At 37.0% G+C, this 144,179-nt stretch overlaps 7 protein-coding genes, 1 long non-coding RNA gene, 1 other non-coding gene and 1 pseudogene across 10 annotated transcripts; 6 read left to right on the top strand and 4 right to left on the bottom strand.

Annotated features, from left to right (window-relative positions):
- Positions 1 to 11,180: 11,180 nt before the first annotated feature.
- LOC148295871 (uncharacterized) lies at positions 11,181 to 15,418 on the bottom strand. The gene is made up of 4 exons (XM_088250623.1): positions 14,365 to 15,418; positions 12,690 to 12,825; positions 11,935 to 12,077; positions 11,181 to 11,194 (listed from the first exon to the last, which is right to left on the bottom strand). The coding sequence occupies exons 1-4, from the start codon at positions 15,416 to 15,418 to the stop codon at positions 11,181 to 11,183; spliced, it is 1,347 nt and encodes a 448-aa protein (XP_088106749.1).
- A 919-nt stretch (positions 15,419 to 16,337) lies between these two features.
- LOC148295870 (small nucleolar RNA R71) lies at positions 16,338 to 16,444 on the top strand. Its single transcript, XR_015834905.1, has one exon. It is a non-coding gene; the product is annotated as a small nucleolar RNA R71 (small nucleolar RNA).
- Positions 16,445 to 19,140: 2,696 nt separating this feature from the next.
- Positions 19,141 to 23,937, top strand: LOC148295869 (uncharacterized). The gene is made up of 13 exons (XM_088250622.1): positions 19,141 to 19,303; positions 19,439 to 19,714; positions 19,905 to 20,191; positions 20,580 to 20,678; positions 20,758 to 20,874; positions 20,989 to 21,468; positions 22,103 to 22,360; positions 22,441 to 22,691; positions 22,804 to 22,902; positions 23,048 to 23,155; positions 23,246 to 23,315; positions 23,400 to 23,498; positions 23,842 to 23,937. Exons 1-13 carry the CDS (start codon positions 19,141 to 19,143, stop codon positions 23,935 to 23,937), a joined length of 2,403 nt encoding a protein of 800 aa, XP_088106748.1.
- A 10,585-nt stretch (positions 23,938 to 34,522) lies between these two features.
- Positions 34,523 to 37,489, bottom strand: LOC110764473 (nicotinamide/nicotinic acid mononucleotide adenylyltransferase-like). The gene is made up of 9 exons (XM_021967460.2): positions 37,293 to 37,489; positions 36,855 to 36,928; positions 36,583 to 36,668; positions 36,136 to 36,219; positions 35,908 to 35,992; positions 35,728 to 35,807; positions 35,331 to 35,432; positions 34,908 to 34,966; positions 34,523 to 34,829 (listed from the first exon to the last, which is right to left on the bottom strand). Exons 1-9 carry the CDS (start codon positions 37,376 to 37,378, stop codon positions 34,727 to 34,729), a joined length of 759 nt encoding a protein of 252 aa, XP_021823152.2. The 5' UTR covers positions 37,379 to 37,489; the 3' UTR covers positions 34,523 to 34,726.
- Positions 37,490 to 72,247: 34,758 nt separating this feature from the next.
- LOC110764479 (nuclear transcription factor Y subunit C-5-like) lies at positions 72,248 to 76,750 on the bottom strand. The gene is made up of 7 exons (XM_088249784.1): positions 76,580 to 76,750; positions 76,338 to 76,440; positions 75,809 to 75,879; positions 74,675 to 74,863; positions 74,311 to 74,400; positions 72,876 to 72,963; positions 72,248 to 72,636 (listed from the first exon to the last, which is right to left on the bottom strand). The coding sequence occupies exons 1-7, from the start codon at positions 76,700 to 76,702 to the stop codon at positions 72,629 to 72,631; spliced, it is 672 nt and encodes a 223-aa protein (XP_088105910.1). The 5' UTR covers positions 76,703 to 76,750; the 3' UTR covers positions 72,248 to 72,628.
- A 4,923-nt stretch (positions 76,751 to 81,673) lies between these two features.
- On the bottom strand, positions 81,674 to 83,227 carry LOC110746045 (zinc finger CCCH domain-containing protein 14-like). Of its 2 annotated transcripts, none has more exons than XM_021946241.2 (2): positions 82,291 to 83,227; positions 81,674 to 82,173 (listed from the first exon to the last, which is right to left on the bottom strand). In XM_021946241.2, exons 1-2 carry the CDS (start codon positions 82,942 to 82,944, stop codon positions 81,895 to 81,897), a joined length of 933 nt encoding a protein of 310 aa, XP_021801933.1. In that variant the 5' UTR covers positions 82,945 to 83,227; the 3' UTR covers positions 81,674 to 81,894. The 2 variants fall into 2 exon arrangements, with proteins under 2 accessions (XP_021801933.1, XP_021801932.1); XM_021946240.2 differs by having other exon boundaries at positions 81,674 to 82,176; positions 82,291 to 83,225.
- Positions 83,228 to 88,669: 5,442 nt separating this feature from the next.
- LOC110746047 (uncharacterized) lies at positions 88,670 to 89,835 on the top strand. Its single transcript, XR_002524923.2, has 4 exons — positions 88,670 to 88,820; positions 88,978 to 89,207; positions 89,325 to 89,382; positions 89,495 to 89,835. It is a non-coding gene; the product is annotated as an uncharacterized LOC110746047 (long non-coding RNA).
- An 11,153-nt stretch (positions 89,836 to 100,988) lies between these two features.
- Positions 100,989 to 102,728, top strand: LOC148295868 (uncharacterized; annotated as a pseudogene).
- Positions 102,729 to 106,287: 3,559 nt separating this feature from the next.
- LOC110746046 (putative pectinesterase 63) lies at positions 106,288 to 107,814 on the top strand. The gene is made up of 4 exons (XM_021946242.2): positions 106,288 to 106,794; positions 106,907 to 107,113; positions 107,298 to 107,539; positions 107,634 to 107,814. The coding sequence occupies exons 1-4, from the start codon at positions 106,288 to 106,290 to the stop codon at positions 107,812 to 107,814; spliced, it is 1,137 nt and encodes a 378-aa protein (XP_021801934.2).
- Positions 107,815 to 118,440: 10,626 nt separating this feature from the next.
- LOC110746488 (uncharacterized) lies at positions 118,441 to 119,480 on the top strand. Its single transcript, XM_021946719.2, has 2 exons — positions 118,441 to 119,023; positions 119,246 to 119,480. Exons 1-2 carry the CDS (start codon positions 118,687 to 118,689, stop codon positions 119,263 to 119,265), a joined length of 357 nt encoding a protein of 118 aa, XP_021802411.1. The 5' UTR covers positions 118,441 to 118,686; the 3' UTR covers positions 119,266 to 119,480.
- The last annotated feature ends 24,699 nt before the right edge of the window (positions 119,481 to 144,179 follow it).

The following is a 144,179-nucleotide window of genomic DNA, read 5'->3' as shown; positions in this document are numbered from 1 at the left end:
CTTCATCATCATCATGGCTTGCCTCTATTTTCTCTTACTTGCAGAATCTGCAGCAGCTCGACATGGTCCTCATTTTTCCTCTGTAGTGCTTCCACGTGCTGATTGGCACAGTAGAGCCGCTTCTGCAAGTCCGCCACCATAGCCTTCAAGGAAGCTATTTCCTCGCTCATCGCGGCACACTCCCTTGTCCTCGCTAGTAGGCGCATGCCCAAATTGGTAGCGGAGACCGCGTGGAGCACAGTTAAATTGTGGGACTCCTCTACCGCTGCCTTGTCAGACCTCTGTGCCACATGCAGATGATCTGTCGGAGTGAGCTTGCTGCTAATCATGCCTCCTAGCAGCACTGCTCTGTTCGGCAGTACCTCAGAAAAGTTCGGTATTGCCTCAGCAAAGTTTGAGGCCGTACCATGATGATATGTGGAGTTTGGGAAGAAACGGTTTGGAGGAGCCCTTATCTGGGCATTCGGAGGTGCAAGGGATAGCTCAAGGTCGAGATCATCAAGGTGAGTGTATGAGGATGCCATTTGTTTTGCTTCTGAATTTTTTGATGTTTTTCCTTGAGTTTGCAGGAAGAAATGCTGGGTATCATCCGCTTGCAGAGGTGTGGTTTAAATAGACATACGCTGATGAGAGAGAGAGCCAACACCATTTCGGATTTCCCGGGCATGCTCGACCTAATCGCTTCAAGGGGGAGCACCTTTACTTTCACTTTACTTTTCTTTTTTCCGTGTTTTCTGGTGTTTTATGTTTTTGCCCGTTACTTTCATTTTCTAGAGCTTTGTGTTTTTGCTTTTTCCTTTCAGCTGTCATCTTTATTTTATTTTAGTTAGGGAACTGTGCTTCCATTTCCGTTTGTCGTCTTCGTTTGATTTAAGTTTGGAAAGTGTGCTTTCTTTTCCGTTTTCTTTTTCCTTCTGCAAATTTACTCTTTTATTTCCAAAACAAAATAAAGACAAAAACAACCAAAAAAATAAAATAATTTAAAATAAAAACATCAATAATGCAGTAGAAGTCATTTCTTCACAGTGCTCGGTGTCTCGACCATTGGAGCTTTGAGTTTGGCCCTCTGGCTGTCCTCTTCCTGGGCTTCATGCACAGCCTCTTGGGGCTCACCACTTGAGCTCCCAAAGATCGCAATCTTAGCTTGAGCGTAACTACTCTCACGATCTGCTTGCTTGCGTTTACCCGGTCGGTCTAGGTCTTCCAGCTGTTTTCGCATGTCGCGAGAGTACAACTCTACCATCTTTGATAGGTTTCTATTCTCGTCCCGCAATACTTCTAGCTGGTGTCGATTCACCTCCACTATCCTTGACCTCTCCCTTTTCAAGCTTTTTATAGCAGTCTGACACTCCTCAACCATACTTCGCTCCGCCGCCAACTGACCTTTCAGCACCTCTACCTCATGGGACTTCGCAAGTAGGCGATGACCCAAACTTGCGACTGTTGCCGTACTCTGCACGCTCAGTGCCAGGGCATCGCTCACGACCCGGTTGTCATCTCTTGTCCCCAGAACACGTATATCTTTAGGAGTCACCAGATTTCTGCCCACTCCAATGGCAACATCGTTGTCCAGGAGTATTGAGTCAGTTACTGTCACAGGCCCCCGTGCGGAAGCAAAGTAGGGCATCCATACTGGTGCCGCTGCTTGGCCTCGTGTCTGAGTCGGTGGAGCTAGGTTGAGATCCAACGAAAAGGGGTAGGAAGAGGCCATTTGATTTCTCACTCTCTTTTCTTCTTTCTTTCTTTTCTCTTTTGTGTGTTTCTGAGTTTGTGTTTTTTTTACCCTTTCTTTTTACCTTTTATAGACTTAGTCTGCTAAACCCTAGCCGCTGCGGTTCTGAGTTCTGTGCGGCCCTTACTGCTTATCTCTATATGTCGCCGCACCCGTTTCCCAACCCCCTTAATTGCATTTTCACCTTTCACCACCTTCAAGTGAAAAAGTCGTCGCGCCTTCCTACGAGTCTAATAATTCTAGCTTGGGGGATGTGAAAGCGGCCTCTGCACGCCGACACGTCCCTCACCTATTTTCCCCGTGACTTCCCAGGAACCAAGGCATCAAGGACCACACTTTTTCTGTTTCGTAAATACCCGCCTTCGCACTCCCAATTCACGTTTCATTAAATTAAAATAAATAAATAAATAAAAATAAATTAATAACATTGTGGGCTTCGGGTTTTCACCGTTGTTAGGTTTCAAAGTTTGTTAACTTCTTTTGGGTTGGGCTTTCAATCGTTTGGGTTTTGGTTTGTGTAAGACTGTTTGTTTTCTGTTTCGAGTGTTTTACTGTTTCGTTATTTTTATTTTTATTTTTATTTTTTTATTTTGTTTGTAATTTTTATTTTGTAATTATTTTATTTCAATTCTTGTGTGTTTTGTGATTTTATATTTACTTTAGTACCTTTCATTTCTTGTTATGACATTGCTTGTTCCTAATTTTTAAACATTGAGGACAATGTTCATATCTAGGTTTGGGGGTATTGGAGTTTACCAAGTAAATTTAGTTTCTCTTATTAAAAAAATATATATATATTTCTTGCTTTTTTTTTCTTTTTTTTTTCTATATTTTGAGTCTTGTTTTGTTTTGAGTCACTTTCCGAACACATTTGATGAGATTGTGATAAATGTTTGCATGACTTAAATGAAAATTGAATTTTATTTATTTATTTATTTATTTATTTATTTTATTTATTTTTGTTCCTTGTAAATTCTTCTTGTAAAATAAAAAATATATATAAAATAATTCATTAATTAATTAATTTGGCATCGTTCTAGCATGGTATGTTCGAAACCTTCTTTGCACTTGCCATTTGTTTCATAATTTTCCAATTAAAGGATTTGCATGACCCAAAGAATTGTATCAAGCATAAATTAGACTTATATAACCATATAATGTGAGCTTTTGAGCCTTGTGCTTCATTTCATGAGTGTTATACACATACTCTTATTTTCTTGTCATCAAAGTTGTTGTTTGATCTCATTATTCATTGATTTGGTTGAACACTTAAAAGTCATTCATTCTTATGCAATTTGATTTCATGACATTTAAAGAAATGATATTAAGGCCTTCTTTGGATCGTTTGTACCTTTCAAGCTAACCTTATGCATGCTTAAGCATGATTTTCCATTGTTAACCATTTTGAGCCTACATGTAAACCTTTTTCTTTCATTTACCAATTATATTTCCTCGCCTTAGCTTGAAAAACAAATATTTACCTTTCTAAGGAACTCATGAGCTTTAATTGGGATGTGTTTTTCATACTAAGTTTGGGAATTTCGAAGAAAAAAAAAATCACACAATTGGTGAAAGAAAAGAGAAAAGTTGTGATTAAGTGGTGGTTGAATGAAATTTCATTTTTGGGTTTCATTTTTGGGCCTTCAAAATAAATTGGTGTTTAAGGAAAGGAGTTTAAATCATTGTAAATGAAGGTATAAGGAGTTTTGATCGTGTAAAAGAAAAAATCTAATCGTGATGATTCGAAGTCTTGTAAACAATTGTTTTATGCTCTTACATTTTGAGTTCCTTGGACTTTGTATTATCCATACCTTTCATTTCTCACTCACCTTACACCCTTGGCCCCATTACAACCTATAATAAAGACCTAAATTGATCTTAAATGTCATATGGTTGAATTGCATGCATTTTATTACTTTTAAGTGTTTGGCATCCTTCTTGAGATCATATTAATGCAAGTTCTTCATCTTCCTATTTTGAGTTAACTCCTTTATGGTTTAACTCTAATCCCATGTCTATAACTGAGTGTTGCATTGTAGCCCTCTTCTGAGTGATTCATTTGTGAGAGGACAACTTTGGTGAGATTTGAAGTTGCATTTGTGCTTGGTATGATTTTTGAAATTGTGTGGAAACTAAGATTGGGGAATTTGTTGCATTTGGCTATCACACTACTACACTTTGAGCATATTATGTTTTGAACTTTGCCGCTTTGTGAATAATGTCTAAAATTGAGCTTTTATTGTCAAAACGTTTAAGTCATGTGCATGAGTCATTTCTCTTCACAAAATGTTCGGAAAGATTGTTTTGAGTTTTTATTTTGATTTTGATTTTTTTTGTTTTTTGTGTTTTGTGTTTTGTTTTTATTTTTATGTTTGTTTTTGGTTTTGGTTTTGCTTAAGAACTAACAAATCTAATAAGTTTTCTAACCATTTTGTTTTGTAGAGTTAGAAAAACGTTTGTGGGTATCGTAACTGTTAAACCCTCAGGAGACACAACTCCTCCTACTAGGGATGCCTAGAGGTTTAAAGGCTTGTCGCATTCGCTCAATGCAATCGAGTTACCTACGAAAGTGGTCTAGTTAACTTCTTGCTTTGTTTTTAACTTTGTTTTGTGTTGTTTTGCTCGAGGACTAGCAAAATCTAGGTTTGGGGGTATTTGATCGGTTCATAATTGTATATCATTTTGTACCCTTCTAGCTTATGATTTGGTTATGTTTTTGAGTTAAACTTGTGCTTTTAATCCTTTTTGTGTTTATCTTTCAGTTCATTGAGCTTTAGGTAATAATGAGGGCTTCGGATAGTAAATGATGGAATCCATGCATGTTAGGGCCTAATTTGGATGAATGGATGAAGAGCTTAAAGACAAACTCAATTTTGGCTACAGTCCCCTGCCAGCCCAGTTTCGTAGGTCATATTGCAAGCTTTGTTTCAGCAACCTACATAGCTCGGATGAGGCCACATTCTTCATGAAAGTTGTTCCAATGGGTGTATACTATAACATATCCAAAATTCAGCCCCATTGGATAAATATGGAGTCTGTTACCTAGCAAACACAGAACCATGCTCAGGATGGATTTTATCAGCGCGCAAAATGAGTTAGCAATTTGTTTTGGCCTTAACTTCCTCCTCCGACCTTGGATTGGCCCAAATGATATATGGCTGGAAAGAAGACATTCTGAACTTCAAGTTTGAGTGCTTAAAGTCTTAATTTGCTTAAGGGAAGCCCAATTCGTAAGCCCTTGAAGTTGCTGGTCATGCTGACCTCAGGATGAGCTATTATTTCTGGTTGGAAGCTTGGTCATGGTGACATGAAGATGAGCTAGGGCTGCTGGTGGGATTTATTAGTGAAGTGCATCAACCATTTCAGATTTTATAAAACAAGTGTTGTATGCATTAGCCATACTTAATTCAGATTTTCAGCTTCCTTAGGCCTATATATAGTGAGGTTTCCCAAGCTTGTAAACACACCCCAAGGGGGGGAGCTCTCAAACACTTCTCTAGAGCTCCCTTCCCTTCTCTCCCTCAAATTCTCTTAGTTTCATTTTCTAGTTTTCAATTGTTGTAATGAAATCTTTTGTGCTAAAATTTTCCTTAAGTTTTTCTTAGTTCCACTTTACTTTTCATTATGTAAATTCTTTTCTTTAGTTTTTCAAGTTTGATTAGTTTCCAAGTTTCAATTATGGTTCATGTTCTTATTCATTATGCTTATAAGTTAATATGCTAGTTTGAATGATTGATCACCATTTAGGCTTGCATGTTAGCTATCTTGGTTTGAATTAAGAGTATACACCATGCTTTAATTCGAATTGAACTATGAATAGGAAGAGTATGTATGGACATTCGACAACAGGGATTAGATACATACTTGGTTGTTTAAAATGTTCTTCTATGCTTAATGGGTTCCTAATGCTTAATTTTAGGTTAGACAACAAATGATCAAATTAGGGAATTAGGAACACAAGGTTATGACCACACACCATGGCTTAATCATACTTTAGCTAGAATCAATCCATTAATCTAAATTGAACTTGGGAACTTATCTGCTTGAGTTAGTTATTTCTTTCTTCCTTGTTTTATTTATTTCCTTTTGTTTTCATTTATGTTTTGTGTAGGGAAATGAATTGGATCATTCAATCACCAATCCTCGTGGGATCGACCTCGCACTTACATATGCTATACTACCTAACGGCTCGTGCACTTGCGAGTATCACAAGTTGAGGATGCAACTGAATCCATTTTGGTGCAGCTGTATCTACACAACAGTAATCATAACCTTGGCTTCCTCCACTACTTGAATAAGTATCTTGAATACATGGAGGTTGTTTCTTACAACCTTGTGGGCTTTTATTCTTTTCAGGAGAATAACTTGTGATGTCCTGGTTGTCTAAGCAAGCTAATTTGTAGCCATCTTGGCTATTATTCCTTTCAGAATAATAACTTTCACTGCTCTGGCTATATGATATGTACCGAAGTTGCCTATTATTCTTTTCAGAATAATAACTTTGGTTATTTTGGCAACCTAGATAAGACCTGCAACCCTGTTCGCCATTTGGCTCATGCTGAATTTGCCATTCATCGCTATCTTCCGAATCATAGTCATCGTAATTCATGCTTCAATGTCCTACCATGATAACCTGTATTTCCAAGCTTGCACTTCCAATATTCATACACCAACAAAATTGTTGGTAATATGCTTATTTAGAAGTCCCACTGGGCGTGCCAAATTGTTTACCCCTTTTTGTGTTTAGTACCTGTGATGGTAGGGTAAAGTTCCCCATTAATTCAAAGACCATGGTTGGTCAATAAATTAATTTCTTTGTGTGTCGAGCGTGCCACTGTTAGCAATTTTTGATTCTTCTAACAGACTTGGGAATAAGAATAGCTTGCGCCCCAAGCTATTGACTTTGATCAAACGATTGTGAATTTGGGTGATGAATATCTCCCAAGTAAGTTCTTTTCTATGCCTTAGACTGGTAAGGACTTCATAATTTATCTAAATAAAACTGGGAAGTAAAGCAAAAATACAAGTGTTTGAAAATAAAAACAAGTTCAAGGAGAACTGTTTGAAATACAGTAAATGAAAGGAACTGCTAAGTCCGGAAATACATCAAAATATTGGACTTCGAATTCTGCCTGGAATGCCATTTCTGAGACTATTTTAGTCAAGCTGGACTGCACTGGATTGTGTGGCTGGACTGGACTGGACTGGACGGGACTGGACTGTCAAGCTGGACTGGACTGGACTGGACTGTCAGGCTGGACTGGACTGGCTGCACCTTCAACTAATAAATATTAGCTGGAAATCGATACCAATGTTGAAATTGGCAGAGCTATAATCAAGTTGAGTTGTGAGTGGCTGGGAATTCTGAGCAGAATCTCAAGGATAGCTTTGAAGGTCCTTGGTACCTTTGTTGGCTTTGCTTCTATCACTATGTCAAATTTCACTTACAGCAACACTAGATAGGCATCGGTAGAGAGTGAAATCGATGCTATTAGCAGATTAGGCATCAATTTCGAAAATAACGATACTAAATAGGTATAAAGACATCAGCGCGCATGTTTGTTTATTTATGACGATGGCTTTATTCCCCTTTAGCATCATCTACATAAATATAGATGCCTAAAGTGATTAGTTTTTATTTTATTTTTAAGAGGGTCATTTTTTGGTAATATACCTCTGATGCCTAAAGTCTGAGTCAACGCCCTAACCCAAAATTTTTACTCTCCCTCGCAAACTCTCTCTGAAACTTCAGCTCCCTCTCAAACTCTAGCCCCAATTCTTCTAACTCCCTCTCAATTTTTTCACTCACTCTGAAACTATTCCCTAAAAATTCATCTCCTAAACAAAACTCTCCTTCAATCCCTCTGAAACTCTCGATCTCCTCCATCACTGCCCCATTCTTGCTAAAACCCTCAGATGCTCAACCATTACGATTCACAGTGAGAATCATTCTTCCATTCGACGATTCTCAAGCCAGCTCACGCAATTTCTCAAGCCCAGACACTCAGACGGAAGTTTAAGTTGACAGTTGTGTGATTTCATCTATCAGTTCGAAGCACATTTCCCTTTCCCCCAAAAGTTAGGGTTTTGACCACACCCCACACCTCCTCTTCAGGTAAGCTTTTCTTCTCTCTTCACAACTAAAATTTAAGGTTAAACATTCTTTCTCTCAATACTAGGAAAATCTTCAAATTTTAGTAAACAGCACCAGATTAATTTTTTTAAATATTTTTTTATAGCTTTTTGTTGTGTTATTTTGCTAAATTTGTGATTGATTATCATGGAACCTGCTTGATGGTTTAATCTGATTCGGTGGCTTGGTTTATTTGATAATTTGATTCCGTGGCTTTTGTATTTTCATGTAGAATTGAGTTTTGGGAATTTTAGTTTTTGATAGGTGTTTGCTTTCAGTCTAAGCTATAAACATAATTGGGTTTTTTTTCAAATTCATCAAGTTAGTAAAATACGTAGAGCTTGGCTTGGTATTGACCATTTATGTAATTCATCAAACAAAATTCCTACAACTCTCATATGAGAAAGACAGGTGAACCGTTGCAAAGCTCATTAACTATGCAATGGGAACTGAATTGACGTCACAAATTGCCAGCATCAGTTTCAGAGTCCATGTGTTTAGTTTGTTATGTAATTAGTTTGACAAGTGGTTTTTCTATTTTCTAAGTGTAATTTGTCAGTTTAGGTTTTGAATTGTTCTTTTATCTAAGATAGAACATTTATCAGTTTGGTGTTCGCACCACTTTGGAAAACCCAAGGGAGGTGTCGTATAGCAGTGTAGCTCGGAAGTCCGAGTGTCGTATCCACAGAGAGCAGTGTAAAGAAAATAACAGAGATGAAAAAGAACAATTATGATTGAGAGGTAGATTTATGCAAGATTTGTTTTCAAGGAAATTCAATTGATTAAAACACTAAGGCATTGGGTTTCCACTTTTAACATAAGCATGCAACTCTTAATAATTTGATCCACAAAATATTTTCCATTGTAGTTGTTCAAAATAATTAAAGCTCTTTTTAATTTCCTTTAGAAGTATTCTAAGCATAACTTGTACCATTGGCAACAAACTATCAAAAAATAATCTTCATCAAAATTCTATTAATCTAAGTAATTCTCTTCTCTTTTAAAAGCATGAAAGTTTTTACTACACAATGGGAAAAACATGATTGAACCCATGAAATAGATTATCAAACATTCATCAATTAATTAAAAAGAAAACTACAAATTCCATTTGAACAAAAACTACAAATTCACATTAAAGCTTAAGTTTGGATCAAACTAATAAAAATTACACACTTATATTAAAAGCTTTCCCCCTAGCCTTAGCTAGGGAGTTAGTTCCCCATAAAATAAAACTAAAACAGAAATTTAGAACTAGAAGAATTGGAGGAAGGAGAGAGAGCTCAAGAGAAGATTGTGAGCTTGGTGTGTTTTTTGAAGGCTTGTAGAGCTTCCTATTTATAGGAAAATGAGAGCAGCACCTCCTGGACAATTCCAACTTCATTTGAATAAATAATTTCTCCACCTTGCCACAAAGCCAATCAAATATTTCTTCATTTATTTTGTTCATCCACCTTGCCGCCAAGCCCATCCAATTTCTTTTGTTTATGCAATTTCATCTCTTTTATTGGAATACACATCAACACATGTAATCAATTCAATTGGCTTTTATTGTGCTGTAACCACATTCTTCATTTTATAATTCTTCTTGGCTTGTGGAAGCTGCACCTCAATTCTTCTCTAGTGTCGACTGCCACAATTAATTGGATTGCTTCAATTATCATCACTTGCAATGCATGGTTGGCTCCCCACTACAAACATTAAAGTGCAATATTACAAATCAAAAAGTGGTGCAGAAAATAGTAAGCAAGCATATAAGTGAAAACACACCTAATTAACTAACATTGTAAGAAAATCAATTACTAACAAATATATTTAGGGATAATAAATGTGATAGTTTATGTGCTCATCATTTGGGTAGTTTGTTGGAAGTTGCAAATTTAAAGTGGGTTTTTAAACATTCCTTACATGTTCAATACACCTGAAGGTGTCTGTAACTTCTATTAGTAGATTAGCTTTTTATTTTTATTTTTACCAAGTTTCAATTTCTGTGTTTACTTTGTAAATAATATTGTACAGTTTTCTAGTCCAAGTTGCCTTAATTTCTGTGTTTACTTTGTAAATAATATGTTAATTTGTATTTTCCTTAATTTGCAGGGTTGTCAAATCTGTTCCTGCAACTGCTGATCTTTTGACTGCTGTAAGTACACTTGTATTTCATCAAAATTTACAAGTTCTTGCAATTTTTCATGCCATGCTTAAATTTGGGTTTTTTTTTTGTTTTTTTTTTGTGAAGTACTCTAAATGCTAGCTATAGGATAAACTGGATATGCATCATTAAAACACTCATTTAGTTAGGGTTCAATTTATATATTGTTTGGCCATATTTGTTTTTTATTTGCAATATTAAAGCAACTTGAGATGCTCTCATATAATAGGCAGCTTCCCTCATTATTTGAAATGTGAACTCAAGTTGTTTATAATATTTTTTGTGTTTATGAAATGGATTGGTTAAAGGGATATGGATAAATCTTGGATGCATGAAGATAGAAGAAGCAAGGATTGGTACCTCAAATAGATTTTAATTATCTTTTATAATTTCAGGTTGCTGGTCAATTAACTATGAATTTGAATGGAGTGACAAACATTGTTAAGTGGCTAGCTCATGGACCACGTAAGGGAGTTTTGAAATATAACGGTTATGCCATAGATGGGTACCGTTACCACACTAAGGCACGTGACAATGAACGTGCTGTCCAAAATAGTAGGGTTTGCTTGGTGGCAAGTACTATGCAAGTTTCAAGTGCAAAGGATAAAAATCCAGTTGTTTCAAACATGATATTCTATGGGGTTATCTAAGAAATATGGGAGCTTAATTATAATCAGTTTCAAGTTCCTTTATTTAAGTGTGCATGGGTAGAGAATGAGAAAGGTGTCAAATATGCCGAGGATAGTGGGTTGACTATGGTGAACCTTAATCGAAAAGGTTATCGAAAGGATGAATTTGTTATGGCCACTCAAGTGAGGCAAGTATTTTACGTTGATGACCCTGAAACTGATGGTTGGTCAATTGTACTTCCAATGCCGAATAGAGTTTATATTCATGGTGATGAGTTAGAGGATGCCGTACTTGAGCACCAATCCTTTACTAATGGACTGCCAGCAGTAGAAGAATTTAAATATGATATTGGTGAGGGTGAGGCGAAGTATATGCGAACAGATTGCGAGGGGATATGGGTCACTAATAGAAAAAAACAAGCATAGATGTTGGTTTTTTATGTGAGAATTTTCATTAAATCTATTATGTGTATTATCTTTTGTGTGTATTGTCAATTTACATAATTTATTTTGTTATATGCGTATTCTAATGTTCTTCTTTTATGCAGATATGGCTGAATCAAATGAAGGGAGTACATCACAAACAACTAGTACATCAAATAGTGAAGGTAAAAGGAAGCGTGGTCCAACAGAAATGAATCAAATTCAAATAAAGACAGCCAGGGGTTCCGGGAAGGTTGGAGGGGTCACAATGGTCCCGCTTAAAACCCAAACTTCTTAGACACCGAAAGTGTCGTCTAAAGAACTCCTAGACACTGTATTGACAGAGACGCTCACTGGAGTTACCAAAAGTCAACTCATATTATTTTAATTATTAAAAAAAACAACTTAAAATAATAACAAAATAAGTAAAGAGAAAGGATTGGAATGCTCCCCCTTGAAGCGATTAGGTCGAGCATGATACCAAGTAAAGATAGTCTGAAAATTCAATCCTGATAAACAGGATTCTCCAAGTGAATCGTGTCATCCTGCAAAACAAAATTCTCCAAAAATGGTTTAAGACGTTGACCATTAACTTTAAAAACATTACCATTCTTTGGATCCTCAATCTCTACTGCTCCAAAAGGAAAAACTTTTGTGACCACAAATGGACCTGTCCATCTGGAACGCAGTTTACCAGGAAAAATTTGCAATCTTGAATTATATAAGAGCACTTTCTGTGATGGTTCAAAGTTTTTCCTCAAAATATTTCTATCATGAAAAACCTTCATTTTCTCTTTGTAAATTCGAGAGTTTTCATAAGCATCATTCCTTAATTCTGCCAACTCATTCAACTGAAGCTTCCTATTCGAACTTGCATTATTTAAACCAAAATTAAACAATTTAATTGCCCAATATGCCTTATGTTCAAGTTCAACTGGTAAATGACAAGCCTTACCGTAGACAAGTCTGTACGGTGACATCCCTATGGGGGATTTGTATGCTGTACGGTATGCCCATAAAGCATCAGTTAATCTCAAAGACCAATCTTTACGGTTAGGACTCACAGTTTTTTCCAAAATTTGTTTTATCTCCCGATTAGCAAGTTCAACTTGACCGCTTGTTTGTGGGTGATATGGGGTAGCGACTTTATGAGTGACACCATATTTTTTCATTAAAGCCTCAAAAGGTTTATTACAAAAGTGTTTCCCCCCATCACTTATTATAGCTCGAGGTGTTCCAAATCTTGAGAAAATGTTTTCTTTTAAAAACCGCAAAATAGTTTTATGATCATTATGTCGACAAGGAACAGCCTCTACCCATTTGGAAACATAATCAATACCGACCAAGATATAAAGATATCCAAAAGAAATGGGAAACGGACCCATAAAATCAATGCCCCAACAATCAAATATTTCAATTACCAAAATTGGGTTCAAAGGCATCATATTTCTACGGGTAATTGCCCCCAACTTTTGACAACGGTCACAAGTTCGACAAAAAGAATTAGTGTCTTTAAAAAGCGTAGGCCAATAAAATCCACACTGCAAAATCTTTGCAACGGTTTTCTTTACAGAAAAATGACCACCACATGCTTCATTATGACAAAAAGAAATTACTGCATGGATTTCATTATCAGGTACACACCTCCTAATGATCTGATCAGGGCAGTATTTAAACAGATAGGGGTCATCCCAAAAGAAATTTTTAACCTCTGTAAGAAATTTCCTCTTGTCTTGAGCAGTCCAATCAGATGGAATTTTACCTGTAGCAAGAAAATTAACAATGTTAGCAAACCAAGGTAATTCTGAAATAGCAAATAATTGCTCATCTGGAAAAGAATCATTAATTGGCAATGTTTCAATGGAATCCTCAAAACTCAATCTAGACAAATGATCAGCCACTACATTTTCTACTCCCTTTTTGTCTTTGATTGTGATGTCAAATTCTTGAAGTAGTAGGATCCACCTAATCAGTCGAGCTTTAGCATCTTTCTTTTCAAAAAGGTATTTTAAAGCTGCATGGTCAGTGAAAATAACAATAGGTGATCCAACTATATAAGCACGAAACTTATCCAAAGCAAATACCACAGCAAGGAGTTCTTTTTCAGTTGTAGAATAATTCATCTGAGCACTGCTCAAGGTTCTGCTTGCATAATGGATGACATGTGGCTTCTTATCCTTCCTTTGCCCCAAAACAGCTCCAACCGCAAAATCACTGGCATCACACATAATTTCAAAAGGTAAAGTCCAGTTAGGTGGTTGCATAATTGGAGCAGATGTGAGCAATTCAATTAATTTATCAAAAGCCTTTTGACATGAATCAGACCACTCAAATTTACTGTCTTTTAATAGGAGATTACACAAGGGTCTAGATATTGCACTAAAATTCTGAATAAATCTCCTGTAAAAACCAGCATGACCTAAAAATGATCTGACATCTTTAACAGTTTTTGGAACTGGCAATTTTGAAATTAATTCAATTTTTGCTTTATCCACTTCAATTCCTTTATTAGAAACAATATGACCAAGAACAATTCCAGAAGAAACCATAAAATGACATTTCTCCCAATTTAAAACAAAGTTTTTCTCCTGGCAACGAACCAATACTTTTTCCAAATTACTCAAGCAATTATCAAAAGAATCACCGAAAACAGATATATCATCCATGAAAACTTCAAGAAATTGCTCAACCATATCACTGAAAATACTGATCATGCATCTTTGAAAAGTAGCAGGAGCATTACATAATCCGAAAGGCATTCTACGAAAAGCAAAAGTACCAAAAGGACATGTAAAAGTAGTTTTTTCTTGATCTTCAATGGCAATTTCAATTTGATAATAACCTGAGTATCCATCTAAGAAGCAATAAAATTCATGACCGGCTACCCTTTCTAAGATTTGATCAATAAAAGGTAAAGGGAAATGGTCTTTTCTAGTTGCAGAATTTAGCTTTCTATAATCAATGCACATGCGCCAACTTGAAACAACTCTAGTAGGTATCAATTCATTCTTATCATTTTTAACCACAGTTATGCCAGATTTCTTAGGTACAACTTGAGTAGGACTTACCCATTTACTATCAGAGATGGAATAAATAATACCTGCATCTATTAATTTCAACACCTCAGTTTTAACAACATCTTTCATGATTGGGTTTAACCTACGCTGTGCCTCCCTGGAAGACTTGGCTTCATCCTCTAAAAATATTTTATGAGTACAAACAAGAGGACTAATTCCCTTAATGTCAGCAAGAGTCCAACCAATGGCAGATCTATGAGAATTCAACACATTAAGTAACTTACCTTCTTGCAAAGAGTCAAGTTCAGAAGATATTACCACTGGAAAAGTGTTGTTGGCCCCCAAGAATGCATGTTTAAGTCCCATGGGTAAAGGCTTCAATTCTAGATTAGGAACTTCCACATTTGATGGCAATGTCTTTTCCTTCCGAGGTGGAAGCTTCTCAAACCTTGGCGTCCATTTATCAACCTGCAAGGAATTAAATAATGAATTAAGATAAGCAATTTCCGGATCCTCAAGTAATTCAGATTCTTTAGAATTCAATAAAAGAGCCTCTAGAGGTTCAGAAATACTGGTCTTCTCAAATTGATCTTGCACAAGAGCTTCAATCAAGTTCACCACTGCACATTCATCATCTTCATAAGGTCGCCTGAAAACATTAAAAATGTTAATTTCCAATGTCATGTTACCAAAACTGAGTTTCATTACCCCACTTCTGCAACTAATGTGTGCGTCACATGTAGCAAGAAATGGACGTCCTAAAATGACAGGAATTTCATTTTCAGAATGTAAAACAGGTTGTGTATCCAAAACAACAAAGTCAACAGGGTAGTAAAATTTGTCCACTTGGACCAATACATCCTCAATTACCCCTCTCGGCACTCGTACAGAACGATCAGCAAGTTGCAACTTCATTGTGGTGGGCTTCAATTCACCAAGACCTAACTGCAAATATACTGAATATGGCAATAAATTTACACTAGCCCCCAAATCAAGCAAAGCACAATTGATGTAATTTTTTCCAATTACACATGAAAGAGTGGGACTTCCTGGATCTTTGTATTTAGGAGGGACCTTATGTTGCAATAATGCACTCACATGTTCAGTCAAAAATGCAGTTTTCTTCACCTGATGCTTTCTTTTAAATGTGCACAGATCTTTTAAAAATTTAGCATATGAAGGGATCTGTTTAATAGCATCTAACAAAGGAATATTAACTTTGACTTCTTTAAAGACATCCAAAATTTCAGAATTTTGATTCAATTTCTTTGGAGGATTTAAAGCTTGAGGAAAAGGAGCAGGAAAATGATATTCATTTGATTCATTCAAGTTGGACATGTTAAGTTTATCATTATTCTTAGATTTTTCAACTTCCTTCGGTGAAGGTGTGTTATCAATTATTTTACCACTTCTAAGAGCAATGACAGACTTAGCATGTTCAATTGAGGTTTCACACGAATTAACATTCTTTGGATTTGGTTGAGTTTGAGAAGGAAATTTTCCTTTTTCATTTATTGCAAAAGAATTTGTCAATTTAGAAATTTGGCTTTTAATTTCTTTATTTTCTTCAACCATTTGACCAAACAAGGTATCATACCTTTGATTTTGCTTCTGTTGTTCCTGCATAAATGCTTGAAGAGTATCGCTCAAAGAAGGTCTAGCATTAAATGTATTAGTTGCAGGAAACTGATGATTGAAAGAATTTCTATCACTTACCTGAGGTTGTGAATCATTGCTCCAACGAAAGTTTGGATGATTCCTTGTTGCTGAATTGTAAGTGTTGGAAAAAGGAGAATATTGTTGTTTGAAGTTTCCAACAGTAGCACAACGCTCCTCATAAGCTCCTTTCATTTCCTGAAAAATTGGGCAGTTTTTAACAGTATGACCAATCTCATAACAAGAATCACATACTTGATTAACATCAGCTTGAAAAACAGGTTGAGGCAAATTTGATTTTTTCGTTTTCAAAGCAGCTATCTCTTTAGTCAAAACCTCAAATTTTACTTTCCAATCATCTTCTTCTTTTAATTGATAAATTCCTTTATTAGTAGAAGATGTGGCAATTCTTGAACGATCAGTGGTCTCAACTAGACTGGGGACAGTCCATTGATGAGCTTTTTCAACAATTTCATCCAAAAATTCTAAGGCATCATCAGGGTCTTTTTGCATAAAATTTCCATTACACATAGACTCAACAAATTGGCGATCACGGGGGAGAAGTCCCTCATATATATAACTAGCAAGACGCCAGTTTTCAAAGCCATGGTGTGGACACAAATTCAAAAGCTCTTTAAATTTTTCCCAAGTTTGATACAAAGTTTCATTTTCCTTTTGAGAGAAATTTGAGATTCTTTTCTTAAGAGCAATCGTCTTGTGATTAGGAAAATATTTGTTAAAAAATGCTTGAGTCATTTCCCCCCAAGAACTTATGGATCTAGCCCTTAATGAATACAACCAACCTTTGGCTTTTTCTTTTAAGGAAAAAGGAAAAAATTTCAACCTTATGAAATTAATCCTATCAAGTTGAACATTGTAAAAGGTGCCAATTGCTTCTTCAAATTCCCTAACATGCACATAAGGATTTTCACTTTCCATGCCATGAAAAATAGGTAGTAATTGAATCATTCCAAGTTTGAAATCATAATTTGGCATGTTAGGTGGAAACATGATGCATGAAGGATTTGGTGCACGAATAGGATGCAAAAATGTCTCTAAAGTTCTAGGTGCAACTACTTCTCTTATTTCATCATTCACAATCTGAGCATTAACCATTTGTTCATTATTCGCAATTTCTTGTTCATTATTCACAATTGCTGCCATGCTTTCAGATTTATTGGATATTTCAGTTGAAGAAGTTGAAGCAGAATGTTCTAAATTAACAGTTTCAGACTTTTTGACAAACCTTCCTAGATGATCTCTAGGTCGCATAAAGTAAATAAATAAATAAACAAAAATAAAATAAAACAAAAAATTTAAAAAAAAAATATTAACAATAGGATGAAAGTTGGAAAGAGTGTACCATATGTGAAGAATTTCACATAACCAGCAAACCTCTGACCAAGGGGATCTCTGTACTCTTTGACAAGCCGCTCCCCGGCAACGGCGCCAATTTGTTCGCACCACTTTGCAAAACCCAAGGGAGGTGTCGTATAGCAGTGTAGCTCGGAAGTCCGAGTGTCGTATCCACAGAGAGCAGTGTAAGAAAATAACAGAGATGAAAAAGAACAATTATGATTGAGAGGTAGATTTATGCAAGATTTGTTTTCAAGGAAATTCAATTGATTAAAACACTAAGGCATTGGGTTTCCACTTTTAACATAAGCATGCAACTCTTAATAATTTGATCCACAAAATATTTTCCATTGTAGTTGTTCAAAATAATTAAAGCTCTTTTTAATTTCCTTTAGAAGTATTCTAAGCATAACTTGTACCATTGGCAACAAACTATCAAAAAATAATCTTCATCAAAATTCTATTAATCTAAGTAATTCTCTTCTCTTTTAAAAGCATGAAAGTTTTTACTACACAATGGGAAAAACATGATTGAACCCATGAAATAGATTATCAAACATTCATCAATTAATTAAAAAGAAAACTACAAATTCCATTTGAACAAAAACTACAAATTCACATTAAAGCTTAAGTTTGGATCAAACTAATAAAAATTACACACTTATATTAAAAGCTTTCCCCCTAGCCTTAGCTAGGGAGTTAGTTCCCCATAAAATAAAACTAAAACAGAAATTTAGAACTAGAAGAATTGGAGGAAGGAGAGAGAGCTCAAGAGAAGATTGTGAGCTTGGTGTGTTTTTTGAAGGCTTGTAGAGCTTCCTATTTATAGGAAAATGAGAGCAGCACCTCCTGGACAATTCCAACTTCATTTGAATAAATAATTTCTCCACCTTGCCACAAAGCCAATCAAATATTTCTTCATTTATTTTGTTCATCCACCTTGCCGCCAAGCCCATCCAATTTCTTTTGTTTATGCAATTTCATCTCTTTTATTGGAATACACATCAACACATGTAATCAATTCAATTGGCTTTTATTGTGCTGTAACCACATTCTTCATTTTATAATTCTTCTTGGCTTGTGGAAGCTGCACCTCAATTCTTCTCTAGTGTCGACTGCCACAATTAATTGGATTGCTTCAATTATCATCACTTGCAATGCATGGTTGGCTCCCCACTACAAACATTAAAGTGCAATATTACAAATCAAAAAGTGGTGCAGAAAATAGTAAGCAAGCATATAAGTGAAAACACACCTAATTAACTAACATTGTAAGAAAATCAATTACTAACAAATATATTTAGGGATAATAAATGTGATAGTTTATGTGCTCATCATTTGGGTAGTTTGTTGGAAGTTGCAAATTTAAAGTGGGTTTTTAAACATTCCTTACATGTTCAATACACCTGAAGGTGTCTGTAACTTCTATTAGTAGATTAGCTTTTTATTTTTATTTTTACCAAGTTTCAATTTCTGTGTTTACTTTGTAAATAATATTGTACAGTTTTCTAGTCCAAGTTGCCTTAATTTCTGTGTTTACTTTGTAAATAATATGTTAATTTGTATTTTCCTTAATTTGCAGGGTTGTCAAATCTGTTCCTGCAACTGCTGATCTTTTGACTGCTGTAAGTACACTTGTATTTCATCAAAATTTACAAGTTCTTGCAATTTTTCATGCCATGCTTAAATTTGGGTTTTTTTTTTTGTTTTTTTTTTGTGAAGTACTCTAAATGCTAGCTATAGGATAAACTGGATATGCATCATTAAAACACTCATTTAGTTAGGGTTCAATTTATATATTGTTTGGCCATATTTGTTTTTTATTTGCAATATTAAAGCAACTTGAGATGCTCTCATATAATAGGCAGCTTCCCTCATTATTTGAAATGTGAACTCAAGTTGTTTATAATATTTTTTGTGTTTATGAAATGGATTGGTTAAAGGGATATGGATAAATCTTGGATGCATGAAGATAGAAGAAGCAAGGATTGGTACCTCAAACAGATTTTAATTATCTTTTATAATTTCAGGTTGCTGGTCAATTAACTATGAATTTGAATGGAGTGACAAACATTGTTAAGTGGCTAGCTCATGGACCACGTAAGGGAGTTTTGAAATATAACGGTTATGCCATAGATGGGTACCGTTACCACACTAAGGCACGTGACAATGAACGTGCTGTCCAAAATAGTGGGGTTTGCTTGGTGGCAAGTACTATGCAAGTTTCAAGTGCAAAGGATAAAAATCCAGTTGTTTCAAACATGATATTCTATGGGGTTATCTAAGAAATATGGGAGCTTAATTATAATCAGTTTCAAGTTCCTTTATTTAAGTGTGCATGGGTAGAGAATGAGAAAGGTGTCAAATATGCCGAGGATAGTGGGTTGACTATGGTGAACCTTAATCGAAAAGGTTATCGAAAGGATGAATTTGTTATGGCCACTCAAGTGAGGCAAGTATTTTACGTTGATGACCCTGAAACTGATGGTTGGTCAATTGTACTTCCAATGCCGAATAGAGTTTATATTCATGGTGATGAGTTAGAGGATGCCGTACTTGAGCACCAATCCTTTACTAATGGACTGCCAGCAGTAGAAGAATTTAAATATGATATTGGTGAGGGTGAGGCGAAGTATATGCGAACAGATTGCGAGGGGATATGGGTCACTAATAGAAAAAAACAAGCATAGATGTTGGTTTTTTATGTGAGAATTTTCATTAAATCTATTATGTGTATTATCTTTTGTGTGTATTGTCAATTTACATAATTTATTTTGTTATATGCGTATTCTAATGTTCTTCTTTTATGCAGATATGGCTGAATCAAATGAAGGGAGTACATCACAAACAACTAGTACATCAAATAGTGAAGGTAAAAGGAAGCGTGGTCCAACAGAAATGAATCAAATTCAAATAAAGAAACGTAAAGGGAAAATGGTAAAAGTTCTGTTTAACTCCAAAGGAGAAGCAAGTGGTCAGGCGGGTAAACAATTGGCTTCATACACCGGTGTAGTAGCTCGAACCTTTATCCCCATTACCATCAATGCTTGGAGTGATGTGGATGACCAATTGAAAGAGAAAGTGTGGACAGAAATTACGGTAATACTCCTTAGTTGATGCTTTTACAGATTTTTTTTAGTTTTCTATTGTAATTTGCCTAAACTGAACATCTTTATTTATTTTATGCAGGCAGTATTGAAAGCAAAACGGGGATATTGCAATCATCTTGTAGCAAGTGGAGGCAATTCAAGTCTAACTTAACGAGGTACCACATACTACCATATAGAAATGACCAACAAGCATTGAAGCAGCCTCCTGACATGTATGACTTCATTGAGTTATCGGATTGGCAAACTTTTGTAACCTCAAGATTAAGTACTGAATGGCAGGTATACTGACATACAAACTTGCTGTTTTTCATTTAAAAAAATGATTTTTTTTGGATAAATATGACATATAAACTTCTGGTCTTATACTTATAATGTAGGAAATCCATGAAGCCCAAAAGGAAAGGCAAAGTAAATGTAAATATCATCACAAATCAGGCCGTAAAGGGTATGTTGGAGTGGCCGAAGACTTGGTAAGTGTAAGAGAAGAAACTGTTTTTTGGACTCTTATTTGTGTATTGCCCTATGCTAACTTTGATCAATCTTAAATAGTATGAGAAGAATGTAGTGGAGAAGGGTGAGGAAATTGACAGAGCTCTTTTATGGAAGTATGCACGTAAAGATAAAAATGGGGAGATAGTTGATAAGGAGGTAGCTTTAATGGCTGAAAAGATTGTAAGTACTAATTAATTGGTTAATATATGGTATCTTTTGTTGACAATAAACATTACAGAAACATATCTATGATGTTGATTGTGATCACCTTCTTTTTGTTGATAATGGTTTTAGGATAACTTGATGAAGGAGAAAGAAGAAGGCACTTTAACCATATCTGGGAGTAATGATGTTTTGTCACTGGCTTTAGGGACCCCTGAACATGCTGGAAGGGTGAGGGGTGTGGGAGGTAATGTGAAGCCAAGTGCATATTTCAAAGTTCCTAGGAAGAAGAGGGAGTGTGTCTCGAAGGTAATGTTGGAACAACGAGATTATTGGATAATGGAGACAAGAAAGATGATGGAAGAACAACAAAAAAGGCATGAAGCTGCGCAACAAGCTCTTCAAAACCAAATCGAGATGCTAAAGGTGGTGATTAACACTCAAGTTCCTAATAACACATCCCTCCAATCCCCAAATATACATCCATCTCCCATCTTATCCGAGAAAGCATCAACAAACATAGAGAGAAAACTTGAGGAGGGTGAAAAAGAAATTTGTGGTGAAGAAGGTTGTGAGGATGTGGTGGAGCAAACTGAAAGTGAGTTTATGAAGGTAATGCTGATTTTTCATTTACTTTGATATACTTGCTCTAAATATGTACACACAAAATTACTGATTAGAATACGATTTATATGAATTTCATGGCCATAATATCTGAACTTTTTGACAAATTCACAGGAAATAAAGGTTTTTAGTTTTGTGCAGATTGGTGTAATGATTCATCATTGCTCTCCTTTTTCATGTATTTGTTTGTTTGTGATCTTAATGTTATGAATTTCTTGCTGACACTGATTGTTTGACTAATTATAAATTTTTTCCTTGTTTGATGTTAGAAAGCATGTGCATGCAGAGAATTACTTAGCACTTTAAAAGCTGAATTCCCATTTCCCCAAGATATTGTTATTAAGTAGGGAAAAGGTTTATATTCTTCATTCTCGTTTACCCAATAAGGCAATGACATTAGATTCTACAATTAAATAGACCACCCACAATCTCTTACTTAATTAATTTGTAAGCCAAGCTCGTGAATATTAATAGTGAAGCTTCCTAGGCCTCTGATTTTTTCCTAGGCCTCTACAATCTCTTTCTTTGACTCCATCTTCTACTTAATTGATATAAATGCTTGCTGAAATTGATATGTTTAGCTTGTATTATATTTGTGACTTGTCTTTTATATGCATATTAGGGGAAAGAATGCAAAATGGCTTTCGGCGAAAAGGCAAACCTTGTTGCAAGTGGCACAATAGTTGAGATTAATGTGCCAAACCAGCTGGTTCATAATGTTCCTTTGGGAGAGGGGAACATAAGAGTAGCTGTGAATTGTGCACTACAGGGAGATTCTCCACTACCAATTCCTGTGAAAGGAGTGTTAGAAACGGTTGGGGATGCCGTTGGGTCGCAAGTAGCTTGGCCTCAAGATCTTATTGTCTTTGATGATAAAGTGGTAAACTTCTTTTCTAACTAATATGTATGTAATTGTATATATTTATATATATAACCTTCTGCTTTATGCAATAATTGTAGAAGAAGAGGGAAACTACAAAGGAAAAATTAGCGAAGACTTTATTCAAGACTATATCACCAACAATGCCAAAGTCTTGCAAGGTTTTATATGCATACGCACATCAAGTGATGTCCAAAGGTCAAACTATCTCCACAAATATTGATGAGGACATATTTGGTGTGAAAAAGATGGTATACATCTTTCAAGAACAAGTTATCACGTTCGCTGAAATGAGAGAAATAGGACAATCTACAATAACTGCTTATATTAGGTAATAGTAACTTGATGTTTTATAATTTTGATGTTTTATAATTTTCTGTTTCTCATATTGGCTATTAATCTTGTGTCTCATTTAGTTAGTAACTATGGAAAATGGTTGGCAGCTATTTGTTTCGCTTGGTAAAAAGCCAACAAAGGGATCAAGTGATTGGATTTATGGACCCAGCACGTACCGCACATGATCCAAGAGATGGGAATTTGAGGTCGGAATACATTACGAAATGTTTGAAACAAACGAGCATTGACAGCATCTTTTTGATTCCATATAATCCTGGGTAAGTAAAGTGGTTTTTTTTTTTTTTACAAGGAATGTTTGAGTATTACTAATATGTTTTGAATTAACATTAGGGGACATTGGATCCTAACAATAATTGATGAGGACAAAGATAATGTGTATGTCATGGATCCTCTTGGGGCTCGTCACCCTCATGATGCATGGAAAACTGTTGTAAATGAGTAAGTCCGTCTCTCTTAGTTATTTCCTTAATATGTAAATTTTTTGCATTTGGCTTACGGTCTATAACAAGTGTTATTTATCTGTTAAAGTGGGATCAAAGCTTTCAATGCGCAAATTGGGAGACGACCTCGTAAATTACCAATGTGGATTATGCTTTCGGTATGCTTGTATTTCACAAACATTGTAAGATTAATTTTAAGGAACCTAACTAACTAAATGCTGAATTGTTGTGTAAAAATGTAGGGTGCTCCTAAACAAAGCGATGGCAAGTCATGTGGGTATTTTGTGATGAGATACATGAAGGACATTTGTAAAGATTCCTCCCTTGAATTTCGAAATAAGGTACTTAAGGAAATTTGCAACTTCTGTTTTTTTTGTAGTTAGGTCTGTGTTAATATGAACCTTGTGTAATTTTTTTTCACAGCAATGTGCCTCTGTTTTTTTGGTAGTTAGGTCTGTGTCAATTGAGAAAAAATGCTAGCTGTGCTTGTCCAACTCTCTACCCCATCACATGATCATTTAATTGCTAGTTTAAACATGAAGTGGGATCCAATTAATGACTTCTTGTTATCTAATTAGATTGATTGACAAATTAGATTTTCTTGTTCACCAATATGATTTTGCACTGTTTAAGCTTATGTTCATATTTTGTGTTTACATTCTATGTGTTTTTTTTTTTTTCCAGTATAGAGCTAGAAAGAAGGACACGTACACCCAAATGGAATTGGATGAGGTGCGAGAAGAATTGGCAAGTCATGTCCTAGAATGGCTTTTTGATTAAGCTAAACATTCCTTCATTTTACATGTCTTTCTAGCTAGTATTTTGCTTATGCATAGACAAGTATGGATAATTTGTGGTGTAGGGCTGGTAAATTTGTGATTTGGATGTGACAAGTATGGATCATTCAAGTATTTTGCTTATATATATATATATATATATATATATATAGACAATTATGGATATATTTAAATTACTGTTGATATAATGTTTTTTTTATGAGCAATGGCAACACAACATGATTTGGAAATGAGGCCTTTCTTAAATACTATTACAGTAACTAAGTAAAGTGTGATGTGAAACAAGCAAAATACCTACCCTTTCCTTACATAAATGATGCCTATTGTTTATAACAACTTCAGTTTTTCAGAAATAACTGAAGTTGAAAGATAAAAACAACAACCAGACATCTATTATCACTGATGCCTAAAACGAGAAGTAGCATCAGCATTTATGTAACCACCAGCACTATTCGAGGCTTTTCACGTCCGCAAAATAAAAAAAGCGATGATGTATAACATAATTCACAACACCATTATTTGTTTCTACGATGTTGTAATTGATAATATGCATCAGCATAGTAGATATCACTGATGCTGTTAGACCTCTTTAGCATCACCCCTTTTAAAACTACTGATGATGTTAGAACTCTTTAGCCTCATCCCTTTTGAAAGTACTGATGCTGTTTCGGGTTTAGGCGTCAGAAGTCAACCTTTTTTTGGCACCCGGAAATCATTTAGGCATCGGAGTTTTCTTGATATCCGATGTAGTAAGTGATAAACAGCGACGGAGAATATCCGTTGCCTATTACATAGGAATAGGCAACAGTCACCAATACCACAGTATTTATGTGTAATAGGCAACGGATATAAAATCCGTTGCTAAAGCCCTTTTTTGGCATAGTGTATTGAAGGCTAGAATGATCAGTGAACTGATTGTTTCTTTTGTATTTGTTTTGTTGATTGTTGATTGTTGGGTGTCCTTTTTTCAGCTCTCATCCCTTGTATTTATAGGAATTTTGGTTCCTAAAAATATCTGGAAAATATCTCATGGAAAATATCAGTTGTGATGAATATCTTTTCCTTGTAACTTGTGAAGAAAATATCCCTCTTTTGAAGGCACATGGATGTTTTGCAGAGATACTCAGCATGCTTTCTCTAAGAATTCCTTTTGAATACCTTCTGGCCATTCTTGTAACTTGTGCTTCAAAATATCTTAATTGATGAGACCACACGGGTCTGTAGTTCCTGAGACTTAAATGGCTATAGGAGATAACTTTTGCTTTTACCTTTCTATTGATATGGTCTTGAGTTAATGAAGGTCAGACCTCAAGTTTCAAAATATGTAATCTGGGAACTTGGGAAAGCTATTTTGGCTTATTTTATCTCTTGGAATGATATGGGCTTCTTTTCCAATTTTTAGCAAGTGGAGCCCGAATGGCCAGTTGGGCTGATGAGTAAAAAATAAGTCCAAATGTATTTTGGCTAGAATGGAGAGTTTGGCCAAAAAGTGCAAATTTTGGTACAAACAACTACTGACGTGACACATTTGTTGCCACGTAGACTCACTCATATGATGCCATGTGGTCCACATATATTATTAAATAAATAAACAAATATTAGTTAATTAATTAATCTCTCTCTCTCTCTCTCTCTCTCTCTCATCGAACCCAAAACCCCAGCTAACTCAACCTCTCTCCTTGCTCTCCCATCGCACCCAGAACCCCCCACTAATTCTCACTCTCTCCTTGCTCTCCCGTCGAACCCAGAACCCTAGCCAACCCTTCTCAAGACACCCAAAAAACTTCTCTTTTCCCCTGACCACCCACAAGACCCCCATCTCCTCCTTCCACCCCCTCAAAACCCAAAGCCTAACCCAACTCACAACTCACCCTTCACCCCCGCAGAACCCAGTTGCACATCAGCAATTAACATACTTAGTAACAGAAAGACTGACGGCATGTATGAAAGTAGTAAGAAAATCAACTTTATTTATGCGATTGAAATGAAAATAATTTGATGTATCAAACTCTAAAAGTCAATAAATTATACCATCGTAAAGTGAAAATTATCTATTAAATTAATATAATTTCTAAGCTACAACAACTTATTAATGAAATTAATATTTAATGTGAGGCCCTACCGTCGCCCACTTAGCTCATGCCAACATAGCCCTCCTTTTGAGATAAAACTCCACACGTGGATGGGTTCACGGGCCTCATCAACACTGATGGACAAAGGTTATTAATGTTAATGGGTCATATAGTTTGTTGAAATAAAATTAAAAAAGCCCAGCACCCCTGGCCAGCCTTTCCCCATTCACCACCACCACTGTTGGAGTCTCTATCTCTTTCTCATTTTCTTTCTCTCACTTTCTCTCTCCTCTCTTGGCCACCTAGGGTGTGTGGTGACTTATTTTGTTCTTTGTGAGGAGAGAGTCGGTGAGAGGAAGAAGGTATGGAGAAATAGAATGAAGAGAGGACAAAAAAAATATATAATCATGGTAATTGCAAGCTCTTGGAAGAAATACACAATCAAAACATTGCGACATATAATTAATGATCTCTCTATATATATAATCAAATACACGGGATCCTTATATACCAATCAACCTTGCTATATTACATAATTATTGATAACATGAAAAATAAATAAATAAAAAGCAGGGTCTGAAAACATGAACTAGATGAACCTTTTATTCCTCTTTCTCCTGAAGTAGTATAGACTTGATCAGTTGTTGCTAGTGCATCCAACGTGCGTACGGAGACCATATGTAAAGCAAATGAAAAGATGCAAATAATGATATATATATCAGTAAAACGAGGTGTATATCAATTAGTATTCAGTAGGGTGGACGAGGAGGAGGAGGACCCCAAGGGGGTGGTGGCCTGTAGGGGTCTGAGTAGGGTGGTGGAGGAGGACCAGGCGGTGGAGGGCCTGGCGCGTAAGGTGGGGGTGGAGGACCAGGTGGATGATGATGGTGATGATAAGGTGGCGGTGGAGGTGGAGGATAGAATTCCTGCCGCGGTGGTGGTGGAGGCGGCGGGCCATAGTGGTGTGGAGGTGGAGGAGGCGGTGGCGCAAATGGATCAGGTGGTGGAGGTGGAGGCGGATTTCTCCTTCGGAAGGCCATTTTCTTTCGGAAAACTTGGTTGCGATAAATTAGGAGATGTAAGGTTGAGAATTGGACGGTTTTATATAGGCTTGGAAAATGCTTAACACCTAAGCTTTGTACTTAATATAAGTAATTCTTGACATATTCGTCCAAAAAATAATAATAATTCATGACATAGACTGTTAGTTGGAAAAGACTGGTGGACTGAAAACGTGTGCATCATGGGTCCATGGTTATGAAACCATTCACACGAGTAACGTGGACTAATATGTCAATTACTCATTTCATTGCACTTTCCTAGGCTCAAGCTTTTCAAGGCACCAAGTTTTTTTCTTTTATATTTTCTTTTTCTTTTTTTTCTTTTTTTAATGTAACGATAGTCTAAATTATTTTAATCTAATGTATAGAAAGAAGACTTGAACTTGGGTGAAAATAGACGAGTTCACTAGCCTAACTCATGTCAGGGATCCTGAGCCTCTTCATTTAGGGGGGTGTATTCAATTAGGTTTGTATAAGATTTTGAAAGATTTTTTTTAAGTGACAGATTTCCTGGAATTGTATATATAACTCCTATAGGTTTTACCCGGATTTTTAATAAACTTGCATAAACTTTTATTATAGACTTCCATACTTTTATATGAACTTTTGTTATAGATTCATATCAATTTGCATAGACATGATCACTTTTGTTATAGGCCTGCTGAACCACGCTTGCAGCTTGGGCAGAAGTAGAAGCACCGGATACTGTCGAGAATGGACCCCACTGAAAGCTGTTTTGGTTATATGATTCAAGTGCGTTGAAACCTGCGGAGGTGGCATTACTCCTCCCTGTATTAAATGTGTTTTTAGTAGCTATTTCATGCTTTGGAGTCTGCCGCTACTGTGAGGAATTCCATGCAGTGGCTGACTTGGAACCATTCATAGGTGGTGGAACTATTTCTACAGCAAGAAATGGTTCATGGCAATTGGGGCAAAGAAGATTATGATTAAGATAAATTCTGAGATACTCATATTGCATTTTGCATTTATGACACACGCTGACAAATTTATAACAAGTTTGAAAGCAACGCTGAAAGAAAAATATGCAGCATTCATTCGTTGTAGTTAATTCTCATTGTTGTCATTGTGGCCAATATCTCTCCACATGTTCAAAGCTATACCAACCCTCCATTCATTAGCATCTGCTCGTTGTTGTTCATGTGTTTGGAAAACTAGTTCAAGATCCCCTTCATTAACCGGTAATGATGAAGATGAAGATTCGTTCTCCAATTCAATAGGAAACTCGTCTGATCGACACTCCTTTCGAAGAAAGTTGTGTAGTCCAGCACAAGCTAACACTAACTCTGTTTGTGTCCTATATGGGAATGGAGGTGCAGACTTGAAAATTGTAAATCGTGATTTAAATATACCAAATATCCTCTCAATCGTGATTGAAAATTGTAACTCTGTTAGTTATCGTTCATTTTGATACATTTCATAAAATCTAGTCCACTCTAATAATCTAATGGTTCATATTATACCACATCAGATTAATAAATTTTGTATTTTTGTTTAAAAATTAACGACGTTATCCCTTTTCTGCTTTCAGCAACCATCCATCTTCTCTTTCCTTTTTTTTTTCTTGTTGTTCACCCGTTTTACTTTTGTTCCTGTGATGGTAGGGTAAAGTTCCCCATTGCCTTGAGAACCATTGACTAGTCAACAAGTCAACTTTCTTTAATGTGCGAGCGTGCCACTGCTAGCAATAAAACTCCTAGCAGACTTCCTAAAAACAGATAACTTGCGCCTCAAGTTACTGACTTCTAAACAAGTGATTGTGAATTTGGGTGAGGAATATTTCTCAAGTAAGTTCTTTTCTTGCCTCAGACTGGTGAGGACTTCATAATTTTTCACAGTACAAAACTGGTAGTTCTGGCCAGAATAGATGATAAGAAAGTAAACTATTTTCAGACAGAATTCTCTTTTACAAAGCTTAAAAGCGAAAAACTGACTCTAAAAAGACAAAAAGAAGACTGGACTTCCATTTCTGCCTGGGCAGATGCCTCTTATCCGGGCTAGATTGGGTATGCCTATGCTGGACTGGACTATTAATAACTTCAACTGGTCTGTTTCAGTTGCAAATCGATGCCAACGTTCGAGTTTGGCAGAGCTTTAATCTACTTCGAACCCTGGGGGCTTTTGATTGGGCAGAATTGGGACTTCTTCAGTCTGGAAGGGGCAGAAGTGGCTGGACCTGACTACTGGGCTTGAGCTGCACTGTGGTATCTATCCTGGTTGATCAGCGCTCTTCATAAATTTGTTGAGGTTTTCATATTTGTAGAAACCTGAACTCTGCTTGCTTTGGCTTATGCTGAACCAAATTTGTAACGAGAGAAATCTCGTTTTAAATGATTTATTTCTCTAAGTCTGAAATGAAATTGGGTGTCTTGATTGATAGATGTTTGAAGGCTTTTGAGATCAAGTGATCATTTTGAGTTTTTGTCTTCGGTTGATTTTTTGGTTGTCTGATTGATTGTCCTTTGCTCTGTTTACCCTCTCCTATATTTATAAGAAATGCTTTTTAGAGTGTGGGTTCTAATTCTTTTAATAATGGGCGGCAATATTTCTCAAAAGATCTTTCATTTGTAAATGCAAAGAAAGGGGGTTTTATCAATTCTGGCAAATAAGCACTTCAAAAGTCAGTTCCTGAGGCAATCACTTCCCTGCTTTTGATGGGGAACCTAACCCTTCTTTTAGTTTAAATGCTCCTGTAAGAGTTTTTCAAACTGTGATGGTAAGTTCGTTTTTCCAGTTTTGAACAACTCCATGTTTCCTGCTTATCTCTTTTTAAGAAAACAAAGTCTGCGTATCCCTCGGAAATGGAGCCTTCTTTGGAGCAGAAAAATATCTCTGAATATACCCAAGGGATTTGACCTCTCTGGCAGCAGAGTTTTTTAAGAGTCGTTCTTCTTTATACCTGCCCTTGTTAATTCCTTATCAATTTCAGTCGAAATTGTTGACTTTTCCAAGTCAGAGGGTCATGTGGGTTTGTTTCTTCCTTGGGCTTCTTTTCTTAATCAAAAAAACCTGCCAAGCCCAATTTGGGTTACTTCGAGGCCCAAGTCATTCTCGCGGTTTTGATAGTTTCTGGGCCTCCAATGTTTAGGTCGAGTGTATAGTCTTGGCCTGATTTATTTGTTGGGGGGCTGAGTATGTCAAATTTAGGCCCAAACACTTGTCAAATCTTCTTCTTATTGGGTTTTGTTCTATATGTTAGGTAGGTATTAGTTTTAGTGATTGGGTTTGTGAAATTTTATGTATACATTGCATAAACTAATGAATGGGTTTGTGGAATTTTGAATGAAAAGTTTGCCTTTGTAGTTCAACTACGGAATATATAAAATTTGGGGGATTTGTGCTTCTTTGTGAACTTCAACGATTGTGACTGTGAGCCTCCACCCGAGTTTAGCGATGGCTCTTTGGGTATGTACGGAAGCTAGCGGTGGAGGAGGCGGCACCACCGCCTCTGGGTCACTGCAAAGAGCTCTACCAAATCAACATCAAACCCCGTACAGCAGATCACATATAGGCCTATACACCCAGCTCTAAAGAACAAAGTTTTCACCGGATTCAATTTTTGAGAGCACACTATTTTCTTTGTTTCTGATTCCATCATCTGTTTCTAATTTATTTATCAGTTTCAACATAAGCAAACTTATGAGTTTTGTTTTGTGTAAATAAAAGAACTTCTGAGTTCGTAAGTGGAGAACGTAATTAAACGGCAGTTAGTTTGGAAAAGAAAGGCCCAAAACTTATTAACCTGATGTGGTATAACATGAAATGGAGTGGACCAGATTTTATGAAATGCACCAAAATGCTTAATAAATGTAGAGACTCGAGATCCCTCATGTCAGCCTTATTTTCCTTTTCTTTGTTTGGGTAAGAAGACAGGTATCAAATTTTCATTCTATTATTCAGCATTTGTTATCTATGAATTTTTAACGTAATCTAACAAAGACGAGAGACTGAGTGTCACAAGATCAAAACATTCTCGCTCCTTAAATTTTATAAACACAATCGAAGATTCTTAATTAAGCAGAAAAGTAGAATTAACAGAACATTCTAATGGTGGAGATGAGACTGATAAAACATCACGCGCACACACTTTATTTCTTACATACATGCACATACTACTAAAATACTAAAGTACTGGTAGAGATGAGACTGATGTGAGGTGATACTAAGGTGGTGGTGGAGGACCAGGTGGTCCCGGAGGAGGTGGAGCAAAAGGTCCACCCGGCGGTGGATGCCCTGGCGGGGGTGGAGCAGGAGGCCCTGGTGGAGGTGGTCGTGGCGGTGCAGGGTCCGGTGGTGGAGGAGCAAACGGGTCTGGCGGTGGTGGGGGTCCTGGTGGATGTGGATGATGGTGAGGCATATTTCTGACGAGGCCTTGCGCAAAATGAACTATTAATTTATAAGTTTTCAAGTGTGTATGATGATGAGTTAGCATTTAGCACAAAACTTGCTTATATAAATGAGTTGAAAGAAATGTGTAGAAACCTGTAGAAGATTCTAGAGACTGGTAGTTGTGACTTGTGGATAGTAAACGTGTAAAAGTTAAACCATGGGACATCATTTTTATAGAAAATATGTTCCATTAACCATTACTTAACTACGTACCTTAATCCAAACATTTTTCTTAATTGACTGGGATTTTACACATTTAAAAAACCGCCGACCATACCAGAAAACACACAAACAACCGACCATTTATATGTACACGTGTTAACAAAACAATATGAGGTTTCGTGAAGATCGATATTTCATGCCGAGAAATTCAATGCATGATTTATTTGTTGACTATAGTCGAGTAGCCACGTGTAATCTTGTGACTGGTGAACTTGGAAAAATTCGCTCTCCTCGTTGTTGAGATCTGCTGCACACCATGTATTGGATGGATGGGATGAGATGAGATGGGTTTGGAAATAACCAAATTATATATATATACTAAAACTGAATCCACCAAATCACTGTTCCTAGACTGTAGCTTAGTATAGGGCTAAACCTAATAAACCACAACCACTGGTCAAGTTTCGTGTGGCATTTGTTTCATATGATCAATTCCAATGGGTAACAGAGGAGAGGAGAACCACTACTCGCCAACTTCTTTGCGTGGAAGGGTTAAGCACATTTCGCGAGACTGTAATGAGGTGTTATAATGAGCAGAGCAGGTCCTTAATAGTTATCTGATGGAAGTCCATAAAATATCGATAGTTTCAGAAATATCAGTGGTCCAAGAACAAGGAAATTTCTATGGAAATATCGGGAAACTATCGATATCGGTAAAATTGAATGAAAACCATGGAAATTGTAAGAAAAACTTGAAAATTTTTATTTAAACTTTGAGGATGTTAATTTATTTAGTCAATTATCTATTAGTTTATCACAAAAAAAAAATTGTAAGGAAATGCTTTGCACGATGGGTTTAACTGATTTAAAATGATTATATAGTGAGCTGACAAACACTGTGAGTGTAGAAAATATGTAGTAATTAATGAAATAAGATTAAACACACCATAATAATTTATTTATAATGATTTACTACAATATTTTACACTTTATACATTGCATGGTAAGATACATGAGTGACTTAGTACCACATAGAGTTACTGTGAGGTTCAAACTTTTCACTGTACGTTTTCATCATCTCTATGTGCAGAGTAAGTGTATTGTGAAGAGTATAGTCATCAAATTATAAATCCCCAAAATAGTTTTGCATGTAGTTGTTAACATGCCATCCATATGGATCCGAGATTGGTTGACGTTGTCCATATAGCGATATTTTTGATATTTATCAATATGATCGCGATATTTTGGCCAAATGTTGTTGAAGCGTGTGAGAAATTATCGACGTCGATATTTTTCAATATTATTCTCGATATTATTGATAATTATACGATGTGTATGGATATGTTACAAAATATCCTAGACCCGAAAAAAACTATAATATCCTCGATATTTTGTCGATATTATCGATATTTTATACTTTGGTTACAACAAAAAACTTGCATATCAGGAGGTCAATATTGATTTGTTATCCTAATCAATCATGTTCTGAGGAATAATTTTTCTACATTACAGAACTTGATTAATTAAAAATAACAAACTAATGTTATCCTATGACATGTAAGTTCTTCTCGTTGAAGGAGCTCTGTACTCTCCTATGTCATGAGTCACTTTCAGAAAAGAAAATGGAGCATAGCTAATCATGACAAGCACTAGAGCTGCTTTCAAAAGAGCACTAGCAAAAAGTCTCAAAATCATAAAGTGGCAAACATCCATGCTTCCTCCAAGTTGATGATGCCCATATATATATTATATGTGTATAAAAGAGACATCTCTATATGCAAGGTCTAAAATATTAATGGTTTTGGAAATATCAGTAGTTCAAAAATACGGAAATTTCGATGGAAATATCGGGATATTATCGATATCGATAAAAATTGAATAAAAACCACGTAAATTGTAAGAAAAACTTGGAAATTTTTCTTAAAACTTTGGAAAATGTTTATTTAATCAATTATCTAGTACTTTATCACAAAAAATTGGAAGGAAATGCATTACATGATGGGTTTAACTTATTTAAGTTGATTATATAGCGAGCTAACAAACACTGCGAGTGTAGAAAATATGTAGTAATTAATGAAAAAAGATTAAACACACCATAATCATTTATTTATAATGATTTACTATAATATTTTACACTTTATACGTTGCATGGTAAGATACATGAGTGACTTAGTACCACATAGAGTTCCTATAAGGTTCAAATTTGAGTTATTTACACTAACACCTCCTGAGGTTTTTAGTTTTTTCACAAAACTCCTTGAGGTTTTATAAATTACAAGAACACCCCTTGAGGTTTTAAATTGTTTTCACAAAACAACTTTTCATTGATTTTTCATCCAAAGAGTGATGATTTTATACAAAAAAATTCTCCAAATGACAAAGTTGGACTTTAAGATGAGATTGCATATACTTCATTGAGGTTAATTTTGTCATTTGCATAAGTTTTTTTTTTCAATGAAATCATCAATTTTTTGTCAAACAATCAACGAAAAGAGGTTTTGTAAAAACAAACTGAAACCTCAAGAGGAGGAGGGGGGGTTCGTGTAATTTTTGAGACTTGAGGAGGTTCTGTGAAAACACCAAGAAACCTCAGGGGTGTTAGTGTAAATAACTCTTCAAATTTTTCATTGTCTTCATCATCTCGATATTATCGATATTATAGCGATATTTTGGCCAAATGTTGCTAAAGTGTGAGAGAAATTATCGATGTTGATATTTTCCGATATTATGGATACTTATACTATATATGTATGGATATGTTCCAAAATATCCTAGACCCACTTTAACCCAGGGTATTTTGAAAGAGAAGTGTTAATCAAAATAAATTGATGATGAAAAGTTGGAAGAAAAGTTGGTGTGTCTGTAATTACTTCTTTGCATACTTACAAATAAATGTTATGCCCTATGCCCTCTTCATCCATTCCTTGAGAACCGCGATTTGGTTTTGTCATATCTTTCTACAGAATAATCTGACAAACATGGCAGAAAATTTGTTTTATCAATCAATCGATTACTTTCAACAGAATGATCCGATAAACATGGGCTAGGTTTGATGAAGATATCTTCTTCATCACATGTCATTTGAGTTCAAGTAGAGATGATGTTCTCTGATGTAACCAATTACTTCATCTGCAGTCAGATATTTTATCGACAATCCTCTTGAAATGCAATCCCTGAAATACATTTGTAAGTTTTCAGTTCCTTCCACATTCCCCTTAATATGTTCGTCAATGAAATCACATTGCCTTTACCTTATTCTTGTAGAACTTATTTGGTTCGGTACAAGTTCATCCACGATTCTTATGTTGCCCTGTAATAAAAAAGAGAAGAACTAACATCAAATGGACCAGAAAAGCAGTGGACTGTAAAGAAGCTTCAAATCAAAACTATTCAAGAAATGAAAGGTTTTGCACTATTTCAAACCATTACGAAACTTTCGATTTCACAAATTAGACCAATTTCGACCCTTGTATACAATACCAAGTTGCATAATTTACATTCAGAATATCATAGGTGTAGAAGAGAGAAATATCATTTGGGGTAAAAGTTAATTGATCTAGGTGTGTAACTAAGATAATCCAGTGTTTTACAACCATTGAATGACAATTTGATTGACTATTACAATATATGAGCCAAAAAGCACTGAAAAAAAGTCAAGAGATGTGATTGATTACCCTGTTCTCTTTCAAAATTTCATCATTTGAGATAATTTTATCAACATCTTGTCCCTCCCTGCGAATGCAAACCACACCATAATCTCTGCATATGCCTCTGACCTGACCAATAAGGACAAATGTTATGTAACATCTTCTTCGACCAGAAAAGGACCAATTCAAAGGGATTAATTAAACCGTACCCCACTTCATGTGTGATTGTTGTTGAACATTATGACCAAATATTCTCCTAAGAATTATTCAACACCTTTTAAGGTTACTGAACTAAGATATGAATAAAACTCTCCAGATGAAGTCGTTGTATTCTACAGTAAGTTATTAATACAGGAAAAATGAGATGGTTATCTTGTAAGAATAAACTACACATGACCACTAGAATATAGAATTACAGACATACCTGTTCAGCAATCCAAACTCCAGGAATGCCAAAAGAGTGGAGTAGATCAGAGCCACACACAAGCATGCACTTAAGAGATTCTATCAATAGCAGACACAGAAGTCAATCATGTTGCCTCCAAATTAACAATGATGCAGCTTCTCAAAGGAAAACGAACGACAACAGTTTTGCAAATCTTACCACTGGGTATCAGCCCAGCCTCAGACAAGAAATCCTTGACTCTAGACAGAACAGTTAAAGTGCGTTGGAAGCTACTTTGTCTTGCCTGTAAAATTGGTTTATAACTTCTATTTTTTAAGTACACAGAACAGAACCCTAATGGCAGTAAATAAATAAGTCACATACTGCACAACAGAAGCATCATCTCAGATTCTAGAGAATCTGTACAGTGGAGTGAGAGAGAGATACCTCCCAAGGATCAACCATTATAAATTCTGAACTCTGGCAGGCTAGATGGCACAACTGTATACGATGTTCAGCAGATATAAGGCCCTACACAATCAACCAAGTGACCATGTCAGTGCGTGGCAATAGAGGGATATGTGATATCTGATCATATGATCTAACTACAGCACTTATTCAGGCATAAAGAAGTAATAAACCTCATAATTGCATTAACAAACTCATTCGAGTAACGTACGTAATAAATAAATAAAATGGAATAAATGTGTTGCTTCTACAACCCTGGTTGAAAGGGGTCCATGAAGAAGTTGAGCTATGTGAACAACTTCCTAATGCAGCCTCATCCCAGAATTCTGTTAAAGACTGCTGTGCATACTATGTACCCTTGTCCATGTGCTTATGAAAGCTCTTTTGATCCCAACGCCTACAGAAATGCTATTAAAAGTTACATACCTTCTTATTGTATGCATCATTAACAGGTGACGTATAACCTCCAATGACACAAAAGCCTTCTGAATTCAGTGCATCTCTTGCCAGCTCTGTGCACAACAGCAAAATTGATCAAAATATACAATTGACCTGCAATTTCCAGTGAAAAAATGAGCAAAAGATCCCAAAGTCATAAGTAGAAACTGAAACGCAAGAGGCCATTACCAGATTCAAATAGAGAGCGCAATTCGCATATATGTAAATTCATATGTTAGCTGTCAAAATGAGAAACTTACCGAACATTCGTAAATGCATATAAGTAGGAGGATTGAAACTTCCAGTTGCTACTAGAACTACATACTTCTTGTCCCTAGTTTAGATAGAGACAGAGATAGACAGTTAGCATATTTTCAAAAAAATTACACCCCCTAGTATTAATTTTGTCAACCTTGACATCCATGCTTGAAATTAAACCAACAAATGCAGTTCTTCCCAAATGAAAATGTAATGCAATTCTTCTGCAAATTAAAATGTAATGCCCTTAAGATAGACAGGACTAGGATTAGCTAAGTCACTGATCAAAACAGAGAAAAGCATAAAACTAAATATATACATTCCTTTTACTAAAGTTAAAAAGCAAAATTCAATCCTTAGAAGGCAGACATATCCAACGATTCCACTAGTAACAAAAAACAGAGAAAAACAGTAAAATAAAAATGACAATATGAACATACTTGTCGTCGCGATTAACCAAATGCAGAGCTAATTTACTAAGAGGCAGAGGTATGTCCATGGCACCTGAAAAAGTTTTAAAATCCATATTAAAATGTCTTACTACAAACAAAGGGATTCGCTCAATGTTATCTCTGTTTGGGTTGATATTGAGGAAATGTCATTTTCTGCAGTAAAAATCTTGTTCAACAAGGAAAAAAGAAAACAACAGATAACACATAAAAGTAATAGGTCTCTCCACATTACAAGTTACATATATTATCTGTAGTAATTTAAGATTAAATCAGAAGAAGAAAAAATAAAGCACAAGCAGTCTAAGTGAAAATTAACCCAAATCAGAAGCTAGTCCAAGACTAATATAAAAGTCTCACCTTGTCTGTCTGCATATGGCTGGTCTATATAGATTTTAGAAGAACCTGCACCTGAGCTTTGACTAAGTTACTTAAAGATACATATACTATTTGGCAGAGAGGAAACTGATTTACTCTTCCAAATTAATCAAGTGGTGAATAACTAAATAAAACAGAGAGAGTAAGTTTGAAAATTTGTTTTCACGCAGAACACCGAGAATCTGCAACTACTGTTTTTTTATTTCCAGGCAGCTTCTGATTGAGTTATTCCAGTCAGATACGCCCAATCCCATCTGTTACCTAGCTAGTACCAAAGCCCAATGGATCCATGGTAACCACTTATTGATGCGTACTCGGCCCTCCTACTCATAGACCCAAGAAGCCTCCATCTTTCACCACATTCCACTTCATCTACATGTGTCATTTTAACTTCCGTAAACAATCATCAATAATACTACTTGTAGAGAAATTATAGAATGGTACTCGAGTATGGTTATGTGGGATAGCTTGTACATATGTTATAATATGAGTGGATAATATAGTTGATAATTCCCCTTTGTAGGAAATAGTATCAACAAATATCCACTTATATTATAACGTGTGAACAGGTTATACCACGTGACCGTATTACCGAAATACACTATAATTACTCTTATTTCTACCACATTTACTAATCACCTTATTGCCTCTTTAATAGAGGTGAGCCACACTAATGTATGTGGGACCCACTTGTATTAGATAGGTGGTCAACAATATGATCAAATGCGGTACAAATAGCAACACTCAACAATAGTTTTAGGAGTACCAAGTCTTATTTGATCAATGTTTAATATTTCATTTATTCATATTTTTGCCCATTTTAAACCTGATTTATTTGTAATTAATAAGTGATTGTAATGTGATGTAGAATTTTTTATACATCAATGAGGGAGGGAGGATTCCAACATTGAAAGAGAAGTATCACTTGACTAGTAATTAGTTGGTCAAATAAAATTGATGATGAAAAATAGTTGGTGTCTGTAATTACTTTATTGAAAACAAATTACAATTACTTCATCTCTATGACATTGTTGGAAGCTTATATTTAGAAATCTTTGGGCCCATTTGATAACCATTTTAATTTTTAGTTTTTAATTTCTAGTTTTCAGTTCTCATTTTTAAGAAATTGAAAACATAAAATTAGTTTGGTAACCAATTCTAGTTTTCAAAAAAACTGAAAATTGAAAACAAATTACAATTACTTCATCTCTATGACATTGTTGGAAGCTTATATTTAGAAATCTTTGGGCCCATTTGATAACCATTTTAATTTTTAGTTTTTAATTTCTAGTTTTCAGTTCTCATTTTTAAGAAATTGAAAACATAAAATTTGTTTGGTAACCAATTCTAGTTTTCAAAAAAACTGAAAATTGAAAACTATTTAAAAGTTATTTGGTAATTGATTTAAGTTTTTAGTTTTATGTGGAACTTGGAAATTGAATTTTTGGGGATCAAATTTGAGTTCATATAATGAAAGTACATGTTACAAAGAGTTGGTAATATTTTTCAGTGAGTTTTTTGGAGTTAGGATGATTTTTTTTTGGGAATTTTGAATATGGAGGTCCCGAGGTTTGGACTGGGTCAACAGCATAATGTAAGAGTCGAGAGCCCGAGTCCAAGTTGGGAGATCCCAAATAGCGAGTTTTGGTACTTGGAGTGCAATGCATGTGTGGTGCTGTGAAATTGATGAACAAGAAAGGAAAACAATTAAAACAATAACTAAAAACTGAAAGCACTTTCAAGTTGTTTTAAAAAATAAGGGTGATTTTAAAAACTAAAAACGAAATTTGTTACCAAACATGTTTTTCAGTTTTTAGTTTCCAAAAAAAAGTTAAATGTGAAAATGAAATAGTTATCAAACAACTCCTTTGCAATATGTATTACTTACAATGTTTTATGCCCTAGTTATCAAACTTTCACATCCAAGTTGATCATCACCATTTCCTCCATTTTACTAAGCAATTTCTTCATCTCCTTCTCCACCGACACCCAACATATGAGTTCTCTCCAACACATCACCTCATTAGAATTGTTCTCGTGTTTTTGTGTAAGTTAGGTCACGCATAAGGGGCATGTTGAGAATATAATCTCACATAAGAAAAGTAAAACCTTGCCTTAGTACTACATGTAATGTTATGCCGTAGGACCTCTTGATCCATTCCTTATAAGATTTGAGTTTGGATATACTCTAAATTTTATGATACTCCATGAAGAGACTTGCTTATTCCTTGATAATTGTGATATGGTGTTGCCATATATTTTTTTCCTTTTGATTAAAAACACCAGAAGGCATGTTTTTCCGTTCCAAAGAGACGGTAAGTACATAGGATAAAAAGATCAAGATCTTCCATACATTGAAACAGAACAAAAACAAAACCGGCAAACAAGATAGTTGTTAACAAGTTCTATTCTATTTTGTTAGTTGGATCTGTAATTTATAAAGAACTTGAGCTATGGTTGTAACATCAAGCCGCAATTATTGACCCACAACAGAAAAACATCAAGTAGTAAATTTACTTCATAACAAGAAAAGGAATGCCTCTCTCTCTCTCTCTCTCTCTCTCTCTCTCTCTGTCTGTGAACACTGTTAATCTGCTAGCTCCAAATCAACTTGATCAGCTGATTGGCTTTGCCTTGTTCCTTTCGGTTGTTTTCTTCGTACTTGTGTCTTGTTGCCTTCTTATCAAACATATACCAATTTAAACTGCAAAAAAAACACTAGCTAGAATACAACCCCTTTATTTAATTAGTACCTACCAGAAAAAGAAATAGACAAATCAACCAAAAGTACGTCTTTAGTTGTGATTGTACGAAAAACTATCCAAAAAGGGGAAATTCCAAATCATGTGTTAGTGTACACAAAAAGCTTCTTACCATTTATGTGCATCCCAAGGTTTACTGATGACATGCTTTTTATATATATATGCTATTACCACTATGCAATATATGAATATGGATTAATTTAATTATGGGAAATCAAATTAATAAGCAATAGCAATAGGGGAGGTAAGGGGATGAAGGTGATGACAGAAGCACAGAGAGCACAAATGATTGAGATGCTGCCTTGTTCATGCATTTCACCATCTGTGCTCTCTATCTTCTGTCAGCAAAATCACCTATGCCTCCTCTACTAGCTTAGCTTCTACAGAAAACATATTGACAGGAAATTAAACAGATAAAACAAAGATGTTAACATAAAGTAATTGGGTGCAAAACATGCAATTCAAATTTTGCGTTTGCAATTGTCTGGGATAATTGTGTTGGAGGGTGGGGAAAGAGATGCAGAAAGAGGTAGCTTTGGATGAACTTAAACGACTTCCCATGCCACTATTTATAGAAAAGGTCTATGTGCATGTTGGCATGTCCTTCATTCATTTCATACCATTCTTCGTATGTAGCCATTTTTCATGAGATGCTTAAACGAATATATGAAATGTTCCCCACAATTATTCACGATAATTATGTGCCTAGTGTCTCACGCAAATCGGGTGTGGTTGCCTACAAAGCAACTCCCCCGAAAAGGTAGCGATTTTCCCACTCTCATTTTGTACGTTTGGACTTCTCTCCTTATTTTTACGTTCCATTCTATTTTGAGTGCTGCTATTTCCACCTCCTGTCCTATTTTCTCATCCACCTTATCTTCCCACCCACCATGTAAATTTGAAAAAAACACAATCCTACTTTTCCACCCACCATTATTCCTATACTCTTTAATTAATTTTTTTTAGAAAGAAAAATACCCCTTAATTATTAATTCAAACATTTATCCAGAACACTCTCTCTCTCCTCCCTCTCCCCCTTCCTTCGCCTATGCTCTATGCTCCTGTCTCACTCTCTATGCCTCTCTCCTCTCTACTCTCTCTCTTCTCTCTAAAAAAAACCAATTGCCAAAAGCAACCAACGTGAAACTCCTCTCCCTTCATTTTTTCCTCCTTTCAATATCTTTGCAAGCGTCACTCTTTCCCGTCCGATTGAAAAGTAATTTTTTTCCTCATTGCAAAGCTAATTGATGGCCACAACTTCTGCTTGATTAATATCTTTGAGTCCTGTCCTTTATATATCGCCCTCGTCACTTTGTCTTCGTTTTTCTTCCCTTTTTCAATCTAAATAAGATGATATGGTGTACATCAAAATTCCTTCTTTCTATTTTGTTAGAGCAGTTCTTTATGGAAAGGATTCTTTGGTCTAATCTCAAGCTTCAAGCGTTCATTTAAAATAATAATAATAATAATAATAATAATACTCCTTCGGTTTCAGTTTTGGTGTCGGGTTTAGATTTGTACCCAATTGGGGCATTCGTAAATATAGAGCATTGGGTATTCGTCCCTTGCTTGATCTTCTAATGGGAGATCCCACTAGTAAAAAAAGTGGCAACAGTCACCATTATTTGGTTACATTTGTGGCTGTGACAAAAGGCATTAGTCACCTTTTTTGACTTTTTTGGTGACTAAAAAGGCTTTAAGTTACCTTTTTCGCTTTTTTTTAGTGACTAAAGCCTTAAGTAACCCCTACAACAGTCACCAAATGTCACCAAATAATAGTAACTGTTGTCACTTTTTTTTTTTTATAGTGTCCGAAATAGTTTATTTTTTCAATTTCCTACACTATTAGTACTCACACAGAACACAATCGAAATGAATCATGGATTTTGTAATTTGACTTAAATATGATGTGTGAACTGGTTCTCATAAAAAGAAAATCGTACTAGGTATTTATTTAATTTTGGTTATTTTGTGATTCAAAGGTGAACAATCTTAGGAGTGGATTTGATCCATGCTAAATGTAGAGGCTCGGGATTAAGGGTGGTAATCCGTTAAGAAAATCATGAGAAGAAGGGCAATAATCTATTAAGGAATCACTAGATGAGATGTATGTGACATGTTGTACATTGTATTCCTTTTTTATTGAGAAATTTTGGGATTGCATTCATAATTTAGCCAAAAAAAGCCACTAGCCACAAAGGGCCATTACAATAACGGAGCGATCTAACATCAAAATTAAGACAATCTGGGGCTCCTCCACTAACGATGGCATAGGCATCCCAACTAAGAGTGCAAACTCAAAACAACCAAAAGTAGATGAAGCTTGAAAAAATCAACCTGTAAATAAAACTCTCACTAAAAAGAGGTGAAAAACTCACACAAAAGGAGAGGTCAAAACTACACAGAAAACCCAAAGAGTCTCTGCGAATTATTTCAAACATGAAGAAACCGCAAAAAGGATGGTGGTAGAGATCCGACACCGAAATGTAGGTGGAGATCCGACGTTGAGATGCATTCGTGTTTGTGATGAGTGGAGGAAAATCATTACAAAACAAAGACAAATAGGGTAAACCTTCGGTCTCTGAAAATTAGGAAAAAAAGGAGAATGGAGGTGTGAAAACGGTTGTTGTGGTACATTGTATCTAGGTGTGATTTACCAGATGCAATCTTAAAGGAGTAATGGATCAAAAGAAATCCCAAAGTTCTGCATCATCTTCTTTGACTCCATTGCACCACCACCCCACTGTACACCCTAACCACATTAGTAGCTGCCCACAACCACCAAACTGATCTTCCTACACAAACCCAATTGTCGTCTTTCTAATTCTGATCTCTAGCCATCTTAACCCAACACTTACCCCTATCCTGTGAGATCTAGTCGCCTCACCCTCCATTGAAACCCCAACCGAGCCACATCTCCCCTACGAAATCCCTTCAACCAATCTAACAAATATAAAATTGAACATCGATATGAAGAAATATAATAAAAATTTTGGCTTTTTCAATTAGGTTTGTGGGGGCGGTGAGAAGGTGGAGCAACTTGGATGGTAGGCTGGAATGTGGAGTGGCGACTGTGGTTATGGAGTTGTGTGAGAGAGATATGAGCAAGGATGGATCTAAAACAAATCTTGTATTCTACTTCCCTTTGCAACAGTTGGGTTGTCTTCCCTTTTCAATTTTTCATTTTCTTCTTCTTTTATAAATTTAATGGATTTTGGATCTTGGCGATGACACGCCATCTCATGTACCCCCCTTGGATACTGATATTGGAATTGATGGATAATGGATACTTGAAAACTGTGGTTATGGTTTGGATATGATCGGAACCCAGGCACCCTTGACGGGGTGTTTCGTAGACCCTTAGCAGGGTAGTCTGCGCGTAGGACTTGTCATAGACGCACGAGTATTGAGTATTGAGTATCTGATGTGCGTGCTGAGAGCCCAGTCCCCAGTTGGGCGGCTTGTCCCTGGTCACATGGTTGTTGAGGATTCCTCCATGTGGTTTAGCCAAACGATCCCCGGTTGAATTGTTTCCCCTCCCCAGTACTTGGATACTTGGATTTGGAAGCTCGGATATGGATACTTGGATATGTCGGAACCCGGGCACCTTTGGTGAGGTGTTTCGTAGACCTTTAGAATGGCAGTCTATGCACGTAGGACTTGTTACAGGTGCATAAGTATTGAGGATTCTGTTGTGTGTGTTGGGAGCCCAGTCCCCGGTTGGACGGCTTGTCTCTGGCCACATGGTTGTTAAGGATTCCTCTATGTGGTCTAGTCAAAATATCCCCGGATGGGATTGTTTTCCCCTGGTACATGATGATGATGGTGTGCGTGTGTATATATATATATATATGTGTGTGTGTGTGTGTGTGTGTGTGTGTGTGTGGATTCATTTTCGGGTTGAGATTCTTGAACTTGTGCTTCGTGAATATTATGCACAGGTATGAACATCCGATTTATAGTTTGGAAAGTGTTGTTCGGCAACGTACGTCTTGGATAGGGTATGGTTGCGGGAGAGAACTGATAAGAGAAAAGAAACTTATAAAGTGTTCAGTGGTTGCCTTGTCGAACTTGATGCTGATAATTGAATCTAAATTTAATCGTTGGCATTACTTTAAATAATCGTACATTATCTGAATCCTGATTGTTGATTCAAGAACTATGTGTGGCTTGATCCCTTACAAATGGGTACGTATAGGTAGCCTAGGGTTTAACCTAGGTGCAGCCACAAAATAAATTGTTTGAGCTGTACTCGTATTGTTCTAAGTGGGGAAATGAATTTTGGAAAAAGAAAGGTCTTCTCTGATTACAATTACGTTAAGTGTTACCGGTGTATGGATTTACAAATGAGTTCAAAAGCTAGAACGTTTTAGAAAATGTTTGGTGTTGAGGCCGGAGGCTTATTTGTTTGTTGTGTGTAACGTACTTTGTGCATGCTGAAGTTTGGAGATTATTAAACTGCATTTTTGACAGGTTGAAAAATTTGGTAAAGTCCGTATTTCAGGGGAGACTCTGCTGAAATTTCGGTAGAAAGTCTCGTCCCTTTTTTCCTTGATTTGGAAAAGAGGCTATAACGTTTCTAAGTGGGCCTGACATTAGTTCGATGTCGGAAATACCACAAGATCCATCACGGATTCCAAGAAATTCGGGGCAAATTCTGTCACCCGAGTCCAAGTTGGGAGATCCCAAATAGCGAGTTTTGGTGAGTGCAATGCATGTGTGGTGCTGTGAAATTGATGAACAAGAAAGGAAAACAATTAAAACAATAACTAAAAACTGAAAACACTTTCAAGTTGTTTTAAAAAATAAGGGTGATTTTAAAAATTAAAAAAGAAATTTGTTACCAAACATGCTTTTCAGTTTTTAGTTTCCAAAAAAGAGTTAAATGTGAAAATGAAATAGTTATAAAGAACTCCCTTGCAATTTGTATTACTTACAATGTTTTATGCACTAGTCATCAAACTTTCACAAGCGAGTTGATCATCATCATTTCCTCCATTTTACTAAGCAATTTCTTCATCTCCTTCTCCAACGACTCCCAACATATGAGTTCTCTCCAACACATCACCTCATTAGAATTGTTCTCGTGTTTTTGTGTAAGTTAGGTCACGCATGAGGGGCATGTTGAGAATATAATCTCACATAAGAAAGTTAAACCTTGCATTAGTACTACATGTAATGTAATGCCCTAGGCCCTCTTGATCCATTCCTTATTAGATTTGAGTTTGGATATAATCTAAATTTTATGATACTTCATGAAGAGACTTGCTTATTCCTTGATAATTGTGATTTGGTTTTGCTTATTCCTTAAAAACACCAGAAGGTATGTTTTTCCATTGCAAAGAGACGGTAAGTACTTAGGATAAAAAGATTAAGATCTTCCATACATTGAAACAGAACAAAAACAAAACCCGCGAACAAGATAGTTGTTAACAAGTTCTATTCTATTTTGTTAGTTGGATCTGTAATTTATAAAGAACTTGAACTATGGTTGTAACATCAAGCCGCAATTACTGACCCAAAACAAATAAAAAATAAAAAATCAAGTAGTAAATTTACTTCATAACAAGAAAGTTGAAGTGCAATGTTAACTAGATGAATGTTGATATATATATATCACAAAAGAGTTAATAACCTAGTTTGTTTTGACTGAAATTGATACCTAGGAAAGGGAGATTCTCCAATAAGTATTTAAGTTAAGAATTGGTTACGTATTTCTAATCTGGGGCGTTGGATTGCATTAATTAGATGTGTTGGTAAATTTAATATATAATATACATGCAATTCAACGGTCAAGATTAAAAATATGTAACCAATCCTTAACATAAAATACTTATTAGAGAATTTTCCCCCGAATTTTTTTTACTGTTTTTATCAAATTCTCAGAAAGAGTTAAGGCCAGTGTGTGTATTCTAACCCAGTCACAAAATATATTACTACAAACAAGGGATTCTCTCAATGTTATCTCTTTTTGGGTTGATAATGAGGAAATGTCATTTTTTTTTAGTAAAAATCTTGTTTAACAAGGAAAAAAGAAAACAACAGATAACAAATGAAAAAGTAATAGGTCTCCACATTACAACTTACATATATTATCTGTAGTAATTTAAGATTAAATCCGAAGAAGAAGAAGAAAAAAAAAAAGCACAAGAAGCCTAAGTGAAAATTAAACCAAATCAGAAGCTAGTCCAAGACTAATATAAAAGTCTCACCATGTCTGTCTGCATATGGCTAGTCTATGTAGATTTTAGAAAATAGAGAACCTGCACCTGAGCTTTGACTAAGTTACTCAAAGATACATACACTATTGACAGAGAGGAAACTGACTTGCTCTTCCAAATTAATCAAGTGGTGAATAACAAAATAAAACAGAGAGAGAGGTTTGAAAATTTGTTTTCACGCAGACGGAGAGGTTTTTGACGCAGAACACCGAGAAACCGAGGGCCCGTTTGATATTCTATTTGGATTCAATTTTATAAACTTAAAAACAGATTTGCCTCAAAAACCTGTTTGGTAGGCCCATTTTAAAAACCCAAATCCAAAAAAAATTAAAAAATACCCCTATTATGAAAAACAAAGAAAGTGAGGTTTTACAGTTTCTCTCTCTCTCTCTGTGGTTGCACTCTCTCTCTCCCCTCCCTCTGTCGTCGCGCTCTCTCTCTCCTCCCTCTATTGTCTCTCTCTCTCTCTTGCGCACCACCAAAATTGATTGGGTTTATGCCTCACATCTTTTCCCTTTTCTTTGGTTAATTTCAATTTGGAGAACAGTGTTTATGATTTTCTGATTTTAATTTCAATTTTTTTAAATCTTAAAAATAGTTTGGAGTTCAATAATAAACAAGTTTTTAGATCTAAAAATTACTATTTGAAAACTTATATCTTTAAAAAGAATCCTAATTTTTTCGTTTACTTTTTTGAGTATGATACCAAACAGGACCTGGAACTTCTGCATTTTTTCTTTCCAGGCAGCTTCTGATCGAGTTCTTCCAGTCAGATACGCCCAATTCCATCCGTTACCTAGCTAACCAAGCCCAATGGATCCATGGTAACCAACTATTGATGCGTACTGGGCCCTCCTACACATAGACCCAAGAAGCCGCCATCTCTCACCACATTCAACATCATCTACATGTGCCATTTTAACTTCCGTAAACAATCATCAATATTACTACTTGTAGAGAAATTATAGAATAGTACTCGACTACGGTTATGTGGTATACCTTGTGTATTATAATATGAGTGGACAACACGATTGATATTCCCCCTTTTAGAAAATAGTATAAACAAATATCCACTTATATTATAATATGTGAATAGGTTATACCACGTGAATGTACTACTGATATTCCCCCTATTTGTACCACATTTACTAATCACTTTGCTCATTACCTCTTTAATAGAGGTGAGCAACACTAATGTATGTGAGACCTACTTGTATTAGGGAGGTGGTCAACAGTGTGGTCAAATGTGGTACAAATAGTAACAATCACAATAGTTTTAGGAGTACCAAGTCTTATTCGACTCATGTTTAATATTTCATTTATTCATATTTTTGCCCATTTTAAACCTGATTGATTTGTAATTATTAAGTGATTGTAATGTGATGGTAGAATTTTTTTTACATCAATGAGTGAGGGAGGATTCCAACATTAAAAGAGAAGTATCACTTTACTAGTAATTAGTTGGTCCAATAAAATTGATTACGAAAAATAGTTGTTGGCAAAAAAAAAAAAAAAAAAAAAAAAGGTTGTTGTCTATAATTACTTTATTGAAAAAAAAAATTATAATTACTTTGTCTCTATAACATTGTTGGAAGCCTATATTGACAAGACCCGACCCAAATTCCCCTTGGAATCCGTGCCAAATCCTGCTACCCTTCTGACACCCATAGGATGCTGGGCCCATTTACTAGAACAAAAGATAGAGAAGCATAAAAGAATCAAGACTTCTACCGAAATTTCGGCAGAGTCTCCCCTTTAAAAGAAGAACATATCCAAAATTTTACACCTGGAATAAAAGCACAAATAAAGTTCCCAAGCGCCAGCACACACAGTTTACAAATGGCCTCTGACCACAAAACTAACCCTACATGGGCGTATTCAGAGCATACTACGAATTTAGTTAGTTTACAAGCCGAAAACATAAGAAAAGTCACGAAACAAAAATCCTACAGTGATGACGGTTGTGCGGAGAAGGAGATTCTAGTCTTGATTGTAAGTCTCTTCAAGTCACGGCATCGGGGGTGCAAAACCATAAAAGATGTGAGTAGAAGAAAGTAAGTTCAAACATAAGTAAAACAAAAATACTAACCCCGCCATTTTTGAAAACATTAGCTCGAAAGCCATGCATGTAAAATATTTTAACATGTGCTTCATTTGAAAAACCTGTTTGATCTCCCAAAGATCCCTTTTATACAATTAAACGCACGCACATCCATAGCTATGTACTAGGGGAAAACAATCCAATGCGGGGATTGTTTTACTAGACCACATGGCAGAATCCTCAATGCGAATGTGGCTAGGGAATGAGCAGTCCAACCGAGGGACTATTGCTCCCCAGACACACACAGTAGAATCATCAATACTCGTGCGGCTGAAATATGTCATGCATCCGCTGACTGCCCGTCAAGGCCTTCGGTACACCCGATTAGGGGTGCCCGATTCCCGACACGCCTCCGAAGAGTTACCGTGTGTCAAATATATAAATATCCAGAATAAAAGTAATGGGGGAGGTATTCACTATGGTAAGTGTTTGTGCAAAAATCCTCGCAGGAGAATATTTGCTTTGTGTTTCTTCAACCTTTGATCTTTCTTCTCTCTCTTCTTCGATTCCTGTAAAAAAGACCAGAGTAAATAGACCACACCCGGGGGGTGTTGGCCAAAGGCCCTCCAATGCCTAAGTTAATTTGATTGAATCTAGGTGAAACAATAGCTAAAAAAAGGGTACGGAGATTTCTCTAGAATGAGAATTGGGTGGCCGGAGCCGTGTGTGGTGGCTGGAGCCGTGTATGTAAAATATGGAGAGAAGAGAATGGTGTGGCCGAGGAATAGAGAGAGAGAGAGATTAAGAGTTTCGGGTATTTTCTCGGGTTGTAGAATTAGGTTTAGAAGTACCTTGAATGATGAATGAAGCCATCTATTTATAGGAGCCTCGGAGACTAGGGTTTCGTACAGAATAAAACTTTTATTAGGAAGGAGTTTATTCTTTCCCCAAATTGTAGAGATTGAGTCCATTAGGGATTTGATTGGGATCCAAATCTCCTAATTTGATGATGATTATATCTCCTTATTAAGATAATATCTAAATTAATGGCATTACCTTATTAAATAAAGATAATATCCTATAATTAAGATATTATCCCTATTAATTAATTGGCCAAATAAATTGGTTCAATTAATTAATTTAAGGGATACTCTTCTTTTCCACGTGGCGTGCTATGATTGGAGATGAAAATATTTGCTCCCACAGTAAGCATAAACACAATTCAAACCACCATGAATATATATAGACATCGCATGCACAAATCAATGCAGAAATTACTTTTTACTTGATATAGTGCCACAAAACCTCTTATCATTCCCGCATGCAAATATGCATAGACTTTCAATAATTCTCATAACCAAGTAAAAACAAATAAAATTCAAAATATCCCTTTTTATGCATGAATTTTATACATTAAAGAAATGCTTATTTAAAACAAAGTCCACTCACAGAAAATCCAAGCTGGTATGGCTCGGTGAGGGTCCCGCCTGTTGGCTAGTAGGAGTTTAAGCACCTATTGAAGAAATATCGAGATATGTTAACAAATGTATTTCGAACCCGAACTTTAAATTAGAAAGAAAACCTTAATTCCTGGGATTTAAATGTGTAGTTTTTGTTAAGACGGTTTCGCTAGGTTCGTGGTCAACTGTTTGGTCAACTTTCCGTTTTTGGTCAACTCGAGCCCACGAGGCCCACAACCTCTGATTTCAAAACCGAAAGTTCCCAAAGATCCAACTCAACACAAACAATAAGTCCTGAGCTTTAGTCTTAATTTACTCTCGATCGCACAATCAGACGGTTATTGGTTACCCAACCTTAAACTCCTTGAATCGAAGTATCCGGGACTCCGATTTCCATTCCGCGAATTCCTACTTGATCCTAGAGATACGGGAAACAACATACTTGGAATTGGAGTCGATCCAACAGTCCAAACATATTGAACCCGGATATCGCCTAATAGGCGTAACTTTGTTCGACTGTCAAACGATAACCAAAATTGAATCTAAGCATACCGTTGTGCTCGGAACGACAAGGGGATCAAAACAGAATACAATGGGGCATCACACCATGGCCCACGTGCCGGCAGCGCGTGGGTGGCTTGAGAAATTTTCGGTATGGAAATTTCTCAAATCACCCAATATCTATACCTATGTGATCAGGGCAACTAGGGGAGCAACTTTTATAACTGGGCCGACCTCCAATTTGGCCTGGAAGTGGCCGAAAAATGCTGCCAAAGTCAAACAAAACCTAGGTTTCTAATCGAACACTCACGGCTTCAAATCGATCCAAACCAACTATTAAAACAGCTATAACACGAAAAATGGATGAAGAAGCATCCTTACTCGTCGGATTCCGTTGCCGGAATTGTCGGAAACGGTGATGAAAAAATCATTTTTTTCCTCTCATTCCAGTCACTTCACGGCTCGAAATCAGGTCTGTGAAATCAGTGGATTATGTAGAGGAGGTGGAGAAGAGCGTTTTGCAAGTTATGACATCAAGTTTGGTGGCCGAACGGAGCCGGAATGCCATCGAAATCTGCGGTGTCGCGCCAGAGAGAGAGAGAGAGGGAGATAGATAGAGAAACGAGATTTTTAAAACCCAACTTTAACAAATTTACGGTTGTGCCACTGCACTTCCGTTGACCATAACTTCTTCGTTAAAACTCTTATTGGGGCTAACTACGTGTCTACGAACTCGTTAGAGCGAGTTCTATGCAATATCACAACTCAATTCCCTTAATTCCTTTCCAAATTAAAAGTGACCAATTTACCCTACCCTTAAGGTTAAAAAATGTAATTTCACAGTTAAAATTTTAATTTAAATAATTATTTTAGATCGGGATGTTACATATATTTAGAAATATTTAGGCATGTTTGATAACCATTTCAATTTTTAGTTTTTAGTTTTTATTTTTAAGAAATTGAAAACATAAAATTTATCTGGTAACCGATTTTGAAAACTGTTTAAAAGTTATTTGGTAACTTATTTAAGTTTTCAGTTTTATGTGGAACTTGGAAATGACATTTTTTGGGATCAAATTTAAGCTCATAGAATGAACGTACATGTTACAAAGAGTTCGTAATATTTTTCAGTGATGAATTTTTTTTGTGAATTCTGAATCTGGAGGTCTCGAGGCTTGAACCGAGTTAGCGGCGGGAGGTCCCAAATACCGAGTTTTGGTAATTAGAATGCAATGCATGTGTGGTGCTGTGAAATTGGTGAACAAGAAAGGAGTGCAAAAAAATTGAAAACAATAACTTAAAATTGAAAACACTTTCAAGTTCTTTTAAAAAAATAAGGGTGATTTTGAAAACTAGATTTCACTTTTAAAAAAACTAAAAACAAATTTGTTACCAAACATGTTTTTCAGTTTTCAATTTCCAAAGAAGTGAAATGTGAAAATGAAATGGTTATCAAACAATTCCTTTGCAATTTGTATTACTTACAGTGTTTTATGTACTAGTTATCAAACTTTCACATCCGAGTTGATCATCACCATTTCCTCCATTTTACTAAGCAATTTCTTCATCTCTTTCTCCACCAACACCCAACATATGAGTTCTCTCCAACACATCACCTCATTAGAATTGTTCTTGTGTTTTTGTGTAAGTTAGGTCACGCATAAGGGGCATGTTGAGAATATAATCTCACATAAGAAAAGTAAAACCTTGCATTAGTACTACATGTAATGTAATGCCGTAGGCCCTCTTGATCCATTCCTTATAAGATTTGAGTTTGGATATACTCTAAATTTTATGATACTCCATTAAGAGACTTGCTTATTCCTTGATAATTGTGATATGGTTTTGCCCTATCTTTTTTTCCTCTTGATTAAAAACACCAGAAAGCTTCCATTCCAAAGAGACGGTAAGTACATAGGATAAAAAGATCAAGATCTTCCATATATACATTGAAACAGAACAAAAACAAAACCGGCAAACAAGATAGTTGTTAACAAGTTCTATTCTATTTTGTTAGTTGGATCTGTAATTTATAAAGAACTTGAGCTATGGTTGTAACATCAAGCCGCAATTATTGACCCACAACAAAAAAACATCAAGGAGGAAATTTACTTCATAACAAGAAAAGGAAAAAGTGTACTTCATTGTGGTGAACAAAAGTTGAAGTACACCGTTAATTAGATGAATGTTGATCTCTCTCTCTCTCTCTCTCTCTCTCTCTCTCTCTCTCTCTATCTATCTATAACAGGAAAAGGAAAAAGTGTACTTCATTGTGGTGAACAAAAGTTGAAGTACACAGTTAATTAGATGAATGTTGATATGTCTCTCTCTCTCTCTCTCTCTCTCTCTCTCTGTGTGAACACTGTTAATCTGCTAGCTCCAAATCAACTTGTGCCTTGTTGCCTTGTGTGCTGGGTGGCTATAATTTGGCGGCGGTTGGATGGTGGAGCCCTTGTTTGTCGTCCTTCTCCTGTTGTGCAAACGAGTTCACACTTCACACCAATTATTCACATTTCCCAAGAATCAAGGTTGATAAAATATATTATATACATATATGAATGGGAATTAGATTATTTAAGCAAGAAACCCAATAATATTTGGGGAGAGAGAGAGAGGCACGGGGCTGAAGGTGTGATGACAGAAGCATAGAGAGCACAAAGGAGAGAGATGCTGCCTGCCATGTCGATGTCCATGCATTTCTTCATCTGTGCTCTCTATCTTCTGTCAACAAAACCTGGTGCTTCTTCTCTCACACACATATGATATGACATATTTAAATACGTATAGGAAATTTAAAACAGGAGTTCAACTTCTTAATTATATTAAGACTCAAAAAGGAAAGCTTTCCTTCTCCTCCTTCTTATCAAACATATACCAATTAAAACAAAAACACTAGCTAGAATACAACCCCTTTATTTAATTAGTACCTACCAGAAAAAGAAATAGACAAATCAACCAAAAGTACGTCTTTAGTTGTGATTGTACGAAAAACTATCCAAAAAGGGGAAATTCCAAATCATGTGTTAGTGTACACAAAAAGCTTCTTATCATTTATGTGCATCCCAAGATTTTCTGATGGCATGCTTTTTATATATATGCTATTACCACTTTATGGAATACATGAATAGCAATAGGGGCGGTAAGGGGATGAAGGTGATGACAGAAGCACAGAGAGCACAAATGATTGAGATGCTGCCTTGTTCATGCATTTCACCATCTGTGCTCTCTATCTTCTGTCAGCAAAATCACCTATGCCTCCTCTACTAGCTTAGCTTCTACAGAAAACATATTGACAGGAAATTAGACAGATAAAACGAAGAAGTTAACATAAAGTAATTAGGTGCAAAGCATGCAATTCAAATTTTGCGTTTGCAGTTGTCTGGGATAATTGTGTTGGAGGGTGGGGAAAGAGATGCAGAAAGAAAATGGAGAAAAGGGTTTCGAGAGGAGAGGAGAAGGAAGTGAAGAGGTAGCTTTGGATGAACTTAAACGAATTCCAATGCCACTATTTATAGAAAAGGTCTATGTGCATGTTGGCATGTCCTTCATTCATTTCATACCATTCTTCGTATGTAGCCATTTTTCATGAGATGCTTGAACGAATATATGAAATGTTCCCCACAATTATTCACGATAATTATGTGCCTAGTGTCTCACGCAAATCGGGTGTGGTTGCCAACAAATCAACTCCCCTAAAAAGGGTAGCGATTTTCCCATTCTCATTTTGTACGTTTGGACTTCTCTCCTTATTTTTATATTCCATTTTATTTTGAGTGCTGCTATTTTCACCTCATGTCCTATTTTCTCATCCACCTTATCTTCTCACCCACCATGTAAATTTGAAAAAAACACAATCTTATTTTTCCACCCACCATTATTTATGTTCTCTTTAATTAATTTTTTTTAGAAAGAAAAATACCCTTTAATTATTAATTCAAACATACCCTTTAAAGACTGAGTCATTTAAAACTTCATGGGGCAAACTGAGATAATTTGAAAACCACACGGGATATTTCAACAAATAAACCTATTATATATAATCAGTTTTAAGTGGTACAAAGTGTAACGAAAGTAATTGCTATATAAAAAAAAATTGTGTTAGAACTTTAGAAGTATGATTCAAAACAAGAAAAATAAACGATACTATGGTTTTATTCTATTATAGTTTTCTGATCGTTTAGATGATCCGCTTTTTTCTTTCGAAATTGTCCTTAATGGTCAAACCAAGAATTTTTCAACTCGTGGGCTAGCTAAAGTTATTAGCTTAAGTTCTAATGATCATGTTTTTCTTCACTTATATTTCTATAGTTTTTCTAGAAATAAAAGCATACATTAAATAATATAAACCGTGCTAGTTCATAGCTCTATTGACTAATTTCTAATAAGCTTTGATGAAGAAAAAAAATACATATTAAATACAACCGAAAAACACATTATCAAAAAGAAAATATGTTTGTAAACATGGGCTTAACCAAGTTGGCTAGAGCAGATGTGCTCCAAACTCTGCACTCGAGTTCGAATCTCCCTCCCTATAGTTTAGATTAGATTAAAGTAGAATATCATTTGTTTAAAACAAAAATTAAAAATATATTCAACAATAGAATTGAAAGTGTACCCATTTTAATGTGTACTTTTATTATTGCGCTGCAACTAAATTCATAAAGAATTATACTTTTTTGGACTTTAACAAATTAATACATATTGGGCTATATTTAAAATAAGTCCAATACATAAATTTATTTGAGATATTTAGTCATATACCCATTCTTAGCACTAATACTATAGATAAACCCTACACTATTTAATTTCTATAAACAAACCCAAAAAAAATCCAAAATATGACAGCTGACCTTATTGAATTTAATTTTGATTATTGAATTACTTTGATGCCCTATTGAGTGTTTTGGGTATTTTTATGAGATTTTGGGGTTGGGCTTGTTTTAAAAAATCGATGACAATTTTGTAATTTATAAAAGGTTAAAAGTCTATTTGTTATGTTGTGAATGGACTTTGAGTGTGTTTCTAAAGTCTATTTAATATATGATTTTTTTGTAATATATAATTTGGGCACCTACATTGGATATAATGGTGAATCTCCCAATTTATTTTCCCCCCCTCCCAAAACCTCCAAGGGCTACGGCCCAGCGTAGCCCATAGGCTAGTTCCGCCAGTGATTGTCCTATACTAGTATATACAAAATGAGTGATTCACAATAATAGTTGGCTGTAAATTTAACCTAATTTTTTATCTACGATATTTGAGCTGGAGGCATCCAAACTCGAACTTTAAATTATAAAGTAAAAATCTGTCTAAACGCAAAAACTACAAGCCAAAATAACCTCAAAAGCTAAACAATTGAAAACACATTTTCCAAACATTGTTGATATTCTCCTTTCGATACACTCATTTGTGAGGATGTAAAGTTAAAATTTCGTCGACATTGGAAAGTTAATAAACTTTGCATTGCTTATGAAAAATCTGACTACTCTTACCAATTAATTTTATCTTAAATGATTGTAAATTACATTTTGCTAGTGGAAGTGAACCAAATTGTGGACAGGGCACGCACATATGCATCTTTATGCAAAGATCGATGCCCTGTTGAATTAATTGATTTATCTTCTCAAAAATGAGCCAATATTGAGATGGTCTGTATGTGTGTATGGCAGAGAGATGGTTGCAATATTGCATAAGCATCAAGTCGGTGAGCTTCTGGCCAAAAATAAACTTAGTGTATGGGTGGCGTCGTCAGAGATTATGCAAGGCATGCAAGTTGCCAAGAAGCATGGAGAAAGATTTGGAGACTCCTCCACCAGTCTCTTATCTCAAAATAGCCTCATCTTCTTGGAATTTTGCAATGATGAATTGGGTGGTGATTTGCTGTCCTCTTCCACGGTCCACCTGTCGTCTCCCTATAGCTTTACCTTTATTCGTCTTGTCGCCATACACCGCCTGCCTCATTTACTTTGATTGCTTTAGCTCTTGTTAAAAAGTCTTGTCATGCTAATATCTATAAACTTCTCGAGGTTCCCTTCAATTACTCCTCTTTCACTCCGCACCAAGACTTGTTATTGAAGGTTAATTCATGTTTATTGACTGGTCAAGGGAAACACAGTTTTAGCATAAATTGTCTTTAAAGAACTAATTCTTTGATTTCGTTCATGAACCATGATGTGGTATAAATGATAAGTTCAATACCATATGCTTTCATGTCACCTAATAAGCAGTCACGCGTTAAATACAAAAAGAATATCATATGTTAGGGTGTGAGATGAGAGTATTATCTCACATTGAAATTAGAAAGCCTTGCATGAGGAGTTTAAAAGATTTGGAGCCTCTTCGCCTATTACCAATGGGTTTTAGAAGTTGGATGCTCATCTTCTAATATAACAAACCTCCTTGTTCATCCCGTTGTAATTAATGAATTTTTACCATATACATGTCATAATCTTTGAACCAAAATCAATCAAATTAATTATAGATCATTTTAGTATTCATATATATCAACTAAACCGATAATGTTTTGTTTAATAACAATTAAGATCCTTATAAGGATTCTAATATGTGATTGGTTAGCAGGTTATGTAAAAAGCAAGAATAAAGACAAGTTGGTATTATTGGTTGGGGTTGCGTTATTGGTTTGGCATAGTCTCGTTTTCTGTCCATAATGAGCAAGCCACCGAATTCCTAAGACTTATCCTCTTTGGGAGCACAACTTTTCACCAGCAAAGAAAGATTATGCTTTCCCTATTTGGGTAGGGAAAAGCTCACACTCACCATTCCCCCAAAATCCCTTCTTAGATATGAGCGCGTTTGAAACATTTTTCCAGTTTTGTAATTGAATTTTCCATGCTGATTGCTACCATAAATAATTTTGTAAACAGGAAGCGCGTGTAGAAGGAATGGTAATCTAAAATGTTTGAGTGAGGGTTCCAAAACGGGAAGAAGGAATGAGGATCTATTCAAATCGAAAAAGATGTGTGGAAGATATCATTCTAGAATTTCTGCTTTTAATCGGGTTATCTTTATTCTACTCCTCCTGTCTATTTCATTGTTATTCATTGGTCACCTCACCTTTTCCTTTGCTGGCGTTAGACGACCTTGACCATTTTCTTCTTTGTACTTGTCATGTGGATCTGTCTATTGATCATACATGGTTTATCACAAGGATGCTGTTGGTGTTATGAAAAATCAGTAAATGACTTATAATATTGGATCACTGTATTAATACAACAATAATGTTACCAAAGAAGTCACCTACAATTTCTTACAAAGATTCAGAGTTTAGCAAGGACTTGCTGATTGTTTACCAACAAAATCTCATGATAGTTGAAAGTGTTAGAGAGACTGATGTAGATACAGCACACTCCTTTGGTACTTGGGGTAATTTTGCCACTATAAAATACCTTGTGTATATTTTCTTAATGAATTTTTCTTGTATTTTGATGGTTATATGTTGATGGCTTTCTGAGATTCTGTGTTCGTCAAGAAATATTGCTTCTGTATATATATGACAAATAGGCAGACTCAATTAATTCAAGCCATGGTGCTTGAATTAGCAGGTTCGGTTGTTTTCTGTTGGATTAGAAAGTGAAGTTCTTTTTTCAGGAGTGCGATTGAATAAGATCATTAGTATAAAATGAATCTTCTTTCTTTGTTTAGCTTCTGGTTTCATTTTTCTGTGCATCATTATAAAGGAAGTTCATTTTTGTATATTTTGTCATGATTTGGTAATGCTCAATGTCCTTTTGCTAATCTTATTAGTTTATGGATAAGTATAAGCTTCATGCAAATGAATGGCTATAGTAGCGTTGGACTCTATGATGAAAGGGGAAGGTGGGTTCCTGCTTTTGTGAAAGATACTTTTTGGGCAGGAATGTCCACTACACAACGTAGTGAGAGAGGGCATGAATGCTTTCTTTGATGAGTCTGTAAATTCAAAAACTACTTTAAAACAATTTGTGGAGCAATATGAGAATGCGTTGCTAGATAAAGTGGAAAAGGAGAACCAAGCAGATCTTCAACTGCATATATTCGTCGTATGACGCAATACGACTTTGAAACACAATATCCGGATGCTTATACTAGTGCTATTTGAGTTTAGGGGAGTATTATGTCGGCATATTATCATGGCGCTAATTGAGAAGAAAATTTTCTGAATTCTAGATAAGTACAGTTTAAGAACACGGAGGAAAGATGTGAAGCGGTCTCATAGCAAAGTGAAAAAAAGCTCTGAAGATTGGACTGCCAAAACCTGAGGCACAACGATTTGATAAGATGTGGCAGACCTAGCAGTTGACAACGAAAATAAATGTAATATGGTGATGTCGATGTTAGAAGATGATGCGACAATGAAATTATCATTAAGTGGAGTCGCTTATGAAAATAATCAACATGAAGTTGATTTACCCGAGAAGACAACAAATAACGGAGAGATTTTTGAGAAGGGCTGCAAGATTCTTACTCCACGGGCTATTTGAAGTAAAGGTCGTCCCCCATTCAAGCAAAGGCAATCTAGCTAGGGTTGAGAAAGAAGTTCAGAAAAGTAAAGTGAGGAAAAAACAGATAAAATCAAACAGACAAAATGAAATTTTCAGAAGGATTACGAAAGAACGAACATTTCTGCGGATGTTTCTAGGACACATGATAGTAAGCTAATAAGCAGTAATGAACTACACTGGATATATGTAAACATATATTTGAACATGGAAAAGTAGAATGGAGCTATATATACTTGTTTTGGGGTTACATTCTAGTGATTTTGAACAAGTTCAGTTATCTTGTTTTCGTGGTTTAAGTTCTCTTCACTCAGCCCTAAGCATAACTGGTGAAATAGTAAAACTACAATTGAAAGCGGCTCTATCTTAAATTTGTTCCATTAGTCTCTGAGAATTTCGACCCAAAAAAATTCTCTGAGAATTTCGACCAACTTGTTCCTTAACTATTTGTCCATTGCCACAAATAAGGCTTTCCAATCATAATTTTCATGTAAAATCACTCATACCACATGACATGAATATAGCAGTCTCAGGATATAGAACTCTTTTAAGCCAACTCTTTTATAGACTTTAGCATCATCGAAACGCGACTCATACAAGGAAATCAAAAAAGTTATGTAACATATCTATTGCAAGAGTTTCGTCAACGACATGTATGAAGTTCATGAAAAAAGATATATATATCATATACACAGCAAATTAAAGAACACTCTTTCTTGCTATTCAAAAGCCATTAATATGCTCTTCAGGAGCAACAAGACATCCTCAATCTGCGCGAAATTGCCCTGATCGGGATGAGAGGATGATCCCCACAATGATTACGCTTCAAGTCATGAGAGAATAATTGCGCGAGATTACCCTACAAACCACAATACCAATAAATCTCATAGATAAGGGAAAAGATGGTACAATCCAATGGCAAAAACAGAGAAGAAATAGTCCGATCTAACTGCGAAAACTTAGAATAAATTTCCAGAAAGAATTAATGAGTCGTTTCTTGAGCCTAAGTTGATTTTTTCAGAAAGAATTAATAAATTTCCGGAAGGAGGAGAAGGAGAAGACGCAAATAATCCCAACGAAGAGCTTTGGCTCCTGTACGAAGAGCTTTGGCTGCTGTTCTTTAGCCTGAAAATAATCCCAACCAAAAGACGCAAAGCTTTTGCTACTGTACGTGGGTATGACGACGGCAAGGGTTGCAAGAACGTGGCTGCAGATTTTAATTTTTTTTACTCTTTACGTTTTATTTGTCCATAAAATAAATTACCTAATTAGAATCCAAGTTGGAATAGGTTTTTTAAGTATTGATGAGGTGGCATATGCCATATTATTTGGGATCCAAATTTGGTAGGTTGGGAACTTTGCCCATATATTGTGTGTGAGTTTTCCTGTGTAGACAAGTCTTGCTTGGGTGTGTTGGCATTCACTTGTTCCGCTGCGTGAAATCTGAAGTCTCACGAGTTGGAGGTGCGAGAAGGCTGACTTTAGGAGGAGTCTAAGTGCCGAGTAAAGATCGAAAAATTTAAGGCAATTTTCACCCCTGTTACACCTAGTATGAGGATTATGCAAGTGTTACCATGTTGCCTAACCTCTTGGAGACAAAAAAAATTTTATGTTGGTTTGCCTTGTCCTTGTGATACCTAGTCCCTTGATGCTCAAAATCCTTTTTCTCTGGAAAACCTCGATGGTATGAAGGAAAAAATTTATTTATTAAAAGAAAGATTTCGAAAAAGGACCTAAAATCTGACCTCGAATGACCCACCTATCCCAATAGTCATTAATAGAAAGGCATAAGTCTACGTCTAATCAAAACTATTACGGCCCTTTTGGTTTGCGGATTGAATTTCTTAGAAATAAACTTCCCATGTCTAATCTCATGAGAGGAGAATATAGGATGTTCATTCCAATATTTGGAAACGGTGGGAAATGAAGACTAGGAACTATCAATTTCTCTCATTTCCATTTCCATGTTTGGTTTGTGTAGTATTAGAAATGAAAAGTTGTTCTGTTTTCCAACAATACCTTTGATTTTTTATTATTAAAAGTTATTAATATGAAGAGTTTTTTAAGGGTAAAAATTTGTATTTTAAAATAATAACATGGATAAGTTATTAATATTCCAACAAAATTGCATTAAATATTTTCCCAAGTGGGGGGTTAAAAGTTTCCTAAGGTGAGCCAATGTATGAAATTCCCCCCTACATGAGAAGTCCATATCCATGTCATGACTCATGAGTCCAGAATTGCATTTCCAAGAGTGCACTTGACAAATATGAGAATGCAATTTGAAACCCATTTCCAAACTCCTTAACCTTGAACCAAACGGGCATTAGTATTTAAAATTTAAAATTTTCATTTATAATGATTGTGGTCATTTTAATTCTGTTTTTTTCCCTTCAAGATTTTATAACTTTTAGATATTCAACTCCAAAAACATATAAGAATTTCTCTAAAGAACTCTATATAAGTATTTTAGATATTCAATTCCAAAGACATATTTTTTTTTCAAAAATTTCTTTTTATATTTAGCATGTGCGTTTTCTTATTTTATTATTTAGTTACAGTTACATGCTTCATTACATTTCAGTGCATTTTTTTTTTTCTCAATTACACATATAATACATTTGAATTTGACAATAAATAAGTAAATAATTACACACGCATATATATAATTATGGGAATTAAGTTGGGGTGGATTTGTGGGGTTAAGTCGAGGTCGGAGCGGGTCAACGGCGGATCTCTGGGGTTGGTTTGAGGTCCGAGAAGATATGGTGATGGGCTGAGAGAGAGAGAGAGAGAGAGAGAGAGAGAGAGAGATAATAGGGGATTTTAATTATTTTTTTCTATTTAAAAACTTTTAATTTTATAATTTTTTAAAGAATTTTTGTTTTTCATACATCAGCATAAAAGTGGGTACCACACTTGCCACGTCATCAATTTAACAGAAAATTTAACGATGAAGTTGACGGAGGTAATAATTTGGTCAAATTTAAAAACGTTGGATATCAAATTGATGAAATTGAAACCTTAGGGCCAATTTTGATACAGCATCTAAACCACAATGGGGTAAAATGTCGTTAGTCCAAAGAAAGAAAAGGGTGTATGGGGTTTTACCAAAAAAGAAAGGTATATGGGCTTCTACCAAAAAAGAGAAAGGTAAGGGTATATGGGCTTTGAAGTTGGGGTTTAGGGAAGTTAGGTTGTATGAGATTCGGTTTGATTTGGTTTTTTACTTTCTTTGACTTTTTAGTCAACTTGATTTTAATCAATTTTTCCAATCTGATTCAATTTGGTTTTTCTATCTCGATGTCCACCCCTACTACTAGAGGTGTCAAACGGGCCGTGCCAGGCCGGCCCGTCCCATTTAAACTCGTGCTTTTAACATTTTCGTGCCGTGCTGGGCCGGCCCATTTAATTTATCGGGCCGTGCCGTGCTGGCCTATTTAATAAAATCATTGATCCCAGCCCGGCCCAAAGCCCATATCCATATTTAAACGGGCCGGGCCGGGCTCGTGCCGTGCCCGTGCTCGTGCTCGTGCCATACTCGGGCCCAAGAACCAACCCATTTAATTTGAATTTTTTTCGCTTGATTTTTTTTTTCCACTAGATAATTCAAATTATAAACATTAAAAATATAATTAGAGGCAAGAAATTATAAACTATTTGAAAACATTAATCAATCAAACATCCAAACAATATGAAGGGCGGAGGGCAAAAAGTGTCCAACTCCACAAAGTCCACTTGAACTTTTCATCTTTAAATAACTTATTATTTTATATGTGAAGAAATGTTTTGCTTTGATTATAAGAGTAGCGTATATGTCATATGTATTGATTAGATATCAAGTCAAATGTTGTTTAATTAATTTGTAGTTGATATGTTTAATTAACTAAGGACCCAAGTAATTTCCCTAAAATGAAAGACATCAAATATATGGTTATGATTTTTTTATAAAAAAAAAAACATATAAACAATGACATTAGATGTCAAATTATTGCATTTTGACTTTTTGAGAAGAAAAAAAATGCTAAATGGGCCGTGCTCGGGCCGTGCTCGGGCCGTGCTTGGGCTCGTGCCTGGGCTCGTGCCGTGCTTGAAGCGGGCTCGGGCCAAGCCCGGCCCATATCGGGCCATGGGGCGACCCGGTCCATTGGATCTATTTTTTGATCCCGGCCCGGCCCAAGTTTTCGTGCCGTGCCGAGCACGGCCCATTAGTATTCGTGCTCGTGCCGTGCCGTGCCTCATTTAAACGGGCTGGGCTCGTGCCGTGCTAGGCCGGCCCGTCCCGTTTAACACCTCTAGGGTGGGGTGGGCTCTCGTGCCTCTTGATTTGAGTTTCAAGTTTTTTTATTTATTATTTTTCATTTCAGCAATAATCCAACTGTTTTGTATTTGTAATAATCCAAATTTCAGCAAAAAAAAGTAAATGTTTCACAAGGAGAGGATAGCTTCATGATACACCATTTCTAAACATAAAATAAAAAATAAAAAACATTAGATCAAATAAATGATCAAATTCGAGGATAATTAACTAAGAATTTAGCAAAGACTAGTGAACAAAAGCAATTAATATATAATTACATGTAGATATATGTATATACATCTCTCTCGTTGTTTGAGGACCGATGGTTTGCATTGGCTAAATTCATATTAGTATATGTTTGCTTTACTTTAACTGTAGTGCTTATAGTGCTTATAAGGGGCTTGTAACTTAAGTGATTAAAAATATTTAATTATACACCTAATGGCCAATGTCATAGGTTTCATTCCCCATCCCTCAATATCAATTGTATAAAAAAAATATATAGTGCTTAAGCGATTGGAAGAGTAATTAAATTGCAGGCAAGACTAGGCAACTAACTAAAGTAATGAACAATGTGAACTGCATACATCCCCTTATATATCAAATTTCTACAAATTTTAGAGCAAAATGGGCCTTGACAAGCTTTGAGTCCTAAAGTCTCAAGGCATACTCATTATCTTGCAAAAATAGGACCTATAATTTTAGAGCAAAATGAATATATTTTCATTTGTGAAAAAAAAAAAAAAAAAATTCAATGGTTAGATCTAGCACTGGTCCTCAACTCTGTCAAGCCTAAAGAGGCATGTGGTACCAACTGCATAAGAGATGGAAGAAATCTCTTGGGATGATTTTAACGCACGACCCTACTCTTGGTTCGCTCCTACATAATTTTGTGAATCCTTGTTTTTTTTTTTTTGAACTTATTAAGTTTTGGTTATATAGGTAGTAGTAGGTAGAGGTGTCAAACGGGACGGGCCGGCCCAGCACGGCACGAGCCCAGCCCGTTTAAATGAGGCACGGCACGGCACGAGCACGAATACTAATGGGCCGTGCTCGGCACGGCACGAAAACTTGGGCCGGGCTGGGATCAAAAAATAGATCCAATGGACCGAACCGGCCCATGGCCCGATATGAGCCGGGCTTGGCCCGAGCCCGCTTCAAGCACGGCACGAGCCCAAGCACGGCCCATTTAGCATTTTTTTTCTTCTCAAAAAGTCAAAATGCAATAATTTGACATCTAATGTCATTGTTTATATGTTTTTTTTTTTTTTATAAAAAAATCATAACCATATATTTGATGTCTTTCATTTTAGGGAAATTACTTGGGTCCTTAGTTAATTAAACATATCAACTACAAATTAATTAAACAACATTTGACTTGATATCTAATCAATACATATGACATATACGCTACTCTTATAATCAAAGCAAAACATTTCTTCACATATAAAATAATAAGTTGTTTAAAGATGAAAAGTTCAAGTGGACTTTGTGGAGTTGGACACTTTTTGCCCTCCGCCCTTCATATTGTTTGGATGTTTGATTGATTAATGTTTTCAAATAGTTTATAATTTCTTACCTCTAATTATATTTTTAATGTTTATAATTTGAATTATCTAGTGGAAAAAAAAAAATCAAGCGAAAAAAATTCAAATTAAATGGGTTGGTTCTTGGGCCCGAGTATGGCACGAGCACGAGCACGGGCACGGCACGAGCCCGGCCCGGCCCGTTTAATTATGGACATGGGCTTTGGGCCGGGCCGGGATCAATGATTTTATTAAATGGGCCCGCACGGCACGGCCCGATAAATTAAATGGACCGGCCCAGCACGGCACGAAAATATTAAAAGCACGAGTTTAAATGGGACGGGCCGGCCCGGCCCAACACGGCCCGTTTGACACCTCTACCCCACCCCAAAGTCCAAGATTTTTAAACTTTTATTTATTTATTGTATAGACACGTACCCATTTCGCAATTAGCCACATCTTCATTTCAAGTGGAGTTCCTCCTCTTCCTTCAGGGGGTAATCATTATTCTTAAAAATAAGGTTATGTTTTGCCAATGACGCCAAATCATATTCAAAGATGTGCTCATCCCCTGGTTCTATTGCTAAGTTTTGGTGTTCATTTTCATAGATTGTATTGCGAACTCTTTTCTTTTTACATTTGGTCATTTCTTTTCATAAACCAAACGAGGCCTAAATGCATTTAGTATTTTTGTTTTGATCTATTGTGGTTATACCATTCTTAAAGAATGGTGTGTATAACAATCCCCCAAGAAAATTCAATCCTAAAATAGGACAGGAACCTACTGGTGATACTAAAATAAATGGTACATAAATTGATGTCCTTCAATCCTAATTGGTGTGTTAATTATATAATGTGTCAGCTATACTTCTGTATTAGTGAATTGGGCTACCTTTGTTGGTCTATTTGTTTTATTAATTGCTTCTGTAGATCCTAGTAACCTTTTTCTTTTTGTATTGGTTTATTGTAACATTCTATACAATATGCTGTATGTACTATATTAATATTTAACTGAGTTTACTTAAGACAATATTGAGTATTTTAAAATTATGCTCTTCTCCTAGTAGTATACAACGAAATTCTTTTGCCAATAGGGTTTAGTTCAGTAAAAAATGACCTTGACTTGTACACTAATAGTCTCATGTTCGAACCCCCATGACATCATTATAGTGTATGTGTGAGAAACCTAAGGTGTCAAATGAGCAGAGACGACACAACACGGCACGAGTGCAGCCCATTTAAATGGGGCACGACACGACCCAAATACAATAATTGGCTGGCCGTGCTAGGCACAACATGAAAGCATGAGCTGTACCAGAATTAGAAAATTAAGCCCAATGAACCAGATTAGCCCACAACCTGACATGGGCTATGCTTGGCCCAAGCCCACTTCAAACCCAATACGGCTCACTGAACTTCTTTATTTTATTTTTTTTTGTGTCAAAGCCCACTTTACATAAACCATCTCTTAGCCTCCTTCCCCTCTCGATAACTATATATATGGACTTTGATTTGGTGGCTTCTTCTTCTAACAAATCATAAATTTCCATATTAAATAAATACTACAATAAATCCTCAATTTTTAGTCTCATATTAAATCCTCAATAAATAAATAAATACTAAAAATAAATCCTCAAATTGTAATCCCATATTACATATAAGAAAGGTATGAACATATCACAATTTTTGTTTTTGTTTTTTTTAATAAAGTTATTATGCTAACATGAGTTTAAAAAATAAAAATAAATTCAAGTTAAATGGGCCAAACAAGGGCTCGACACGAGTATGGCCCGTTTTAATATGGACTTGAACTTTGAGCCGGGCCGGAATTAATAGTTTTTATAAAATGGGGCAGCACGAGCATGGCGCGGCCCAATTAGTTAAATGAGCCGGTTCAGCCCATTTTGACACCTCTATGTCCACAAAATTTGATGAAGTACCAAAACCGGATTCTTAAGGACATGAACCTTTTTTTTAAATAATGACCATTCCCTTCCATCAAAAGCAACCTCTTTTTTGTAGTAATAATTGGACCAGTACAGCAAAAAATTTGCAATTTAAATCTGTAATTTAAAATTTAGATTCCCATGTAGGGTTACAGTTATGCTGATGTCGATAGAATTATTAGATGAACATTTTATGTAATCTTAGCACTTTGTCCTGTCCATAACTATGTAGAGCATGTAGTTTGTAAGCATGTTGAGAAGAATACATGTACATCTGCGTGCTTACAAACTGCAGTGGGATGTAGTCCTTGCTCAGAATATGTACTGAGATAAATAAAAACGCTTATCCCAAAAGTGATTCCTAAGACAGTATTCCTAAACACAAACCAAGGTTAGTAGCAACAAACTGCAAAGAAGGGAATATCAGGTCAGTAGCAAGGTAAATATACCTCGAGTAACCACAAAACATAAATATGAAAATGAAACGATTCATCACATACAAAATAAAATGTTGAAAAAAAGAACTGTATATGCCTTGAGATCCGATGGTCTTGAATCTGCATTAGAACATAAGTCTCAATATAGAGATGAAAGGGAAAGGGAGGAGCTGCTGGAAATCATTGGAATGGGCGGGCTTGGGAAGAAAATATCAACAAGAAAACTTTCCTAGTGATTTTCTTTCATCCCAAACAGCCCATTCCTACAATTCCCAGTAGCTCCAATCTCCCTATCCCTCCTCTCAGTCTCCTTCTTCTTCTTTGTTTTTGCTCATATAGTGCACATCCTCACCCCTTTATATACACCAATAGACTACCTCCCCACCTACCAAGCCTAGTCTCTAGAACAATCTATTTTGCAATGTGGTCCTTATATTTCTTACTATTTATCCTTTACGTACTTGGAGCATCTACAATCATATTCCTTATTTTTTATTTAAAATTTAGCTAAAAACACATAAAAGCTATTTGTGCTCTTTATAAAATTTGAACTCTAATCATATTCTCTAGCTTAAGGAGTCATAAATAATTTTGAATTTTTCTCTCCAAATATGTACACGGAGCATCTCCAAGGGAGATGTCAAATACCAAACATCAAATTTAAATTTGATGGCTGATGTGGCAATTTGACATCTTACACGACTTTACACTCCACCCGATATGTCAAATTAAATTATTATTTTATTACATTTTAGTTTTGATTTATTTTTAATTAAAAAGAAAAGAAAAGAAAAAATAATAAAATATTCATTTGACATCTTGCTTTTGGGATGTCAAAAATAGCATCTCAACCTCCAGCCTTCATTTCACATCAATTTTGACACATCGGTTGGAGTGATGTGAGATGTTATTTCTAGCCATTAAATATTATTGTGTCACTTTTGACACATCAGTTGGAGATGCTCTAATATGTCAAATTAAAATGTGACTTTTCGTAAAAAAAACCTTAATTATTTCTAGCAACTGAGTGTGAAAAGGAGTTGGAAAGGCATCTTTAAAGTCATTTTGTTTTTTCTTGAACGTGAGCGTGGTGCATACGCAAACTAAAACGACCTGTAGTAAAAAGTTAACCAGTCAGTCGCATGCGCAGGGAATCATCTTTTTCAAAGGTAACATACGACATCAAATATTCCCACTTAGAGCGAATCATATGCCCACTTCGTTTCAGTGTTTGTTTGTTTTGCCTTTTCCTATATTATTAATTCAATAGTTTTCGCTTAGCCGTTAATGCAATAATGCAAATTTGTTTTCTCTTTCATGGATATCCTTTGGGCCTAAACAGTGAGTTATCTTAATCTCTGTTTTTGTAATTTTAAATAGTTTAAATTATCGATTGTACGAAGAAAAAAATATACTTTTCTTTTTAATATTGAAAGATATTCCAAATTCAAATTCCCTCACCACTATTGATAAAGAAAACTTCTTAAAGTTTCCAAAACTATGTATTATTTACTACATTTTGTGTCAAGCTTGTTGGTTTATATATAATTTTTAATGGAACTATTGTATAAAATTGATTGAAATCCAATATTTAAAGAAAATAAAATTGATGTCAACAGGGTCTAACCCAGTGAAAAAGGACCTTGATTTACAAACTAGTGGTCTCAAGTTCGAACCCCCCCATGACACAATGGTAGTGTGTGTGTGAGAAATTATCGCTTGTACTCAAAAAAGAATGAAAAAAAACAAACAATTGCATTGGTTGTAGAGATGTGGGCTGGATTTAGCCCAAAATGATAAAATGGGGTTTATAATGGGGGGATTCAGCCTACCCCAGATGGAGACTATACCCGCCATGCTCCAGTATGGGATCGGTTTTGGCCCAAGCTCAAGCCTGTGTTGGTGGCGAATATATTCAAGGAGAGTATATCAAAAAACTAGAATCTAGAAACGAAAAAGGCAGCCTTATGAATAAAAAGACAAACAAAGATCATCATAAGCTTCGTGCAACAGAGAAAAGAAACAAATGAACTTGAAAGCCAGAACAAGTGCAAGCTCATTGGCACTGATACCATCTTAACTATATGAGAAAAAGGAGAAACAAGAGAAGGAAGACATAGAGACTTTTCTATTAGAATGATTCGATTCAATTACACATTGATGTGATACTGGTATTTATACCTAAACTAGTAAGATTACAATGGAGTATTCTCTCATGACCAGCTCGAATTTTATGTTATTACTAGAGATTAGTTTCTGTTGAGAACCGCTTAATCCAAAGGAAAACTTGAAAAAACCATAATTTGGAAACTTTTACACGTTGACCCTCCAGGAAAAAGAGCCTGCCACTTCATCCTGTTTCGCTTGTTTTCGATCACTGCAAGACAAACAAAAAATTTGGTTGATCAATCAACTTTCAATTTATATGACAAAATCGTTTTGACCTATAATATATTGAAATAAACCGTGTTTTCTTATGTAAAGGGGAAGTTATTTAATTTCTAAAATTATTAAGTTCTTTGAAGTGCTAATAGGTGCATGCTTGCATTCAACACAATCTCTTAGCTTATTTTTTAGGCCGATAAGGTTAGGGAAAAACAATTAGTCTTAGTTAATGTGCCAAAAATAACGAATATAACTGTCAAACTATTCCAACATTAGATACTTGAATGCTTATGTAGTGTTAGCTAGACTGGTGATTAAGTACTAGTAGTGGTTGAAAGTCTGGAGATAAAATAGTAATATTAATTAGCAATGGAAGTTGCACTTACAGTGGTCTCATTGCGTTTCAATTCTTCATCTTCTTCCTCTTCTTCTTCTTGAAAACCCTAGCTTCTTTTCTCTGTTATGATGCTATTAGCCTAAATATGCAGGGTACACGGAGTTTGGTACCTTATATAGGGAATAAGAACATTGTAGGTAGTAAATGATATACAAAATCAAGAGTGGCCAGATACAAAGCTCGACTTATGGCTCAGGAGTTTAGCCAAGAACAGGGGTTCGATTTTGGGGAGACTTTTAGTCCAGTAGTTCGACATACAACAGTGAGGTTGATTCTAAGTCTTGATGCTATGAACCAATGGAAATTAAGGAAAAATGATGTCAAGAATGCCTTTTTTGCATGGAGATCTTGAAGAGTAAGTTTTCGCGAAGCAGCCACCAAGTTTTGAAGATCCTATTCATACACATCTTGTTTGCAAACTTCAGAACTCTCCTATTGTTTGAAACAAGCTCCAAGGGCATGGAATGCCAAATTCACAGGTTAGTTACCTACTCTAGGATTTAAATCATCCCATTCTTATCCAAGCCTCTTTGTGAAACATGTTGAGAATGTGTTATTATATGTTGATGACATAATATTTACTGGATCCAGTGATCAATTGGTTCAAAGTGTTATTACTGAATTGAGTGCAGTCTTTGTAATGAAGGATATATGGGAAGACTCGCATACTTTCTAGGCCTGCAGATATCTTATGGCTCATCAGGAGACATATTTGTGAAACCAAACTAAATATGCTAAAGATCTGTTGAATAAAGCAGGAATGAGCACCCTCAATCTTAAGAGAGGCTGGTGAACCTTTGTCTGATCCCACCATGCTTAGAAGCATAGTGGGAGCATTGTTGTACATGGCCACTCCCACTAATGTTCATTACCTTTTTGTCAAATGTATTCTCATATGTGTACATTAGAGTATGGCACCAGTTTTACAAATGGTCTTTGGCAGCTTAGTGCCTACAGTGATGCAGACTAGGTAGGAGACATGAACAATAGAAGGTCTACAACTGGATTTGTGGTATTTTTGGGAAGCAATCCAATTTCATGGCATTCAAAAAAGCAGGGGTCAGTTTCTAGAAGTTCAACAGAAGCTGAATACAGGGCCTTGCCCAATACAACAGCTAATATTTCATGGATTCGTAAGGTCTTACTGGATTTACAGAGATTTATCTTCCTAGCCCACTTGTTATGTACTGTGATAACTTGTCACGCTCTGGCTTTAAGCTCAAATCTTGTTCATCACTCAAGAATCAAGCATATGGATATTGATTTCCACTTTGTGAGGATAAAGGTGCAAACAAAAGACTTGCTTGTGCAGTACATTCCTGCAGAAAGAACAACTAGCTGATGTGTTTTTCTCCTCAAATTGGAACCGAAACCAGAACTTACATACGGTCTGATTCAGTTTGATTTTATAAAAATAAAGTGTCTAGAAGAATTAAACCAAACCGGACCTATGCCATTCTGGTTTAGTTCGGCCCGGTTTCTAGTTTGGAAAGATACGAATATAAATACGTGAAGAAGAGAGAAATAGGATATATAGAAGAAATAAGTACAATTGATAAAATAAGAGAGAAAGAGGTAGAATAGATAAAATAAGAGAGAAAGAGGTGAAGATATAAATAGGAAGAGAAATAGAAAGAAATAGGTTGAAAGTAGAGAAAGGCAGAAGCGCAAGAACGGGTATGCTTCATTGAAAAGAAAAAGAAATTGTGCTAGAGTATTTTAGTTGGGTATAAATTGATACTAAAGCATTTGGGTATTAATTGGACTAAGATATTTATATATTTTATACCATTTTCGATCCAAAGTGGTTCGATTTGGTTTCTGAGCTTAGGTTGACTTTCTTAGTCAACATGGATTGTTTTAGATTTTTTTTTTATACTCAGTTCACCAATTCACCAGTTCAAATGCCCACTCCTAACTTGCACAGTCCAATTTTTCGGCAACATAGTCTTCACCTTCGACTGAGGAACTTGGCTGGGTAGGGAAAATGATAACTATTAAATTAGTTAAAGAGTACAGTTAGAAGGTAGTTAGTCAGTCAGGTTCAGCTCGCGGGCTTTTGGTTAAGTTGGTTAAAGTGAGCTTAGCTGGATTAGTTAGACTGTTTAGCTTGATCATTAAGAAAACTCAATACAGAAACTTCAATACAGTCTTTCTAAGCTTCAATTCTACTTTTCAAATCTTCATCTTCTTCCTCTTCTTCTTCTTGAAATCCCTTGCTTCTTTTCTCTCTTATCATAAATATCCAGATAAAGCTCAAGGAAATTTAACCAGAAGCCGCAGTATATATATCACGTCCAAAATTCTCACTGAAACAATAAACTGAAAGAAAAAAAAAACCGAAAAGGCAACTGAGACGCAGAAGGGATTTTCATTGAACATCCCGTGGCTTGGAAAGGCCCCCAACCTCCATGCTTTATACTGTTCTTCGAAATCTTCAATCTCCACCATATGGAATTCAACACCTTCACTTCATCACTTTGCTGCACCCCGTCATACAATAACAAACTCAACTCGTAAATCTAGGAATTAAATTAAAATAAAATTTCCTATCCAGGTGATCTATGAGAACAGCTCTAATTCCGCTAGCAGAAATGGAATTTAATCATTCATCATCTGCATTGTTTATAATAATATTCAGAAGAAAAATAAATAAATTCATCGTGGTTACTTTGCATATATATAAGATGGAGGAGAAAGAGAAGAAAGTGCAATTTGTCACCTTCAAAATAGTCACGATGAAGTTCAGCGGAGGACATTGATGGGTCAATCATGTATTGCTGAAGCACTTGATTCATTTCGCCCAAACCCTAATCAATAAAATCAGTCAAAAAATCTATATACAAACAAAAACTTGATGGGACAACAAATGAGATTTTGACACTTGTTAAATTCCAACAAAAAAGTTAAAGGAATTCAAAAGAAAAACATTTAAAGAAATTTGACAAGTATCAAAACTCCATTTGTTTTAAGGAGGAGCTCTTCCTCAATTTTAAGGAGACAAGTTTTGTCCTTTAGTTTTTAGGGGCTCTTAGATTTAGGTCCAAAACGATTAGCTATCATTGGGTGTAGTCCTCGAGTTTTTGGTTTTAGATGTAGGTCTTTTGACATTTGTTACTTTTTTTGTGTGTCGACATTTGTTACTTTTTTTGTGTGTCGATTTTACCTTTTAAGGTAAATAAGGAAAACACATTGAAAATCTAAATTTAATTCATTATTTCTTTGAAATTGAATTCCAAATTTTGAATTTTGAATTTTTTTTCCTAGATAATATTCCTAATATATAGATAAAATACAATTTAATCAATAAAAAGTAAAGACTCACATATTATACCAATCGATTAGACAAGCACTCACATTAAATTATGTACCTGACATACAGGTAAATAATGTTAATATATATAGGTATATATGTACTTGCCTTACAGGTAAGTGTTTTTTTCTTGAGTTTTCTTAAGCAGTTTTTTCTGGAGGTTCATATTTATATACATACGTACATGTCTTCCATGTAATAGTGTTTTTTTTTTTTCCAAAGAAATTTTGTATGGAGTTTTATCTCAGTTGAGTTTAAAGATCCATACCAAGATATTATATGAGTTCAATTAGCTGGGCTAGAGGGTATAACTACATAGACTAGAGGTAATTTATGTATTTAATTACCTGGACCAGAGGTAATTTATGGGTTTAATTACCTGCATACTGCATACAAAGTGTATGCATAGGTACCTTACCTATTGTTAAGGTATGAAGTTTTTATGAACTCTTATTACAAATTTTGATGTCGGTATACCCTGGGAAAATTTCAGAATTCGATAAATAAATTTGCAATTAAATTCAAATCAAATATGATAATTAATATTCTACAAATCAATAACTTACCAGTTTTAGGAATTCATAATTTACCTTATTTATATTTTAGGTGCATAACTGGAACAAAAAATAACAAAAATAACAAAAAGTAAATATCAATAAATTGAAATAGGCATATAATCTTATGTGGCGCAAAAGTCAAAGGACTTGGATCAACAACAATTTCTGCGAGGATTGCACCCAAAATCTCTCCTCATAATTGGACTTATGCCAAATTTTCTATAGTTTTTATATACAAACCCACACAAGGCGAGAGGATGTTGTAATCATGTTTCTTAAACACTCACCCCACCGAGCTGGTTTGTCTCAAGAACACGCAATGCTCCAGTAGTAGAACCAGAATCAACATTTCGAGAAATTTTTCCAATCTCCTCTTCCTGAGAAATAATTATAATTTTCATATTGCCTTTCCAAGTTTAATCATATACACATACTAAATATGATTGAATTATATATCCTTTTATTTATGAGAAAAGGAGGACGATGAAGAGTCAAATATAGTCATAGATGTGGGATAAGTGCTCTACCATTAAAATTATAAGCCCAAAAATATACTCGTTATATATGTTCTTGGACAAGTTTTACTTAATAAAGGTGTTATGCGTGCGAACTAAGAAAATAATAGACAAGCAAATATTTAAGAAGAAACACCTTATGGCAATGAGTATGGTCGAATAAAAAGTGAAGAAGGTCATCCTGCATAATTGCCCTGGCAGTGTCACAATGCTGCAACGTACGCCTCTTGCTTCTTTCAGTGTGTAGCCATGAACGAAGTGTGAGCTCCATAATGAAAAGCTCACATGCTTTCGAAAACAAAACTGGAGTCTCCGAGCTCACCATCTGCAAAGCAAATTAACACACTCTCAAGTTAACATTTTTTAAACATTACTCTCTAATTAAAAGTTAAAAATATGGGTTATTTACTCAAATGGTCCTCAAACTTATACCCGAGTTTCATTTTGGTTCATCAACTAAATTATTCGTTCAAATCGTCCACCAACTCTTTATTAATCGATGAATTGGTCCTATCGTTAAATTTTCTGTTAAATTTAGTCATGTGAGCAGCACATGCTACATTTGTGGGGGGTAAATAAGACTTTTGATAACTTCTGAAATTAAATATATGGTTGAAAATTAATACAAAATTTTCTTTATTTTTAAAATTAATTAAAAACTATAAAAGAATAAAACAACAACAACAAAAAGTAACCCAAAAAAAAAACAACAAAAAAAACAAAAAAACCAGCCCACCGAACCTCTCTCCCATTCTCTTTCTCACTTTGTCCCTCTCTTCCTCTCTCTCCCCTCAGCCTTCAGTTTCCTAAATAGAGAGAGAGAGAGAGAGAGGGGATGCGGATGCTCCTACAGGGGTCTAGGTTTGTTTTAAGAGAGAAAGGGGGAAGAGAGAGATAGAGGGAGAGAAGAGGAGGAGGGGACAGAGAGGGTGGGGTGCGGGGAGGAGAATATGGGATGCTGGGGCGATGGTTATCGGGCTAGGGGCTGTGAGGTGGGAGAGGGAGAGAAGTTTTTTTCTTTTGATTTTTAGTTTTTAATTTATTTAGTATTTTATTTAATTGAAATGTCTTACCCCTATATTTGACATCAACATTGACAGAATGTAACGGTTTGACCAATTCCCCGACTAAGAGTTGGTGGACCAAATTTAGTTAAAAGACCAAAATGCAACTCGGGTATAAATTTGAGGACCATTTGAGTAAATAACCCTATAAATAAATAAGTTATAAAAAGGGTTTTGCATATCAATCGATGAATGTGCAGATCTACCTTGACTTGTCCATCAGATTTCATGACTCTTTTGACCCTGGCAAGAGGGAGTTCGTGATGTGGTTTTGCCACTGTATCATGCATTATAAAGGAGTACGTATCAACTTATACTATATAGAAATTTAAAGAACAGCTTCCAATGGCCACTATATATGAGTAGCCCTTTCGTAATGTAGGTCCTGATCAAAAGCTTCTGTAATGATTTTTACTTCTTAAAGAAACAAAAGATTTGGAACATCTAAATTTTTTTTTAAAAACTCAAAAAATTCAAAAAAAATGATGGCTAACAACTACTAATGTGTGCTAGCGCTAACGGTGTCTTCCAATAATAATAGAAAAAATTAAAACAAGTACACTTTGACATAAATAAACAGAAATCATATGTAATGCTTTTAATTCCAAAGTACAATAAAAGTACAGTTTGGTTCCTATACCTTTTTTTTTTTTTACTTTTGTGTGGTTTTTGTTTTTATTTTGGGGCACTAGCTTAGAAGAAAAATCAAAATTTGGACCAAGAGCAAAAACAAACCTGTTGTGTTTTGAATTTCGAACAGCTGCTGATTCCAGAATATCTCTATCTCTTCCTTCTGAAGTTCCGTAAAACTGGATTGCTTAGCCTCCTGATCAGCCTCCTACTTAATTATTAGCAAGAAAAAAAAAACCAGAAGAAAGAAAATAACACACGATATCTAGCATAAGAAACTGGAAGGAAAATGATTTATTTGAATGCAATCTCTAGTCTAACAGAAAATGGATGGCAATTAGCTTCACCTCTCTGCTAGACGGATGAGAGTAGTAATTGGGTAGCTCGAAAGAGCCCGTCGACATGAAACCGTGCATTTCTGGAGAAGTGTTTGAAGAGGGTGTGATATTGATAGAATGGTTCACATCCATAAGCACTGGCCTCAATTGTGTAGCTAGCTCGTTTCTGGTTTCAAAGGCTTCAAGTGTTTCTAGTTCTATCACCTGATTTTCATGTGAGACTTTAAATAAAGAGACATTAAACAGTGTTCAGAAGTGGGAAAGCAACATTTTTAATTTGCTTTTACTTTATTTATCTGGTTATTTGTCTTTAAGTTAGAAGAATCCATGAGCAATTAAGTTTTCTGTCAAAAAGGAGTCACGATGTAATCTGAAACTAGATATTGCTAATCAGGATAGTGTTTGTAATTAAAAGAGAATCCAATGAATACAGTCGTTTTGTGCGTTTGTAGCCCATTGTTTTCTGGTTATTATCAACTGTTGAACTTTATTTTAGACAAAATCCAATAATTCATATAGAAATGAATTTTTATTTTCAAAATCTAGAATTTTAGTTCAAGGAAAAAGTGCTACTTACTTCCCAACCGGTATGTCAATGTCATTAAGGGTAAATTTGTCATGGTATCCCTATTTTACTGACGTGGCAAGTCCAATAAATTATGGTCTCACAATAAGTATGTACATGTGATCTTATACAATTTAGGGCTTGTCCAATATAGGTCCCTCCAATTTCTATTTCCTAGACATGTACCCATCATTCTATAAATCTATGTGTAAAACCCAATTTCAAACTTAAATTACCAGTAGGATATAAGAGGTCATAATATTCTATATTTTAACATTGTTGCCATCAAACTTCATATTTTATTTATAATTTATTCCAAGCATTTCATAACTGCCATAATTGTAATTAAAACTCCCTATTAATAGCATATCAATCACCCCATTTCTTTTGGTTGCCATTCCCTCTAACATATCTCCCCCTAAAAATTGCAAACCAAAAATAAAATATGTAAATTACATATCCAATAATGTACATATGAAAAATATAAATATAAATATATTCATATAAAAATATAGGTATATTATTTACCAAAAAAAATTAAAAAAAGTTAGGTTAGTTACTTTGCAATTGAAATTTCCATACATTTTTCATAAATTAAAAATAGGTACACAATAATTTATAAAAAAAAATAGGTACACAATAATTTATAAAAAAAAATAGGTACATTGTATAATTGAAATTTATGCAGATTTTTTATAAATTAAAAATAGGTACATTATTTAGAAGAAAAAAAATAAGTTCATTATAGGTAAATTGTTTTACTAGGTATACATTATTAGAGAGAAAAAAAAAGGTTCATTTAAAAAAATTCATAAAACAAAAAATAAATAGATTATCAAATTATTTTTCATAAAACAAGTAATAGGTACATTATTTAGAGAAAAAAATAGATACAAAATTTAGCGAAAAAATAGGTTCATTATACTAGGTAAATTGTTTTACCATGTATATTATTAGAGAAAAAAAAACAGGTACATTATTTGGAGAGAAAAATAGGTTCATTTTAAAAAAATTGTTTTCATAAACCAAACAATAAAAATATGATCAAATTATTTTTCATAAAACAAGTAATATGTCCTTTATTTAGAGAAAAAAGGGTACATTATTTAGAGAAAAAATAGGTTCATTTTATTTAAAAAAATGTTTTTCACAAAACAAACAATAAATAGATTATCAAATTATTTTTCAACATAATTAGAATGTACACTATTGTTCATAAAACTATAATAAAATAGATTACTAGTTGTATAATTCATAAAAGGAAAACAACATAATTTTTTTATTAAATAAACCAAAACGTTAATCACCTATTGATTACTAATACGTTAATGTTGAATTTAATATTTAATTTCAAATAAGTTTCTAAATTAATTCCAACATCCATTACAACAATTTGGATATCTTTCCAAATTCAACGTGTGTCATTAGTTACATCCCCCATAACACATTAACTTATAAACATGGGTAGTTTTGGAATTCAAAAAATACAATAAATAATATTTTAAGTTATATTAGATAACTTGCTTAATTGGATCCTAGTTATCGGGTATTATTTTAAAAAATTGGGTATTTTAGATAGAAAAATAAAAGGAAGGGTTGTAGGTGATTTAAAATGAATTTTATGGGTCTATACTCAATTTACTATATGAAGGAATTTATACGAATATGATTAGAATCAACATTCACAATCATATCCAGTGTTTTAGCCAAAGACTTTGGAATCATATCCCCCTCTTCAGAGCCTTGTGACTCTTTAAAGACTCCTGACTTGTCTTCTTCAATTATTTTCTTAACCATTGCTCATCTTCTCATGTCTTCTATCAATCTTGTGTTGAACCCTTGTTCATCTATATTTCTATCACTTTCTTGTTCCTATTTTTATAATAATTGTAATTGTACCTTAGATATGTAGGATTTCTAGGAGTACTATATATAGGGGATTTAACCACTATTGTGTACTTGAACACCATCCAATTCCTACACATTCATACCCATAGCCGAAATACCTTTAGGAGAACAAGAAGAGAGCTCACACAACCTTGGCGTTCTATTTGAAGAATTTGGTGCCTTCCATGTCTTCATCAATTATCATGTTTCTCAATCAATCATTCATGAACTAATTTCTTTTTACTAGGGCTACAATGTAGCCTAGCTATGAATACTTAAATTCTTTGATATTGTTAATTCTATTTATCTATGCATGTTGAGTGCTTGTTACCATTCTTAATGCTTTCAATTAATCGGCCACTAATTGCATGATTGCAAGAATTAGGTTGAGACCGGAAGGAAATGCCTAATAAATAGCTTCTTGTACCAGGTACCATAAATTACATAGCCGACTCAGAAGATTAGGTTATGGTTTGTGTAGTCTTTAATATTTTCCATAAAACTTAATGGGTTGTTAACCATCTAAATCCATAACTATAAGGTTGATGGTAAAGAATACAATTAATATAACTCAGAAGTGAGTATTAGTGAAGTAAGAGAAAATTACTATATCAACTTGTTAGCAAACTTAGGATTAACAATCTAGAAGGATTTGGGTGGGATTAGCTATAGGTGAAATCGGTGTCATAGTGCTTTATTATCCCTATTTTCATATGTTACATTGTTTACTTACTCTTAATTTACTTTCTTAGTTATATTTTTGTCATCATAATCATTTTATTATTTGATTCAAATATAATTAGACATAAATCACCCTTGTACTTAATAAATTAACTTGATCCTTATTGGAATAATACTCTACTTATTACTATATTAATTTGAGTGATCTTGTCCTCTTATAATTATTCACATAAAATTTTAGTACCGTTGCCGGAGATTGGCTTAGTCTGTTAATATTAGTACGATTTATTTTCTAGTTGTACTTTGGATATTTAATAAATCGTAATAATATTAACATACTAGCTCGATCCCCAAAATTTGATGTGAATAATTGCAAAAGGTCAATATTGCTCAAATTAATATAGTAGTACGTATAGTATCGTTTCAACGGGGATTAAGTTAATCTATTAAGTATTAGAGTGATTTATGACTAATTATATTCGAATTAAACAATAAAAGGATTATGATGTCAAAAATATAAGTAAACAAGTAAATTAAGAGTAAGTAAACAATGTAACAGATGAAAGTAAGGATAATAAAGCACTAGGACACCGATTTCACCTAGCTAATCCCACCCAAATCATTCTAGCTTGTTAATTCTAATTTTCCTAACATGTTGATAGTCATTTTCCCTTACCTCATCAATACTCTCTTCCGAGTTATATTAGTTTTATTTTTTACCGTCAACCCACTCTATTCCTAGTTATGGATTTAGATGATTAAGAACTCATTAAGATTTATGGAAAATATTAAAGACTACACAAAACATAACCTAATCTTCTAATTAAGTCGACTATGTAATTTACGGTACTTGTTAAAAGAAGCTATTTATCAGGCATCCCCTTACGGTTTGAACCTAATTCTTCCAATCATGCAATTAGTGGATAATTAATTGAAAGTATTAATAATTGTAACAAGCACTCAACATGCATAGATAAATAGAATTAACAATATCAAAGAATTTAAATATTCATAGCTAAGCTACATCGTAGCCTTAGTAAAAAGAAATTAGTTCCTGAATGACTTATTGAGAAACATGATGATTGATGAAGACATGGAAGACACCAAATTCTTCAAGTACAACGTCAAGGTTGTGCGAGCTCTCTTCTTGTTCTCCTCAATGTACGTATTTAGGCTATGGGTATGAATGTGTAGGAATTGGATGGTGTTCGGCTATATACAATAGTAGCCAAATCCCCCTATGTATAGTACTCCTATAAATCCTACCTATCTAAGGTTTAATTACAATTATTTTGAAAATAGGATTCCTACTAATCTAGGGTCTTCTTGATTTCTCTTTGTTTGACTTGGTAAGACTTGAAATACCTTGAACTAGGAAATTTGACAACACTCCTTGTGATGAAAGGAATGATTTGGTTTCTTTCCAATTAATCTTCAATCTTCTTCTTCTTGCTCCTTTTTAGTTCAATTTATCCTATTTCCACAAATTCTTCACAATTCTCACAAAACATATTAAAACAAACAATTTAATCCAAGGATAACAACAGTCAAAATCTACATGGTGTTTGTGAAATTCAATCAAACTCAATTAAATTCAATTAAACTCCTTCTTACAATGAATTCATGTGGCAAGCGCTATACAAAAGATTGTTTGATATTTTATCAATATTTTGTTATTAGTTGATATTTCATCAGGAATTTGTTTAGATTTGATTGATATATTTTGTTAGATAATATTATCAAGACCTGTATGCGTAAATTGATACCGACATGTACCATCAATCATCACTCCCCTAACTACACATGAGATGCATGGATAGAGAGAGATGTAGGCGTCCACATTTTCTGACTTGGATTGAAAGTTGCGTAAACTTGGTGTATACATATAATATATCATCATCATCATTTGGATGATTAGAAACCCGAGTATTAATGTATATATAGATAATAATCAAATTAAGAAATTAAAATACGAGCAATAAATCAGTAATTGACATTTCTCCCTCTCAGCACCCCGTTACAAAAATTCACATTTTCCTTATTCTTACTAATTTACGTTGGATTTAGAACATTTTTAGTTCTCAGATCTTTAAACGCCATGGTCTATGTACAAAAAAAAAAAAAAAAAAAAAAAAGAAAAAAAAAAGAGGCCAATTTAAACAAAACCCAGTCCCACGTATATATCCATCCATTAATCAAAACGAGTCTCTGCTGCCACGGCCAGTTGCAGCCTCTCCTGCTCAGTCAGCGAGTGACGGAAGTGGCAGCGGTGACCGTACGGACACTTTCCGCCAGCTGCAACCATCCGGCAGAGCTGAGTCTTGTAGCGCGGGTGCCTCATCACCGGACGGAGCTCCCTAACGCCGTGAGCAAACTGGCAGTTCTCTCCGTACGGACACGTGCCAGTCTCCTCCCACTTGTTGCACAGCTCCGTCTTCACCATCCCCTGATTGAACACCTTCACTTGGCTCTGCTGCACCCGCACCCACAGTAACAGAACCCGCCCATAAACATAAATTTATGAGACAAAATAAAATAAAATAATAAAATTCCACGTAATAATTCAATTTATTAATTAATTACTCACAGTGGCCGAGCCAGAAACGAGTTGACTAGGGACACGTGGCCGAGTCGAGGAGCGGACGGAAATGCTCTTGGGGAGCGCAACCCGGTCTACGACGTCGAACCGGTTTCGCTCGATGACGCTCGTGGGACTGATATCCGAGGCCTCGTCGGAAACGACGCAGTCGCGAGGACCGAGAGATCCGAATCCGAGCCGCCGAAAGTCGTCGAGAAACGACGTCGTGGAAGGACTCTGATACGCGGACGATGAGGAGGATGAGAGAAGGAAGCTCTGGAAGGCGGCCTGCGACGAGAGGAGCTTGACGAGGTCGGCGTTTGCGGACCGGAGATGGGAGTTCTCCCGGCGGAGAGAGTCGAGTTCGTCGGCGAGGTCGCGGAGGTGAGCGCTGCAGAGATCGTAGCGGTCGCGGAGCTCCTGGGACTCGAGGATAAGCTGAGCCTGGTTGAGGCGCTGCGAAGTAGCATTGTGATTATGGTGGTGGTCGTCGGAGTTGGAATCGGAATCGGAGAAGGAGGAGCGAGTGGAGGGCGTGAGGGAGAGAGAGCTCGGGAGTGTGAATTTTGGCGGGAAAATCGAGCGGTACATGGAGGCGAAATCGGAGCCGAAATCTCGGGTCGACGAATCAGGTGAGGTTGGAAAGGCGGCGTTGGTCTCCATATAATAATATTATTATAATACCGAATGCTATAGAAATGAAGGAAACTGAGAGTTGAAACTGGAAGAGGCGCATCAAAACAGTTAAAGGCCATAACAGAATATATATGTTAGTGTTGAGCGTTAGTTGTGCAGTTAGGGAGAAAGAGAGAGAGAGAGAGAGAGAAGGCGTAGGGTTGTTGGTGGTGTTGCAGCAGTTGGTGGAAGAAGGGAATGTTTTGGCGTGGTGTTGAAGTATGTGTGTGTGAGAGGTGCAGAAGAAGATGGAATGGAAATTATCAATGGAAGGTGCGGGTGGATTAAGACATTCGTTCGTTGATATAAGTTCTATTTTCTAAGTAAGCTTTTTTTATTTTCTTTTTCCTTTTTTAATAATAATGATAATTGTATTCTTGATGGTTTGCTTCTTTATCACAACTTTAACTAACTCCCTCTCTCTCTCTCTCTCTCTCTGGTATGGCCCCTCCTTTTGGTAATTGTGTCTCTTTAGCTTCTTCTGTAACCAACACCTTGGGTCTCACTCACTAACACAAAACAAAAGGCATTCTTATTTTATTCATTTAATTTTTGGTTTTTTTTAATCGTACGTACTATGTTTTCCTTTTCTTCTAAAATATCAAAACATAGTAGTGATTTTCAAATGTAAACTTTTACTGATGATCAAGGGGAAATTATTCGTACATAAACACTTGGATTTAATATTGAAATTAAGTAAAGAACATCTCATCCTTGTGAACCTACTCATTAGTTTAAAATAGTGAAATGTGTAGCACCATGGCTCACACACAATCCCACTAAGTACAGACCTTACAAAATGATTATACATAACATCGAGATAGATAACATATAATCAATTATAGCTATTAATTATGCACGATATATTACTTTTCTCAGTGTATTATATTGCTTCGCATCTTAGTGAATCTCATAAGTGTGGATTACTGGTAACAAATCATAAGTCCTAAAATGTACCAAGATAAGCAACAACATGCTAGAGTCTGTAATACTCAAACATCTATATATATCTGAAGGTTCGACTTCTCAAAACGTGTTAAGTATAATTGTGGGAGCAAATAATCGTACACCAATAATAAGACGCGACGTGTACGACAAAGCAATCAAATGGACAAAATTGCCCTTAGCAAAGGGCGAGAGAAGATAAGAAGCATCCAATCAAGCATTAAATGATGACAGTTGAAATTATTGCCCCAAAGCTGGCAGAGGTCGCTTCCTCTGGCAGATTAAGGCTCCACCTGAGCCCAAGTTGCCCATGTAAGCCTCACAAAGACCTTCTGATAGGCAAAGGCCCATGGACAAGCTAGTCCAATACGGGTCCAGATGCCTGCCTGATCTAAGCCTAGATTAGATAAGGCTTAGGGGATAAGCCCAACATGACTTATCCTTAGGCAACATACCACTAAAAGATCAACCCAAATCTTGGGTAGATCCTCTTTAATTGCAGTAGCAGTAATTAAGGAGATTACGCACCACTACTTTGGGTAAAAATCTCATACGTCCCAAGTCAAATGGCTAATTGATTGGACATGCACATCAAGGAGTCATGGCATCCACCACTTAGTTTTAACAGACGTAGCCTCCAACGGTGGTAAATAAGCCACCAATGGGCCAAATTTAAACCCAACTCCATTTGTGGGAGAAGGTAATTGTTCCTTGAACTAAGAAACTCTAACTCTTTCTCTGTTTAACAATGCTAACTTAGGCATAGGAGGCCCTTTGTCTCACACCACACCAGTGTGTTTGAGGACCTACGATTGTCTATCTTTTCTTAGTTTTCAAGGAACAAGAGTTCTTTCTCAAGGCTGATGAATTCATTCCTCACAATAATAGTGCACTATCTGAAGGGACTTAAGCCTACAACCAACTTCCAAAACTTGCCAAAAACTTGTAAATCACTTGAAGTATCTAAGTCATAAGCCCACTTTGTATAACTTTTCAAGACATAGATCATATAGTGCATAGTTGTGATACATAAGCATACAAACGGCAGCAGATGTGTAACCATAAGTTCGTAAGCACATAACTAAGATTTCAACCAAAAATTTGTGTAAGCAAATAAAATTTATATTTCATTTAATATAGATAGGGAGCATTTTTGCTCACCACTTTAAAATGATGCACGACAATCACAATTTTTCCTAAATTTGTGATTTGATCGTGTTTTTACTATTTGGCTTTGAAAACACACAAATAAACAAATATCCTCATTATTGTCATTTGTTTAAGAGTCTCATTAATATTTTAAACCATAACAAAAATTAAAGACAAACAAATAAAACACCATGTATAACAATCACGATTGGCTTAGGTTTATAGAATAGAAACTGCAACATAATGTGTATTTTCATGTTACTCTTATATTGGTGTTTTTAGACTTACGTAATAGAAACTGCAATATAGTCTGTATTTTTATGTTACCCTTATATTGACATTTTTTAGGTTTATATATATATATATATATATATATATATATATATATATATATATATATATAAAGCAAAAGGCAGAGAATGGTGAAACATTCAAAATACCAGAAAATGTCATTGGTTAATGCAAACATTAAGAATTGAAATTATTAATTAAATGAGGATGATATGGTAAATTGATAATTTTTCATATTAAAAAAATTAAAATTAAAAGAAAAATCAGATACTGGATCCTATTTTTACAAAACACAACTACCCATTATATTTTTAAAAAACCGTCATCTTTACTTCATAATAGACGACCCTTTTTAAAACAAACCGTCATCTTTAGATATAATAGACGACCCTTTTTTTAAAAAAAACCGTCATCTTTACTTCATAATAGACGAACCTATTTTTTAAAAAAACTGTCATCTTTAGATTAGAGGTGTCAAACGGGACGAGCCGGCCCAGCACGGCACGAGCCCAGCCCGTTTAAATGAGGCACGGCACGGTACGAGCACGAATACTAATGGGCCGTGCTCGGCACGACACGAAAACTGGGGTCGGGCCGGGATCAAAAAATAGGTCCAATGGACCGGGCCGGCCCATGGCCCGACATGGGCCGGGCTTGGCCCGAGCCCGCTTCAAGCACGGCACAAGCCTAGGCACGAGCCCAAGCACGGCCCATTTAGCATTTTTTTCTTCTCAAAAAGTCAAAATGCAATAATTTGACATCTAATGTCATTGTTTATATGTTTTTTTTTTATTTATAAAAAAATCATAACCATATATTTGATGTCTTTCATTTTAGGGAAATTACTTGAGTCCTTAGTTAATTAAACATATCAACTACAAATTAATTAAACAACATTGGACTTGATATCTAATCAATACATATGACATATACGCTTCTCTTATAATCAAAGCAAAACATTTCTTCACATATAAAATAATAAGTTGTTTAAAGATAAAAAGTTCAAGTGGACTTTGTGGAGTTGGACACTTTTTGCCCTCCGCCCTTCATATTGTTTGGATGTTTGATTGATTAATGTTTTCAAATAGTTTATAATTTCTTGCCTCTAATTATATTTTTAATGTTTATAATTTGAATTATCTAGTGGAAAAAAAAAATCAAGCGAAAAAAATTCAAATTAAATGGGTTGGTTCTTGGGCCCGAGTATGGCACGAGCACGGGCACGGCACGAGCACGGGCACGGCACGAGCCCGGCCCGGCCCGTTTAAATATGGACATGGGCTTTGGGCCGGGCCGGGATCAATGATTTTATTAAATGGGCCGGCACGGCACGGCCCGATAAATTAAATGGGCCGGCCCGGCACGGCACGAAAATGTTAAAAGCACGAGTTTAAATGGGACGGGCTGGCCCGGCACGGCCCGTTTGACACCTCTACTTTAGATATAATAGACGACCCTTTTTAAAAAAAAAACCGTCATCTTTACTTCATAATAGACGACCCTGTTTTAAAACAAACTGTCATCTTTAGATATAATAGACGACCCTTTTTTTAAAACAACCGTCGTCTTTACATATAATAGACGACAGTTCTTTAAAAAAAAAAACCGTGTCTTTAACAAGCGTCGTCTTTTAAAAATCAAGTGGCCTTTTTTTTGTTCAGTGTGTTTTAAAAGACGACGCTTGTTAGTGACATGCGTCGTCTTTTAAAAATCAATCTAACGCTAGTAGTGTATAACATGATATATCATGACGGTTTTAAAAATACCGTTGTCTTTTAAAACATAACGACGATTTTATGATGCACCGTCGTCTATTTTGTGTTGTGGTTTAACTATTTTGTAGTAGTGACATTTCTAAGTACATTTGTTATTTTAAGGCGAAACTTATAACATGTGTTAAATGCATATTTATTAAGACTGTATGGTACATGGAGATCCTCAAAGCTCATGAAATAGTTGAGATATATCGCATGAAGCAACCCCTTGAAGGATATACAGTACCACGATATTCTTGATTAAGAGTTAACACTAAGAGTTTGAGTATTTTGAATTCAAATTTGATATTGTTGTAACATATTTTGACTATTAGATTAGTTGTTGATGTTACTAAAGAGTTCAATAATTTGAAAAGTGAAAAACAGGTCAAATAGTGTGATAAACGATCATGTATGAAAACAATGTTGCTTGTATTGCTCAAATCAGAGAAGGGTTCATCAAGGGTGACAATTTCAGAAAAAAGTCAAGAGATTGGAGTCAAACAAATTTGTTCACAAGATAATATGGCGAACCTTTTTACCAAAACTTTTCCGAAATCTATATGGCAGAAGTTATTGAAAATCAATGTGAGATATCAATCAGGGGGAGTATCCTAGTTCTACTACATACAACACATATGCGCGTTGTACTCTTTTCCCTTCGATTAGGTTTTTGTCCCACTGGGTTTTCCTAGCAAGGTTTTTAACCAGGCAACATAAGCACATCCAACACCATATCAATGATACAGAAGAAAGTTTCACTCTTTTTCCCTTTGCTTTGGTTTTGTCTCACTGGGTTTTCCAAGCAAGGTTTTTAATAAGGGAACTATGTCATTGTATGGTGGACATCCAAGGGGGAGTGTTGTAAATGCATGAGTTGGTTGATGACCACCATACCTCTTAGTATTCCACCGTTGGATTTTATATAACCTATGCACTGAGTATTTGTAATTAGTGCTTGTAACCTATAGGTATATTGTGAATGGTGGTATTCAATCTCCTATCTTGTAAGCTTATAAATAGGTGGTTCTACCAAAGATTAGGTGAATAAAAACATGTTGAAACTTTATCCTTAGCATATCATTTCTCTCTATATTTTCTCCATCTAGTTTTATAACATGTTCTATTTTATTTTATTTTATACAAACGATATCTAATCTAAACTTTAAGGAGAGGGATTTGAACTTGGGGGCAGAGTGGGGGACACATCCACTCTAGCCAACTTGGCTAAGCCCATGTCTGCAGCTTGTGAGTGCCTTTGTACTAAAGTCTAATGTTTTCAGGGACGTCTAGGTACGAAGCTCTTTCGTTTTATTGCATACAATTTTGTTAAAGTCATAAATAAATTTCCTATTTCATATATGTCCATGTTTAGAGCCTGGAAACCAAGACTAGGAATGTAACGGATTTGTGGAACTGATTCGGAGAAATTCCTTAGAAAGGATCACTTTAAAAACCGCATACCAGACTCAGATTAGGCCTGTTGTTTTTGAAAACCGCCATTCTAGAATCCTCTTCTTCAACTATAAAAGTGACTTGAAAACGAGGTTGGTATGCGCAAAAGCTTTTGTCAATCTCCTTTCTTGATTACATATTAAGTTTTGGGTTCTACATAAATATGAAGGTTTCTCAAGCGTGTGAAGGGCAAGATGAAGATGAAGATTGTGGTAGTACTGCATGCATTGATGCAAAGTTCAATAACATCGAATCATTGATTTACCAGAGGTATCTCTATTATCATAACACTTTGCCACCAAATTTTCTTGAATTTGTAGAATATATTTTGAATCTCAACTCAATGATTCTAACTTGATATGGTTGTATGTGAAGAGATAATGAAGACTTGGTATAATTACTAAATTTTTGATAATTCATCATGCAGATTGGAATTTCTAAACATTAGGGTTGGAACTATGGGCATGAATTTTCCAACCTTGAAGTAAGGTCAAGGCTAGCAATTTCATACGACTATATTAGGCATCGATATATGTGTACTTTCACTTAGTAACTGACTTGATTATTTGCAAATTTAGTTCTGCTTATATAAATGATAAGTTTTGTGAAACTTTTCATTCTGCTGATGGTTGGAGACATCGTCCTGTTCATATAATGGTGAGCAGGCAACTTCATCGTATAATGGTTGATTCAAATAAGGACTTCAACTCAAGATTTTTGTTTTATTTACGATTATTTTGTAGGAATAATCTAATAATTTGTTACCTTGTCCAGCCACTCCATTCTGGATGCATCATGTCATGCCACACATACACGAAATTGGACTATGGAGGTGTGGGTTCCTCTGAAGACTTATTGTAAACTAAAACATCTATTGATTCAGGTGAAATGATTGGAATGACCGAGCAATATTACTGACTCTAGCCAGTCCTCTACTTTTGCAGCTGCCAACGAACAGACAAATCCATTAAAATTATATGATGTTCACAAACCCAGGGACCCTTGGTTCAGAGAGAGCACCAGTTGACAAAGAAGTTAGAGTTTCTTGAATTGATGAAACTATCATCTTCCAAACTCTTGATCGAGATTCTTCTTAAAATCATTGCTACCCATTGGGAGTTCTCTGTGGACTGCTCAACACTTCCAAGAACTAAATTGCGAGTAGGGAAATTCTTATATGATTATGGAGCAGATTGAATTTGATGTAAGATTACATGTTCTGAACTTGGTGCACAATGTAATCCTGATTGTAATTTTATTATCTTCGATTGGATCAACAATTCACCATGCCTCCAACTTTTGACAACTTTGCTTTCTCGCTAATGATGTTTTGCATATGAAAGAAGAAACTACATAGCAATCATGGATATAGGCAAAGGAATTGAATGATAGAGTAGTATGTTTTTTTGTAGTTTGATCACTTCACCTTAAATCAATTGTATTTAACATTGTAAAAAGGTTGTTTGTTTTGCCATAACGGGTACTTGAACCTCCAACCTCAGAGATGGAAACCCCAACCAAAACCACTACTACACCAACTTTACTTTTGACATATTTACTAAGTTGCATAATATTTATATTAAAAGTAAAGTCAATTTTATTGAAATATTAATTTTAAGACCGATTCACGAACTATTTATACCAAAGCCCTCATGCTTACATAAATAGATCAATTTATATTTATTAAAATTTACAAGTTTTGAACCATTATATATATATGTATAAAATGATGCGTGACAATCACAATTTTTCCTAAATTTGTGATTTGATTGTGTTTTTACTATTTGGTTTTGAAAACACACAAATAAACAAATATCCTCATTATTGTCATTTGTTTAAGAGTCTCATTAATATTTTAAACCACAACAAAACTTAAAGACAAACAAATAAAACACCATGTATAACAATCACGATTGGCTTAGGTTTATAGAATAGAAACTGCAACATAATGTGTATTTTCATGTTACTCTTATATTGGTGTTTTTAGACTTACGTAATAGAAACTGCAATATAGTCTGTATTTTTATGTTACCCTTATATTGATATTTTTTAGGTTTATCTATATATATATATATATAAAGCAAAAGGCAAAGAATGGTGAAACATTCAAAATACCAGAAAATGTCATTGGTTAATGCAAACATTAAGAATTGAAATTATTAATTAAATGAGGATGATATGGTAAATTGATAATTTTTCATATTAAAAAAATTAAAATTAAAAGAAAAATTAGATAATGGATCCTATTTTTACGGAACACAACTACCCATTGTATTTTTCTTAATTATAAAATAAATTTAAATTAAAAAAAATTAAAAAAAATAAAAGCCTCTCGTAGGCGCGGAAGCGCATGCGGAGAGGCTAGTAATTAAGAATATAAACTGCCACACATTGTTCATTCTTATGTTACTCTTATATTTGTATTTTCAAGCTTATATAATAGAAACTGCAGTACAGTGTGTATTTTTATGTTACTCTTATATTAATAATTTTAGATTTATAAAATAGAAACTGCGACTCAGTGTGTATTTTTATATTACTTTCATATTTGCATCTTTAAGCTTATAGAGTAGAAACTACAACACAGTGTGTATTTTTTTGTTATTCATACATCGGTATTTTTAGTATTATATAATAGAAACTACAACACAGTGTGTATATGGGTTGCTAATTTTATGTTACTTTTATATTTATATTTTTATAGAATAGAAACTGCAACTTTTTTTTTTAGAGAAAAAGACATTTCATTCATAATCCAAAAGATTCGTACATAAATCTACATGATTACAATGGCCTTGTTAAAACATTCCTTGAAAAACCACATGGGCCAAACTCCATGGTAGGAAAGAGTACCACACACACATGCCATGGACTAACAAATTAGTCCAAAACCCGAGCCCCTTTGAACCGCTACAATGAACAAGGAAATACTAACGAAAGACCGATACATTAGACCCCGCAATGAGCACACCAACGCATCCCAAACTGTCAAAAGAAGCCTTCTATAAGAAATCATAGTCTTTTAGACAACACAAGAGTTATAGAACATGCCAAGGGCTAGAGACACGAGAGAACACATCATGCTCAGCCATTGAAGAGGCAAACTGCAAAAAAAAATTGCAGCTTGCCTCTCCCTCTGTCTCAAACGTTTTTGGCCAACCAAACTTCTCAAGTTCATTTCCTGTAGTGTAAAAGTATTAATGTAAATTTATACTAACACCATTAATTTCGTTGTGTATAGAGATATTATATGTGATTAGCGATTGGTGGAGAACGATTGAGAAGGTATTTTCGTCATTTTATAATTTAAAAATATATAATTAATTACATTATGTTTAAATTATTTTGTGAAATATATTTATATTATGTTGTTAAATTATGCACGTTGATGTACGAAGTTAATTGAAATTAACTTCGTACATTTTTTTATTTTAGTAAAACTTAGTTTCCCGTGGGTTTACAGAGTACACTCCTTGCACTCAATCGAAACGAAACGCCATTTTTGATAATCAACCCCTGAAGTCTCTCTAATTTTTCTTCAGTTTTCGTCACTTGTTAGAAGATACTAGTCAATCATGGAGTCACCAAGATTCGCCTTTGCCTTACTCATGTTCGCCATCCTCATCTTCATCGCCCTTCCTTTTCTCATCTTCTACACCCCCGCCCATGCCGCTGACATTGCCAACCCCATTGTCCAGACCTCAGACGGCCTAGCACTAAAATGCCGAAGAAGCGCCGATAAACAAACCATCTTCCGAAAAGATGATGAAGATTCGGAAGAGGAAAGAGGAGCAACCTTCCCAAGAGCAGAGGAAGAGGAAGAGGAAGAAGACGACCACGTCAGTATCGGGTTTGGAACTTACCCTCAAATCTTCACCTACCCTCCCATCCCCTTCCACCAAACCCAAAGAATCATCATTCCAACTGTTTCTTCTCAAAACCTACGTGGCTATTGGTATGCCATTGTGTTGCCTCTGCCTCTTGTGATGTTCCTCGTTGCAACCTCATCTGTATTGACTTTACTGGTCATCAGTGGACCGATGATGCTGAGAGGAAGCAATAGACCAATCAGAGGACCAGCCATTTAGGTATGGGTTGTCAATATTCTCGTTCTAATGGTCTCCTTATGGGGGTTCTTCATTCCTCGACATTCATAGGTATGTAGCAAATCTTGTACTATTTTTATTTTTATTTTTAAAGAATTAATTATTAATTTAATCTACGTTTCTTATTCTAGGCCGCGGATGATGAGGATGTTTGTTGAAGTTGCAGAGGCGAATCTTTTTCAATCTTGTGGTTAAAACCATGTGTATTAGTTGTTAGTTCATCAAAGCACTGTACTTTGGTTTCACCATTCATTAATAAACAATCAGAATTTTCTTTCTTAGATTTTCTCTTCGTTCCCATTTCCCATGCAGTTATTTTTTTCTTTTTTGTTCTTCGAAAAGCTATTGTTGATCTCCCGCTTTTTCTTGCCCATGTTGAAAATTTCAATTTGGGTGCTGTGATTTTTGCCAGATCTTGTTCTAGTTGAATTTCTAGCTGGATGAACCATCTTATCATGGTTTGGAATTTGGGCCTCTTTGATGCTTCCCGAAGTGAACTTATTTATTTCAAACTTGTATGTAAAATTTCTACACTTATATCTGGAGAGTTAAGCTGATTAAAATCTAATGGCTTTTTACAAATTTCCCAAGTCTGGTTGTAACCTGGGCAGGTTGGTTGGCTGGATATTAGGATACATGTAGTGGATTGTGGATTACCTTAGAAAGCAGTCAGTTTAAAACATGACGGGCAAACATATTACACGACGAGGATTTTGTTCCCAACAAGTTAGCTATTGCGACAATGAAACATTTCGTCGCGCAAACAAAAAGCGGGAAAAAGGACCCGGCTTTATTGTATTTGGCGCCAAATACTCGTGCGACGAAAATATGGAGTTTGCGTGACGAAACATTGAACGACGAACAAAAAAGATTCGTCGTGCAAAAGTGGATGTCGGCACATTCATGCGCGCCGACAGAGAAGTTTTGTCGCGCAAATTTGTTGGTTTTGGCTCGACAACATGTGGACTTAGCGCGACGAAGTTATATTCGTTGCGCAAAAACCTTCGTCCAATATATTATCATGCTCAACCATTGCAGAGGCAAACTGCAAAAAAAAAATTGCAGCTTGCCTCTCCATCTTTCTCGAACGTTTTTGGCCAACCAAACTTCTCAAGTTCATTTCCTTTATGCGTGGATTTCCTTCTACCTCTGCTACGTTCGTTGGGTATGTATTTTTTTTCGTTAGTGTAAAAGTATTAATGTAAATTTATACTACCATCATTAATTTCGTTGTGTATAGGGATATTATATGTGATTAGCGATTGGTGGAGAACGATTGAGAAGGTATTTTTGTCGTTTTATAATTTAAAAATATAAAATTAATTACATTATGTTTAAATTGTTTTGTGAAATTATATTTATATTATGTTGTTAAATTATGCACGTTGATGTACAAAGTTAATTGAAATTAACTTCGTACATTTTTTTATTTTAGTAAAACTTAGTTTCCCGTTTGAGTTTAGTTGGATTTCGCGCATAATCATGTCACGTAATTTATGGCTACATGATTAAGTTTCGATTGTGGAGATTTCGATGTCATCTTGGTATGTTCTTCGGGTGGTACATAGGTATTCTATAACTACGGTACACCTCAAGAACTGTACCGAGATGCTGCCGAAATTCATCCACGTCGAAATCTAATCTCATGTAGCGAAAATTACGTGACATGACTATGCATTCCCGAATGGGATAGGGCCCTTACCGAAGGCATAAGGAAAGATTTTGTAAGAGTACAACATGATTGTTGTATTGTGATTGTGGTTCCAGGAATTATGAGTCGGAGGTGGATACAGAACCCGAATAAGTGCGCAGGCAAATACTTTTCCATTTGCATCGACCAGCGGCAATCAAGAAGGGGAAGATGACGTGCCTACACCAATAGACAGTGCAGAGTTCGAACAGTATGAAAAACTGTTGAAAAATGCCAACCAAGAGTTATACCCGATGTGCCAGAGCTTTTTCGTTCTGACAGCCATTGTGGAGCTAATGCACGGAAAAATAAAGTATCGTATGTCGAATCTATGTTTCGATTACTTTTTGGGAGTTTTCAAGAGAATGCTTCGGATGGACAATTGTTTGCCGAAAGACCATAGACAGGCGCAGAAGGTGTTGAATGGTCTTGGATTGGGTTATGAAAAAATTCACGCTTGCAAAAATAATTGCTTGTTATTCTACAAAGAGTATGAAATATTGGATACATGCCCTATATGCAAGGAGTCAAGGTTCAAAATGACATCTCAGAATAGAATGATTAAGATCCCATAAAAAGTCATGCGTTATCTGCCCCTGAAACCTCGGTTGCAGCAATTATATATGTCGACGCATACTGTCACAGACATGAGATGCATAAGGAAAAACGGGTAGACGATGATGTGATGCGGCATCCTGCAGATGGGAAGGCATGGAAAGAGTTCGATCAAACGTTCCCCGAAATGTTAGATTGTGACTTGCCACTGACGGATTCAATCCATACGGGGTTCTAAACCAACACCACAACACTTGGCCGACTTTCGTATTCCCATATAATTTACTGCCTTGAAAATGCATGAAAAAAGAATACATGATCACTGTTTTGATAACTGAGGATTCTGGCAAGTCAATCGATGTTTACTTACGGCCGTTGGTTGATGAGCTCAAGGATTTATGGACAAACGTTGTGCGCACATACGATAAATCCACTGGAAAGATGTTCACTTTGCGAGCAGCAGTTATGTGGACTGTGAATAATTTTCCACCATATGCTATGGTTTCTAGGTGGAGCACAGAGGGTTATATGGCATGCCCTGTATACAAGGAAGATGTAACTTTTGGTTGGCACGCTGAAAAACTTTATTACCTTGGTCATCAGAGATGGTTGCCAGGGGACCACGAGTGACGGAAAAAGGATAAAGAGTTCGACGATAACACAGAGCATCACCTCAGACCTAGAGAATGGTCCGGTGATGAGATATTGGAACAGCTTAACCGTTTGGATTTTGCTTCACTCGGAAAAACAGTTTGTCGGACCAGACTTGCTACACATCTGAATTGGACGCACAAGCCTATGTTGTTTGAGCTCCCATATTGGTCGAAACTAAAATTGAGGCACAATCTCAATGTTACGTATGTTGAGAAAAATGTCTTTGACACATTGATAGGCACGATTCTAAATATCGAGGGCAAGACAATTGACACGATCAAAGCTCATCTTGATTTGGAAAGAATGGGCATATGAAGGGGTTTATGGATGAAAAGGGACAGTGATAAAGCAAGAAGAGATCTTGCATTGTTTTCCATGAAACCAAATGACAAAAAAGAGTTTCTAAAGTTTGTATTGTCTGTAACGTTTCCTGACGAGTATGCTTCTAATATTGCACGTTGCGTGAATGTTGATGGGGGTAAATTTACTGGACTAAAGAGCCATGACTGCCATGTGTTTATGCAACGCCTACTTCTTGTGGGGATTCGACACCTATTGTCGGAAGATATAGTCAAGCCAATCATTTTGTTGTCCAGATTTTTTTCTCAACTGACAACAAAAACGTTGCAAAAGACAGACATTCATCAGTTGCGCCATGACATTGTCCAAGTCCTATGCAAGTTTGAGATGATATTCCCTCCAGCTTTCTTCACAAGTATGATTCACGTGATGGTTCACTTGCCTGAAGAAGCATTGCTTGCTGGTCCAGTCAACTATCGTTGGATGTATCCAATAGAAAGGTATATAATCCTCATCATTTGTGTATGCATCATTATCTCATACTTGCTACTTGCTAATTTGTATCGTATTGTTTTATTTTGGCAGGCTTCTCGGAGATCTGAAAAAAAGCATACGCAACAGAGCGAAGCCCGAATGATCAATTATAGAGGCTTTGGTTCAATATGATGCGCTTTCTTTCTGTGGAATGTATTTAAAAGATGTGGACACGGTTTTCAATCGTCCTCAGCGCAATAATGACGGAGGTGTGAGAAATGAGAAACTTTCTGTTTTTGCCTAAAGCGCACGACCCTTTGGAGATCATGTACGAGGAGAGTTGTTTTCCAGAAATGACATGGAGGTAGCCCATTGGTTTGTACTGAACAATTGTTATGAGATAATTGCATACTTAGATAAGCATGAAGAGATGATGAAGAGAGAACATCCATCACATTTGTATTCCAAGAAACACCGTGAATTGTTTCCACAATGGTTTTTGGAATATGTAAGTTATAAGTGTTTTGTATTTGAAATATATATTGTAGTATTTATACTTCTCAAACTAACATGTGAATGTTTTTGTATAATATTAGGTGAATAAGTTGAAATCAGAGAATTCCCCCACTTACAGTGAAGAGTTATATAACTTGGCATTCGGCCCAATTCGTGCTGAATTGTTCTCGGGTTGCCATGTTAACGGCGTCAAATTTTTGGGGACTGCACGAGATGACAAGTTGTGTACGCAAAACAACGGTGTCCATGTCCCAGGTGGAGGCGAAAGTACGGACATTGATTTCTATGGCAAACTCACAACTGTCGTGCTATTGCTTTACGAAGACCGATACCAAGTGATCATGTTTAAGTGTAGATGGTTTGATACGAACCCAAATAGGCAAGGAAGTGTTAAAATCAACCATGGCTTACTATCTGTGAACATTAACAGAACTTGGTATGATGACGACCCTTACATTTTGGCAAACATGGCAAAATAAATTGTGTATCTAGATGACCCTAAAGCCGGGAGCGGTTGGAAAGTTGTTCAGCAGATGGACCAGAGGAACGTGTATGCTATACCAGAACTAGACCCATCTGACAACGATGTCGACATCGCTGACCAATGTTTCGAATCTTCCATGGAAAATGATGCACAAACACTTCTAGATACAAATGTTGTACAAGAACCATTTCAGCTTGAAGGAGTGTCTTCACGAGAAATACCGATTCAGTCAATTCTAATTGACCTCGGTTATCTTCCGCGATACAATCCAACCTTGGGCCCGAACAACAATGATGATGTACTTATGGAGGAGAAGGAGGAGGAGGAGGATGATTGGGAGACCGAAAGTGATGATAGCGACGATAGCGAAGATTATTATAGTTCAGATGATGAATAATGTAATTTTTTTACGACTTGCCATGTAAAACATAGTAAATGAAATTTTTTGTAATTTAATAATGTTAGTGTAAAGATTTTGGCAAGTATGCTTGTTTGAATATATGTACTTGTTATATCCAAACTTTATATTTGTGGAGAAATGAAACATTGTTAAATAAATTAAGCTATATTTACTGATAAGTTCAATGTAGTCCTTAAGAAGCCTATGCCTATTCATATTTTCACATTCTAATTTCCATTTATTCATATGCCTTAATTTGAATTTTTCTATGTCATAAGCTTTTCAATGATTTTAGTTAAGCTCATTCATACCTTTTGAATTAAATTCTGTTAGATTTAATTATGACGCAAATGCGAATTATACCTTCATTTAAATCCTAAAATATGAGTGGACATAGGCTTACTCATACTTTCATTGAAGGGAATCCTAAACCCATGACTCTTTTGGCAATAATTTGTTTTAATTTTCTTTTAGAGAACATTTTCAAAAAATGAAAATGAGAAACATGTCAAATTTTTGTTTCGGGCGACGAAAGTTTGAGCGACGAAATAGTTGGTTGTATTGAGTGATTGACCAATTAATTACTCTCTTCTTTTTGGTCGTTCATGTCAAACAAGTACACTTTAAATCCTATTACATCTAGTGTCGCGAGAGAACAGAACCCTTGTTTTTCTAGCTGGGAGAGAGTAGATAGAAACAGAATGAATGCAAAAAATATATTCTGAAACTACAGATTTGTTCCTTCAACTTTAAAACACAACTTAAAGCTTTGAAACACATCACAAAGCTTTAAAAACTTCAAGCCTGCAACAATACTTCTCTTCGCAGAACTCATATTTTTGTAACAACTTTGCGCGACGAACTGAAACAAATCTTCGTCGCGCAACGAACGGCAAAGATTCCGAAAACTTCTGCAAAATTATTTTGAAATAATAATAAAATAAAAAACAAAGTCTCTTGCGTGACGCAAAATGACCTGTCGTCGCACTATGTAAGTTCGCGCGACCAGTACAGTTAGTCTCGCACGGGTTGTTTTAAAAAAAACCTGCAAAAAATTCTGAAATAATATAAATGAAACTTGCGCGACGAAAAAATAATAGGCGTCGCACAATGAATGTTTGCGCGACTAATAATGTTTGTCTCGCAAAGGTTGTTTTCCAAAAAATCCACAAAAAATTCTGAAATAATATGAATGACCCTTGCGCGACGAATAAACTATTGGCGTCGCAAAATGAGTGTTCACACAACTAATCATATATGTCTCGCAAGTGTTGTTTTTTGAAAAAATCTGCAAAAAATTCTGAAATAACGTAAATGGCCCTTGCGCGACGAATCAAATATTGTCGTCGCAAAGTGTTGGTTCGTCGCCCATTGAATTTTTTTTCGTTGCGTAAAGTATTAGTATTTATATATTATATAATGTGTTAGCATTTCTTATTTGTTAGTGAATATATTGTTTTGATGGCATACGCATTCTACGAAACTAGTTTCAATGATCAAGCCGTCAAACTTGTTTGTATATACTGCGCGATCGTATTCCCCAAAAATTGCAAAAAGCAAACATTCATAGATCTAGTAACGGGACAAGACTTTTCAACGGTTATAAATGAAAAATCACGATTTAACGGTTATTTTAACTCCGATTTTAATGATTTTTACAGTTACACTTCTTGACCCTATATGAATACAATGACTGAATTTGATCTTCAATTTAAAAAAATTTACACTAGTGGATACCACAAAATCTTACGTTATATTTAACTAAAGTATAAATAAACTCTTAATTGTTAGTGAATATATTGTTTTGATGGCATACGCTTTCTACGAAACTATTTTCAACGATCTAACCGTCAAACTTGCGTAACGGGACAAAACTTTTCAATCGTTATAAACGAAAACTATTGCGAGACGCATCCTTTCGTTGCGCAACATAACTTTGCGCGACGCCAAGTACTACTACGTCGCACAAAATATTGGCAGACGCACTATTTCGTCGCGCAATGTTATGATTTTCTGGGTTTAGGGTTTAGGGTTCATGGTTTTGAGTTTGTGCGAAGCCAGATTTTTTCACGTCGCGCAAGGCTGTGAAAATATTGGCGGAATGGGGCGAAAATCTGGCGGGTTTGTCACCTTGCGCGAAGGTTTTGTTTCATCGCCACCTCAATTTGCGAAAAAATATATCTGGAAACGACGCCGCTTTGACTTTGCGCGACGCAATATATACTACGTCATGCAAGTTTGCGAAATTTTTTCTAAAACTTGCAGAGTTGTCTTCTTCAGCTCCATCTCCACCTCCAACCACCTCAACCAGCGAAACCGACCCCATTTTTAGACCGGGCCGCCACCACCTTCGAACCCCAGCCCTTCCCCGCCGTTGTCGACCGGATTTTGACCGATTTTGCCACTGTTTCTCCGGGCGTGTGCTCCCTCCTCCAGCCACCAAATTTGACAATTGAGGTATGGATTCCACTCTTCTTTTCATGCTCTAGATGATGGTTGGTTAGGATTTGATGAATTGCTAGCGTAGGTTGTTAAATTGAAAAACCTAAATTTTTGCCGGATTTCGGGATGAAATTCCGGCCACTTCCGGCCCTTTTTTGGCCTATGTCCAAGAACAAAAGTGGCTCTAATCGATGTCCTGAACCTAGGTAGGGAGATTGGCCCATGATTTTGAGATTTTTCCAGCAATGGTTATCGCTTTAGACACTCGCGCGCCGGCACATGGGTACTGTAGCAAACCACAACTGTGTCCCGATGCAATCCCCTAGTTGTAATGAGCACGTAGGTATGTTCGAATTCCAATTTGGATATCATTTGAGCCTCGAACGGATTTCGCCTATTGTGCGATTTCCAGGTTTGATATGTTCGAACCGTTTGATCGAACCCAAACTCACATATGTTGTACCTTGTATTTCTAGGATCGTATAGGATTCGCCGGATCGTGGATCGGAGTCCCGGATACTCCGAAATCACAAACCCTAGGACAAGATATGATTTACTTCATGAATTAAGAATCTTAATGAAATTGTATATGTTTAGTTGGTAAATTGGATTAATTTTTTTGTTTGTTAATTAATTTTTTTGTTTTATCAGTTGTTGGGCTTTTTATGTTTATTTTATTAGACGTTGGCTCCATTTAAAAAATATTTCAATAAATGTTTAAATGGTTTTAGACCACATATTAGAGTAACTATGTTTTTTAACTTTGGATGCTTGTTCAATTGTGCAGATGTCAAACCTTATTAGAAGTCGTAAGGCGATGACGACTACACAGAGTTTGCCTCCCCCGGCTACGACCTCAGCTGCCACTGCTCCAGTACAGATTGACGACATGCAGGTTTGTCCTGGGATCTCCCATGTGCCGTCGTCATCAGAGTCATCAATGGCGCAACCTGTTAGTGCCAGGCAGCGTCACCACCCTCCAAGCACGACCGACACCACTTCAACATCTGCTACTGGTGTGTCGGGGTCACAACCAGGTAAAGATTTTCTTCAACTTCAGCTGTTTCGGACCAAGATTTTAGTATGATTTGTTATTTAATGTTAATTTTATATTTCTTTGCAGCCAAGAAGAACACCCAGGGACCTTGTCGCCAGTTGAAGACGGCGAAGGTCACCCGGGTGACCAACAGTCGTATCAACATCGGATACGACGAGCGGCATCGGGCTGCACCAACGGCGGACCAGCATAGCTCCTTGGTCACGTCGTTCGGACTTATTGCCCGATGAAATGGAAGCCTTGGAAGGTCATGCCTGACGAGGTGCGGACAACTGTCGGTATGTATTCTATACCTTTTAATTGTTTTCCCTTCAAATTTTATTTCTAATACTTAATGTATGTAATGAATTTATTGCAGACAAACTACAATTTAGAGAACCTCGGCAACGAGTTGTTGGCGTACGTCAACAGACTCTTTGCTGAGAGGTACATGCAGTTGAAGAGCGACTTGCACCACCATTTTCAGGCATATGATGATCCCCAGGTCGCTCTTCAGGAGGGTTGCCCGAAGGAGCTTGAGGGGCAGGAGGATAGTTGGGAGTGGCTCTGCGGTCATTTTCAAGAGGCCGATTATGTGGTATTTTTTATATTAAGTTGAAACTTATTACACGTTTCTTACTAATGTGTATTTCATTTGAATTTCAACTAATACGTTTTATTTTTTGTATAACAGAAGAATGCCAAAGCAAATAAGGGCAATAGGGAGAGGAAGACTCTTCTCCACCATTCAGATTCCAGGCCTTTCTCCTATAGGATGGAGGCGCAGCGCCGAGTAATAATAAAGTCGTTTTTATTTAATTTTTAATATGTCAATAATATTAATTTGTTTTTTTCGTACTAACATTTTTCTTCTCTTGTTCAATTCAGGGGGGGTTCAAATTCCTTGAGATTGATGTCTTTGGCGGCGTTTATGTTCAACCTGGGAATGAGTTGGCCGAGTCCCTTCATGTAAGTAGTCTTTAATTTTAATTATTATCTTACGCATTCAAGTTTCATGGTTATTATATGAATGTTTTAATTAATATTTTATGTTATGCTCAACAGACGACGATGATGGAGAAGAGCCAGTTGGTTCTTCAGGAGTTCGCCTCCCAGCTTCCTCCCGATACGCCGCTCGAGTCCGTGGCCCCTCCACAGGATGCGGGGTTTCAAATCTTGATTGAAACCTTGGATCATACTCTCGGGAGGGGCCTAGGGACATATTGTCGAGGGATGAGGAATGCCCGGCAGCGGCCACCTAAACCCCGTGAATCGTCGCAATCAAACAGTCAGGTGACTGCTTTGACAGCAAAGGTGGCCGAGCTCAGGGGTCATTTGTCACATCTTCTACAGTCCCTCGCTAAGTCCGGCATTCCAATCCCACCTTTTCCTCCCTCGTCGACCTCCGAGCCTTGCCAACTCGAGCATGGCCACCACACCTCTACACCTGTCGACAATGTCCAGACCTCCAAGCCGCATTTGCCAGACAACAACGTAGATTTTGGAGGGTTGTTTGATTAGTTTTTAACTTTCTTAATTACATTTTAAATATTTCTATTGTACTATACATTTATATTATGTTATAACAAAAAAAAATTCTCTTCATTACATTTTTTTATTGCAATTTCATTTTATTATTAAAAAAAAACCAAATTTATTTTTGTTACAAAATATATATATATATATATACAGAAATTCTCTTATGCGGACATCCGGACATTATTATCGTGCAGACGCCGTGTATTTTGTACTACCCATCTCTGTTTTCCTGCCTGTTTACAATAGGATCCGCACGATAATAACGTGCGGACATTCGGATAAGAGAATAACTGTATATATATATATAATTTAATTTAATTAAAATATATTTATTTTTGCGCGACGACAAGTTTTTCGTCGCACAAATTCACTTTTTTACAAAATACAAAACCGTAAAAATAAATTTTAAAACAATTTATTCTATGTTTGCACGACGAAAGTTTTCGTCTCGCTAAAGCAACAGCGACGAATGGGTTTCGTCGCGCAAAAATTTGAGTCACAAATATTCTCTCGTCCCTATATGTATGCGCGACGAAGATAAATCCTCGCGCTGTGTTCTTGCAACGACTGTACTTTCGTCGCTCCAATATTTGCGCGACGAACAATTGTGGCGTCCCGGAACTTTTGGTGCAACGAAGGATAACCGTCGCTCTCTTTGCACGACTATTTACATAGATTGGTCGCGCAAAGTCTTTCTTCACAATCATTGCGTGACGGAGTACGCGCGACGATATTTCTGTCGCGCTGACATTTGTGCGACTTAACTTCACTTTGCGCGACGACAGTTTCTTCATCACGCAAACTGTAAAATGTAGTAGTGAAGGATCCCAAAAAGAGCACAAATGTCGTCTCCTTCGTTTTTAATCCACATTCCTCATCGATAAGGCAAAGGGATCAAGAGTGGCCTCTTAGCATGACGAACTTTGCACAGAAGATCATCGGAGTAGGAACATTTATCGGATGTCAAGCACACAGACGTTTCGGTGAACACATAAGGGAGAACTAGGAGACCCCTCGAGGCTGGTCTTCGTCGCCCTATCAGCAAACTTGTCGATGCAAATTCTACACTCACTAGGACAATCTGTGAGCACAGGGTGTCGCCCGAAAAATTGCTCAAAAACAGTAAGAGCTCTATCACCACCTGAATCTCAAGTCCCCATCAACTCGGAGAGATGGGAACATCGATTGCAACCAACAACCCTAGCTGCCGAAAATCATGCCCAACACCGAGAATCCAAGAATGCATAAGATCCATGTGGGAGCAAATATTTTCGTCTCCAATCAGAGCACGCCACGTGGAAAAGAAGATTATCCCTTAAATTAATTAATTAAACCATTTATTGGGATAATTAATTAATCAGGATAATATCTTAGTTATATGGTATTATCTCATAATTAATAAAGATAATATCATTAATTGGGATATTATCATAATAAAGGGATATTATCTTATAATTAATGAGATAATATCAATAATTTGGTTATTATCTTATCAAAGGGATAATATCCTAAATTATTAGATATTATCTTATAATTAACGAGATAATTCAAATATTATCAAGTCCGACTCGATCTCTACGAAACCCTAGCCCCGAGGCTCCTATAAATAGATGGGTTTATTCATCATTCAAGGTACATCTAAAACCCGAGAAAATACCCGAAGCTCTCTCTCCCTCTCCACTCTCCACTCTCCATATTTTCTCCACACGGCTCCGGCCACCACACACGGCTCCGGCCGCCCGGTTTACACCATACAAACTCCGTACCCTTTGCTTAGCTATTGTTTTCCTACAAACACTCGAACTAACTTAGGCATCGGAGGGCCTTTGGCCAACACCCCCCTGGTGTGGTCTATTTACTCCAGTCTTTTTTACAGGAATCGAGAAGGAGAGAGAAGGAAGATCGAATGTTGAAGGATCTAGAAGCAAATATTCTCCCGCGAGATTATTTGCACAAACAATCCATATGGCCCAAGAAAAAACCTAGACGTCAACCACCTATAAACCCCCAGCATGCACCACCAGCACCCCCCGAAACCTTCCCTATCGCAGCGCTCACCACCAAACCACCAAAAAAACCAACATGCGAGGGACCCGACCAAGAAGACGCCATAGATCAACACATGACCCCTAATGGAACCAAATCTCCACAGAGATGGAAACCACAAAAGAAAACGCACAGCGAAGATAGGAAAAGGCATCCACGCAGAGGACTACAACCCAAATGAAGGCGCCTACTGCAGGGAGTGGACGGAAGAGAATGACAAGAAACCTTAGCCGTTTCTCTTGGCTCTCCTCGAGTACGAAAGAGCGACCCCAAACTCCATATAAACTGCAACTTAGTGTGTGTCTTTATATTACTCTTAATTTGGTATTTTAATATAATAAAAACTACGATATAATGTATATTTTTATATTACTTTTATATTGGTACTTATAACACAGAAATTGCAACTAAATGTGCATTTTAATATTACTATTATATTGGTATTTTTTATGTTTATATAATTAAAACTGCAATGCAATATTTATTTTTATGTTACTTTTTATATTGATATTTTTAGATTTAGTTACCTTTATATCATTATATATTATTTTACAATTAAATTGACAAGTTAAATGCTACTCTTTTTATGTTTTTTTACAAGAGAATAGTGAATTGATATGTTAGTGATGATACGAAATCAATTGCTAAGAAAACTAAGAAAGAAAAAAATTGAAATAGCAATACAAAAAAAGGTTGGAGAATAATAATAAACAATAATTATAAAGTGTAATTTCATTTTTTTTTACTTTAATATGAAATTTTTTAATTCGTGAATAATTATTTTCTAATTTGATAAGAAAAAATGATAATTTGTGTAAATGAAAAATAAAAGATTTAAGTTGATGTTGAACAATATAGTATATAAAGAATAAAATCTCATGATAAGCAAGAAGGAAAGCCCAGCTTGGTTGGTTATATGCCTCTTTATCCAAAGTAGAGGACATGGTTCAAGTCCTCTAAATGGCATCTCTTATATTTTTCAAATAATTGAAGGTGATTTAGCGATGCGCCACATGGCTGCCACGGCGATGGTGACCGGCGGTGGTTGTTGAAGGCAGGTGCTGGCCGGCGGTATAAAATTGTCTTTTCCCTTATTAATTTAAAATAAAATTCAAAACCCAAAACCAAAATTAGTCCTTTATATTATGTGACTTCTACCTAATTTCTCTTAACATGTAGAAAAAAAAAACGTTACATTATATGCTTTATTTTACCACGACGTAGGGAAAACATCTAACCCAAACAAACATACTTCCTGGTTGGATTGGGGTTGTTTTTCCTTTTGTTATTTTACCACGTTTTGGTAATTTTGTGCTTTAATTTATTTTATTTCCCATTTGGATTGGGGTTGTTTTTCCTTTTGTTAACCAGATTTCCTTATACTTCCTCGTTGCATTAGGATTTCCAGTTCATAGAACCAATGTATATATACTAGGCCTAGCCTAATTAGAATTGTGTATCATTGAAACTCGAGGCAGCTTATCGCAATAACAAGATGGCTGGAAGAACGACATGCATGGTCATGCCTGCAGCTGGGTTTATAGTTATAACAATTCTCCTTTCTGCTAGTACCACCGCAGTCGCTGACGATTCGACACCGATACCTGCTGATGGTTCCCAAGTCGGCAGCTGGTTCGATAACAACGTCAAGCCGTTAGCAGAATGCAAGGGCGTGCTTGACGCCGCCCTTGTGACGGCTGAGGATGGCCCAAAACTTATCAAGGTCATGAAAGATGGAAGTGGAAACTTCAAAACCCTCACGGATGCTATTAATAGCATCCCTGAGAGGAACACCAAGCGTGTGGTTGTGTACATTGGAGGTGGAGTGTACAACGAGAAAATCAATATCCCACAAAATAAACCATTTGTGACGTTGTATGGATCGCCAAAAAATATGCCAACTTTGATGTTTGGTGGTACAGCTGAGAAGTATGGGACTGTCTACAGTGGTACATTGATTGTGGAATCTGACTATTTTAGGGCTGCTAACATTATTGTTACGGTACGTAATTACGAATTAATTAATTTGCTTTAGTTAGAGAAATTTTATATTATTCTAATGATGGTAATGTATGTATCATGGTCTCATGGAGTGGTTTAATATAATTTTGCAGAATTCGGCGCCGGAGCCGGATGGGATAAGGTCTGGTGCGCAGGCAGTTGCATTGCAGATCTCCGGGGACAAGGCAGCCTTCTACAATTGCAAGTTTATTGGATTTCAGGACACTCTTTATGATTACAAGGGCTTGCATTTCTTCAAGGACTGCTACATTGAAGGCACTGTAGATTTCATCTTCGGAAAAGGAAAATCTCTCTACTTGGTATGTATTGTAATAATAATGCCTCATAGTATCATACAATAATTTCTCTAAGTTCAGATCATATGCTTGCCTATGTTAACTTTATGTGTTGTAGTGTTTATTTAAAAAAATATGTCGTTCTAATTAAATTTTCATTTATTAGCTCAAGTTGTGACACTAAATGATATGATATATTTTGGTGCAGAACACTGAGATACATGTCTTAGAGCGGAATATTACGGTAATAACAGCACAACAAAGGGATGCCTCGGAGGATAATGGATTTTCATTTGTGCATTGCAAAATAACTGGCACTACATATGTGAGGGGTACATACTTGGGCAGGGCTTGGGGGAGCAGCCCCACCGTGGTGTTTGCCTACACCGACATGGCCAATGTCGTCCATCCTGAACGATGGAATGACTTTGGGCACCCTGAACGTTCCAAGTAAGTAAGCAATTTTCATTATTTTTCTAAAATGTTTTGTTATTCTTGGATACATGTTTTTATTATTTACATATATATGTGGTAATTTTTGCAGCAACATGTTCTATGGAGAGTTTCAGAATTCGGGTCCAGGGTCAAACATAAGCAGGCAAGCACGCTACACCAAAAAGCTAAGCGATGCAGAAGCCAAATCTTTCCTCAGCCTTGGCTATATTCGGGGTTCCAAATGGCTTCTTCCTCATCTAAATAGAAAATCCAGACATTATATAGTTTAAGAATAGGAAACCTCATCTAAATAGAAAATCCAGACATTATATAGTTTAAGAATAGGAAATATATACATACATTTATAGTTTCCCTATTTCTTAGGTGAGATTGAGCAAAGAGCGCTACCAATCCTATACGTACATACATTTATGAACACAAGCAATATGTACATCTCATATACGTATTCGCATACGAAAACAAACTAAAGTAGTTAAGTAGTTTGCTATGAAACTTTCCTTTTATGGTTTGAATTTATAGCCATGGAAATTTTATATATAAGATGAACATGTTCACATTATTTTACAAGTTGTGTCGTTATTTCTTCATCTAGAATGTGCACAAGACACTATGTGGATAATATCCTTGGCCTATGTAACCATAACTACCGTGGTATTCATGACTGTTGCCTATTACTTTGTAATAGGCAACGGATATTCTTCGTTGCCTTTTATATATCTACCGCATCAGACCTATTGTAATCACCGATGCTAAAGTGCCTCCCGTGTGGCTAAAATACGTTCACCCCCAATGCCTAAACCTGCAACGGCATCCGTAGTTTTAGTAGCTCTGATGCTAAATGTCATTTACAGCATCATAATTAACTAATGCACTGATTGCTTTTTCCGACTTACAACATCACAAGAAACATAATGCAGATGCTAATTCTGATTATATGCATCAGTTGTCTTGTGAACGCTGATGCTACTCCTGGTTATAGGCATCAATTATCTTATTCTGGTTATAGGCATCAGTTATCTTATGAGTGATGTTTTATCTTTTTAATTTTAGTTATTGCAAAACTAAAGATATTTTATTTTAGAAATATCAATCCAAATCATGAAGTGTTTCTCATTGCACATCAAAAAATAGAGCAATACAATTGGAATTCAGTCATTTACAAAAAATACAGATTCACTATAATGTTCTTAAAAAAACAAAAGTGGAGAAATAGCAAAGCATTTGTATTTCATTATAGATGGAAAAGACAAAAATAGTCTCCCTTTTAAAGTTCAAAAAAATATCAAACACTAGATAGTAGATACCATCAACAACATTAAGCCTAGTAAACCTTGTACTGTAACCATCCACAAGCAGAGCCGAAAAATCTCCCACCCCCAATATTCTGACAGTATTATTCCCTGCAAACAAGGAAGGCCCAAATTTATAGTTTAAAATATGTGAAATATGAACAACGACACTTACACGAATCAAGAGGAGAAGAGGAACAATGACACTTACCGCCTGCAGCCTAAGCAAAATTAAATTAAAAAAACCTCAAGTAAAAGGAGAAAGAGAGAAATCAAAACAGAAAACAATTCATCTTTGTTGATAATGCCCCATCCAACAAAATGAAAACATATATCTGATTATAGCATATTCTTATGCATTGTTCTCCAGTATTTAAATGTACACAAGACAATCAACAAGCATTTTCCTCACCTGAAATCCAAATCACGAACAGACATGTGCACTATTGGTTCATCTAAAATTATTCGCAGGCTTGGCCACTCCAAAATTCTCAAATGCCCATCCTAAAATTGATTACAGCATAAGTAGATAAAAGTTTGATATAAAATTGGACAGTAATACAGATTATTGTTTACCATCCCGCCAGTAGCCAATTTAGATCCATCAACACTAAAAGCTGGACAGTTGAACCAATTCCCTTCAAAGGAGCAAGTTCTTTTGCCATCTGCTTTGCATTTGATTCTTGGCCAAATAACTCAAACAATCTGCATTTCTCCCATAAACATCTAATTCAATATCTAAATGCAGATACAGAGCCCCTGGATTTCAGCCGACTCCTCAATACTTCGACCACCTGATTAAAAGATAAATATTTATTCACTAAGCAGATGCATGTTCCAAGACCATTATATAAATGAAGTGGCATCAAGATATATACCTGGGCTTCCACCTCCTGATGCAGTTTATCATAACGATGAGTCAAATGACGAGCATCCTCCAATGGAGGTCCTGTTATTTGTGCCCGTAAAGGTTCAGCAACCTACAAATTTCAATCTTGTAACAGAATTATAAACCAAAAAGAAAGGAAAAATGGAAGAAACTCGAAAATGATACATTAAATTTTGGTAAGTTCAGCCTCATAAAAACTAGATTCAATTGGGAAAGCCTCTTGTCATCGTGCAAAAGGCCTGGAATAATACTGCCTGCACTAAGGTTGAGATTGTGAGATGTGAGAGTGCTACCTCCAGTTGGGTAGCCCAATGCATCTCCAACGGAGCAAAACAAAATCATCACTTACATAGCCAACCAGAGTCACCCATACAAAAATGGCACAGATCAATTTTCTTCCCAAAATGGCACATAATTTTCAAATACACACACAGAAATTATATTGGCATGTTGGTTTCAAGAAAATGTTATGAAGCTTTTTATCACAAGATTATTTTCAAGGGCCACATCCTGAGATTTGTCCAATGTTTATAAATATAAAATAAAGAAATAAAACATAAAAACAGTGAAGAAATTACCTGCTCACCAAGTATCTTAAGAAATATCTCCCTCTCCTCTTCAATTGAATTACCATACCATACCACTGATCACCTATAACGTAGATCAGGTAAGAAATTTCCAAATTCTTCACAAAACAAATAAGATAGGTGTCATGCAATAAACAATGGGTTAGCAAGTGCCTCTGAATTTGAAAAATAAAAGTGCTAGATTTTATAGCCACAAGCTCGAGATGGGAATTCTTCTTAATTTAGTTGCTTTCTATTAGGGATTTACCTATTTGTTTTGTTTTGTTTATAAGAAATCTGGGATGTAATTAGTTTATTAATTTTGGGAAATTTATCACACTGGGATTGATTAGATATGTAGGACTTACTGTAATTCAAGTTCCGAGCTTTGTATATTGAATAGAGAATAAAGTGATAAATTTTCCTACTTTCATATCTCTGTTCTTATTCTACTTCTCTTTTGTACTTCAGTTTTCTTGGTTCTACATCAATTGGTATCAATGTACACAATTTGACAAAACAATCCAAAAAGCCAAGAAATTTCATAATATAACTCCTAAAGAACACAAAAACCTACACTAAAGACAAAAAATTTACAAATTTGTTATGCCGAAAACACACAAAAGTCCAACTTTGAATCGTTCAAAACGAAAAACTCCGCGGTAATTCAATGTTCAACAAAAGGTTGACTTAGCCAATGTCTTGTTAACATAAAATTGAAACGAAATAAATATTGAAGTTAGTTGCTAAGCTTACTTAACATTCAAAGACGAGAAGCACTTAAGCAAAAAGCAAAAGGTTAAAGCAGACGATTAGAGCAATCAATAATAATAGGCTTTTTATCACAAATGGTCCTTGACGTTTACGAAATTATCACGAATGGTCCTTGAGGTTTTTTTGTGACACTAATAGTCCTTAACGTTTGGACTTTTTATCACAAATGGTCCTTGCCGTCAAAAATTCTGTTAAGTGTATGATGTGGAAGATAAGTGGAGCCCACATGTACAATCACATCGTGACATGTGGATTAAATAAATAAATAAATTTTTTTTTTTTTATGAAAATCCATTAAAAAACCATTTAGCCTCTCTCTCTCTCTACTCTCTAAATGGTTTTTTAATGGATTTTCATTAAAAAAAATATTTATTTATTTATTTAATCCACATGTCACGATGTGATTGTACATATGGGCTCCACTTATCTTCCACATCATACACTTAACATAATTTTTGATGGCAAGGACCATTTGTGATAAAAAGTCCAAACGTTAAGGACTATTAGTGTCACAAAAAAACCTCAAGGACCATTCGTGATAATTTCGTAAACGTCAAGGACCATTTATGATAAAAAGCCATAATAATAATAAGCACCTGCTGCTGCTTTGCGACTTGCTCCCTGACTCGGGAGTGTTTGCTTCTTTGGAATTAGGTCCTTGATTGCCCACGCCCATCATTAGCTGCCGCTGTAAAACGGAAAGAGAGAATTAGGGCAATTTGTTTTTGGCCACTCACAGATCTGCGAGAGAGAGAGAGAGAGAGAGAGAGAGAGAGAGAGAGAGATAACTTGGGGCTGGATTTTTTATTGAGCCCAGATACAGGAAAAGACGGGTGTTAACGGTGGGTTGGGTGGGTGGGATCTAGGGTTTGATTTTCGGTGGGTGGATCGATTTGCAGAGGTAATAGGAGAGAGAAGAGTGATAAGAGATGGAGAGAACGGAGAAGAGATAGTATTGTTTGACGAATGACAGAGAAGATGTAGACACTATTAAAAAAAACACCTTGCGCGACGAAACACAATTCGTCGCTCAAAGTCTTATGTGAATAATTTTGGCAACGAAACACATATCGTCGCACAAAGTCACTTTGTGCGACAACAAAACATCGTCACTCAAAGTGACTTTGAGCGACGAAGTGTGTTTCGTTGCGCAAAGTCTTCATAAAAATAAATAAAATTAAAAAATTATTTTTTAAATCTTTGCATGACTTTGCCTCAACGAAACTTCGTTGCGCAAAGTCTTTATAAAAATAAATAAAATAAAAAATTTATTTTTTAAAATCTTTGCATTACGTAATCCAAATATTTTGTCGCCTAAACCAATTTATTTTTCTTTTTTATTTTGTATGCATAACACTTAAGAAATTAAACGGTATATATATTTATTAAGTAGCTTTAAATTTATTATTTTAGTTCGGATTAGATTTTTGTTAGAAAAATATGTTATTGTAGTTCGGATTGGGTTTTTTTTAGAAAATATATATTTTAAATTGACGATCGAATTAGTTCATTGTATTCATATAGGGTCAATGAGTGTAGCTGTAAAAAATCATTATAGGGGCTTTTTCGTTCCGGCAGCTACTGCGGGCCTGGGCTGCCGTAAGGAGAAAACTAAAGAAAATATCCCCCTTGTGTCTGAGTTCAAAGATCATACCCCAAAATATTTCGAAAGGGTTGTAAAGCCTTAGGAAACACCTTGGTTACTTTCACCAACGAAAATAATGGCTGCTTACAAATAAATTCTTGGCTTGGCATGAGAAGCTTGTGGCATGGGAGCAAAATCGACATGAGTTTAGCACCGAAGAGAAAATTATGCGTACTTGGGGGAAAAGGGGACTGTTAAGGTAAGAAAGGGAAGGTTTGCAAGAAGATTTGGCTGAAAAAGGAAGGAGAGAAAGGGATGGGTGGCTTAATTGTTTCTTCCGGCAGCTTGACAGAGACTCTGTCAAGTGTTGGAACAATCTGCCAGAAGAAGAAAAATGGGGGAGATGGGCAAGCAAAGCACGAAATTACTGAGTTTTGCATGTGAGAGAGAAAGCTTACTCTCCAGATGTGTGTTGTGATGATGGGTAGGAAATGCCTCTTTTTATAGGCGCTGGAAGCTACCATTTTCCAAGAAACCCTAATGGCTTCTATCTAATTTGGCCAAGTCTTTCCCTTCCTTTCTCCCCTCATCCCTTCAATCATCCTATTTTGGTGAAATCCACTCTGCCCAATCCCACAAAATCAGGGATTTTTGGGAGCTTAAGGCCTTTTCCCGCAGCTGCCTCAGAACTCCCATTTTCAGATATCTCCTTTTCTCCCTTTCTTTTCCTCCTTCATGCTCAGATCTGATGAAGGAAAGAGCTTGGTATACATGTTGGTTCGAAGGGTGGCTTCTTGCGTGCCAATATCCCTTGGTCCTTTGGAAGTTTTTACTTGAAACTTGTTCCTCCCATGTGCTAGAACTTCCCAACAACTTTGCATAGTGGACCTCCAGACTTCCCCTTCGTGGCTTCTGTTTTTTTCAGCAAGGGGCTGAGGCTTTTGCTGCTTCTCATTTCTAATTGTATGGGCCTTCTAAGATAATGGGTTGGTTTGTCAAAATAAATGGGCTAACCTCAACAAGTGTTGGCCTATTTTTTGTTGAGATGTTGGGCTAATTTGGTTAAGCTAATGGGCTATTTCGGTTGGGCTTTTTGGTTGGGATATTTTCTCTTTGTGCTTACCCACATGTTTGGGCCTAAGTTCCGAGGCTCCCAAGCAACCCCGGGACTTCCATTTCTTGGCCCCTCAATGGGCTTCATGTCAACTTATTACCATTCATACCACAACCCACTCAAGCAAGCCCCAGACATCTTACGTGGCTTGGGCCCACTTAAGCTTGTAGCGTGGCGTGTTGCTTATTTGCTTGGCGTGGCATGTGTGCAAGCGCATATGACGAACTTTTCCGTGCCCAAATCGAGTTTCTTCTCGGTAAGTTATTGCATTGGACCGAGAATTTATTTGGGCCAAACTGTGACTTTTTTGGGCCTCAACAATCAAGTTTTGTCCCATTACTTGATCTTTGAATGTTTATTTTTTCCGATTTTTGGCGTATATGATCTCGAAGTATAAACAAACAAGTTTGACGGTTGGATCGTTGAAACTAGTTTCGTAGAATGCGTATGCCATCAAAACAATATATTCACTAACAATTAAGATTTTATTTATACTTTCGTTAAATATAACATAAGATTTTGTGGTATCCACTAGTGTAAATATTTTAAATTGAAGATCAAATTCAGTCATTGTATTCATATGGGGTCAAGGAGTGTAGCTGTAAACAATCATCAAAATCAGAGTGAAAATAACCGTTAAATCGTGATTTTTCATTTATAACCGTCGAAAAGTTTTGTCCTGTTACTAGATCTCTCTGAATGTTTGTTTTTTGCAATTTTTGGGGTATACGATCTCGAAGTATATACAAACAAGTTTGACTGTTGAATCGTTGAATGGTGTGTGTGTATATATATATATATATATATATATTTATTTATTTATTTATTAAGTAGCTTTAAATTTATTTATTTTGTACATATAATAGTTAAGAAATTGAATAGTATATATATTTATTATTGTAGTTAGGATTGGATTTTTGTTAGAAAAATATATTATTGAGGGTTTTATGTATAAAAAAAAAAATTTGAATTTGAAGGGAGTAAAGTCACATTTTCAATAAACTTTATAATAATAATAATTTTTTTTTAAATATAACAATGGGGTCGTTGTGCAAAAACCAATAGCACGACGTCATAATGTAAACATGCAACGGGCAAACCAATTAATTTTTTTTATTTAATTAGACATTATAAATTTTAAGATTTAGTTGTTTTCATAAGTTTTTATTATTTTTTGAAAACTTTGCTCAACGAATATCAATATTTCGTCGCCTAACCCTTGTTTACTTATTTTTATATTTTATATTGTTAAACTAAATTATTTCTTTATTTTTTATTATTTTCTTTGCGCGACGAAAACACATTTGGTCGCCTAAACCTTATTTATATTTTAAATCATAAAATAAAATTATTTTTATAAATATTGCGCTACGAACCAAATTTTCGTCTCTCAAAACTTTGCGCGACCAATAATTCGTCGCGCAAAACTCTAAAATTTTGGGCGGGTACCAAAAATGGGATGCGGGAATTTTTGTTTTAAATTTTTTTTAAGACTTTGCGCAACCAATATTTCATCGTGCAAAGTGATACAGTTTTTTAAACCAAAATTACTTCTCCACCATTTTCTCAATGTCTTTCTCTACTCTTACCTCTTCTCTCTCTTTCCCTCTCCCCAATCCGACCCTTTCTCTCACACTCACTCCTCTCACTTAATCTCTTATCTCTCTCTTCGCTATCTCTCACACTCTCATTCACTCTCTCATCTCTCTTTTCACTATCTCTCACTCTCACCCACTCTCTCACTATCTTCTCTAATTCTCTCACACTCACTTCTCCCTCTCATTCTCACTCACTCTCAATCTTGCCAAAAGGTATATTCTCTCCAAATTTTAAATTTTTTTTCATTAATATGTGTTTTTGGACTTAGTTTTGAGTTTGTGCGGGGTTTGGGGTTGAGTATAGGGTGAGGATTGGAATTTGGGTTGGATTTGGAGTATAACAATTTTAGGGGAGATTATGCCAATTTTTTGTTATTATTTTATGTTAATTTTTTTGTTATTTGACCATATTTGTACTTTGTTAATTTATGTGTACATTTTGAATATTATATATATATATATATATATATATATATTGGATAATTTGATCACTATTTTTCATATGTAATTTTATTTTGAATATGTCAATTTAAATTAAAGTAATTAAAAAAATAAAATCATGCAATTAAATTAAATTTAAAAAGTAAACATTTGAAAAAATTAATATAAGAGAAATAATAAAACAAAAAGTCAAAAACCTTGCACGACAAAATATTTCGTCATGCAAACTATTAAATTAGTTTATTTTAATTAAAAAATTTTAAAACACAAAAATTAAAAAAATTGAAATATTTCGTCGCGCAAAGTAGCTTTGCACAACGAAGATTAGGTTTCGTCGCGCAAACCCTATCTCGTCGCTCAGGTTTTGCGGGACGAAATTGTACTTTGCACAACAAACTTATTTCGTCGCACAAAGTATTTTTTGTAGTAGTGAGAGGAGATGGAGGAGAGGGAAGAAAGTTTGAAATTGTTCTAAAAAACGGGCATGAATTTTTTGTTTTTGGAGCAGTTGAGTTTTAGGCATTGATGCCTAAGAGCACCTCCACCCCAAAAGGCGAGGCAAGGTTTGTTACTATTCACATGAATAGTGATAGCCTTGCTTTTTTTTGTTCCACCCCAAAGGGCAAGGGCAAATACTATTCACTTTACTTTATTTTATATTTTTTTTTATACTTAAACCATTAATTTTGATAAGTTTTTCAGATAATATTTTTGGTTGCCACATGTCACTATTTATTATAAAATTCTCACCTAAAATTTCAGATAACATTTTAGGATAAAATTTTTGAATTAAATTTTCGAATAAGATTTTCGGTTGTCACGTGTCCATTTTTATTATAAAATTCACATCTCACTCATCATACAATTGAAATACCTACTCACTCATCATACAATTGAAATACTCCTGGTCGTCATAGTTTGACATAATCGAGTACAAGGACGACTCAATCATTGGCGGAGGCGGTTCCATTGGATCATAACGTGGGGGAGTATTTTCCTTCGGAGGACGTAATAGTGTCATTATTTCCGACACGGAACGCACCACTGGAACCGATTGCGAGCATTGTTCACCTGAGGAGCCATGTGTAATGGTTTTCCTCTTTTTTGTTTTGCCTTGAATAATCTATTTAAAAAATGAAATTGGAAATGCAAGATATATATATAGAAATTCTCTTATGCTGTGTATTTTGTACTACCCCTCTCTGTTTTCCTACCTGTTTACAATAGGATCCGCATGATAATAACGTGCGGACATCCGGATAAGAGAATAACTGTATATATATATATATATATAAAATTAAATTAAATTGAATAAAACGGCAAATTTTTTTTTTACCTCGTCACCAAGATTTTGACCTCTTCGAACGTTTGTCCACGACCCTTCAGCTTCGATGGAAGATGTCATTTGTATTTTTACACAAATGTAATTTTGTAATAGAAAAATGTGAGTGGAAAGTAAAAAATATTGGAAGGAGAAGAGTTTGTATGAAGATTTGGTGTGGAAAGTGAATAAAATTGTTAGGTATTTATAAGGAAAAAATCCAGAATTTTTTGGTATTTTAAACAAAAATGTCGATTTTTTTTCGATGCTGTCGAATTTCTGGAAAAAATTCCATCAGAGCGTCCGGGAAGCACCACGTGGCGCATTCCCGTTGGGGCCTGTCAGCGAGCAGAAATCAAATTTTTTTTACTATTGGCGCGTGAAATTTCACACGCCAACGGTAAAAAAAATTTGAATTGCACTTGCTGACATCAGCGCCTTCGGGCTGCAACCCAGTCAAGATTTGCCTGTGGGCTTGCCCGAGCTGGTGGGTCCCAGGGCTTGCCCAGGCTAGTTTTGTTGCTCTAGAGGCGGATTTGGGCTCTCAGGGGGCCTGTTGCCAGGGCAGGGCCCTAGCGCTGCACATGCTCAAATATTGTGCTTTAAAAAACAAAAAGGTAAAAAATATGGTAGGCATCAAAGGCAAACAAGCTCGATGCTAAAGTCGGTATCGATAGGAAAATGCTGAAATTTGTGATGATGCCTTTATACACTTTTAGTCCTACTACTTATAAAACTGATACCTAATATACTAATATCATCGATTTTCAGGTTTAGCGATGCCTATGTGGTGTGGTATAAAGTAAAATTTAGCATAGTGAGAATTCCTAATTTATTTGTAAGGTTCCTAGTTAAAATCTACACAATAACTTTCTTTGGGCCAGCCACCAGAAGTTGATTGCAAGTCTCTTTTGGGCAATAATTCTATACCGAGGGCCATATTTAAGGCTTTAAATGAGGCTCTATTTTTTAACTGTTATATCAAATTAATTAGTTTAATCTATCGGTATGAAATTGTACGGTTGTACCTCATCTGAAAGCCATCACTATAGAATGACTCCTCTCTCGAGTAGCTTCCTAGAAGGACCCTGTCCCTGCAAGGATATTAAAAGCCTTCAATTTTTGGAGCCCGTTACACGTCAATTTTGTCTCTCCTCTTTATTGCTTTTTGTCTGTTTGGGTCGGATCTAAACACGTCAAATTTGTCCTCCTTGGTCTTCTAGTTTCACATTACTAGTTTCCTTTCTTCACATTATTATTATTAATTTTATTTTTCTTCTTGGAGATACTGTTCCACAGACAATTAGACAAGTCGTCTCCCTCGCACAATTAATATACACGGGTTGACCATCAAATGAAGTTCCCATTGACTGGTGCTCTGCAAAACTTCCTAGGGGCTTTGTTTGAGGGAAATATCAAAGTTGGTAGGCCAACAGTTGGGTTTCCTCCCAAATTTAACCCTCTTCGCAATCTATAAAATGGGGTAGTTTTGCCACACAAACAACACCAAAGAAAAGAAGAAGAAGCTCAAAAAAAAAAAAAAAAAAAAAACCAAGAAGAGATCATGAAGGCTGCATACTCATTGCGTGTGGTTGTATGCTTGTTCTTGGTGGTGGTTGGTGTTTTGGTTGAGGTGGTTCCAATGGCAGAAGGGGACACGACGCCCAGCCAATGCAAGCAGGAGAAGGACCTTCTTGAGAGTGCATGCAAGAGTGCAGTGATCTATAATATAATAGGACGCAGCCCCTCTGCGTACTGCTGCCAACTTGTAAGGGTGACACATGTCGAGTGTGTGTGCCCTTATGTCACCCCTAAGCTGGCCAGTCTGATCCCTCTCCGTCGTACGATTAAGCAGATTGAAGGCTGTGGAAGAAGCGTCCCTCGCGACTTCAAGTGTGGCAGTGAGTTCATCTCCTCTCTCTCTCTCTCTCTCTCTCTCTCTCTCTCTCTCTATATATATATATATATATACATATATCATCTCTAGCTCTATGACCTAATTAATCTGTAACATGAATTGATTAATGTCAACAAAACAAGATCAACACTAATTAAATATATATAGAAATTGCTTTATTTGTGTAGCTGATCTGATTACTCTCGGTTAATCTTAATTTTTGCAGGTATCACCACTCCACCATAAGATAAGAAGACGAATATTCTAGCTAGCTACAAGAATAAATTATTATGCTTGATTATCAAATAAAGAATAATCTAATTTGTTTTCTTTGAAGTGCACAATCATGTGCACTTACGCATTAGAGAGTGGAGTGAAGGGGACAAAGATGTATGACTTTCCTCAAATAAAAGTGAATTATAAGATGTCTCTCCTATATATTCCGATATTATTGACACGATTGTCCAATCTCTACCATCTATCCATTCAAGAAAATTTATGTTCTTCTCCAATGAGAATTTTTGTTAAGCATTCGTTAAGAAGCTTTAATATCAGCCATTCATTAGGTTACGTTTTTAATATATACCGTATATGAAATTAAGTGGCTGAAATTAGAAATCCTTAACTAATTATTGGTGAAGTGAAACCTATGATTGCACTTAGATAATTGAAATAAATTTCTTTAGTTTTCTCATTGTATTGGAATAACTTTCAAGGACTTTATTGCCTGGACTAAAACTTAAGACGCTAATATAAAATAACGATACTGCTTGGATATTAGAGGATCATATTATTCATATATATCGAATCGGTCAATTGACCCTACAGTCCAAGTCCTCAAGTCAAGCTTGAACCAGTCCCAGTAGTGTACGTACATGAAGGGCATATATAATAATGGAAAATATCAAAGTTGGTGAACCATATCTTCTCAATCTATAAAAGAGGGGTGGTGTGTATGTACATGATCAGTTATAATATTATTATTATTGCTAGAAATTAAAGAAATGACAAATTATTAAGAAGGAAAAATAAAGAATAAATTATGAGGGCAGTGGTTGCGCGATATGGCTATTGTGGTGGTTCTTAGTGGTGGTGGTGGTGGCAGCGGCTTCAATGGCGAAAGGGGACACACGAGCCCTATAGCCAGTGCAAGGAGGAGAACAACCTTCTTGTTAATGCGTGCAAGCAGGTTTTTATGGGGCAGGAAGCCTCTGCCTACTGCTGCCGGCGGTTTAGGGTCATTTTGAGTGTGTTTGCCCCGCCGTCACTCCCTCCCCTTTTCTTCTATCAACGTGTATGAGTAAGCTTTTAAAAATAATGAGTATTATAAATAAGTACTTAGTAGGTTTATTTCGATAAATAAGTTATATAATAATAAAGTTTTATTGCAATGTGCCAATTTCATTGGAAACACAATCATTTGATAATTGAAGTATAATGTTAAGTTATCACAAAGTTTGATGTGCCAAAAAATCCTCGACTCTTCTTCTCCCCTCAACCCAAAACCTGCTTCAGATTTGAAAACCTCTTTGGTTCCTGGGGATTTTTCCTAGAACCACTCTTTAGTAGAACTGCTCTTTTTGTGCTAGATCGCTTTCAGATCTCTCTGTTTTGGAGGTGGAGCTTCTAGATTTGGTTGGATATACAATTATTAATTGGTGCTTTTGGATCAAGTGGGGATTTGGAGATGTTGTGACATTCATTAGAATGTCCTATTGGATGCTGAGTAGTAATGCCTTCCACTTCATGGTGTTTCCTGTCCCAAGTTGTTTGAGAGATTGTTCTATGCCTTGGTCTTCTTGAAGTACTGGTTTGCTGCAGGTTTTATGGGTCCTCCTTGTTGGCGTGACTTGTGGAACTGTTGACTTACTTTTCTTACACACCAAGAATTCCTATTATAATTGTAATTGATTTACCTTAATTCCTGATTTCCTACTGTAAATAGATTTATGAATTTATTATTTACTTGCCCATTCAGGTTTCGTTGTATTATAAATATGACCTCCTACAAGGAGAAGAATACATAGAAAATTCTTACAAACAAATATTATCTCATAGTTATCATATTTTAACATGGTATCAGAGCAGCGATCTTGGGATTGCTGACTCTAGTTTCTAAACCTTAGCCGCCACCATGGGGGAGGATGACTCTTCTAATCCTCATGGCGGTAGCACCACTGCTTCCTCCTCTCCTTCTCAACCAACCATAGCCGAGTTGAGTGCCCAGGTGGCTCAACTAATGAAGATGCAGACTCAGACCTCGAACCCTATCCTAAATCAGGATCCTACCAAGACGACCCCAAACTCGACTCAGACGACGACCCTAAACTCAAATCAGATGACGACCTTGAACCCGAATCAGATGACGATTCCAACGACGATTACCTATGAAGCTTGCGCTGCACATATTGACATAAAGTTGGATGGCACCAACTATGCCCTATGGTCTGATTCGGAGGCTATCAAGATGTTTAAGACCGTTTATAATTGAAGATTTTACATTTGGAGAAGTGTAGAGCCTGCAAAAATTATCAGTAAAACAGGGAATACTTATAATTGAATAATGTTGTTTGGCGATATCGAATACTTAAATTTGATGAAGCAATGCAAAATATCAAAAAATTTACAAGTTGGTTGCTCATTGTAGCAATAGCAGTAGTAGTTATATACAATGGGGGATCCAGGAATTTTCCAGAGAAGAGATATGGATTGATAGATATCTAATAGAAAATGTAATTCAAACCGGAAAAAAAAGGGTCCATGCATGGATTATACGATGAAACAAATAGACCATGCCTCTTCTATTGATTCACGAATTCACATCTATGTTTAGTGTTTTTTGATTCATGAATTTGCGTCATTTATCAGCCATTCCCATTAACTATTTATTTTTCTTCAAGGAACAATTTCTTCTATGTGTATTATATTGCTGGCCAAGAAAATGTATACGTACTTTGAATTATAGGAGTAATCCGAATTGATTGTCATTTACTTTTACGTGATAATTTAAAACATTATTTTTATTAAAGGACATTTCTAATTTTAAACCACGCGCTCGTACCTCCCGAAGAACAAAGGGATGCTTCGGAGGATAATGGATTTTCATTTGGGCATTGCAAAATAACTGGCACTACATATGCGAGGGGTACATACTTGGGCAAGGCTTGGGGGAGCAGCCCCACCGTGGTGTTTGCCTACACCGACATGGCCAATGTCTTTCATCCTGAATGATGGAACGACTTTGGCCACCCTGAACGTTCCAAGTAAGCAATTTTCATTATTTTTCTAAAATGTTTTCTTATTCTTGGATCCATTTTTTTTATTTATTTACATATATATGTGGTAATTTTTGCAGCAATATGTTCTATGGAGAGTTTCAAAATTCGGGTCTAGGGTCAAACATAAGCGGGCAAGCACGCTACACCAAAAAGCTAAGCGAAGCAGAAGCCAAATCTTTCCTCAGCCTTGGCTATATTCAGGGTTCCAAATGGCTTCTTCCTCATCTAAATACAAGATCCAGACATAGTATAGTTCAAGAATAGGAAATATATACATACATTTATAGTTTCCCTATTTCTTAGGTGAGATTGAGCAAAGAGCGCTGCCAATCCTATACGTACATACAATACATGCACACAAGTGTTGATGCTCTTTTTGGGGAGAGGGTCAACTTAGAGATAAGGGGATTGTCTTCAGCAGGAAAAAGGGGCTAGGACCTTTGGTAGGAAAAGGGGCTAGGACCTTCAGTAGCTGGGTACCCTGCAGAAGACAAAGTAGGAGAAGCAATCGTTAAGCTTCGGACACCAGTGTGGTGCCGGCCGAAGACTCTCCGATGCTTAAGTCAGCTATAAGTAGTAACTTTGGCAGAGTAACAGTAAAGGTAAGAAATTAGTTACCCTTTTTACTAGGATACTGTTCCCTATTTATAGGGAAGTGAAAGTGGGAGGTTTGTGTAGATTTCCGATGTGGGATTTTGTGCCAGTCGTTGTGGTGGTGACACGTGTCATGGAGATTAGGTTTGGCAATTGGGAGTTTCGGCAGTCGGGAGCTTCGGCAGGTGTCTGGCACCTTGGAAGAGTGTCTTCCTTTGGCAAGGGAGAAGGCGTGTCTGCCTTGGTGCTAGTTGTTTTGAGGCTGGACATGCTCGGTTGATTATGGTGTAAACAGTAGTCCCCCAAGTTTGCGGTCAAGAAGTAACTTCTGGGTTGGGAACTTGTAAGATTTTGTGTAATCATGACCGAGCATTCCAGATTCAGTGGGAGCCGTAGGGCATTCCCTAGTCCCCCAAGTTGGCAATCTAGAAGTTGCGTCAAGCTTTCAAGAATATGGCCTAGGTGCTAGGCTAGGCAAGTGTCGTGCCTCTTGGTTTAGGTCAAAAAAAAAATTTCTTTTTTTTTTCTTTTTTTTTTGGGCTAGGTCAGCCAAATTAGCAGTCCCTCAGCTTCTACATGCTTCTTGCCGTTTGGCAAGGCAAAATTTTTTTTTGTTTTTTGTTTTTTGTTTGTTTTTTTTTGTGGCTTCAGTCATGGGTACTTTGGCAAGAAGCCAAGCTGCAGATATGTCTAGGATTGAGTACTGGGCTTGGCGGGGGACCAAGGTGACGATCGGCAAAGGCCATCCACGGCTTTTATGGAGCCTGTTTTGCGCAAGATAGGGCTAGGTAAGGGCTAGACACAACAAGTTACGGTTTGGGCCTAAGCCCGTGATTTGTCTCAAGTCTCGCCTTTTTAGAGCTGGTTAAGGTGTAGAGCTGGGGTTTATAAGGCTTCGGCAAGCAGTGGGGTCTGGCGATATGGGGTTGAGCCCAAGATGGGCTTTTGGCAAGGGCCAAAATTTTGAGAGACCACGTGAGCTGGGCTTTCGGCAAGGGTCCATAAATTGTGAGATAAGTGCTAGGGTTTGGAGGTGAGGGGTGCAAGTCTAGCATCGTCTATTTAGTTAGGGCTAGGATTTGGCTTCGGCAAGGGTGAAGGTGTAAAGTGAGGGAGCTTGGCTTCAGCAAGGGTGGAGGTGTAACGTGAGCCTCCGATTGGTTTTGGCATCCTGAATTTTGGAAGCGTGCTCTTGCCGTTCGGCAAGGGAGCCAGGTTCTTGTACGAGAGTCTTCGGTTTGCAGGAGACCTTGGCATCGGGTCTGGGAGCTAGGGCTTCGGCAAGGCTGGGTTTTGAGTTCGGAGGGAGGCCATATAGATTCCGCACGACCCTTGCCGTTCGGCAAGGGTTTTGTTTAAAAGTTTCGACGGCTGGGCTTCGGTGGTGTGACGGCTGAGCCGTGTCTTTCTTTTCTTTAGCCGTGACTTTTTAAATTGTCGAGTCTTGGAGATTCGAATTGGCCATTGAAGCTGGGTTTAGCAAGGGCAGATTCGGCAAGGAGATTGAGCCCTTGGGCTTTTGTCAAACCTTGGACTTGAACGGCTTGTGAGCTGGGCTATTCGTAGGGGCTGGGCCATAGGTGTATTTGTTGGGGCTGCGCCGTGGGTGTTTAGTCCCCCTGATGTTTCAGCTGGAGTGGATTTGGAGCTAGAACATCGGCACGGCTGGAGTAGGTAATTTCGTGTGCCTTGTTTTTGTAGCTTCCTATTTTTGTTTGTGCACGGCCCTTGCCGTTCGGCAAGGGTGGCCTCTGTACGAATTTGTACTTGGGTTTTCGCGAGCCTCTTGCACCTTCTGCACGAGCCTTGCCGCTCGGCAAGGCCAATCCTTGTTTTGAACTTGCTGAAGTTGATGTGTCTGGGTTGTTTTTGGTTTGGGCAGGCCTGAAGTTGGACTTTTTCAATCCTTGGAGCTATCAAGGCTTGGGCTTCGGCAAGACTAGGAGTTGGGTCTCCGTGGGCAAGGTGATAATATTTTTTTGTGACCCTTCCATTGCTTCTGCATGGCCCTTGCCGTTCGGCAAGGGTGGATATTACAATTTGTGTATAGACAGTTCCTTCAGTTAGGAGAGAAAAATTGGTAGGAGTTAGAGCTGGGTCTGTTGTATTTGTGCAAGGGTGTTTGGTTTGAGTTTTCGGGGCAAGATTTTGTCGTCTTTGCAAGTCCCCAAATTTTTCCATGGGCCTTACCGTTCGATAGGTGCCCTTGGTTGCTTTGTTTCGGCAAGGGAGGATATTGGATGGGCTGGGCAGCCGTTCCGGCTTTGGAGTTAGAACTTTAGCAAGGCTAGAGTAGGATATTTTTAAAAAAATGTTGACAAGGGTTGACTTTTGCCTTGAGGGCATGGGCAAGGGTTAGGGCTAGGCCTTAGTGGTGTTTTGTAGAGTTTAAATTTTTGTGACCCCTATATTGGTTCTGCACGGGCCTTGCCGTTCAGCAAGCCCCTTTCTAGTTTTCTTTGCCCACCCAATTAATAATTGTTTTCCTTGGATTTTGAATTTTGAATTTCAAAATGTGAGGCAGGTACAAGGATTTTGAGAGGGAAATTGGAAGGGTGGTAGGGTTTTCTCGTGAACCAAGGCATTGGTACCCTTGAGGATTTATAAATAGGAGCTTGGAGTAGAGAAGGTCTCACACTTGAGACTTGAGAAATTTTTGAGAAAGTGAGAAGGAGGAAAGGAGATTTCCGACGAAATACCTCGTGGTGGAGTAGTGATCAGAAAGATTTCCGGCGAGCTTTCCGTGGTGGTGCAAACAAGGTTAGACCTCCTTTGCCTTGAATTTTCAAATTGAATTGTCCTTTTTTGTATGAACATGTTGAAGACTAGGATAAACACCTTGAGTATGAGTATGAACTGGATGAACACCTTGAACATTGATATGAACTTGTTGAATGTATGTTTCGATCCTTCTTGCATGTGCATTAGTTCATTTTCTTGTTTATGCAAATTGTAGATGTCTGAAAGTTCTGATAGAGAAAGCCATGACCCCCCTGCCTTTGGTGGGAAAGATACCGAAAGTGAGAGTTCCCAGCCAGAGCCAAGCCCTTATGTTTGTTCAGAATGTGAGAGTTCCCAGACAGAGGATGTTGTAGAAGGCGTTATTGAGAGTAGGATGGTAGTACATGAGGGGGATAGGGCTGAGCCATCCATAGATTATGGGTTGTCTTCATATAATAGGATGCAGAGAAATTACAAGGAGTTAGAGGCCATATTTGATCGGGCTCTAGCCAGGCCTTATACAACAGAGGTGGGCTCGAGTAATCAGGCATCCCCATCTGGGTCCGTAGGAGTAGTCGTGGGTTCAGCTTCAGAGGGTGTGGATATACGGGTTGGTGTCCCGTTGGCGAGGCGGAATTCTCTTTCAGAAGTAAAGTTGGCCGAGCTTCGGGCAGATTATTGTATTCCTCCTTATGTAGGCTTGAGATTACCCACTGAAGCTGATGTGGTTAGATATCCTTCAGATGGCTCAGTGTTGATTTTCACAGATATGTACCAGCATGGCTTCAGACTACCGTTTCATCCTTGGGTGCAGATGATGTTGGCTAGACTGGGATATGCGCCGGGGCAATATAATCCCAACTTTTGGATTCTTCTTCATGGGATTTACATTGCCTGGTGGTTGGTTGGGTTGGATGAGCCAACCTTTGAGCAGTTCATGTATTTGTACTCAATTTCAAAGCAACAGGGAAGCTTTGGCTGGGTACAAGCCAATTGCCGAAAAGCAAAGGAGAGGGGTTATTTTATCCGTGACATGCCTTCTACTCAGAAGTCTTGGAGGAACAGGTGGTGCTTGGCCTATGGTGATTGGGAGTGTCCCCCAGGGAAGACCGTTGTCAAACACATTCCTACCCACTTCCAGTCTATAGGTCCTTGGCCCCATCCTTTAAGACTAATTGCTGTTTTGTTGTGTTCATTCTTGGTTCTCCATTATTACTTGTGCAAGTCTAAATGGCTGAGTAGTATATAACCATTGTTGCAGGTTCGGTGAAGTGGGGACCAATTGCCAAGGAGCAAGAAGAGGAAGTTGAGAAGGTGTCATTGTTGTCTGAGACCGAGCGGGAGTACCGAAACCTAGTCACTCAGAAGAACCTATTTGAGTCTGGACTGTTGCAAGGAAGTAAGTACCTAGGTCACCTTTGTTGTTTGTCTTCTGATCCCTTTTTGTAATTGTGACTAACTTAGCTTTTGATGTGCAATGGCAGGTGTGATAAAGGGGAGCACAAAGGTTGTGGTTGATATTGATGAGGCCGAGATGCAGAAGCGGCTGAAGGAGTCCCGGGCCAAGAAGGCGGAGAAGGGAGGGAGCCAGCAGGTGACTGGGAAGCGACCCAGGGGTGACAATGAGGGGCTGGTTGCAGACGTGCTGGGGAAGAGGAAAGCGTTGGAGGAAGCCCACCAGAGTGTGATGGGGGTAGGTGTTGCATAGATACAGCTGCACCAAAATGGACTAAGCTGCATCCTCAACTTGTGATACTCGCAAGTGCACGAGCCGTTTGGTAGTATAGCATATGTAAGTGCGAGGTCGATCCCACGAGGATTGGTGATTGAATGATTCAATTCATTTTCCCTACACAAAACAGAAATGAAAAAGAAAGGAAATAAATAAAACAAGGAAGAAAGAAAATAACTAACTCAAGTAGATAAGTTCCCAAGTTCAATTAGATTAACGGATTGATTCTAGCTCATGTATGATTAAGCCATGGTGTGTGGTCATAACCTTGTGTTCCTAATTCCCTAATTTGATCATTTGTTGTCTAACCTAAAATTAAGCATTAGGAACCCATTAAGCATAGAAGAACAATTTAAACAACCAAGCATATATCTAATCCCTGTTGTCGAATGTCCATACATACTCTTCCTATTCATAGTTCAATTCGAATTAAAGCATGGTGTATACTTTTAATTCAAACCAAGATAGCTAACATGCAAGCCTTAATGGTGATCAATCATTCAAACTAGCATATTAACTTATAAGCATAATGAATAAGAACATGAACCATAATTGAAACTTGGAAACTAATCAAACTTGAGACTAAAGAAAAGAATTTACATAATGAAAAGTAAAGTGGAACTAAGAAAAACTTAAGGAAAATTTCAACACAAAAGATTTCATTACAACAATTGAAAACTAGAAAGAGAAACTAAGAGAATTTGAGGGAGAGAAGGGAAGGGAGCTCTAGAGAAGTGTTTGAGAGCTCCCCCCCTTGGGGTGTGTTTACAAGCTTAGAGAACTTCCCTATTTATAGGCCTAGGGGAAGTGAAAATCTGAATTCAATATGGCTAATGCATACAACACTTGTTTTATAAAATCTGAAATGGTTGATGCACTTGTATTAGAAAATCTAAATTGGGTGATGCACTTGTATTAGAAAATCTTGAATTGGTTGATGCACTTCACCAATAGATCCCACCAGCAGCCCTAGCTCATCTTCATGTCACCATGACCAAGCTTCCAACCAGAAATGATAGCTCATACCTAGCTCACCATGACCAAGCATCCAACCAGCACATGCTGAGGTCAGCATGACCAGCAACTTCAAGGGCTTACAACTTGGGCTTCTCTTAATCAAATTAGGACTTTAAGCACTCGAAATTGAAGTTCAGAATGTCTTCTTTCCAGCCATATGTTATTTGGGCCAATCCAAGGTCGGAGGAAGAAGTTAAGGCCGAAACAAATTGCTAACTCATTTTTCGCGCTGATAAGATCCATCCTGAGCATGGTTCTGTGTTTGCTAGGTAACGGACTCCAGATTTATCCAATGGGGCTGAATTTTGGATATGTTGTAGTACACACCAATTGGAACAACGTTCATGAAGAATGGGGCCTCATTCGAGCTATGTAGGTTGTTGAAACAAAGCTTGCAATATGACCTACGGAACTGGACTGGCAGGGGGCTGTAGCCAAATTGAGTTTGTCTTTAAGCTCTTCATCCATTCATCCAAATTAGGCCTTAACATGCTTGAATTGCATGAATTATGCTCTCTAAAGCCATCATTATTACCTAAAGCTCAATGAACTGAAAGATAAACACAAAAAGGATTAAAAGCACAAGTTTAACTCAAAAACATAACCAAATCATAAGCTAGAAGGGTACAAAATGATATACAATTATGAACCGATCATAAGGGCCTAGGCTTCCTCCCTTTAACCTGCAGGCGCCGCCGAAGCTACCTTTCAGTACTGACGATGTGTTTGCTGAAGGGGTGGAGAAGGTGGACTTCTCCAAGCTGTGTCGGGCCAAGAAGGAGGTCAACTTGGGGATGCATCGGCAGGAAGTTCCTTTGGTGAACGTCTTCCTGGAAGGCGTGAAGAGTGATCCCGAGGCTCTGGTGAGGACTCAGGGCTCCAACTATGCGGATCGGGCCTAGAAGACGATTCTTACGTCTACTTATGTAAGTGGTATTTGTTTATGAATTTGTACTTATCACTCTAGTTTGCTCTGATTGAAGATATTTTGTGTTGTAGGCCTTTGGCGAGATGTATGTCAATATGGTTAAGGCAGACAAGGAAATTCAGAGGCTGAAGACGCGTGATGAGCTGGCCAAGAGCAAAATGGCAGAGGCGCAGGAGGCCATCCGAGAAAGGAACACCCTGCTGTTGCAGAAGGTAGAGCTAGCCAAGGAGGTGGAGGAGCTGAGACGGTCGAAGGCCGAGCTGGCCAAAGAGATTGGGGAGCTGACACGGTCGAAGGCCGATGAGATAGATGCGGCCTGTGCCGAAGCAGTCGAGTCGTTCCGATCGTCAGAGGAGCTGAGGAGCTACATCATGGACCGGATGGTGGATGAGCAGCTTCGCTGGGAGGAGAGATTGGCGAGGTTCAACCCTTCGGTTGAGATTAACTTCGATACGAGTGGCGAGCCACCTTCTCCTAGTCCCACTATTGATGCCACTGCTGCCGCTACATAGTCAGAGCCGGCTCCTGCGGATGCCGCTTCTACCTAGTGTTGAAGGCGTTGCCTTCCTTATGTACTTTAGCTATTCTTGGAACACTTGATGTTTATTTAAGCTATGTATGAACATTTGCCTTGCTTGGGGCAAGTTTATTTTGATGTGCTATGATATTAGACTTGTTGTCATTTGATATCAATTGTGCTAGCAAAATGAAAATCATGTGATTGATAAAAATTAGCCAGGGTCGGCCATTTCACTAGATAAGTGCCGAAAGGTAAAAAGGTACAAGAGATAGTCGAGTCAAGTCTCCAAACCAAAGTCTAAGAAAACACATTGTCCTAGGGTCTAGGTGTGCTTACTTATAGTAGTACTTGAGGTGATCAGCGTTCCAAGGATGAGGCAAAGTCTTGCCCTTGGGATCAAGAAGCTGATGAGTGCCGGGGCGGCAGACTTTGGTAATCTCATAGGGGCCTTCCCATGTTGGGCCCAAGGTACCTTCATTAGGATTTTTAGTGGCCAAAGAAACCTTGCGCACGACCCAGTCCCCAGTCTTGAAAGCACGGGGTTTGACTCGGGAGTCATAGTACTTGGCGATACGCTGTTTGTAAGCGACGTTGCGCATATTGGATTGGTCACGAAGCTCATCAATGAAGTCGAGGTTCAGTGCTAACTGCTCGTCATTGGCTTCGGCATCATAAGTGGAGGTTCGGCATGTGGGCTGGCCAATCTCCACTGGGGCCACAGCTTCGGTACCAAAGGAAAGAGAAAACGGTGTTTCTCCCGTGGAGGTACGGAAGGTGGTGCGGTAGGACCAGAGGACCTCTAGGAGTAACTCTGGCCAGCAACCTTTGGCTTTGTCAAGCTTGGTCTTCAGGGTCTTCTTGATGATTTTGTTCACAGCTTCGACCTGGCCATTGGACTGAGGATGGGCTGGGGAGGCGAAGCAAAGACGTATCTTGAGGTTGGAACAAAATTGCTTGAACTTTGCATTGTCGAACTGCCGGCCGTTGTCCGTGACGATGGTGTGAGGGATGCCGAAACGACATACGATGTTCTGCCAAACGAACGTTTCGATGCGAGCTACCGTTATGGTAGCTAAGGCCTCAGCTTCAGCCCATTTGGTGAAGTAGTCCACAGCTACTACTGCATACTTGACCTGGCCCTTGCCCTCGGGCATAGGTCCGATGAGGTCAAGTCCCCATTGAGCGAATGGCCAAGGACTGACCATGGCTGTCAGTGGTTCAGCTGGAAGTTGTGGGATGTTGGAAAATCGCTGACACTTATCGCACTTCTGGGTGAAGGCCTGGACATCGGTGTGAAGTGAGGGCCAGAAGTATCCTTGCCTAATGGCCTTATGTGCTAGCGACCGAGCGCCTGAATGATTGCCACAGATGCCTTCATGGATCTCCCGAAGAACATAAGTACCTTCCTCTGGAGTAAGACACCGAAGGTAGGGAAGGCTGAAGCCACGCCTATATAGAGAGCCATTGATGATCAGGTATCGAGCGGAGCGATAACGGACATGCCGTGCTTCAGCAGGATCAGCGGGTAGTGTCTGGTTTTGCAAGAATTGAAGGATGGGGTCCATCCAAGTAAGGCTGTTATCAATGGTACAGATGAGTGGGGTTTGTGTGCTAGGGCGGATCTAGGAATTCGATGTGGATGTTTCGACCATTGCCCTGGTCCAAGGCCGAGGCTAGCCTGGCCAAAGCATCGGCATGGCTCTTCTCCGAATGTGGTACCTAGCTAATGAGATAAGCATCAAAGGTAGTCAACATGTGGCGGCTATGTTGAAGGTATGCTGTCATAGAGATGTCCTTAGCAGTGAAGTCCTGGTTAACCTGATGAACAACGAGCCTGAAGTCACTGAATATCTGGATTTGTTTAGCGTCCATCTCCTTGGCTAGTCGAAGGCCAGCTAGGAGTGCTTCATACTCGGTCGCATTGTTGGAGGCATGAAATTGAAAGCGAAGGGCATACTTAAGGACAACCTTATCTGGGGAGATAAGAACAAGGCCAACCCCACAACCCTAGGCATTGGAGGAGCCATCCACATACAATGTCCACAAGGGCTAGGTAAGGTCGAGGGTGCCATTGCTGGCGACGTGAACCAGGTTCGATGGAGGAGTGGGCTCAGTAGGTATGACCTGGGGGGTGGCCAAAGCTTGGGGTTCTGTAAACTCAGAGATGAAGTTTGCGACCGCCTAACCCTTGGTAGCTGGGCGAGGCTTATAGTGCATATCAAATTCACCAAGCTCGTTGGCCCACTTGACCAACCTACCAGAAGTCTCTAGCTTCTGCAATACTTGTCTGAGCGGTTGGTTGGTTAGGACATGAATGCTATGTGCCTGGAAATAAGGTCTCAGGCGTCTAGCGGATACTACTAAGGCAAAAAGCCAGCTTCTCAATGTCTGGGTACCGAACCTCTGCGTCCTACAAGGCTTTGCTAACGTAATGCACAGAATGTTCGGCACTCTCATGTGGACGGATGAGCACCGAGCTAACCGCCGTAGCTGAGACGGATAAGTAAATGGTGAGGATGTCTCCAGGCTAGGGGTTGACAATAGAGGGGCCCGGCTCATGTACTCCTTGAGCTCGCTGAAAGCTTTGTCACACTCTGGGGTCCAGGTGATGTTGTGCTTAGTGCCCTTGAGGGCCTTGAAGAAAGGTGTACAGCGATCGGTGGCCTTGGAGATAAACCTGGTGAGGGCTGCGACGCATCCAGTTAGGCTCTGGATGTCCTTGACCGTCTTCGGTATCGTCATATCCAAGATGGCCTGAATCGTTTCTGCATTAGCCTCAATTCCCCGCTGGCTGATCATGAAGCCAAGGAATTTGCCTGAAGCCACGCCGAAGGTGCACTTCGTGGGGTTGAGTCTCATTTTGTACTGCTTCAGGATGGCGAACATAGCGGAGAGGTTTGGAATGTGCTGGTCAGCGGTGCGACTTTTGACTAGCATATCATCGACATAAACCTCCATAGTGTGGCCGATCAGTGGGGCAAAGATGCTATTCACAAGGCGCTGATAAGTGGCGCCAGCATTTTTAAGGCCGAATGGCATTACCTTATAGCAATAGAGGCCACGATCAGTGATGAATGAAGTGTGGGCCTGGTCCTCAGGGTGCATGAAGATCTGGTTGTACCCAGAATAGGCATCCATGAAGCTAAGAAGGGCATGGCCTGCTGTGGCGTCCACGAGTTGGTCGATTCTAGGTAGAGGGAAGCTATCCTTCGGACAAGCTCGATTGAGGTTGGTGTAGTCCACACACATGCACCAGCCTTTCTTCGGTTTTCGGATCATTACCACATTATCCAGCCAGGTGGAATAGTTTACCTCCCTGATGAATCCAATACTACCCAGCTTGTCCACCTTCGCCTTCATGGCTTCGTACCTCTCTGGGTCGTAGGCCCGACGCTTTTGCCAAACAGGTCGGATGGCAGGATTAATGCTGAGCCGATGAGAAATGACATCAGGTGATATGCTAGGCATGTCGTTGTAGGACCAGGCGAAGACCTCGGAGTTAAGTCGAAGGAAAGCTACGAGGTCAGAGCGAAGCTCCTGGGAGAGGGAGGTGCCGATCCGGGACGTCATTATGGAGGCTAACCAGTTCAAGGTCTTCCACAGGTTCGGCCTGTTGGGTGACGGATTCCTCCCTAGGGTCCTCAGGTCGCTCATTTCCGGCTGGAGAAGGGGCTGGGTCCTTGGTTACCGTAAGGGCCTGACCCTTGGTTTGGCGATTGGTGGATTTGACTGCCGAAGCATAGCAGCTTCGAGCGCTCAGTTGGTCGCCACTCACCGTGCCTGTGCCATGGGGGGTGGGGAACTTCAGTAGTAGCATATGTGTGGAGACGAATACCTTCATTTGTGCCAAGGCTAGGCGGCCGAGGATGACATTCTAGGCTGTGGGACAATCCACGATAAGGAAGGGAGTGGTGGTGGTTGCCCGCTGGGGTGCTAAACCAATAGATATAGGGAGATGGATGCTGCCAATGGGCTGAACTACATCGCCAGAGAAGCTCACAAGGGGTGTGATGCTTCGGTCGAGCAAATGAGCGGGGACCTGGAGTTTGTTAAAAGCATCAGCAAACATCACACTGACCGAGCTGCTAGTGTCCACCAAGATACGCCCAACGTCGAAGTTAGAGATATCTGCTCGGATAATCAGTGGGTCGTCATGGGGGAGAATAACACCACGCTCTTCCTCCTCGCTGAAGGTAATGGGGGCCCAGCCCGTCCTTTGTGTCTTCGCTATGCGTCCCTGCTCGGTGCTGAAGACCTGGTGTGCGTAGGAAGAGCGAACATAGTGTTTGATGGAGTTGTTGGAGGATCCGGCTAATGTAGGGCCACCACTGATGGTGGAGATCACGTTGATCTGCCGTTGGTGAGGGTTAGGTGGGGGTGGGAGGTTGTGCACATATTTATCCAGCTTCCCCTCATGGATGAGTCCCTCAATGATGTTGCGCAAGGTAATACAAGATTCGGTGTCATGGCCACTGAACTGATGAAAGCGACAGAAGACACCTGTGTTTGGCATAGGTTTGCTGGTCGGTCGTCTTGGGGGGGGCTTGGGTATCATTGGTTCCTCGTGCACCAGGACATTCTCATAGGTGGTGTTGAGGGTGGTGAAGACCTCGAACCTAGGCTTGGGTGTAAAAGGGAGTGGAGCCCGATCACCTGTCCTTGGGGGGTTGCCACCGCTGGACTGGTGATGGTTGCCATGTCTACCACGCTTCCCATTGCTGAAGGTGTGCTGGTAACTATCCTTCCTCTTAGGGTGCTGGGTTGGGTACCGAAGCAGGTAGGGGACTAACAGGAGCGCCACGTGCCAAGGTAGCCGGGCCACGCCTGGAATTAAAGTACTCAGCCTTTGCATGGACAGCGGCTTGCTTCATCAGTTCGGCGTAGGTGTTCCATTGGTTGCTGTGGAACAGGTAACGGAAGTTGGACTCGCGAAGGCCACTCTTGAAAGCACCGAAGGCAGCCTGATCATCGGTATCTGGGCAGCGGGAGTACTCATGGCTGAAGTGGGCTGCATACTCCCGAAGGGGTTCATCCTCACCCTGCCGAAGCATGTATAAGTCGTTCGCGGAGTACAAGTGATCAGTCTGGATCGTGAAATGGTCGAGGAAGGTTTGCTTCAGGCTATCAAAGGAGTTAATAGTCCTAGGGTTTAACCGGTAGAACCAATTTAGAGCAGCACCACTGAGGGTAGAAGGGAAAAGAAGACACATCCCTTCATCACTGAGGCCCTTGCATCCAAGGGCAGACTGGAAGGAGTGGATATGGGTGAGGGGATCCTCCGTGCCAGTGTAGAAGGCAATACGAAGTGGCTGAATGTCCTTCTCCTGATGATAGTTGAGGATACGCTCAGTGAAGGGGCCAGGTCGTGGTTTTGCCCAGAGGGGCTGGTGGCTGCGATGCTGCTCACTCTCCAGGCGCTGAACCTTCTCAAAGAGGAGGCACATAGCTGGGTCAGCATGCGGAAGAGTATTGGGTGCCGAAGACCTGTAGGGTTGGGTAGGTGGGGTTGGATAGTCTTCCCAGCCCTCGAAATCTTTGGAGCAATGGATCTCCCAGTCCTTAGGGTTGTATGGTTCCCAATCGTCTGAGTCCCCGACTTCCTCCGTGGTGGCTGCACGGGTGGGCTTCGGCAGGGGCCCAAGCTGAGTTGCCTTTGGGTGGTGGAGATCCACATTGATGTTGATTGGGTCTGGTCGACGCTCCGATATACCGTGTCTACAGTCCCGATAGACTTTAGTTGGGAAGTTGGGCTGGCCTTTTGGCGGAGGAACACGGAGAAATTTCAACTTGATGGTTTCTGGGTGGAGGTGACTCTTGCCTTTGTCAAGCCTATTTTGTATGGGAGTGCTATGACGAGAGGTAAGTGGATGGTTCAGCTGGGTGTACCCAACATCCTGGGTGTGGTCTTGCTAGGTGAATTGGTGGCCTTTGCCCTCCATACTACATTTCAGGGCTCGGCAATCATGCTCCAGTTCCACATTTTTGGTGCGAAGGTGTTCGTAGTTCTCGGACATCTTCGCAACGCTGGCATGGAGGCACTCCACCTCTGCCTGGAGATCTCCTCCTGCCGAAGGCTTCCTTCGGGAGGACTCCCCATGGGGGGTGTGGCGTTGGGTATCGATGCTTTCCTCACTCGGCATACCGGAATGTGGGGTGAAGAAGAGGCGACGAGGCTTGATAGGAGAAGGAGCCAGCAGAGCTGGTAGAGGGAGTTGGGATTCAAGAGTTGATTCCCACAGACTGCGCCAAACTGTTGATGCTCTTTTTGGGGAGAGGGTCAACTTAGAGATAAGGGGATTGTCTTCAGAAGGAAAAAGGGGCTAGGACCTTTGGTAGGAAAAGGGGCTAGGAACTTCAGTAGTTGGGTACCCTGCAGAAGACAAAGTAGGAGAAGCAATCGTTAAGCTTCGGACACCGGTGTAGTGCTGGCCAAAGACTCTCCAATGCTTAAGTCAGCTATAAGTAGTAACTTTGGCAGAGTAACAGTAAAGGTAAGAAATTAGTTACCCTTTTTACTAGGGTACTGTTCCCTATTTATAGGGAAGTGAAAGTGGGAGGTTTGTGTAGATTTCCAATGTGGGATTTTGTGCCAGTTGCTGTGGTGGTGACACGTGTCATGGAGATTAGGTTTGGCAATTGGGAGCTTCGGCAGTCGGGAGCTTCGGCAGGTGTCTGAAGAGTGTCTTCCTTCGGCAGGGGAGAAGGCATGTCTGCCTTGGTGCTAGTTGTTTTGAGGCTGGACATGCTCGGTTGATTATGGTGTAAACAACAAGCAATATGTACATCTCATATACGTATTCGCCTATGAAAAGTTTGCTGTGAAACTTTTAGTTTATGGTTTGAATTTATAGCCATGGAAATTTTATATATAAGAAGAACATGTTCACATTACTTTACAAGTTGTGATGTTATTTCTTCATCTAGAATGAGCACAAGAATTCCTAATTTATTTGTAAGGTAGATCTACACAATAACTTTCTTTGGGCTAGCCACCAGAAGTCAATTACAAGTCTCTTTTGGGCAAGAATTCTATAATGAGGGCCTTATCTAAGGCCTTAAATTAGGCCCACTACTACAAAAGTGGGCTAAAAGCACGACCTGAAGATCACAAAAATGAAGTTCATGTCTTTTTGAATTATATTTTACACAAATATGTAGTATTTGTGTGACATGCAAAGAAGACACAATAGTTTTGTGTCTAATGACAACAGGAAAGGCAAATCACTGTGCCTAAAGCCGTTTAAGCACAAATTTGGTGCCCAATTACCATAGCATAGAATTTGTCACTACACTTTTTGAATGGTTGAAGCTTTTTTAACTATGAAAAATATACTTTTGTGCATTTTTCTTATATATTGTACTAATAAAAAATTATAACCCTAAAACATTATTTGTGCCTTATACCAATAAAAAGCTTGTTTCTTGTTACTTACACTTTTATAGTTCAGTATTGGGCAGGAATATTGAATTTTGTGGCATTGTACCGCACACATTTCAAAGTATGATAGTCTATACTCTATATATAGATAGAGCACAAATTTCAAATAGAGCACAGATATTGAAATGGAAAATGCTAGAGGCACCAACTTTGGGCACCAACTCTCTAATAGAACGTGGGACCCGTTGTATTGGAGGGCTCCACCTCTATTAGACAGTTGGTGCCCAAGGTGGTGCCTCTAGCACCACCCAAATTGCGTCCAAAATACTGTAAACAAAGTAAAAAGTAATGATTTCACCCCCCCAAAAAAAAAAGTAAAAAGTAATGATTTCTCAAAGAGGCGACTCCTTCTCTCTCTCTATCTTCCTGTCTTTTTTTATTTTTTATAATTTTGTTTTCCCTCCTTACTCTCTTTATAAATTGTGTCTCAAATGTTGCAAAAAAGAGTTGGACAACAACACACGGCTCTCTCCTTACTCTATTTATTTTCTTTATTTTATTTCCCTCCTTACTCTCAAATGTAGTCGTCGCCCATTTTTCTTGATCTACTCTCTCTTCTCCATTACTCATCTTCTTCTTCCTCTCACCTTCTCTCGGACCTCATATTTTTTTGGGGGTAAAGCGGACCTCATCTTCTTCCTCTGTCTCTCTCTCTCTCTCACTCAGTCACTGAAAAACACAAGAAATGCAGGACTAAGATGAAAGTATTTAGGTGGAGCTGTAAGATTTTTGTTCCTGTTGAAGTGTAATTGAATATTTTGGATGCAATTATCATATTCTTTTATGGATTGTTTTTTTAATTTATTCTATGTTAGTTTTGTTAATTTGAAAATTTATGAAAATAAATATTTCGGATCGGATTATTGGATATATATGTAGATCCTCTCCATATCCGGTGATTTCTCTCAAGTGAATTTTCTTTCTAGTTTTTTGTTTATCTCTTTTTGGGTGCTGATATGAGAATCTAGGTTTATCTTAATTAATTTCTTTCTTCGATTTTGGGCATGAAATTTGTTGTTTATGGGTGAGTTTAAGAATGAATCTTGAGTTCGATTGGGGTTGTTTGTACCAAAAATCGTATTTTTGCCTAAAATGGAAGATAATGTTCCATGAACATCAAAATGGCCAAAATATGGCCAGACATGAATTGCTGCAGTCAGATGGAGTGAGCCCAAAATTCAACTTCCAGCGCTCAAATCAAGTTTCGTTCTTCATGAAAGTTGTTCATCTCTATGTCTATTGCAACATATCCAAATTTGGGTTTATTTGGACAAATGTGGAATTCTAAGAGCTGAAAACACCATATGCGCAGCACTAGCAAAAAGCTTATAGCAGCAATTCGGGCCTAATTCCAATGCTCTAATGAATTGTCTTTCTTCATGAAAGTTTTTCATTAGAATGTCTACTGCAACATATCCAAATTTGGATAAATGTGGAATCCTCGCGACATCAAAAAGCATAAGCATACCAACAATAGCGAAAGCTGAAAACAGTGGCAATTCGGGCCTAATTATGGCCCGATTCGGGCCGCTTCCAGTCCTCAAATGAGCATTCGTTCTTCATGAAAGTTGTTCATTTGGATGTTTACTACGACATATCCTAATTTGGCGTCATTTGCACAAGTATTGAATCTTCAGAGCACTCATCATGATTTCTGTTCGTGACAGCAGTCTGTGACGACTAGTCAGTTGCAACTATGCTAAATCAGATTTTCTATTACTCAAATGGAAACATGAATGTTGTTCCTACTTATGTGGAGAACAACATATCCGAAATTGGCAGCAATTGGATCAACCTAGCATTCCCTATTTATTATGCATCAAGCATGTTCGGAGGAGAGACTCAGTGGCTGCAAATCAAGTTTCACTTTATCAATGGAGGGACTTCATCACAAGTGAGTTGATTCGAAGAAGAATAAAAAAATGTTGTTGTAGATGGAAACAATTTAATATTCTCTGTGATGAAGAATATTAAAACAAAGCCAAAGCCCAGCATACGCATGAAAAGTCTACACCAAAGTTGAAAGAAGAATAAAATAATATGCAAGTGGGCTTAAAGAATGAATAAAGAAAGAAGAGAGATGGTGGTCATTATCTCTCCCTTTCTTTTTGTCTTTTAGTCAGATACTTTTGGCTGTCACTCACCAATCAATGGCAAGTGGACTAATACTTTGAATTTCTTTAAGTCTAATAGTGACAACTTCTGTCAAATCGCATCAAAGCCTCTTAACAACTTTTTTGGGTTTACTTGTATTTTTAGCAACCCACTCACCAAAACCAATGGCAAGTGGGTACTTCAAATTGGTTGCTGGTCCACTTAACCGACCTTCATTCTCCATAAATCGAAGGAGAAATCATCAGCAAAGACACACACAACTCAACCAACAAAAACCAAACTCAACGTCTATAAGCCCAGCTCAAAAGCTTGAAACAACCTTCCTTTTTCATTCTCTGAATTTCCCAATTGACAACTCCTGAGGAATTTTCTTTATTTTGCTCTGCCAACTCTTGGTATGATTTTTTCTTATACAAGATTGAATAGAGAAATCTTCAATCTCCATTTTAATTTTATGTTCTAGATCTTGAATAGAGAAATCTTTAGGTTGTGTTGTTTATGTACTTCCTTTTTCTTTCAAGTTGTCTAAATAGATAAATATTCCGATAAACTTCTATCATTTCCATTACGGTTCAATTTCAGCTTCTGTTAGTTACCATTTTCGCACTAGATGAATATTGAAGTCCTCTTAATTGAGGCATAGAAAAGAACCTTGTATTGGGTTAGTTCCCCACCCAATCCACAATCGATTGATTAAAGTCAATATCAGTGCGCATTTTTCAGTCTTACCATTTTTAGTCTGTTGGAGTTTTTCACTGCCAACAGTGGCACGCCTTCGCAATCACAACAAGCAAACTCCATGGCCAAACCCCATGCGAATGGCCAACAGGTCCTTTTTGGGGTAAACAAGGATTTTTTGAAATAGAAAATTTGGCATAAGTCCAATTATGAGGAGAGATTTTGGGTGCAATCCACGCAGAAATTGTTGTTGATCCAAGTCCTTTGACTTTTGCGCCACATAAAATTACATGCCTATTTCAATTTCTTGATATTTACTTTTTTTATTTTTTATTTTTTGTTCCAGTTATGCACCTAAAACATAAATAAGGTAAATTATGAATTCCTAAAACTGGTAAGTTATTGATTTGTAGGATATTAATTATCATATTTGATTTGAATTTAATTGCAAATTTATTTATTGAATTCTGAAATTTTCCCAAGGTATACCGACATCAAAATTTGCAATAAGAGTTCATAAAAACTTCATACCTTAACAATAGGTAAGGTACCTATGCATACACCTCGTATGCAGTATGCAGGTAATTAAACCCATAAATTACCTATGGTCCAGGTAATTAAATCCATAAATTACCTCTAGTCTAGGTAGTTATACCCTCTAGCCCAGCTAATTGAACTCATATAATATCTTGGTATGGATCTTTAAACTCAACTGAGATAAAAATCCATACAAAATTTCTTTGAAAAAAAAAAAAAAAACACTATTACATGGATGACATGTACGTATGTATATAAATATGAACCTCCAGAAAAAACTTCTTAAGAAAACTCAAGAAAAAAATACTTACCTGTATGTCAGGTACATAATTTAATGTGGGTGCTTGTCTAATCGATTGGTATACTATGTGAGTCTTTACTTTTTATTGATTAAATTGTATTTTATCTATATATTAGGAATATTATCAAGGAAAAAAAATTCAAAATTCAAAATTCAAAATTCAAAATTTGGAATTCAATTTCAAGGAAATAATGTATTAAATTTAGATTTTCAATGTGTTTTCCTTATTTACCTTAAAGGGTAAAATCGACACAACAAAAAAGTAATAAATGTCAAAGGACCTACATCTAAAACCAAAAACACGAGGACTAGACCCAATGACAGCTACTCGTTTTGAACCTAGATCTAAGAACCCCTTTTTGAAATTGTGCTACTGCTATTTTGAATTTTGGTTTTAGAATCCTCAAGAAAATGATTGTTCAACTTGATGGAATGAAGTAACTCGATTTTCTACTCAAGAACATTCAAGGTGCCTTCTTGTTCTTTTACTGTAGGGCCCTTTGCTTTAAGGCTTTAATGTTGGTTGGTTGTAGTTGTAGCATTTATTTAAATTACAGTTTTTTGAAACACAGTTGACGTTGAAATCTTCTCACTCTTTGCAACCTTTATCTAGATATGGAATGCCTAAATTTTTGGTGAGTATGCTGCTTCTGCTACTACTACTGCTATTTCCCATGTAGTGTTTCCCTTGTTTCTGCTTATGTTACTGGTATTTCGACTGCTACTGCTATTTCTTTTGAGAATTTTGTTATCCTCAATATTTTGATATCAATTAAATTTGCTTTGATTTGATTTATGGTAATTTTTGAGCATCTTTGTTTTTGTTCACTGAATCTGATTGTATGCAATTTTGAAATGGGAAGAAGATATTAGAGAAATTGGAGGAAGAAAGCATATCTGGAGATTGGACGATGATATTGTTAGGACTCAATAGGGACTTTCTTGCAAATTCTGTGGGCTGTACTGCAAATCAATAAAATACGAAGATACTCAGAGTTGTACAAAATAATTATTGTAACAAAATTTATTTGTTTTTGGTATCTGAGTTTTTTTTTTTTTTTTTAAAGTTTGCCTTTTTAGCCACGTTTAGAGAAATTTGTGTCCATATTGAATAAAAAAAAGTATTATTTTCGTATTCTCAAAGAGCTACTATCAAGAGGTGGAGTTTTGGTGGGGCCCAACTACTATATAAGCACAAATGCTTCATTCGTGCTCTAAATATTTGCCATGAAGTAATAAATTTGTGCTCTATAATCAATGGAAACTCTTATAAAGAGCATAGACAACTTTAAAGTGGCGGCAGTGTGGCTAGCTTTATACAGTACGAATATCCGTGTTATTTAACATAAAGAACATGAATGAAATTCGTGCTTTTAGCCCAGTTTTTTAGTAGTGGCCCTATCTTTTAACCGTTAGACCAAATTAATTAGCCGTTTGATCAAATTAATTAGTTTGATCTAACGATTATGAGATTGTGCCTCATCTGAAGCTGAAGGTCCTCACTATAGAATGACTCATCTTCCAAGTAGCTTCCTAGAAGGACCATGTCCATGCAAGGATATTAAAAGTCTTCAATTTTTGGAGCCCATTACACGTGAATTTTGTCTCTCCTCTTTGTTGCCTTTTTTCTGTTCGGGTTTGATCTGAACACGTCAAATTTGTCCGTGGTTTTCTAGTTTCACATTACTAGTTTCTTTTCTTCACATTATTATTACTAGTTTTCTTTCAGTTGCAGTTCCTTTTTCTTTTTCTTCTTAGTCAAGTTGTCCCAATGGAGATACTATTCCTCAAACAATTAGACAAAGAGTTTAGCGACCTTTTTAGTCAAGTTCTTTTTAGTCAAGTTCCTAGGGGCTGTGTTTGTGGAAAATATCAAAGTTGGTAAGGCAACAGTTGGGTTTCCTCCCAAATTTAACCCTCTTCACAATCTATAAAGCGGGGTAGTCTTGCCACACAAAAAGCAACAAAGAAAAGAAGAAGAAGCAAAAAAAAAAAAGGAAAAAAAAAAAGAAATCATGAAGGCTGTAGGCTCATTGGGTGTGGTTGTATGCTTGTTCTTGGTGGTGGTTGGTGTTTTGGTTGAGGTGTTTCCAATGGCAGAAGGCGACACGATGCCCAGCCATTGCAAGCAGGAGAAGGACCTTCTTGTGAGTGCATGCAAGAGCGCAGGAGAAGAACCCGGGCTTCTTCCCTCCCCCCGGGTTACGTTGTGGAGAGTTTTTCCTCTCAGCTTTATGCTGGGTTTTGTCTATTCCTTGATTTTGCAAGGGTTTGTATCCCTAGTTTTCTAGGGTTTGATTACCTTCTTTTTGGGGCTAGATTTCTTTTAGATCTCTCGTACTGGAGATGGAGCTTTTAGATTTTGTTGGATCTACAATCATTGGGGCTTTTGGATCAAGTTGGGATTTGAAGATGCTGTGATATTCATTAGAATGTCCTATTGGATGCTGAGTAGTAATGCCTTCCACTTCGTGGTGTTTCCTATCCCAAGTTGTTTGAGAGATTGTTCTATGGCCTTGGTCTTCTTGAAGTACTGTTTGGCTGCAGGTTTTATAGGTCCTCCTCATTTGTAACTCCAAATGAGCTGGGCTTCAAGTTGTACATTTTTGTACTCACTCTCTTGCAATGTTTGTGCATGTTTGTTCATGTTCTCTGGATTTTTTGTTTTGCAAAAACCTCCTTTGGGGCTATGTTCTTCATGTATGTATTATGGATATTTACCCTATTTATCAATGAATTTAATTGTTTAAAAAAGAAAAAGAAAAATGTATAATGCTTCAATATTGACCTTGAAAACATTTTATAGAAAATCAAAATTGGCCTAGAAAGAAAACAAACAAAAAAAAATGAACCTATAAAATATCTGACTGTACTACCATATAGCACAGCCTTACAAAAGAATGCCTCCATGAGGAGAGGATCCATTAGAGCATTTCCACCTATTTCCATGGCAAAAGGCAAGTTGTGTTTCTACCCATTGCTATGGCAAAGGGTAATTACTATTCACTTTATTTTATTTTTAAAAAAATACTTAAACAATTAATTTGGATAAGAATTTCAGATAAGATTTTCAGTTGCCACGTGTCAATATTTATTATAAAATTCACATCTCAAATTTCAAATAATATTTTTGGATAAGATTCTCGGTTGCCACATGTCGATATTTATTATAAAATTCAAATCTCATATTTCAGATAAGATTTTCACCCTCTAAAATTGCACCACATGTCATCTCTGTCTTCTAAATCCCATGATCAGGCAATGACCAACTTAGACCCAACACTCACACAACAAAACATCT

Source organism: Prunus avium, chromosome 3, assembly GCF_965620075.1.
Source record: "Prunus avium chromosome 3, drPruAviu1.hap1.1, whole genome shotgun sequence".
Taxonomy (NCBI): domain Eukaryota; kingdom Viridiplantae; phylum Streptophyta; class Magnoliopsida; order Rosales; family Rosaceae; genus Prunus; species Prunus avium.
Note: the sequence above shows the minus strand (reverse complement) of the source record. Positions and strands in the feature narration are given on the sequence as shown.

Excerpts from the sequence above, each read along its gene's own strand:
- LOC148295869 (XM_088250622.1), top strand. The coding sequence starts at position 19,141 with ATGAATTTGAATGGAGTGACAAACATTGTTAAGTGGCTAGCTCATGGA. Across the intron at positions 20,875-20,988 it reads CTTTAATGGCTGAAAAGATT|GATAACTTGATGAAGGAGAA; the intron begins GTAAGTACTAAT and ends TAATGGTTTTAG. Across the intron at positions 23,499-23,841 it reads CCCTTGAATTTCGAAATAAG|TATAGAGCTAGAAAGAAGGA; the intron begins GTACTTAAGGAA and ends TTTTTTTTCCAG.
- LOC110764479 (XM_088249784.1), bottom strand. The coding sequence starts at position 76,702 with ATGGATGTGAACCATTCTATCAATATCACACCCTCTTCAAACACTTCT. Across the intron at positions 75,880-76,337 it reads CGAAATTCAAAACACAACAG|TGGCAAAACCACATCACGAA; the intron begins GTTTGTTTTTGC and ends TGCATGATACAG. Across the intron at positions 74,864-75,808 it reads AATCTGATGGACAAGTCAAG|ATGGTGAGCTCGGAGACTCC; the intron begins GTAGATCTGCAC and ends TTTGCTTTGCAG.
- LOC110746045 (XM_021946240.2), bottom strand. The coding sequence starts at position 82,944 with ATGGAGACCAACGCCGCCTTTCCAACCTCACCTGATTCGTCGACCCGA. Across the intron at positions 82,177-82,290 it reads TCGTTTCTGGCTCGGCCACT|CAGAGCCAAGTGAAGGTGTT; the intron begins GTGAGTAATTAA and ends GTGCGGGTGCAG.
- LOC148295871 (XM_088250623.1), bottom strand. The coding sequence starts at position 15,418 with ATGTCCAACTTGAATGAATCAAATGAATATCATTTTCCTGCTCCTTTT. Across the intron at positions 12,826-14,364 it reads ACTTGACTCTTTGCAAGAAG|GTAAAATTCCATCTGATTGG; the intron begins GTAAGTTACTTA and ends TTCTTGCTACAG. Across the intron at positions 12,078-12,689 it reads AGGTGTGTACCTGATAATGA|GGCATACCGTACAGCATACA; the intron begins AATCCATGCAGT and ends TGATGCTTTATG.
- LOC110746488 (XM_021946719.2), top strand. The coding sequence starts at position 118,687 with ATGAAGGCTGCATACTCATTGCGTGTGGTTGTATGCTTGTTCTTGGTG. Across the intron at positions 119,024-119,245 it reads TCGCGACTTCAAGTGTGGCA|GTATCACCACTCCACCATAA; the intron begins GTGAGTTCATCT and ends TAATTTTTGCAG.
- LOC110764473 (XM_021967460.2), bottom strand. The coding sequence starts at position 37,378 with ATGGATTTTAAAACTTTTTCAGGTGCCATGGACATACCTCTGCCTCTT. Across the intron at positions 36,669-36,854 it reads TATGCATTTACGAATGTTCG|AGCTGGCAAGAGATGCACTG; the intron begins GTAAGTTTCTCA and ends TGTTGTGCACAG. Across the intron at positions 36,220-36,582 it reads ATGATGCATACAATAAGAAG|GGCCTTATATCTGCTGAACA; the intron begins GTATGTAACTTT and ends TTGATTGTGTAG.
- LOC110746046 (XM_021946242.2), top strand. The coding sequence starts at position 106,288 with ATGGCTGGAAGAACGACATGCATGGTCATGCCTGCAGCTGGGTTTATA. Across the intron at positions 106,795-106,906 it reads CTGCTAACATTATTGTTACG|AATTCGGCGCCGGAGCCGGA; the intron begins GTACGTAATTAC and ends ATAATTTTGCAG. Across the intron at positions 107,114-107,297 it reads AAGGAAAATCTCTCTACTTG|AACACTGAGATACATGTCTT; the intron begins GTATGTATTGTA and ends ATTTTGGTGCAG.